The following is a 128,385-nucleotide window of genomic DNA, read 5'->3' as shown; positions in this document are numbered from 1 at the left end:
ACATTGCCGAAATTAATATGGCCGCCGTGAGGAAGGAGGAGGGCGCAGCGCAGGGCAGGTTTTAAAAGTCCCGCTTCTGGCCGGCCGCCCGCCTCTCAATGACGTCCCTACTACGATCTGTGCATTAATGAAGTGACATACCAGGCGGGAGGGTGGGGTGAGCGGACGCTAATAGATAGAACTATGTGATCTTTCCCTGTCAGCTCAGCGGGACTGTGTGTGAATGAGAACTGAACTGACACCGGGCGGGGGGCGGGGCGAGCGGCCGCTAATAACTAGAACTATGTGAGAGCTTCACTTCCCTGTCAGGCACGTATCTCTTCTGACAGGGAAGTGAAGCTCTCACATAGTTCTAGTTATTAGCGGACGCTCGCCCCGCCCGGTTTCAGGTCAGTTTAGTTCTTATTCACACACAGTCCCGCTGAGCTGACAGGGAAGGATCACATAGTTCTATCTATTAGAGGCCGCTCGCCCCGCCCCCCCGCCCGGAGTGTCAGTTAATTCATGTACATCGTGCCGCTGACAGGGAATTGAAGAGAAGTGAAAGGCTCACATAGTGACAGCTATTAGCGGCCGCTCGCCCGCCCTCCCGCCCGGTGTGTCACTTCATTCATGTACAGATCGTAGTAGTAGTGACATCACTGGGAGGCGGGCGGCCGGCCAGAGGCGGGACTTTTGAATAATGGACACCATGACCGGAGGAAGCTGAGTGAGTAGGAGAGGGACGCTGACTCTGATGCAGGGGTGGGGTGGTGATAGCTGAGGCAGCTTACCATTGGTATTAGTATTAATTATGCAGCATGAGGGGGTTAATGTATTGTCACTGCTGCATTAGTGGCAGTTAATAAACCCCTTTGTGCTGCATTAGTGCAACCAGTATCAGTGTTAATTAACACTGATACTGGTTGCACTAATGCAGCACAAAGGGGTTAATTAACTGCCACTGGTTGGTCACTAATGCAGCAGTGACAATACATTAACCCCCTCATGCTGCATAATACAAATACCATTGGTAATTAAATTAACCACTTGCCGACCCGTCACAGTACATATACTGTGACAGGGTGGCAGCGACAGGTGTACGTCGCTGCCTGTTTTTGGTGTATGCCCCTGTTCTATCTAATTTTAAAATTATTTGGGGGGAAAAGTCATTTTCAGTTTCCGGCCAAGGGCATCCTGCATTTTCGGTTTCGGCCCAAAATTTTCATTTCGGTGCATCCCTAGTTCCAACATGGCCACTATGCGGTCCAATAGGTTTCCTAATGTGACAGAACACAAAGCAGAGGCGGACATCTTCTTACACCCACGCAAGTCTTGAATTTTACATTTCTTTTAGCAGTAAACTCACCTTGTATACCGATTCACAGTATTACATTTCTATTATTGTATTCTAGTAAATATAGCAAGAAACCTGCAGGTAGAAGGTGGCGACGGCCATCTTGGTACACCCTGCACTGCTCAGCGACAAACTGATTATGTAGTGAAATAGACTATTTCACTCAGTCACGGTGAAATAGTCTATTTCAGTATATAAGGTGAGTTTCCTGTTAAAAATAAATGTAAAAGTCTAGACTTGCGTGGGTGTGAGAAGATATCCGCCTCTGCTTCGTGTTCTGCCACATTAGGAAACCTCTTGGCATGCTTGGCGCCTGCGCAGTAAGTTGTCCTAGTCCGTACGTTACTTCCGGTTTCAGAATTTGATAGGCAGCTGTATTCTGATAGAACACCGGATTGGAGGTAGGTGGCTGTAAACTGACACAGGTACATTTACATTCACCACCCCATATAGGAGAATGGAGGGTCCAATCGGGTCTGCCTGAAAAACAGACAGACTGACTCGATCGGACTGCTTGCATGAAAGGGGCATAAAAGTGCTAGTTGCTTGCCTGTCTCTATTCAATATTTTCTAAATCATGAAGCTGAAACTTGCTTGAAATTAAAGTTAGAACTCTTGCTCTGCATACTTGTTCTAGGTCTGTGCCTCAAGAAGTACTGGATCAGAATGACAAATATGCCTTCATGTTTTTTTCAGTATAGAATTACTATAGTTCTCTGAAGATTAAGCAACACAAAATGTGAGTAGTAATTTCAGTTGGCTAAAACAGCATATCTAATGTAAGATTAGTGCATGGCAGGACAGTCCCTCTCTGTTAAAAAAGCCGTTTAGCTTGTTTATATTACCCCTTAACCCAGTCACACTGGCTGTGTAAAAGAACACAACTGATAACTACTAAAATGGTATTCACAATTCTTTATCATTGTTTGCCATAACTGGCACACAAAACAGTGAATTCTTATGGCTTATCACTGTAAATCGTAAAAATGCAGGTGCAGGGAGAAGCCATACAATTAATTTTAAATGCTGAAAATTCATAACCAGAGTAAATTATCCTTGCTTGGTGAATAAACAAAAGACCAGCTCACAACACAGTTCAACGGAAGCCAGCTCTTGTCATGAGATCAAACTGCTAAGAGCTCATTTACACTAGTGGTGGTGGGGGGCAGTAAAACCCTGAGGTTCAGTCATGTTTTTGCCACTCCCCGACTGATTCCCCACCTTTAGCTGCAGAGGCAGCAGTCAGGGATGTACACATGCCACAGCTATGATGCTTTGTTTCACAGCCGTGGCAGGAATTGTTGATGGGGGGTTACTGTCAGGGCGGTAAGGATGTGGAACTCCCTTCCACAATTGGTGGTGTCAGAAAGAAGTATTTATAGTTTTAAAAAGACTCTTCGACGTGCATTTTAGTGAACACAATATACAGAGATATGGGAAATGATTATCGACATGAACACACATACACCAAGTACACAGGTTTAACTGGATGGACTAGAGCCTTTATTCACACTTGCCAACTATGAATTATAGCCCCTGTTGCTTTCTGCAAGGGTAGCGCCAGCCAAGTGTGACCCATTCAAGTAGGAAGCAAGTGTGCAATGCAAGTGGTTGTGGCAGGATTCAAGGGGTTAAAAGCAGCCAGAAAGAAGGTGAAACCACACCTCACCGCCTCCTCAAATGCTCTCTGAAGAGCAATCTGAACATGGATTGCTCTGCAGAGACCAAAGCAAGTGTGAAGGAGTCTTACTGTATTTAAATCACTTTCCCAAATTTACTTACTGTTATTTTTTTTTTACCATGGTAAATCATTTATTGATAGTATTCTTGTTAGGAAATTCAAGCATCATTATGAACATCTAAAATTGAGGCATTCTAAAGAATCTATAAAACATTTTAAGAAAAAAAAAAATGAATAGAGGGTGCATCAAATGCCCTTGATGTTACATACCATTTTGGGTTTTATAAAGGATGGCGAGGGGAGGCCGGAGTCACTTCTTTTGATTCATTCAATTCTGTGTGTAAATAGAAGCTAGAGCTTTTGAGTCCTGTAAACAGGTCTATATTTCAACCTAAGTGGCCAAGAATAGACAGGTTCACATGTTTAAAGGAGCTTGGAGCTCCATTTGCAGGCTGAGTATGAAATAGTCATATGCAATTTATCTGAAAAAAACTAAAAAAAGTGTGTATTGCAGAAACCTCATTTCCAAAAGATTTTAAGTTTACAATCCATGTTAAAAGGATAAATTCACTTAAAAAAATATTTTTTTCTTACAGTAAAATGCTTTTCTGAGGTTCATTGACAGACACAGCTCCATATCTTCTAGACCCTTGGGCTTATGCTGCTCTCTCTCCAGGAGTAGGACTAGGTGGAAACAATTTTGGCTATGCCCCTGAGGCAGTCCCAGGGGGTATACCATCATTTCCTGCTATAGGACTTCAGTTTGTAACAATCAGTGTCAGAAGAATACATAACTCAATGCAACAGAGGGGTGGGTGCTATGTCCGTCAGTGAACCTCAGAGAAAAGGATTTTACGTATGACAAAAATCCAGTTTTCTCTGAAGTTCACTGACAGACACATCTCCATGTCTTCTAGACCCTTGGGATGTTACATAGTTTGTGAGGTTGAAGAAAGACATCAGTCCATCCAGTTCAACCTATGATGTGTGTTTGCTGTTAACTGTACATTGTATACCCCTTAATGTTGTGGACTTTATGGTGCCCTTCTAATAGTTTTTTTAAACTATCGACGCTCCCTGCTGATACCACTGCTTGTGGAAGAGAATTCCACATCCTTACTGCTCTGACAGTAAAGAACCCCTTACATATTTTAAGGTTAAACCGTTTTTCCTCTAGTTTTAGTGAGTGGCCACATGTCTTTATTGTATTCCCTTTCTCTGAATAGTTTGTTCCTTATGCTAGGGTCATCACCAGTACAGTATTTGTACATTGATATCATATCCCCTCTCAAGCATCTCTTCCCCAGAGACAATAAGTTCAATGCTTGTAGTCTTTCCTCATAGCTGAGGTCCTCCATTCCCCTATTTATTTTTGTTGCCCTTCTCTGGACTCTCTCCAGTTCCAGCACATCTTTCTGAGGACCGGTGCCCAGAACTGGACAGCATACTCCAGATGTGGCCGGACCAGAGTCTTGTAGAGTGGGAGAATAATCTCTTTATTTCTGGAGTGAATCCCCTTTTTTTTATACATGCCAGTATTTTGTTGGCTTTGCTTGCAGCGGATTTGCATTGCATGCCACTGCCAAGCCTGTTGCGCACTAGTACCCCCAGGTCCTTTTCCATCTTAGATTCACCCAGAGGTTCCCCCCTAGTGTGTAGCTTACTTTCCTGTTTCTGACGCCCAACTCAATATAAACATGAGGGGTGGAAAAACACAGCAATACATATATTTCCCAACAAGGCTAAACAAAGCCAACCAGAAACAACTGGAGCTCACCACCAGGAAAATAATACACCCTCAAGAGGCGGGAGCCTCTTCAACCGCCACCTGCAAACTTTTGTGGCCAAAAGCACCATCCACCTTATAAAACTTTGTGAATGTGTGTACAGGCGACCACGTAGCCACCTTGCACACCTGAACCACTGACGTCTGATGACAGGAGGCACTTAGCGCACTTGAAAAATGTTCCTTGACAGGGAAAGGAGGAACCTGATCCTTAATAGAATAGGCCTGCACCACCGTCTGCCTTGTCCACCTGGAAATGGTCGCGGCAGACACAGCCTGCCCCTTTGAGATCTATCTATCTAAGAACAAACAAAGACTCAGACTTCTGAATCGACCCAGTCACCACCAGGTACACTCGAATAGCCCTGACTACATCCAAGGAATGTAGAGCAATTTCTTTAGCATGTTTCGGCTTAGGACATAAGGGACGGCAACACAATGTCTTCATTCAATTGAAACCCATAGACAATCTTAGGAAGGAAAGCCTGACAGGGTTGTACACCACTTTGTCCCTGTGAACCACCAGGTAAGGTGACCGACAGGACAACGCAGCCATATCAGACACCCTACGCGCAGAAGTAATAGCAACCAAAAAGGCCACCTTCTGTGACAGAGTGAGCAAAGGAAGTTCACAAATGTTTTCAAAAGGAGGCTTTTGAAGTACCAACCAACATATTGAGATCCCACGGAGGTACCAGGGATCGCACCCAAGGAGCCAGATGGCTAATTCCCTACACAAAAGTGTGAACCAAGGACTTCGGCCTTTGGAAAAATATGTAACAAAAAGTGCAGCGCTGTCAAATATGGATTATGAAGATGATATCGAGGAGAGCAGTCCACGGGTGCAAATTATGATGAAGCATGCACAAGATATAAACATTCAGTGCTCTTCAATGTGCTGGTAATCCTCCACCCAGTCTCCTTAGCCTCTCACCTCACACTTAGCCCCAGTGTCACCAGACGGGCTAGTAAGACAAACTTTCTCCAAGGATATCACCAATATAGATCAGATCAGTATTCCTCTTCATCAGAAAATAAGGCTCACAGGTAACAGATCACAGGTCCATAAAGCGGGTCACAAGTCCATAGGAAAACAAAGGTCCAGACATAGTGCATTACCGCAATAAATTACTTTATTGAACATAGCATAAAATCATAAAATTACCTTGTAAAGCACTATACAAGTGCATGTGATGAGCAGATCGTATTACACACAGCGGTCTCGACCGCAATGGATGGTGGGTGACGTCAACGGCCCCTCCCCCTTCGCCCGAATTACGTCCCACGGTGCAGGACTTCATCAGCTATTGGAAAAATATGGCCAAAGCAGAAATCTGGTACTTGATGGTGCCCAGAGCCAAAAGTTGATCTACACCTAGTTGTAGAAACTCCAACAGGCGAGACACAGAAAAGGAACGGGAAACCAACAGGTCCACATTGGGGGTCCCCCACCGGAGACACAGCTGATGAAATACCTCCGGCTGAAGAGACCATTCTCCTTGGATGACTGAGATAATCCGCTTGCCAATTCTCTACCCCTGGAACATGCACAGCAGAGTGGGCCAGAACATATAGTTCTGCCCACTTCAGAACACCGGCTACTTCCCGGGCCGCCAGGGCACTCCTTGTGCCCCCTTGATGATTGACTTATGCCACCGCCGTAGCATTGTCCGATTAAATCCTCACTGGGCATCCCTGCAGACGATCCGTCCACTTAGACAAAGTTTGACCGCTCGAACCTCTATTATGTTGATCAGCAGACTGGACTCCTCTCCAGTCCAAACACCTTGAGCCGAGTATACTACCAAGACACCTCCCCATCCAGACAGATTGCCATCCATTGAAATCACTGTAAAATACAGGGGAAGAAAGGAGTTTCCCAAGCGAAGCACCGGAGAGCGGACCCGTCATATCAGAGACCCTCTCAACTCAACATCATCAGATCGTCCAAAGACAGCGTATCTTTAGTCAACTTGGCCAGAATCTCTCTTTGCAAAGGTCAGCTATGGAACTGAGCAAACTGAACTGCCTCAAAGGTGGAGACCATCAGACCTAGCACTTGCATGCAAGTCCTGAGCGACGACCTGCAACTTCAGAAGTTTCACCTGTGGAAGACCCCCGGGCCGAAGCTGAATCCAGCGTCAGACCCAAGTAGTCCAGCTTGGTGGACGGAGTCAAAGCTGATTTTTGAAAATTCAGTGTCCATCCGAACTCCTGCAGAGTTCATACAGTAATGTCCAAGTCGACTTCTAGAGCCGAAGAAGACTCTGCACGCAGAAGCAGATTGTCCAGGTAGCCCAGTACCGCAATCCACTTCTGCCGAAGCAAGGCCAACACCGGACCGGGCCCAAGACCATTGTGAACACCTGAGAAGCCGAAGCTAGACCAAAGGGTAACACCATGAATTGATAATGCTCCTCGCCCACGACAAAACGAAGAAACCGCTGGTGCCCGACATATATTGGAATATGTAGGTAAGCGTCCTTGAGATTGATAGAAATCATAAAATCCCCCTGATTAAGGAAAGCCACTACCCTGCGTATGGACTCCACCAGAAATTTCTGAATCCGCACAAAGTGGTTCAGAGCCTTAAGGTCCAAGATCGGGTGAACCTTGCCTTCCTTCCTGGGAGTGGTAAACGGATTTGAATAAAAACCTTGAAAGTGTTGCGGACTCTGGAACCAGCACAATGACTCCTTGTGCGAACAGGTCCTGCACTGCCCCATAGAGGGGCTGCAGCCGATCAGGAGACAGGCGTAAGTTGGAAGGAAAGAACCTTGCCAGAGGCAAGGATTGAAACTATCTTGTAGCTGAACCGAATCAACTCGTGGACCCATTTCTCCTGAATGAGCAAGGTCCAAGGGTCAGAAAGAAGCAAAGACGTCCCCCCCACCCCAGATGCGGGTGAGGGCGCCCCTTCAGGCTGGAGAAGGCTGGTCTGCAGAACGAGTAGCGCCCGCTTTTGACTTTCCATTACAGGGTCTCTTGGAGCCTCCCGCAAAGTTACGGGTGAATCTCGAGCCCTTTTTCTGCGATCCAGATGGATGAAAAGGCCGCTTATGAGCCGAGAAAAAGGACCACGTTTACGACGAGGTTCCTTGCCCTTAGCCACCTGCGGAAGTAGAGTATTCTTACCTCCACCCTTAAAGGCCCTTGATGATCTCTTCCGTAGAGGCACGGAACAAACGGTCACCTACAAAAGGTAGATCAGTCAGCACCTTTTTAGAGGCCTCGCCAGCCGACCAGTACTTCAACCAAATCATGCAGCCAAGAATCACCACCGTCAAGGATACCCTGCCAGCCAAGGGGGCTGCATCCAAAGACGCATCACAGATGTACTGTAGCCCCTGGATCAACTGATCTGCCAGATCCTCTAGCTCAGGAGGGTATTGACCCCCTGCCAGATCCTGGCTCAGTTTTTTAAAGCCCCCCCTTCACACCGATTGGAGCATCACAAGTAGCAGCGCACCCGCAGCACTGTATATAGCAGAGGAAGGATTGTATACCCACAAAGACTCCCCACCCAGGAGCTGGAGAGCGCCAAACAGCCTGCCACACTACGATCAGAGGAAGCCCTGACACTAGAGGCTCCCGCTGCATGTCACCGCACCGGACTACAAGAAAATGGCCGCCACTATTGATTACACAGGGAAACCAAAAACATGGCCGCTGAAGACCGAAATAACCATCCACAGCAAAATGGGACCCGAGGGAAGTAATAGTCCACCAGGGGGGAGCCCCCCAGGGACCCACCCTCCGCAGTACAAAGAATGCAGGCACCCCTAAAAGAGGACCGCTAGGCCTACCATCCCATAGGGGGGGCCCGCGACCACCCCAGCAATTCCCAGAGAAAAGAGGGGAGACACTTCTCACCACACCTTGGAATTAGGCGGGCACCACTCCCGGAAGTCCACCACCCCCTCTTGGAATGGGGGTGCTGCAGCTCTGAACGTGACTGCTGTTGTGACCAGGGCTATGCGACCTTGCGAGGGGTTTCACTCGCGGCCAGCCCCCGTCCAGTGGAGCTATGTCGCAGCCAACCTAGCGTAGAGCTAATAGTTGGGTTGCTCTCGCAGGCCAGACTGGGAAGACCATAAGGATCTAGAACAGGGTTTTTCAAACAGGGTTCCGTGGATCCCTATGGTTCCTCCTGAGGTTGCTATGGGTTCCTTGAGGAATAGGCAATTTCTGCCTCTGATAAGTTTCCAATGACACCATTGTTCCTTTTAGCTATCTGCAAGGGGGTAATTCTTCCCAATGATGACAAGAGTGGGGAGCATTCTTCCCACTGACTGTCACACGAATGTGTCATGAGTTGTAGAGTTGCAATTTTTAGCAGGGGTTCCCCGAGACCAAAAAAATTATTTCAAGGGTTCCTCTGTGTTGAAAAGGTTGAGAAAGGCTGATCTAGAATATCCAGTGCGTCGCCCAGTCCAGCTGTTGATTGTAGTTCAAAATAGGAACAGAAAATAAAGAAAAAAATTCAATTTAAAAAGAAAAAACATGCTGGGACCGCAGATCCCAGCAGGGAGCCAGGTCCTTACTCCTGACTAGGCAGAAAAAACTGAAGTCCTATAGCAGGAAATGATGGTATACCCCCTGGGACTGCCTCAGGGGCATAGCCAAAATTGTTTCCGCCTAGTCCTACTCCTGAAGAGAGAGCTAGCATAAGCCCAAGGGTCTAGGAGACATGGAGCTGTGTCTCCGTCAGTGAACGAAAAAGAAAAAACACTTTTTTTTTTTAAAACAAAAAAATGTGCATTTATTTTTTTCCCCTTAGAAGCCTGCAGAACATTGCACTTGCAATCAGTAGATCACGGGGGCAATGTTAGGCTTCTGCAGACTCTCAGAATGGCCAGACAGTTACTGAAGTCCAGGAAGATCAATGAACTACGAGAATGCTCACCAGCACCCTCACAGTTCATTGAGAACTACAAGCTATCGTCCACAGTGGCAGACAGGACTAGTAGATCATTCACCACTCTGAAGCGGAACTCTGCATGGCCACACTGGTTTTTAATTGTGACAGCAGGTGTGGGCAGGGAATCCCCCACCTGCTGTTACAATTGGTGATCAGGTCTGGGTACAGCAGATGCTTTAGTAACATGTTACTAAAGGGGAACTTATCCTTTAAGAAGAGAGCAGTGTTGGAAAATACATCATTACCTAATCGTGGGAATTTTTCATTCTTATGTGGCATACAAACTACGTGAATGATTATTTAAAAAAACACTTTTTTTTTAATCTTGAACATAAATGGAAAAATATACAAAACACATTCAGAAACTTTGCAAATGCAGAATGCTTCAATGTCAGTCATAAAATAATTTTATTTCACATTACAAGTTATAACCAAAGTAATGAAATTCTTAGAACACGCTTGTTTACAAATTCATGGGAAGACCAGTGATTAATGGGTTATGGCTTTTCATGTACTACTTCAGTTTAGAATTGAACTTATGTTGGATGTGCAGTCTGTGACAGCATACACTAGTCAACAATTCTGATGCTTTACAATTTAAATCAGTCATATATAAATAAGGGTAACTTCACTCCGTGTCAAAGTATTCAGAAAAGCAGCAATATAGCAGAAATTCATAACTGGTTGATTTGCTGCCAACATTCTTTTGTTAGTTCTTTCACTTCAAATATACAATACGCAACCTAAACCATAAAGACTGATGAGGCCTGCCATTGCTGACTGCCACTGGAAAATTCAAGTTGCCTTGCTGTCTGACAAATTTTTTAACTCACTGATTCATAAGGGCTCATGCAAACAGGTGCAAAATATGCCATGTTCAGATCTATAATGTGTACATTTTTCTTTACGGATCTGAATGCAACTGTAGGATGTGTATATGGGTATGTGGACCCATATACACATCTCTGCAATCTGGACCCATATACACATCTCTGCAATCTGGACCCATATACACATCCCTACAATCTGGACCCATATACACATCTCTGCAATGTGGACTGCATTTAAAGTAGAAGTAAACTTCTATTGATTATTTGTACCTATACAATACAATAAGGCTTACCTATAGGTACTGTAAATATCTTCTAAACATGTACCATTTAGGATATATTTACTGCATATGAAACCGATGACGTCATCGGCACATACGTTCTGAAGGAACGGCCACCTGTGCCATTTTTTCAGAGCCCCCTTGCGTGACCCGCGGCTCCCGTGCGCATGCGCGGGACTGACGTCACGCAGCTCCGGCCAGTCACATAGTCTGAGTCCGTGGACCCGGAAAGAAGACAGGCGACGATGGATGCGGCCTCCGGCAGGGACGACGAGGGATTCGTTTGCAGGTAAGTTTCACATAATGTACTATGCAATGCATATTAGCACATTATGCCTTTACTTTGCAGGTCAGGGAAAAAAAAAAGCCAGCACTTTACTTCCTCTAACAAAAAAAGTAAAAAGGTTTTTAAACCTATATCCGCAGTCCTATGAATGAACCATATTTGGATGCATATAAAGGTTTGTGCTAACGTTTACATGCATATAGAGTCCCTTTTGCTCAATGCTGCGCAGGGCCAACATGTCAATATCAACAATGTGTAGCCAGTGACTGCTGCGCCGCTCATTACATGTTGGCCCTGAATGAGTCATGCATGTGGTGGCTGCACATGCGCAAAATGACTGAAGGCGTACTGTGGAATCAGCCAGTTACCCCCACGGATTTCATGCTATTGATGTGAAACATTAATAGTAGCCTCCTTATGAATAATTCATTCATGCAGCAGTGGCACATGCGCAAAACGACCTTGGCCTTCAGTCAATGATTACACACTATTGTTTACTTGTCTGCCGTGAGCAGCGCGGACATGTACAGGGTGTGTGTCCGTACGAGTTCAGATGTAGCACAGACTGCCAGCAAGATTCTATGTAAAACAATATTTTCATGAGCTGCAAATTACTCTGCTTGCTCCAAGTGACTCAAAGACCTGAATCAAAAGCATCAGCATTACAGCCAAGCAGCTTGCATTTTTAGGGGGACGGGTCAGCAAAGGCAACCATTTTTCCCTCAAAACAAGCTGGTTCTTTTTTTGTGGGGGAATATCCCAGTGCACTATAGCACCATAAAGAATACAGTGGTTGCTTTATGTACATTGAAGAGAAAAACAGACGTTGAAAATTCCACAACCCAAAAGCTTTGTAATTTTGTTATAGGTTAATATTCAAACAATATTTCTGTTAATACTGTTAATCTCCTACCTCAAATCCCAATGGTTCTTATCACCTTGCATATCTACATTAGGCACAGTAAACAAGAAGGCTGTTCTTGTTCCCTTTTCGGTCAACATTAGGTATACTACACTCTGCCATGTGCCTCTGAGAACACATGACTGGAAAAAAAAAATACTTCAAAAAGATAAAAGCATACATCCTTTAGTGTATAAACAGAAATTCACCAGGAAACTTTGGTATGGTAGGGGGCCTGGGCCTATAGGGATAATTTAAATGAGCAATTGTGTGCAATAACCAATAACATTTCTACTTGCTTTTTTTTTTTTTTTAGACTACTCAGGAGCAGTGAGAAATGATCTGTGGTTGGTTGATGGTTTTCACTGCTGTAACAGGAAGGCAACTGCAAAATATCTCCCGTATGTATATGATATTTGTAGGAACAGACACACCCTTCATTTGAAAAAGACATAAGCCCCTTTCACACAGGCAGATCGATCGGGTCCACCGACCCGACTGGACTATTCACTGTCAACATACATGTGTCCATTGACCCTCACCGACATCCAATAAAAACAGATGGATGGGGATCCGTTCTCAATACACCTAGTGGAGCAGATTGCTGTCGGATGTAAAGGAACAGGCGGTCCATTTACATCTGACCGCCCATAGATGACAGCGGGTTGCTTCTGTATCCTCTCTGCATAAGCGAAGATGACACAGACAAGCAATCCACCTGCTCAACAGGGACCAACTTCCACGCTGAGCTGGCAGAGTCCACCCCCATGTGAAAGGGGCCATAATTGTGCAAATCAGCTCATCAAATAATGCCAAGTTTGAAACACTAGACCAGGGGTCTTCAAACTACGGCCCTCCAGCTGTTGCGGAACTACACGTCCCATGAGGCATTGTAAAACTCTTATGCCTCGTACACATGCAACGATTATCGGCCGACCTATTGTCCGACTTTTGTCCAGAGTTGTGTTTTGTTGGTTGGAATGTGCCTAGACTGCACACGAATTTTCTCGGCCAACAAAAATCTACTTCAGAAGTGATGTCATGTGCTGGTTTACTTTCCTTGTGTTTTTTCTTCTCTGAGCATGCCCAGTCTTGCTCATCAGATTTTTGTCTGCCGAAATCTGTACTGACTGCACGAAAATCTGCTGTTATGTTGACGGCCAACAAAAATTTTATAGCCTGCACACCAGATTTTATTCGGCCGAAAAGTCGGAGTCGGTTGTCGAAAGCACCATACTAACAAGCCGAAAATCGGCCGATCGGACGTTGGCCGAAAATTCTCGGCCAATAATTGATGCGTGTGTACGAGGCATTACATTCACAGACATGACTAGGCATGATGGGAATTATAGTTCCTGAACAACTGGAGGGCCAAAGTTTGAAGACCCCTGCACTAGACACTAGGGCTGATTTACTAACAGGAAACAGACTTCACTTTGCAAAGGCTCCAGAGCTTAGTAAATAAGGGGGAGTTCCATTACCAAATCACGTGGAGTAAAAAATGCTGTTTTTTGTTTTCCTTGCATGTGACTGGGCATTCTTTGCAAAGTAAAGCTTCCCCTTTATTTACTGAACTCTGGAGCAAATTCCCTTGAAGAGTGCAACTGCACTTGCAAAATGAACAGTCTATTTGCTTTAGTAAATTAGCCCCAATGTATCTTTAAAGCTGCCTTGTGTTAATTTACTGCAACAGAGTCCACATTTATTTGACCTAATTTCATCGTATACTAATGTATTACATTTTTAGAACCGTAATATGTCTATATAGGTTTCAGTCTGCAAAAAGGATTAGATCAGCTATGTAAAACAAATGAAATATGAGCTACCATGCTGCACTGCCTTTACCACAGAAGCCCCTGCTCTGCTAACAGCTTTCCATACATTGGGATCAATGTTTTAGGCTTCTGTCAAGCAGAACTAGACCAGTGCAATGCATTTCAAATACACTGTAAAGGCTATGCTGCCTTTCACAAGGTTTTGCATGATGGAACAATCCTATTAAAATGGTTTTATTACAAACTAATTATTATTATTATTTGTAATTATTATTACAAACTAATTTTCATTACAGGCTTGGCTACATTTTAGGTAGAAAATCATGTTGAGTGTTAAAAGGGGGTTACTGCATAAAACAATCTGAAATATTTAATAATATTCCAAAATAAGCACAGCTTATTTGTAATGCTTGATTTTCTTGAATTTTTTCAGGTAATGCATAGTAGTTGGTTAACAGCTTTGCAGGACCTCTAAGGCACCTTCTTTTTTGGCAAATATATTCAAATTGTACAATCAGGCAGGTATTTTGTGGTGCAGGCAGTGTACCAATGAATCAGGTATGGCCACTGGTTAGAATGCAGATAATGAGTGATATCACTGTGATATAATCCAGTGTACTTTCTGGGAGCCAGGCTCTACCCACCACCTTTAGTGATATAACCCAGGGTGCTTTCTGGGAGCCAGGCTCTACCCGTCACCTTTAGTGATATAACCCAGGGTACTTTCTGGGAGCCAGGCTCTACCCACCACCTTTAGTGATATAACCCAGGGTGCTTTCTGGGAGCCAGGCTCTACCCACCACCTTTAGTGATATAACCCAGGGTGCTTTCTGGGAGCCAGGCTCTACCCGTCACCTTTAGTGATATAACCCAGGGTACTTTCTGGGAGCCAGGCTCTACCCACCACCTTTAGTGATATAACCCAGGGTGCTTTCTGGGAGCCAGGCTCTACCCGTCACCTTTAGTGATATAACCCAGGGTACTTTCTGGGAGCCAGGCTCTACCCACCACCTTTAGTGATATAACCCAGGGTGCTTTCTGGGAGCCAGGCTCTACCCACCACCTTTAGTGATATAACCCAGGGTGCTTTCTGGGAGCCAGGCTCTACCCGTCACCTTTAGTGATATAACCCAGGGTACTTTCTGGGAGCCAGGCTCTACCCACCACCTTTAGTGATATAACCCAGGGTGCTTTCTGGGAGCCAGGCTCTACCCGTCACCTTTAGTGATATAACCCAGGGTACTTTCTGGGAGCCAGGCTCTACCCACCACCTTTAGTGATATAACCCAGGGTGCTTTCTGGGAGCCAGGCTCTACCCGTCACCTTTAGTGATATAACCCAGGGTACTTTCTAGGAGCCAGGCTCTACCCACCACCTTTAGTGATATAACCCAGGGTGCTTTCTGGGAGCCAGGCTCTACCCGTCACCTTTAGTGATATAACCCAGGGTACTTTCTGGGAGTCAGGCTCTACCCGCCACCTTTAGTGATATAACCCAGGGTGCTTTCTGGGAGCCAGGCTCTACCTGCCACCTTTAGTGATATAACCCAGGGTACTTTCTGGGAGCCAGGCTCTACCTGCCACCTTTATCCAGAACCCAGTTCTTCTGTTACTGCTTGAATCATGTTTTAGACAGGTATTCTTAGGGGGTGTCAAATTCACTGCTGGATTGTCCATTTTAATCCTTAGTATTACATCACCGACAAGGCAGCATTAATGACTTCATAATAAACTTGCAAAGCAGGGACAGAACTATATCCCATGAGATAGAAGAATTGTTTTTTTTAACCTGATCCCCCCCCCCCCCCAGTCCACTATAAAATCAAATATCATTGCTGAGTTGGCCAAGTTTTGAAACTCCCAGAAGAATGGCAGTCCATTTTTCCCACTTTCCTTAGTATTACATCACTGACAAGGCAGCATTAATGACTTCATAAAAACTTGTCCCATGAGATAGAAGAATTAGTTATTTAACCTGCCCCCTCCCCATAGTCCAATATAAAATCGAATATCATTGCTGAGTTGGCCAAGTTTTGAAACTCCCAGAAGAATGGCAGTCCATTTTTTTCCACTTTTCTTCTGTTGCTACCCACCTGCAAATGACTCTGTTTTTGTTGTCTTCTTTAGCCCGTGCAGTATATCTTATGTGACGTTCACAAACTGAAATGTTTTCAGGCAGGCAGAGCGAAAAGAAAAAGGTTTATCAGCTATTCAGTGTGCAATATTGAAAGTCTGGTTCAGTCACATGTGCTGTAAAGCCTCTTGGCCTTGTTCTGTGTAGACATCATCTCTGTTGAAATCTGACCAAACACCAAAGGATTCCTGGAAGCTTGCGCTTTTCTGTGTTAGGGGCATCCGTTTTTTATCCCTTGAGAAAAAACTAAATCTATGGAGAGAAAACAATACACTTGTTTCAATGACAAAACTCAACTTCACCCAAAATAAAAAGCCATAACACTCCTTTATTTAATTGAGTAGTGCAAAAATGTTTAAAACACACAGCAATCAAATATCCCATAAATTAGGTTAGAGAGCTCAGCAATGGATGCTAACTGGTCCCTATGAAATATTGCACTTTGCTTTTTTTCCCCTTTACAGTGATCTGAGCATCATACATTGTTAAGACATTTCTAAAATATACTGTTTACATGTAATAAGCATACATTATTTCACTCAGCTTTTAACTGCATCACTTTAAGACCCCGTTCACACTGGGGCGACGCTACCTGCCGGGGCGACCTCACAGGTCACGGTGCGCAGCTCGCACCGCGACCTCGGAGCGGCCGGCACGGACTTCATATCATTGAAGTCAATGCAGGTCGCTCCAGGTCGCCCCAAAGAAGCTCCGAACCCTTTTTCTAAGTCGGAGCGACTTGTGTTGCTCCTATTAGAACGGGTCCACAGCTACTCTATGGCAGGCGACCTACGGCGACCTGTCAGACGACCAGGTCGCCTGACAGGTCGCCCCAGTGTGAACGGAGTCTAAAGGGTTATGCAGAGAACACATGCCCTACAACATTGCCATACTTTGACATAAATTATCTATTTGGTATTTCTTTTATGATGCACCATCCTTGAACATGCAGCATTTTAAGATTAATAGATTCCATTCTGCAAGCAACCATAGTCACATGCAGTTTGCATTCTAAAACACACAGAGCCTAAACCAAGATATACTATATTAGCAAAAGTATTGGAACACCTGCCTTTACAAGCACATGAACTTTAATGGCTTCCCAGTCTTAGTCCATAGGGTCCAATATTGAGTTGGCCCAACCTTTGCAGCTATAACAGCTTCAACTCTTCTGGGAAGGCTGTCCACAAGGTTTAGGAGTGTGTCTATGGGAATGTTTGACCATTCTTCCAGAAGTGCATTTGTGAGGTCAGGCACTGATGACTAAGACAGGGATGCCATTAAAAGTTAATGTCCGTTAAAGGCAGGCGTCCCAACACTTTTGGTAATATAGTGTAAATATATGAAGCTGCCAATGTTGCCCGTCTACTGGAAATGCTAGTTTCTTGGCTTTTATACTAATTTATGAGCCACTGAAACAACTTGAATGCATAACATACATTTTACCTATACTTACAAGTGAGAATGGCAACTTCAAACTTAAGCAGGGTATACACGTACGGAAATTGGGCTGGCTCAGCAGGAACTGGAGGAATTTCAGTACATGTTGAAAAGAATATGGACCTTGAGCCATAGCTCAGCCATTTTGTGTAAAAATCATTCTATAAGATTACTGTATTAATTTCTGTAGAACTAGATCTTTGCCCACGCAGTTCTTTATAAATCCTGTGGTTTTCACAGAAATGTTATTTTTATGTGTCCCAGACAAGTTTCGATCTAAGTGAGACTTAAATGTCTAGTTTATCTGTTAACTGCCAAAAGTCCTATGACATGTCATGTATAATCTAAATATGTAGTCTAAGGGACACTGGGCGTGTTTTGTCTTTCAATGTTTTCCTTTGACAATACTTTAGTATATAAGTTTGTACGAAATAAACGGATATCAGGTCATTCTGAACTAACCATATGCTGCCTGTGTATTGAGTTTTATCAGAGTGTCCTCCAGGCCTACAGAGTCCAGAGCCCAATCGGGTCGAGTCCACAAGTCTACCGCTTGGAATGGTTAACGCCAACACATGTGTACCCCTCTCTGTTCGACAGAAGCTGGTCTATCGCTCCTTCTGGAAAATCAGCATTTGATCAGTGTATGCAGCTAACAGCTGCAGCACTGATCTGTATATTCATGCAATATCACAGAAGGGGAGATCCCTGTTTCTACATCGCTTCTGTGGATGCGGGGATTCATAATTTTTTTTTTTTTATTTCGGGTCAACTTGCTGGTGTATATCCAGTATTCTGCTTCGCATGCACTAGAGATTACTTTTAAGAGTACAGCCCAATTTAGATATGGGGCTTTGTCTAGAGAATAAGGGCTACTGTGCACCAAATATATAAATCTGCAGTTCACAAGCTCCTGGTTCTTTCAGATAGCTCATGACAGCCTCTGCAAAGGTGTTTATACCCTGTCTGGTACAAATGCCACTTTACCACCCACATGGCATAAACCTTAAACCAAGTGTAAAATGTTTTTATCCTGTATATTTCATACTTAGTGTGACTCATCAGCAATAGCAGGCTAAGCACCCTATTTACAGTCTTGTCATTGAAGTTACACACCAATATACTAGTTAGAGCAACATGTACTCAAATCAAAGTTTAAGTGAAACTGACTGGCCAGTATGATATATTGATATATAAACCTTTACCTCTTCAAATTAAATAGATAAAATCTAAATGTGGAAAGGGTGCTGTGGCTCAAGATTTCATGACAGATGGAATAACATCCCAGTGCCAACTGCATCACGGTATACCCCGAGATAATTAAACTATTTACCTACCCCCCCCCCCCCCCCCGGGTATTCTGCATCAGGATAGAAAGATGCTGTGCTTATTTATTGCACAGAGGATTTGACCTTTTACACAGCCAAAAAAAAAAAACACATTTTCCCCAATCTTCAAGGTTTACTCATCAAAACTGGAAAAAAAGACAAAATTACCACAAAAAGTAAAGTTGTTGTCTATAGCAAATCAAGTTTCACATTTCATTTTATGAAAGTGTAACAAGAATCCGGCTTTGATCAACCACTTCATGTTTTGTGTTCTTTCCTTCAGCTTTATGCATCTGCCCCATCCTGTTAGACATGTGTTTGAAAGCATGCAGTTAGTGACATTGCATGCGCTGTGCACAGATGACAACTAATAATAAATGTGCACAGAAAACTTGGATATGTGTACCTGAAAATCAATTGAGCACTGAGAAAAGCAGATTAAATGAGCTTCATATTCCTCACCAAGGGGGCAAATTTATATCAGAGAGCGGATATTGTTATCAGCTCTCAGTTCTACTCCGCTCTCCTCCCAGATTTTTACATTTTACACCCCTATTCTTTAATATTACACTGCCAGCTTCAGACTCCCAAAGCCAGCACATTTTTTTTTTTTTTTTAAACACACACCTATGTTGAAAGGAAAGTAATGTGCTAGCTGAACCACTTATTCTTCATATGTATTAGACATTTTATATTCAGCATTATCACCACTCAACAAAGAACTCAACATTTTTTTTTTTTTTAACAGATTGTATGCTAATGAAATCATACCTGAAATGTGTCATTACAGGCAGAGCTAGGAGCAAGATAAGTACATTTTTACTTTACACTGTTTTTTCAAGATCTTTGCTGTCTAGCTTGCCAGGAATCTCTACCCAAGTTAATTTTAAAGGGCTAAAAAAGGTTATAGAATGTAAAGCTTAACCTTAAAGCCTCGTACACACATACTGATCGTCGGCCGAATGATCGGCCATCTTTTGTCCAGGGCTGTCGTGTCTGTTGAAAACTGCAAAAGACTGCACACTAATTTTGTCGGCCAACAACAGCCGACTGCAGAAGTGATGTCATGTGATGGTTAACTTTCCTTGTCTTTCTTCTTTTCTGAGCATGCCCAGTCTTGCAAATCTGCTGTCTGTCGGCCGAAATCTGTACTGACTGGCGAACAATCGGCCGTTCTGGTGTTCGGCCGAAAATGCGCTGTCGGCTGTCGGAAGCATCATACTAACAAGCCTACAATCGGCCGTCGGCTGAATATTTACGGCCGACAATCGGTACGTGTGTACGGGGCTTTACTTTGAGCTTTAGGCCAGTTTCAAATTGGTGTTGTGTAATGCACATTAGGTGTGTGCACTGGGATGCCATTCATTTTGAATAGTACCCCAACACACTAAGGTAAGGCACCAACTACAGCACGTCACAACAAACTGTTGGGGTTACAATACCAGAGTATTCAAAATGAACGCGTTGACTAAGCACAAACCATGTTAATATGTGAAGTAGTATACATTACTGCACCACAGATGTGTGAACCTGGACTTATCATTCCACTACATTTAAAAACATTGCACTTATTTAAGATCTTCCTAATCACCTCAATAGCCTCAAATATATTCCCTAAAATAAAACGGACATATTTTTGCTTTCAAATTTTTTTAGCTTACTTTCTTCCTTACTAAGACCTCAGTAATAAAACTATATGTACCCAATTCTGATACCAAATTAAACCAGATATGCCTGAAATAAAAGATCCAAGGACTGAAGTAGTGAAGATAAGGCCAGTGCCAAGGGTGTCCAGCTATGGCAGGAACATAACCACTTTTTCAATATCACCTATGTAATGACTGAAAGAAATTGTTATGCAGTTAGACTTGTCTGCAAGTTCAACCACCATGTCATAGTCCATGGCCAGTTTAAGGTTACTTCACCTGAATTTACATTTAAGTAAGCCAGCATCTCAGTGACTGCCTAAAAAAGTCTACTAAATGGTTAATATATACTGACGTCTACTCTGCCGCTATAATACCGTTATTTTTATGAGAACATGATGTATTGAGGCCAGGGATACCGAATGGCTTTCTGATTGGCAGCCAGATGTAAAACCATTTCTTTGTAACGATCCCACAATGAGCCAATCAGAATGCCACCAGCAGCACCAGCATGACAGCACATACCACAACATGCACAAAAAAAAAAAAGACACAGCAATACAAAGGCAATGAAAATGAATCCTACAAGAGAGATAAGCCTGCTGATTGGCTGCAAAGTGGGATCATCAGCAATCAACCCAGCTGCTACCATGGGCATAATGGCTGTAAACATCCTAATGAAGAAACATAAATAGACATGACAGCAGTTAACATATGGAATGGAAAAAGCCATAAAGCACTTATATATAAAATATAGGTGTGCAAGCATACTTGTATTGGAATATATATATATATATATATAATTGGAATGCTAAACCATCTAAACACACTGCTCCCATCAGTTGCTGGTATCTGGTATGAATCAGCAGACAAAATACAGGTTAAGGCTACATTATTTATAATACATCAAGATGAGGTGCCTTGGACATCAATTAAACTTAAAAGCAATGAAAATTAGAACCTGATGGTAGCTGTAATCACATGGAAAAACAACATTGTATAACAAACTGCTTTTGTCACAGGAGACTGCCTAGGAAAATCACTGTGTAGAAAATGGAATCTGAAAAATTGCAAATTTTTGGTTTTAAAGAATTGCAATATCTAGTAGTAGCTGAAGTTGACCATGATAAGAAGATTGCTTTAAGTTCCTACCCTATTCCTAATGAATGGACAATTAAAAAAACACACTATTATTAAAATGAGTTTGCCACTTATGCACAAAGCAAACGCCACCTTCTGTGCTTTTTTAAATTATATTTATATCTGTAAACATTAAAAGGGAATTCAATTTAAGTTTATAGATAGAGTCTCTTGATAGGGGGTCAGTTACTCCTCTCGCTAATTCAGTGAAAATTTTTGCATGAGCTTTTGATCTCTTTAAACAGGACTGTTTTAACAGATGGTAGGAAGACATAGAAAAATATGTAAAAAAAAAAAAAAAAACCTACAGCAACACCTGCAAAGAATGCAAAGTATTACCATGCAATATTTCACATTTACCTGACTAAAACAAATTGGGGCTTATTTACTAAAACTGGAAAGTGCAAAATCTGGCGTAGCTGTGCATGGTAGACAATCCGCTTCCAACTTCAGCTTGTTCAATTAAGCTTTGACACAAAACCTGGAAGCTGATTGGTTTCTAGGCAGACCTGCACCAGGATTTTGTACTCTCCAGTTTTAGTGATTCAACCCTATTATGCATCTTTTTGCCATGATAAAAAAAAAAAAAAGTGATTCAATGTAATCTTAGGTCACTAAAAGCTGATGCAGGTGAGGCTCAAGCCTGGTACACGTGGGCAAATATCGGCCCATGTGTACACCTGCCTGGCCAGTTTCTGTCAAATAGGAATGCTGGAAAACCAGCATCTGATCAGTGCAGGCAGCAAGCGCTGACTGGTGTGTTCTGGTGGAGGGCACAGGAAATTTACCCCAGATGCATACCAGGTCATCTGAAACCTGAGGAAGGGCCCTGCCCAAAACGCATTGTCAGGACAACAGATTGAAGTAGCAAACCTCTTCTGCTCTTCTCCCCCTTGACTCCTGCAATCTGCACTCCAACATCTTAGCTCTTCACCATCGGTGGCTCAAGCCTCGTCTTCGTCGGCTTCCTTCTGAGAGTCTGACGTCATGTCCGGCTCTCGTGCTGGTGCAAACTCACCGTGGAGGGGTCCTTTGGCCACGGAGACGCTGCCATTATTTCACACTCCCCCTTGCCCGTTCATCATGGGCACTAGGTGATCTGGGTCTCCCTCTCCGAGTCCCCCTGGGAAACCTCTCCATCTCCACGGCTAGGACTACAGTGAGGCCACCTGCACCCTTTTGGTTGCGAATATACCCTCCACAGCGAGTCAGCTGAATACGCGACTGAATCACCTACACTCATAAGTTTTTATACCGCAGACTGGGGGGTCTCAATTTTAGGATTGCCATTGTCTTACACTGTTTTTGCATATCTTCTTTTAATAAACATTTTCTACACTTTAACAAAGGGTGTTACACTATCCTTGACTTAGTGTGCTGCCATCATCATCACCCTTTTGGGATCATCGAGCACTTATATGTGGTTACCCTTGGTTTGATTATACGTTTTTAGCATCTCTCCTGGTGCATTTTTCCACACAGCTGCTTTTTTGATCCCCACACACCAATTGTCTTTCAATACTAAAGGGGCGTAGGTCCCGAGAGTTTTGAGCGCAGGACTATTTTTTGTGCTTTCAGTGACTTCTATCAGTGCCTGGTTAAAGCTTGTAGGAGGAGTCGGGACGAGACCGGAACACTCCAGAAGGGGAAGGAGGCTGTGATGCAAGTGGTCAGCGACTACTACACCAACCTCTACTCCCCGAAAGAAACAGATACGGCTGAGGCCGACAGGTTCTTGTCAGGTATCACTAACCAAATTGATCCAGCAGGTATGTCGGCAATCAACGCCCCCTTGGCGCTGGAGGAGCTGCACTCTGCCGTCAGATCCTTTAGGCAAGGCAGGACCCCGGGCTGCGACTGTCTCCCAGCGGAGCTCTATGTAGCGCTGTGGGACCTCGTTGGCCCGGACCTGCTCGAGCTGTACGAGGAGATGGTGGTAGAGGGCACAATGCCTCCGTCGCTGAGGGAGGGGAGGATCACGATTTTGTATAAGCGGAAGGGGGAGAGATGGGATCTGAAAAATTGGCGTCCCATCTCTCTCTTGAACGTGGACTACAAAATCCTCGCCAAGGTTCTGGCCAACAGGCTGAAATCTGTCATCGGACAGATCATCCACCCGGATCAGACTTGTGGCATTCCTGGTTGCAGGATTGCGGACAGCCTTGCGCTTGTCCGGGACACGGTCCAGTACATTCGAGGCCGCCGTGTGCACGCGGCCCTGGTCAGTCTTGACCAGGAAAAGGCCTCTGACCGTGTCTCCCATGAGTTTATGTGCAGAGCTCTGCGCAGGTTTGGTCTTGGGGACATGTTTTGTTCTTATGTGAATGTGATGTACCATGACATTTGTAGCACGGTGTTGGTGAATGGCTGGAAAACTGACCCTTTCCCTATTCTCTCTGGGGTCAGACAAGTCTGCCCTCTCTCACCTCTGCTTTTTGTTTGCTGTATAGAGCTCTTTGCCGAATGCATCTGACAGAACCCAGAGATCAGAGGGATCACCGCACAGGGACCGGACAGAAGGGTTGTCAAGTGCTCACTCTACATGGACGACGTAACGGTGTTCTGTGCTGACCAGCGCTCCATCGACTTGCTCGTCCAGACCTGTGAGGACTTCGGCAAAGCTTCAGGGGCAAAAGTCAACTGCGGGAAGTCAGAGATCATGCTCTTCGGAAAGTGATTCCTGCCTTCTTCTGCATCTATCCCTTTCAGCATCAAGGCGGACTTCATTAAAATTCTTGGAGTTTGGTTTGGAGCGGAGGGCGCAGCCCTGAAGTCTTGGGAGGAGAGACTGTCCAAGATGAGACAAAAGTTTGGACTATGGAGCCTCAGAGAACTCACCATCGAAGGGAAAACACTGGTACTCCACAGCGAGATTCTCCCTGTGTTGCAGTACCTCGCCCAGGCCTGGCCCCCACGGGTCAACACCTGTAAGGCCATCACCAGGGCAGTGTTCCACTTCATCTGGGGCTCCAAGATGGACAGAGTGAAGCGAGCAGTCATGTTCAAGGAACCCCTCAAGGGCGGTAAGGGCGTGCCCGACATCGCAACGTTACTGGGGGTGTTCTTTGCTTGCAACTGCATCCGCAGGACTTTGGTTGACAGAACTTCGAACTCTGGCGGCAACTCCACGTCCCGTTTTTTCCTCCTTCCTCTTTGGAGGTCCCTTGGATGGGACAAATGGGACAGTTCCATCCCCTACAACTGGGACACTCCTTGGTACTACTTGGACACTTTCAAGTTCATCAAGGAGCTGGGGCTGCATGGAGTTAAGCCCGACTTGTTTAAGCCAAAAACTATCTACAAGTTGATCAGAGCATCGGACATTGTTGAGACTGTTCCAGGCCTCCCTTCAGCCACTTGCAAAGTGGTCTGGAGGAATGTTTCTTCAAAGGGTCTCACCAACAGGCATAAAGATCTGGCGTGGATGGCTGTCCAGGGGGGGGGGGGGGGGGGGGCTGCCACTCAGGACATTTATGCATGCCAGAAACTTGTGCAGATACAGGCACTGCCCCTTTTGTATCATTCATGTGGAAACGTCTTTCCACGTTTTCTGGGAGTGCTCCTTTGCACAGAGCCTGTTGAGGGCCTTGGAACCTGAACTTAGAGACTTTGTTCCACAGACTGCCATCACACACTACGGTGTGCTGAACGGACTTTTTCATGGAACTTTTTCACAGGAGGACATTATGGTGCGCCAGAAAGCGCCTTATCCACCAGCAGGAGAGGATTCATTGATCCATTGAGGACTGTCGCAGACTGGTTCACAGTCTGCTCAGAGACTATAACCTGATGGATCTAATGGAGGAAGAGAAGGTCTGAAGATTTCCCCTTCCCCCACTCTCCCTTGTGTGTCTTTGTCCATTCAATAAAGCTTCGGGCCTGTGATTTCATTCCCCTCCCCTTACCCCACTCTCCCACCCCCCCCCCCCCCCCCCATCACACCTGTTGCTTTTTTGAAATGTAACATTATATTGTTCGATATCGTTTGATGCAACGTATAGACAACGTATTACAGTTTCATGCTTTAGGGGTATTGCGGCGTCATGCATGATGTGATGGCACGGGGTATACTTACTCCGCACAACACATCAGGCATCATACCGCAGAATTAATGTATTTGATTGAATGTATTTATTTGTATGATCGGAAATGTATTGTAATGTAGTGTATTTATGCGCTGCGTCGCAGTACAGGGGAGATTGTACCCCGACAAAGTATTGTTTTTTGTATATCTTTTATGCAAATAAACATTACATTTTCAACCAAAAAAGCTTGTAGGAGGAGTTTTCATACTGCACTGACTGTCCTATGAGGCTGCAGGACCCCTGACCCTCTATCTGGACGGTGCATGTCGGCCCTGTGCTGATCTCATGCACTGTCCCAAAAAAAAAAAAAAAAAAACCCTTTAGCAATACACACCAAACTGAGCATGTGCAGCCTGACTCCGGTAACTCTGTCTTATCAGGACATGTTATGGGGACAATGCAAGAAGAGGAGGATTTGTGCATACAGGATCAAACAGCCTTTTTACACAATGCAGAGGATTTACCCATTCGGCTCCACGGTGAGTATAACAAGCATACTTTACCCACATATACAGACTGATTTTACTGTTTTGGGTTTAGTAACACTTAAACCATTTCAATACAGGGCACTTTCACCCGCTTCTTGCCCAGGCAATTTTCAGCTTTCAGCGCTGTCACACTTTGAATGACAATTTTGTGGTCATGCAATGCTGTACCCAAATGGAACTTTATTTTTTTCCACACAAATAGAGCTCTCTTTTGGTGGTATTTAATCACCGCTGGATTTTTTATTTTTTACAAAAAAAATGAGAAAATGACAGAAAACTTTAAAAAAAAAAGTTTTTCTTAGTTTCGGTCAGTAAACTTTGTAAATAAGTAATTTTTCTCCTTCACTGATAGGCACTGATAGGTGGGACTGATAGGCACTGATTGAGGTTACTGGTGGGCATTGATTGAGGTCACTGATTGGTGTCACTGATGGGCATTAATTGGTGTCACTGATATGCACTCTTTTTGCTTTACTGTAATACAGAACCATCTTTAACCAGTTCCCAAATTAAAAATTATACAATCGTTAAACACAATACATTAATAAGATAAATGTGTCCTATGGAACAAATCTAAAGGCCTAACAAATACATCAACCAGCCCTATGAGGCATTCTTGGGATTCTTCACTAAAGAATTAAGGAGGTTTTACTGTACTATAGAGAAGCTATACCCATACCTCATCTTCAGAGGCCATATACAGCTCATACTTTCCACACCCAGAAAGGTGGACAGGTCTGTTAATTGGTTATTCAGTCAAAAGTGTCCAGTCCCACTTCCAGCAACCTGTCATATTCTGACAAACTGTAAAACACTGTGGCTGAACCCTGTACCGAACATTGGTCAGAAGTGCTAAATAATACATTTGATAAAATAATTTTATTTGGAGGGCTTTATTTGAAAGACTATCGCTGGAGGACTTTAGTGCCTACATATAAGTCATCCTGAATTCATGCCAACTGTGCTTGACCAGTGAGGGAATTATGGCAGTCCACTTGCTTTGCATTCTCAAAATCTTTTACTAAATCAGCCTCCCCTTTACAGGATGAATCACACGCAGGCACACAATGACTTGGTTTTTCCAAATGGTCAGTTCACACAGAGTAGTATATTTTGAAAATGTAGATGCATTCCTTTTGTAATTAAGTATACCAAGATTCAACTGTTGCAAGAAAATGCATGGAGTAAAAAACAGACAACAGTTTTACACATAAATGTATAAAACTTATATGAGGGTGATACAACATATAACACCATACAGGTTGCACAAATTAAACTCATGCATTTCAGGGTCATTACATGCTCAATGTGTATGGGAGTCAATAGACCGCAAAACTCAACATGTATGGAGGTCACTTGACAGCAAAGGAAGGCCTTTTACCTGGAAAATACCATCATGGAGAGGAGACAGACAAGCCATGATGTGAAAATAATCAAATAATTGTATGCTGGGTGGAAACCATTGCTAAAAAAGATGAAAATATTATTCTTTAGGACTGAAAACCTTTTTTATTTGTTCCAGTTATTGAGAATACCTAGGGCATACATTTAACAAGCAGACTAAAAATAGTTATAGGTTTATGTCTTTTTTTTTCATGCCATGTATTATGTAATGGTATCGTTCAATGACTTATGCTCTAAAGCCTAGTACACACAGGCTAAATGTCATGCGGCATCAGCTGGTTCAATAGAAACTGGCAGACGTTTGGTCCGTGTGCACAGCAGCCGGTCTGACAGAAGCCGGCCATTCGAAAAAGGTCTGCTGACCGGCTCCCATTCAGAGTGCTGTCTGAAGTGTTCTGGCGGGGGGGGGGGGGGGGTGAGGTTTGGGCCGCCCCCCTGTCAGAACAGAATACAGGCGTACCCCACTTTTAAATACACAATGGGACCAGAGCACGTATGTAAAAAGAAAATGTAAAAAGTGAAGCAATACCTTTTTTCCCTTCTCAATGCATGTAAATACACTAGCTCTAGGGGAAATATTGGTCCGCTTGACATGGCACTGCTCCCGGTTTTTAACATTTAACATTGCAGTCTATGGGAAATTTTGGTCAAATTGACATGCAACTGCTCCCGAACCATAGGTGACAGGGACACCAAACTTAGGGAGCACATTAAGGGGACCCAGGACTATGACATGGTAGATTACACAGACAAACTGGTCAACCCTAAAATTGGGGTCCCTGTCACTTATGGTTCGGGCGCAGTGCCATCTAAAGCTGGCCACGATTTCCCATAGACGCCAATGTTAGATAGGGAGAAGTGCCCTGTCAAGCTGACCAAGATTTGCCATAGACACCAATGTTAAAAACAGGGAGCAGTGCCATGTCAAGCTGACAAAAGATTTCCCATAAACGCCAATATGTCCGATCTCGCGAGTGTACATAAAGTGAGAGTACGTAAAGTGGGGTATACCTGTAGCTCAGCGGGAGAGATTGCTGTACTAACATTGGATTGTTAGTTCAATAGCTCTGACCTGAGCTGTCAGTTTTTTTTTCCTTCAACCCACGAGGCTTAAGGCCTATCTACTGACATAAATGCATTAACCCATAACATGAAATATTAAGTAATTTTTCATTTTACTGCCCCAAACTGAAGGTGAAATGCAACTGGTTGCTATGTACCATACCATTTATGGTTCCTTTTTCTACCTTACTTTATAAACTAGCTGCATAAGAAACGCAACTTTTGCCACTCCAGATTACTGAATTTCATTAATCACAGAAATATGCCAAAAAAAAAATGCCTACAGCATCTTACAGTGGCTTGAATGAATATTTACCCCCTCTGACTGATTTACATTTTGTAATGTTGCAACTTGAGATTAAAATGCATTTGACTGAGGACTTTATGGATTAATCTACACAACACGTTTAAACACTCTGAAAGCGCAAAATATTGTTATTGTGGCACAAAAATAAAACAAAAAAACAGAGCCATTTGCTGAGTGCACATGTATTTTACCCATGAGTCAATAATTGGCAGCGCCACCTCCACCAGAAATTTTCAAGTATTAACACAAATTTTTAAAAAACATTAAGGTCTGGGCTTGGTTTTTACCAGTTCCCCCACCCAGGCCAATTCTGAAATTTCTCTCCTACATGTAAAGATCAGTATTTTTTTGCTACAAAATTACTCAGAACCCCCAAACATTATATGTATTTTTTTTTTACCAGATAAAAGGTGATCGTTATTTTGTGTCACACGGTATTTGTGCAGCAATTTTAACACAATTTTTTGTGAACAAAAATACACTTTAATGCATTTTATTGCAACAAAAAAAACAACAATATAGAACCCAATTTTTTGGCAACATAGATGCCCAACATGTCACGCTTTAAAATTGCCACGTTTGCGGAATGGCGCCAAACTACGGAACTTAAAAATCTCTATACGCAACGCTTTAAATGTTTTTACAGGTTACCAGTTCACCGTTAGAGGAGATCTAGCACTAGAATTCTTGCTATCGCCAGAACGTTCATGGCGATGCCTCACGTGAGAACACCCTTTACATATGCAGGTGAGACTTACGTATACGCTTGCTTTTGCTTGCAAGCACAAGGGAAGGGGGATGCTTTAAACAATTTTTTTTACACTGTCCCTTTAATTTTTTTTTTTTTTTGTGTTTTTTTGTGATCATTTATATTCCTATCACAAGAATACCTTGTGACATTAATAAGGCATGACATGTCCTCTTTATGGGAGACATCTGGGGTTTATAAGACCCCAAATCTATCTTCTATACTGGAAAGCAGGAGAAGAAAAAAAAGAGCTTTCCACGAAAAAAAATGTCATCTGCCAGAACCAAAGTGACGTAACGTCGCTTTCAGCCTCCCAGGGTCATAGAGATGGCCAAAGACCATCCGGTCTTTTTCCAGCTCTGTGGTAACCTGGCAGCACCCCTGGATCGTATCTCGGGCTCTGGGATCACACAGGACAGCCCAGGGAGGAACCAGTGGGCGGCTAATCAGCTGCTAGGATGGCTTTTACAATAGAGAATTGCTGGCTGAAAAAAAAAAAAAAAAGATATCTGGATGATGCCTGTAGCTGCAGGAATCATCCAGATATCTCCACTTCAAGTCCAGGACATCATATGGGTGGGAAGTGGTTAAAATACCTCAGTCTAGCTTTGATTGTGCCATTGTCCGGCTTTTCCAAATCTCAGTGCTCTTCCTGTTTGAAACAACTTTTTACTAGAATTTCTTGCTTTCGGCTCTATACATCTTGCCCCTAATCCTGCCAAATGTTTCTGTGCCTGCCTGCCAATGAAAAGCAACTCCACAGCACAACACTACTACCACAATGATTTAAAGTTAGGTGGTGATCACAGTTAGCTGTGAGGCAAAATTAAAATTTAGGTCTTATCATACAAGGACCTTTTTCTACATGTATGCTCTGTCTCCTGCATATTTTCTCACAAACCCCAATGTGATTGGACATTTTTTTTTTTTTTTTAGCAATGTCTTTCATCTTGTGACACTTCCATAAAGCCTGGCTTTTGTGTCTCATAGACGGTGTCTGCTATCTCAGCTGTGGATCGCTTCTTGCTCAGAGTTACCCCTGACCAGTGTGTTACTTCTCTGAATAATCAGCTTCTCACATGGGCACTGAGTCACTGTGGTTAATATTATCTAGGCAAAGTTACAATTGTTCTATATTCGATCTCTGATTTAACATTGGATATAATTGGATATAAATGTTGCTCTGGAAAATATGTTTTCAGAAGAAGAGGTCACCAATAGCAGTCTATTATTCCTTGGTTTAGGATTCTTTTAAAACATTTTATGTAAAACTGTAGTATGCTACTTCTTTAAAACATTGTTGCCAAAGAAGCTACTAAAAGTATATTTAAAAAAAAAAAAAAAATGATACAAAACCCAGCTGAAGGGCATTACTTACAGTCTTTTGATGCCAGATTCCTGTGGGTTGGGTGCTTTGGAATTAATAATAGGTGATGTTTGTGGAAGCTTGGTTTCCTCATCTGCTTCTTCGCTGGAAAAAAATTCAACATTTCAGTTAGGTTGGTGGCACATGTATTATTTCATTCCTTGTGACTAGTGCTCCATTAGGTTTGCTCCAGTGTTGTGCCACTCCATCTTCTCTCCTGCACATCATACAGGGCTATAATGTACAGAGCAAGGTAACTGAATAGACACAAGCAATGGCCACAACTAGACACAGGTGTTTTTATTCAACTAAAAGCAATTCTGTATTCTTACAAGAAACACAGTAATGCACTGTATAACAAGTATGACAAGGTGCCTACCCATACTTTCTAAGCACTGCCCATTGCTCCAATCTGCCATTAAAAATACAGTAAAACATTAGATTGAGTGTAACTTAGTCTGAGAGTGTTTTGCAAGACAAGCAACATTTTTTTAATAAATTGTGACTTGATAAACAAGCGATGTCTTGATATACAAGTTTTGTCACATCACAACTGAGTATAAAAGAGAAGAGAGGCGCCTCTAAGTGTAGCAATTTGGTTACATTTAATAAAGGTACAACATTTAGCAACTCACATGGTTGATGATTAAAACAGGCACATCTAAGTATGCAGGAATCGGGGTAAAGCTGTCCACATAGAACATTCTCCGCACCGCCATCATCCCTTCCACGCTGCACTCCCCTAGCGCTTCAAGCCTCGCTTTCAGATTGCTCTACTTCAGGGTGGTCTTCCCAGTCACGATTGCAGACTGACAGCGGTGAGAGCCGGTGGTGCGGAGGATGGTCTATGTGGGTATCTTTACCCCAAATGCCTGCACTCTTAGATGTGCCTCTTCTAGTCAACCATATGAGTTGGTAAATGTTTAACCTTCATTAAATGTAACGATATTGCTACACTTAGAGGTGCCTCTCTTCTCTTTTAGACACCGTAGCTCCTGCTGGATTTTGCTTCTAATCCCTTTGTGGAGGCTGCATTTTGTGGATGGACATTTTATGGTTACACAACCAATACTATAATCTTTTTTATATGAACTATAAACTGAAGGAGTTATGAATAAATGGTTGTGGAATGAATCATCTGAGTTTCCCTTATTTCTTATGGGGAAATTCACTTTGATATAAGAGTGCTTTGGATTACCAGCATGTTTCCGGAACAAATTATGCTCGCAATCCAAGGTTTTACTGTACTGATTTTCAGAAACTTGGTTTTTGCGTATGGCTTGGACACTAACCCCCCCATGGGATATCACTTATCGCAGCAACTGGCAGCAGTGCCATGGATTGCTGCATAGTGGGAGGCAGGAGAGAATGTGCAGGGTGTTTTATATAGTATAAAAGTAAAGTATGATAGGGATTGAGCAGAATATGCTGAAGAAAAGAGCAGTTATTCTAGGATGCCTGTTATACAGTGCATGTTACATTATTTTTAGTTTCTGTTAGACTACAAAGCTGCTTTAACAAGTGTTCATCAAACTGGTCACAGGTATAATCTCTGCTAGAGCAAGGGATTGAGGACTGCGAAACTCTAGGACAAACCACTAAAGCTGGCCATACATTATACAATTTTCTTATTCCATTTTCTTTAGATTTACTTTCAACTATGTAGTGCAAGGGCCTGGATTTTTGTCTTACCGTAAAATCCTTTTCTCTGAAGTTCATTGACAGACACCGCTCCATATAATTTTTGACCACTGGGTTATGCTGCCCCCTACAGGAGTAGAACACTAGGCAGGAAAAAGCGTTATCACGCCTATGGGGTCGTCCCTGCAGGCATACACCCATACACTCTGCTATAGGCTTCAGTTTCGTTGCAAGCAGTGTTTAGAGGGGAAAACCCCCACCCCACTCAAGATAGAGGAGCGGGTGCTGTGTCTGTGAATGAAATTCAGAGAAAAGGATTTTACGGTAAGACAAAAATCCAGTTTTCTCTATCATTCATTGACAGATGCAGCTCCATATAATTATTGACCATTGGGACGTCCCAAAGCAGTATTTACATGAGGGGTGGGAAAACATTGCAGAAAAAGAACGTAATTCCCAACAAGGCTAGAACTTTAGTCAACCAGAGAATATAGAGTTCAACCAGGAACAACAGGAGCTCACCTGGACAAACACCCTCAAAGAGAATAAGTCTCTTTCAAACAGCAGCCTGCAAAACCTTGCAGCCAAAAGAAGCATCCGAGGATGCCAACACATCTACTTTAGAAAATGTTGTGAATGTTTGCACAGACGACAAATTTGCCACCTTGCAAACTTGTATCACTGACGCCTGATAGCGAAAAGCCCAAGAAGCACTCAGCGCCCTAGTAGAATGCACCTTCACAGGGAAAAGTGAAACCTGACCCTTCAGCGTATAGGCCTGAACCACCGTCTGCCTGATCCACCTAGAAAAGCAGACGGAGCCAATCCCTTTCTATGTCCTTCCGTAAGGACAAAAAGAGAATCTGACTTCCTGAAAGATTCAGTAGCCGCCAGGTAAACCCGAATTGCCTGAACCACAGCCAAAGAATGCAAAGCAATTTCCTTAGGTTGCTTGGGCTTAGGACATAAATAAGGCAGCACAATGTCTTAATTTAGATGAAAATCAGAAACCACCTTAGGAAGAAACGACTGATTACGTCGAAGTACCACTTTATCTCTTGGACCACCAAATAAGGCGAACGGCAGGAAAGAGCTGCCAATTCTGATACTCTGCAAGCAGAAGTAATACCAAAAAGGCAACCTTCTGAGACAAGGTAAGCAGAGGAATCTCCCCAATGTTCTCAAAAGGAGGTTTTTGAAGAACAGACAATACCAAATTCAGAACCCACAGAGGTAACAGGGATCGCCTTGGAGCGGCCACATGACGGGCCCCTTGGATAAAAGTGCGAATCAACGCATGCGAGGCTAAAAGATGTTGGAAAAACACAGCCAGGGCCGACACTTAGCCTTTAATAGCATGGGGCCAACTTCTGTTCGACACCTCTTTGAAGGAAAGCCAAGATCCTAGCTACCGAAAAAAGGCGAGGATGGACCTTCATGGAGTCACACCATGAAAAGTACGATTTCCACATACAATGATAGATCTTCCAGGAAGTAGACGTCCTGGCCTTCAACAGTGTAGGAATCGCTGAATCAGAAAGACTTCTATCCTTCAACACCTGGCTTTCAACAGCCACACTATTAAAGCCAGCTACTGTAAAGCAGGATGGAAGATCAGCCCTTGAGACTGCAGATCTTCCCTGAGAGGAAGTCTCCAAGGAGCATCGGTGACCAATCTTACCAGATCTGGGTACCAAGACCAGCGAGGCCAGTCTGGAGCCATCAGAATGACTGGAATCCCCTGCGCCTCTATTTTGCGCAGAAGTCTCGCAGGAGTTTCAGTGGTGGAAACACATAGATCAGCCCATAATGACCCCAAGGAGCCACTAGTGCTTCTACGGCGTCGGCTAGGGGATCCTATGACCTGGCTACAAACCTTTGAACCTTCTTGTTGAGCCGAGAGGCCAACAGGTCGACACTGAGTGTCCCCTACCAAGCACAAAGGAGATGAAACACCTCCGGGTGTAGAGACTATTCCCCCTGATGGCTCAGGTAGTCCTCCTGCCAGTTTTCCACACCTGGGATGTGTACCGCGGAGAGAGCTGAAACAAAAATTCTCTGCCCATTTCAAGCTCTCGGCCACCTTCTGGGCTGCTAAGACACTCTTGGTGCCCCTTGATGATTGATGTAAGCCACGGCTTTGGCATTGTCCAATTGAACTCAGGCTGGACAACCTTGTAGACAATTTGTCCAGTGACAAAGGCAAAGCGTTATTGCCCTTAGTTCCAGAACATTGATCAGTAGTCTGGACTCTTCCAGTGTCCAAGACCCCTGGGCACACAGCACTCCTCCCCAGCCAGACAGGCTGGCGTTCGGGGTGACCACGGTCCAATACAATGGAAGGAAAGACTTGCCCTGGCGCAATGCCAACAAGTGAAGCCCCCATAGAAGAGCAGTCTTTGTGTTGTGACTCAACCGACTGTGTTTTCTTGGAACCCCCAGAAGAGCTAAATGGCTTAGCTCCTTTCTCCTGTGACCCGGAGGAAAGGTCTGCCTATGAGCAGTAAATGAAGACCCCTGTCTATTACGCGGTGCCTTGCCTTTGGTGGATTGGGAAAGAAGAGTACTCTTCCCACCAGTAAGGCCTTTGATCAACTCATCCAGGGAGGATCCAAACAACCTGTCCCCTGTAAAGGGAAGAAAGAGCCTTTTTGGAAGGCTGGTCCACAGACCAGACCAGATTTGTAGCCACACCATGCGTCTAATAGCAACCCCCACCGCTGACACTCTGGCTACCAGTGGAGCCGCATCAAGTGACACATCACATATGTACAGAAGGGCTTGGACCATTTGTTAGCTCTATTAGGCCCGGCGAGAGCTGCTCTGTTTCCGAGACACCTTTCAGCAACTCCGCCCATTCCGTTATGGTCTGTGACACCAGAGTGATCGCAAATACCGGTTTCAGTATTGAGCCCGCTATCACATGCAAATGGCGGGACAGAGACTCAACCCATCTATCCATGGGGTCTGTAAATACCGGGGGCTCCTCCAAATTTTTACATTGATGCAGAGCGAAACTAAAGCAAACCTGCGCCCCCCATGGCGTGCCATGCGGTCTCCAGGACCCCCCAGGGGGGTCATTAGACAGTGGCATTGGGGGGTCCCCAGGAGGGGCTCCTACCAGGATAAACCTCCCCCCCCCCCGCAGCGGCCGCAAAACATCTGCCCCCCTGAGGTATGCATGTGGGGGGGAAAAGCCTAAGGGGGGGCCTGGTATCACCGAGAAAAAACAACGTTAGCGCGCTAAAAACCACCAGCATATAAAGGGTGAACAGAGCAATTAAAATGGGGAGAGGGAAATGGGGGATGGGAACTGTCACAAGACAAGGGCAAATAGGAAAATCATATACATAAATAAGAAAAGGTACCATAAAGTTCATGAATGAACAGTCCTGGATTAAAATGTTCAAAGGCACTGAGCTGCTCTCCACAGAAAAGAGGAATTCTGAAGTGAAACGACAAAAAGAGAGAGAAAAGCGCTCTAAGTGCAGACAATATTTATTTTAAAACAAAGGCATAAGTTGTAGCAACTCACTAGAAGCCAGGATAAATGAGCTGTATCAATTCAAAGGATGTAAGAAGCTCCTCTGGGGGGTGCCATCCATCCACACATAAGGCAGTCCATGGCTCGATCGCCAGTCACAGGAAGGAAGGAAGCTGGCTAATTCCTGCAGCAGTCAGCGTCCGGAACAGCGGCTACGATGTGCGGGTGAAGGATGTTATGTGGCCACGTCACCAGGGAATGTAAGGTATGCACGGCATGCACGACGCGTTTCTGAGCATGCGCCAGGTCCCGTACGGACTCTCGCGCTCTTTCATCAGGTGCTCCTGTTAGCTCTTACCTTACATTCCCTGGTGACGTGGCCGCATAACATCCTTCACCCGCACATCGTAGCCTCTGTTCCGGACGCTGACCGCTGCAGGAGTTAGCCGGCTTCCTTCCTTCCTGTGACTGGCGATCGAGCCATGGACTGCCTTATGTGTGGATGGATGGCACCCACCAGAGGAGCTTCTTACATCCTTTGAATTGATACAGCTCATTTATCCTGGCTTCAGGGCCGTCTTTAAGGCAGTGCAAAAGGGGCAGCTGCCCTGGGCCCCATCATTGTTGTGGGGCCCAAAGCAGCTGCCTCATACTTGCCAACCATCCCTGTTTAAATTCCCTTAAAGTTTTAGTCCCATAGCTGCCCAGCTCTGCCCTATTGCCATGTTCAGATGACTCACCTGCAGACCCTGTGTTTACCTGTAAATAACCTGCAATGATATGTAAATTGTGTGGCATTAATATGTAAATAGCCGCGAACCAGCTGAATTGATATGTAAATAGAGGCAGCATTCATATGTATATCATGACACCCTGAGGTCATATCCACCTTCACTTCTGTTGAATGCTGCCCACTGGGGAGGTAAAGGCTTGAAAGTCCTGTCTACAACTGAGGTCATTAAGCCTACCATCAGCCTGTTCTGCAAAGGTAAGCAAATTGGAGGGGGAACCTTTTTTCAAAACACCATGGTGGCACAGCACCCTGAATTTTGGTGGATGTGAATACGCACATCTCAGCAGATGCGTGAAGGTGTCATTAACAATGAATGCCACTGCTGTGTACCAGGTGAAGGGCAGCACATTTCTGTGGTGTCAGGAAAGCAATTTTGCATGTTTTCCTGACACAAGAAATGTGAATGCAGGCTAAATGTCTCAGTTACATTGGTGGTCAGTGTAAATCTTCTCATTACATTGGGCTTGGTGAAAAATCCTTTCATTCACAGTGGTCAGTGTAAATGTCCCCCTTACTTTGGTTGTCAGTGTAACTTCTTCATTACATTGGTGATCAGTGTACATTTCCCTTTACAGTGGTGGTAAGTGCAGAATTGCCCTTACATTGGTGGTCAGTGTAAATCCCCCCTAACATTGGTGGTCAGTACAAATCTCTTCAACAATGGTTGTCAGTGTAAACTCCAGCTTACATGGAGGTCGTTGTATATTCCCCCTTACACTGGTGGTTGGTAAAAATGCTCCTATTACATTGGTGTCAGTGTAGAAATCCCTCTTTATATTGGTGGGGGGCGTAAAATCACCCATTGCATTGTGGTCAGTGCAAATTGCCCCTCACATTGGTGGTCAGTGTAGAATCCCCCACTATATACTTGCCAAAGATTTCCTGCTTTGCTCTACATGATTCAGAGTCCTAGTATCCCTAGGAGTTTTCTATCTATTGATGGGTCCCCTCACCTCCCCAGTCCATGGTGTGCACCAAGAAACCAATCAGTGGGCAGTAATGATGTGCACTAACCTCTTGCAACCAATTATTGATCGGTAAGGATGTACAGTAACCTCTAGCAACCAATCAGTGAGCAGTAATAATATGCAGTAACCTCTAGTAACCAATTAGTGAGTGGTAAGGATGTTCAGTAACCTCTGGCAACCAATCAGTAATCTCTAGAAATCAATCAACAAGCAGTAGTCATGTGCTGTAACCTCGAGCAAATAAACAGTGAGCCATAGTGCGTGCTGTAACCTCTAGCAGTCAGTCAGTGAGAAGTAATGATACACTGTAACCTCTGGCAACCAATTGCAATTGCTGCCTGATCTGATTAAGTAAACTGATTTTGAGTCTAGCTGCTGTTTATTGTATGTCTCAGAGAAGGTGGAGAGCGAAATTGCATGGGGGGCCCAAGAAAATGTTTGCCCAGGGTCCAATCAATGTTAAAGACGGCCCTGCCTGGCTTCTAGTGAGTTGCTACAACTTATGCCTTTGTTTTAAAATAAATATTGTCTGCACTTAGAGCGCTTTTCTCTCTTTTTTGTGGTATCACTGAGAGGCCTGGGGAACAGAGGGATACCCGAGGGTCCGACTTTCCCAGGCAGGGGCCCACGTCCACCCTGAGACTGCCAGAGAAATGGGGGCACACTTACCATACCAACGGCATCAGGCGTCGAGCTTTAAAACAGACTACCTCCCCACCCAGGGTGGGGGTGCTGACGGCCAGGGGGTACGCTGCGACTCCGGGCAACCCAGGTTGTATGCGTCTCGGCGAGGTGTTTCACTCGCAGGCCAGCCCCCGTCCATTGGGGTTCTGTTGTGGCAAGGCCTAGTGCTGGACTATGACCTGCGCATGCTCGCTGGCCGGGTAGGGAGACCTTAAGGATCTAGCATATCCAGTCTGAAACTCAGCCAGCTGTTGCTTGTAGTTCTCTCAGGAACAAAAATAACTAAAAACTAAAGTCTTACAAAAAGGTTTCCAAAAAAAAAAAAATAGCTAAGACCGAAGTCCCAGCAGGGAAATAGGTCTTACTCCTAAACTAGGCAGAAACAAACTGAAGCCTATAGCAGAGTGTGTGGGTGTATGCCTGCAGGGACGGCCCCATAGGCGTGGTAAAGCTTTTTCCTGCCTTGTGTTCTACTCCTGTAGGGGGCAGCATTACCCAAGGGTCAAGAATTAGATGGAGCTGCGTCTGTCAATGAACAATAGAGAAATTTAGGTTTGACCCCATATTATACAGTGGGGGGGGGAAAGGGTATTTGATCTACCTGCAGTTTTTGTAAGTTTGCCTACTTACAAAGAAATGATGAAGGGTCTATAATTTTTATCATAGGTGTATTTTAAATGATAGAGACAGAATATCAACCAAAAATAAAAATAAACCACATAAAACAAATGATATAGATTAAATTGCAGTTCAGTGAGTGAAATAAGTATTTAATCCCTAAGCGAAACATGGCTTAATACTTTTTGGAGAACAGCGGAGAACAGCGGTGAAGCACAGAGGTAAGACGTTTCATGTAGTTGGTGACCAGGTTTGCACACATCTCAGGAGGGATTTTGTTCCGTTCTTCTTTACAGATCTTCTCTAAATCCTTAAGGTTTCTTGGCTGTCACTTGGCAGCTCAAAGTTTCAGCTCCCTCCATAAATTTTCTATAGGATTAGAGTCGGGAGACAGACTAGGCCCTCCATGACCTTAATGTGCTTCTTCTTGAGCCACTTATTTGTTGCCTTGGCGGTATGTTTTGGGTCATTGTCATGCTGGAAGACCCATATATGACCCATCTTCAGTGTTCTGGCTGAGGGAAGAAGGTTTTCATCCAATATTTTACAATACATGGCCCCATACATTGGCCCCTTTATGTGGCTATGTCAGTCTGTACCTTTAGCAGAGAAACAGCTCCAAAGCATAAGGTTTCCACCTCCGTGCTTGACTGCAAGGGATGGTGTTCTTAGGGTAATAGTCAGCATTTTTCTTCCTCCAAACACAGTGCGTCCCCCTCCTCAAGAAGGCACACGCACATGTACAGTCATGCCAATGAACATCTAAATGATTCAGAGAAGGATAAGGAGAAAGTGCTGTGGTCAGATTAGACCAAAATTAGGGTCTTTGGCATTAACCCGGCTCGCCGTTTTTGGAGGAAGAAAAATGCTGACTATGCACCCAAGAACACCATCCCTACAGTCAAGCACAGAGGTGGAAACATTATGCTTTGGGACTGTTTCTCTGCTAAAAGGTACAGGCCGACTTTGCCCCATTGAGGGGCCAATGGATGGGGGCCATGTATTGTAAAATATTGGAAGAGAACCTTCTTCCCTCAGCCAGAACACTGAAGATGGCTCGTGGATAGGTCTTCCAGCATGACAATGACCCAAATCATACGGCCAAGGCAACAAAGGAGTGGCTCAAGAAGAAGTACATTAAGGTCATGGAGGGCCTAGTCCATCTCCAGACTTTAATCCTATAGAAAATTTATGGAGGGAGCTGAAACTTCAAGTTGCCAAACGACAGCCAAGAAACCTTCAGGATTTAGAGAAGATCTGTAAAAAGAAAAAAAAAAAAAAAAAAAGAGAGAGAGAGTGGAAGGAAATTCCTCCTGAGAAGTGTGCAAACTACAAGAAACGTCTTACCTCCGTGCTTGCCAACAAGGGCTTCAAGGGCAACAAGGAAATACTTATTTCCTCCCACTGTATTGTTTTGGTAAACCAAAAGACTGGTACACACCACTAGTTTTTTCATTTAACCGGACCAAAACGGACAGCTCCAGTCGGAGCCGCTGTACTAATAATCCAGTTAGTACAGTGATCTCCCCTGCTGTTCTTATGTGTTCTGATAGGGGGACGGCCCACCACTAGAACACTCCAATCAGCGCTCTCAGCCATTGGCTGAGAACGCTGATTGGGAGCCAGTCGGCTACTGGTTTTCCAGCATGCTCATCCGATAGAAGCCAGCCAAACGGCCAGCTTTTGTCGGACCGGCTGCCTTACACACGGGCCGAATGTTAGTCGCTTTTTATTTAACCGACCAATGTCACCTGCCGTGTGTTTGGGGCTTGAGGGGAAACTGTAAAAGATAATTGTAGAATGTATGGCCAGCTTACGATCACCGTAATAGCTCAGGACTAATCACAACAGCCAGAGAATGATCACGGCTACAGCCAGAAAGTAACCAACCTCACTACAGCAAAGGACTAATCACCATTACAGTCAGGCAGTGACCACTATTTAGCACACTATAACTAGGGAATGACTGCCATATACAATAATAGTCAGGGTATAACCATTATAATAATTCCAGTACAGCCAGGGATTGCTAGAATGTATTTACTATAGAGAGGTAAAGATCACCACCATTACCACAAGACCTATAAAATGACAGAGTATTACCATTAAAGTCAAAGTCGTTTTTGGAGCCACTGCCTCAATTTAGAACACATGCATTAGGCTCTGTCTCATTACTACCTTTTATAGTAAGCAAGTTCCTCTTGCAGCATGAAAACCTTGGCTTTCAGCTCATTCCTCTCATGTAAAACATCTCGCAGCTCTTGCAATGTAAACCTGGGCCGATTTGAATCTTTAAGGTCAAACAGCGTTTTGTCTGAATCAAAGATGGGATCTTCATTTATGGCTTCAGCCTGAAGAAAAGGTTAGAAGGTATGCATTGTATTAATAGCACTAAATGTGTGTAATTATGGCATAAACATTATAGTATTTTAACATCCTAAGCTTTTTTTTTTGTACTACTTAACCACTTCAATACCGGCACTTTCACCCCCTTCCTGCCCAGGCCAATTTTCAGCTTTCCGTGCTATTGCACTTTGAATGACAATTGCGCAGTTATGTAACACTGTACCCAAAATAAATTTTATCATTTTGTTCACACAACTAGAGATTTCTTTTGGTAGTATTTAATCTCCGCTGGGTTTTTAATTTTTTTGCTAAATAAACGAAAAAATGACTAAAAGGTTTCTCTTTGCTTCAGTTATAACATTTTGCAAATAAATAATTGTTCTTCATAAGTTTAGGCCAAATGTATTCTGCTACATTTCTTTGGTGAAAATAACTCAAATCAGTGAATACTATTTAGTCTGTAGGAAAGTTATAGAGTCCACAAACTATGGTATTTATCTGAAAATCAATCCTGATTTGACAGGACAGTACAAATATCCCCCAAATTACCCCTTTTTGGAAAGTATAGTCCTAAGAGGCATGGTGGGTTTTTTGAAGTTGTAATTTTTTGAAAAAATATGAAAGAAAAAAATAAAACGGAATTGTTGTAAAATCTTACCTGTAAAATTCCTTTCTCTGAGTCCTCTGACAGTCGCCGCCACCTCTAAATCATCACTGTTGGGTATTGACTTCCCATCCGCAGGAATAGCTAGGCATATAGACTTAGTCCAAAGACAAAAGGCATTAGCATATACACACCCATGGGGGCTGTCCCATCTGGTCAATACCCCCCCTGCATCACCACTCCCAACTCAGTTTGGTAGCATAGCAGTAGGTAATAAGAACCCCAAAAGAGGGGCGGGGGCGGCGACTGTCGGAGGACTCAGAGAAAGGAATTTTACAGGTAAGATGTTACAAAAATTCAGTTTTCTCTTACGTCCTCCGACAGTCGCTGCCACCTCTAAGTCATCACTGTTGGGATGTCCCAAAGCAGTATAGACATGAGGGGTGGGAGACGCAACCGTAGAAAAGCAACGCAGTACCCACATCAGAGAAAGGAATCTTGCATGCACTGTAAGAGAACCAACTGGGCAACAGAAAAAAACAATGCTCAACAGGAGCAACAGCCCAGGAAAGCAAATGCCAACAGCCAGGGACCCAGAAAAAACTCAAGGGTCCATCATGGCACTGCCGCACTGAGAACATTGCGGCCAAAAGAAGCATCAGCTGATGCCAGAACATCTACTTTGTAGAATTTGGAAAAAGTGTGCACCGACGACCAAGTCGCAGCCTTGCACACCTGGGCCACCGAGGCCCGATGCCAATAGGCCCAGGATGCACTCAAAGACCTGGTAGAGTGCGCTTTAACAGGGAAGGGCTGAACCCGTTCCCTCAAGGCATAAGCCTGCTCAATGGTCTGTCTGATCCATTTGGCAATAGTTGCTGCAGACGCAGCCATGCCCTTCCGAGATCCCTCAGGAAGGACAAATAGGGAATCCGTCTTCCGAAAGGATTCCGTAGACGACAGGTAAACCCTGATCGCCCTTACAACATCCAAGGAATGCAAGGCAATCTCCTTAGGATGCTAGGCTTCGTACAAAGCGAAGGCAGGACAATGTCCTCATTAAGGTGGAACTCAGAGATCCCCTTGGGAAGGAAGGATGGGGGGGTGTTCGCAAAACCACCTTATCCTTGTGAATTAGCAAGTAAGGGGAGCGGCAAGACAACGCCACCAGCTCCGACACTCTGCGAGCCGAAGTGATCGCCCCTAGAAAAGCAACCTTTTTCGACAGCAGAGGCAATGATATCTCCCTGATGTTTTCAAAGGGAGCACGCTGTAACACGGACAGAACCAAGTTCAAGTCCCATGGAGGTAAAGGCTCCTTCCTGGGAGGAGCCAAATGTCGCACACCTTGAATGAAGGTGCGCACCAAGGAATGAGACGCCACAGGGCGTTGGAAAAGGACAGCCAGTGCAGACACCTGGCCCTTTATCGTGGCCAGCGTCAGGCGCTGATCCACGGTCCGACCACTGGAAGAGACAGAGTTTGATCGCTCGTAACCCCAGCACATTTATCGGGAGGGAGGACTCCTCCTCCGACCAAGTGCCCTGGACAGACAGGTTGCCCAGAACTCCACCCCAGCCCGACAGGCTGGTGTCCGTGGTAACCACCGCCCACACCAAGGGACGGAAGGACTTGCCTTCCACCACCGACGGGGACCGGAGCCACCACAGAAGAGCCAATCTGGTCTGATGACTCAAGGAGACATGCAGATCCAAGGACTGAGGCAGTCTGTCCCACCTGGCCAGGATCTCTGTCTGGAGAGCCCGCGTGTGGAACTGAGCAAAGGGTATCGCCTTGAAGGCCGAAACCATCAACCCCAGGCCCCGCATAAGGGTCCTGAGTGACGAGGACGGGTTGTCCCTGAGGGACCTGAGCTCGTCCCGCAAAGTCCGGAGCTTGTCCCCCGGCAAGAACACCTTTGCCTGAGCAGAGTCCAGAACCATTCCCAGGACTCCATTCGAAACTTCCAAACACGCACGAAGCGGTTCAGCGCTTTCAGGTCCAGAATAGGACACATTTTGCCCTCCTTCCTGGGCACAGTGAACAGATTCGAACAAAACCCACGAAACCTGTCCCGATGAAGCACCGGGACAATCACTCCCTGAGCAAGCAGGTTCTGCACCGCTTGATGCAAGTCCTGCAGACGCCCCGGAAGCAGATGAAGATTGGGAGGGAAAAAATCTGTCCGCCGGCCGGGAAAGGAATTCGATCTTGTAACCTGATCGAACGATTTCCTGAACCCACCTGTCCGATATCCGGAGCAGCCAAGGTTGGAGGAAACCGCGCAAACGTCCCCCCACCCCTGAAATGGGTGAGGGCGCCCCTTCAGGCAGAGGTGGATTGACCTGCCGAGCCGGCATTGCCGGACTTCTGCTTACCCGCCCAGGGCTTCTTCTAGTTGCCCTGGGCCTTGAAGGGCTTGCCCTTGGATTGGTTCCGAAAGGCACGAAAGGACCCCTGATTGGATCTAGGCGCAGAACCCCGCTTGCCTCGAAAAGACTTGTTCTTCGGGTTCTGGGGCAGCAGAGTGCTCTTGCCCCCCGTGACGATTTTCACCAGGGTGTCCAACGCCTCGCCAAAAAGGCGAGAGCCAGCATAGGGAAAATCAGCAACAGTTTTCCTTGAGGACTGGTCGGCCAACCAGCTCTTCAGCCATATCAGTCGCAGGTTTAAGCACCGCGACACTAGAGAGGCGAGCCACCAAGGGGGCCTCATTCAAGGCTGCATCACACAAGTACATGACTCCTTGGTGGATCTGATCCACCATTTCCAGCCGGGCAGGTGGAACACCATCAGACACGAGATTGCTCCTAAGCATCTTAGTCCAATCAGCCACCGCCTGAACCACCAGAACGGACGCGAAAAACGGGTTTGAGCAACGAACACACCACCGTATAGGAATGGCGAGCTAGAGACTCCAACCGCCGGTCCGTGGGATCCCGGAAAACCGGGGTATCCTCAGTAGGAACCAAGGTAGCCTTGTTCAACACGGCCACAGTGTGATCTACCTGTGGAGGCACACACCATCGCGATTCCGTAGCCGGTGCAAAAGGATAAAGCAATTTGAACCGACTAGGTACCAGGAATGGACGTTTCAACGTGCACCACATTTCATTAACAGTGTAATGGAATTCTGCTGGGCAGGGGAAAACCTGCGCAGACTTGCGGGTCCTGTGCGTCCCAAACGAGGACACAACGCCCGGAGGACAGGGCTCATCCTCTAAATGTAAGGTGTCCTTTACAGACACAATCAACTCATCCATGGTCACCCGTTCTTCAGGCGACCCCGAGGAGGAGGTATCAACCCCCTCCATCTCAGCCTCCCCCTCAGACCCCGGGGGGTCCAAGGATGAGCGGGACCCTGAAAAGGGCACGCTCGCAGCAGCAGCCATATCCCCATCTGAATCAGAAGAGAGAGACAACCTGGGCCTCTTTCTCGCAGCCCGTTCAGACATCAGCATTTCCATATTTGCCACCAAAGTCGCCACCACAGCAGCAAGATCGGGTCGCAGCGGAGCCACAGGAGAACTGGGGCCCCCCAATAAAGCTGGAGGAAACTTGCATTCCTGAGAATCCATTGCTCAAGTTATCAGAACAAACTACAGTGCAATACAATATACTGTCCCCTTTAAGAACGCTGCGGTGTGCGCAGCCCACCGCTACTACTACAGTGATAAAAGACCCCCAAAGGAGAAAAGAAACTGAGCTAGAAGCGATAGCACAGAGGGAAATGGAGAGTGATAACCTGCAGAGCTCGCAGAGTGTTGCTACCGATGTCCTGCTGCTGATGGAAAGGAAGCGCTGCTGGAGTAGGCTGGACTATATGCCAGACCCTGGGAAAATGGCTGCCCCATAGGGATGCATTGGAGGCTACGCCAAAATGGCCGCCGACATGCGGCCGGACCGATCGTTCCACCGCCCACAAAATGGCGGCGAATGGCGCCAAAATAACATGCAGGATCGCCCCAGAGGAGCTACACATGTTAGCCCATAGTAAAGATGGTGGACCGCGCGAAAATTCGCTGCGGTCGCCGCACAATCAGAAAACGTCTGCACCCCCAACAATGCACCTAAGTGACACAGGGACAGGGACCCCCGGGCACACACAGTATCTGCACAAGCGATCCCCACAGGGATCGCACAGGGAGTCACACAGGCACAGACATGGGGAACACACAGCAACACAGACTGCCACCCCAGACAGAGGCCCCACACAGAAGTACTTACCTGTACCAGATGGCGTGGGGAGCCTCTAAGCACGGAAAGCCTCTGTCCTCATCTGACAGGGAGTGCCATGAGCCAGGGACATGACGCTGCAGCACCGCAGACGAGTCCTGTGAGGTAGCCACCTCACGGCTGCATCCCTGTAGCGAACAGGGATGGGTCGTTCGTAATGCCAGGGCGAACCATAGCTGAACGCTCGATGGCGGGCTGGGGGTCCATCTGACCCTTTTGCTCTGGAGAACCAGGGCGGTCAGTCCGAATCCCAGCACCGCATGATCCATCTTCATCCGAAGAGAAGACTAACACTAGAAGCTGACAAAATAAACAGCTAGTAAAGTAAGAGAAAAAACTGACATTTTCAAAGAAAATCAAATAAAAGATTAGGAAGGCTGAGACTGAAGCCCCAGCACAAGGTAAGCCTGACTATTCCTGACACTAGGCAGATTAAAACTGAGTTGGGAGTGGTGATGCAGGGGGGGAATTGACCAGATGGGACAGCCCCCATGGGTGTGTATATGCTAATGCCTTTTTTCTTTGGACTAAGTCTATATGCCTAGCTATTCCTGCGGATGGGAAGTCAATACCCAACAGTAATGACTTAGAGGTGGCGGCGACTGTCGGAGGACGTAAGAGAAAGATCATTTTTTTTCCCTATATGCTGTCACCAGTGGACTACAGCGTCATCGTATAACTGGTGTGGCCATAATGAGGGACACTGGCTGGTGACAGTACGAGAAAAAAAAAATACAAAAAACATTGGAATCATTTTTTTTCAAATTTTTTTATCCTTTATGTTTTATTACTTTTTTTCTGTTTTTTTTGTTTGTTTGTTTTTTTTTTTAACACACTGTGACCAGAGCAATAGTAACATTATACTTCTCTGGGGAAATGATCAGGATTTTTTGTACAGATTAGGATTGCTTTTAGCAGTGAATTACATTGCTATAAGCAAGCCTTTTACTGAATGAAACAGATTAATTCAGTTTGCTTTGTTGTGATTAGCTGTAATTCTGTGATTGGTCAAAGCTAATCACATGGTACAGATGGGCTGCGATTGGCCCTGTCTGTACCATGTGATCACATAGACCGAACACAGCTAGCAACACAGTTGTACACAATGGATGGCATGAGAGAAAGCCATCCATTGTTTACAACAGTCATGTAACCTGCTGTAACTGGTAACAGAGTTCACATGGCACCAGCGAGCAGCAAGCCAGTACACTGATCAGTCATCGGGGGTGTCCAGTGGACACAGCTAGTGACAGATCGAGCCACTGCGTGGCCCCGTGAGTAGAGAGCTTTCTGAGAGGATGTCATATGCCGGGCGGTAAGGTGTTAGGTTATTTAAGATTTTTAAGACGTTACAAAGATTCAACTGTTTGCTTTATTAGTTCAATCTACTGATGGACAAACTTATCTTTGTGATTTTCAATTGCAACAATAATTATAACAATAACAATATAAGGAAACCTAAGCATTGCAAGAAACTGAAACACTGAAAGGATCATTTAAACCAAAAACATAGTCCCCATTTTATTTTTAATAGTTCATAGATTACTCTCAAGTGTATTCAGTTCTGGTAAGCTCCTTAAAATCCTTTACTAAATATATACCTATAAAAGTTATTGCAAACCATTTACAAATGTTATCTTGAATTTTAGGCCTATTAGCATTTTAAAAACCAACTCTGGGCAAAAACAAAACACCCTCCCACCTCTGGCTGAATTCTAAATGCCCTTCTAACTTCCCTGAAGTCATGATCATGTGACATTCTGGTCCCAAGCCTCCTATCCTCTTTTGTTTACATCAGGAAGTGACAAGGACACTTCCAATTGGTGGGGGTGCAAGTTCCAGCGGTTGGGTCCTATAGTAGAGGCTTCAGAACACAGGGGGCGTCAAGGGGATCAGTCCCCAAGAAGTTACCAATTCAGTCCCCGGGGAAAGAAACAAGATTTCCAGAGCAAGAAAGAGGTGAGTATTTAAGACACAATCTTGTTATATGCCAGTATGGGGGGTTTGCAGAACCTACCCAGAAGAAAGGCAAGTAATTTACTATATATTGTTAAAATTAGATTTTTGCCTTGAAGCTTTGAGTGCTATTTGTGTTGTTTGTAGAAAGCCCATTTAGTAATGCCAAGAATTTCTTTGGTTCTAGCACTCAAACTTAATTACCTGTCATTTGGCACCGATTTTCAACATTTATAATGGGCATTATATATGGAACAAAATAGATCTATAGAATCATAGTCTCATGCCAGATAGTTCTCAGAGTAGGGACATAAAAATATATATATCTCAAAAAAATTGTCAATTAATTTAACTCTGATCTTCATGCAAACCATAATAAAGTATAGTAAACATTGAAAGCTTTTTTTCTGCATCATTCTTCATTTTGTAAAACCTGTATCCAGAGTGGCACTTTCTTAAACCCTTTGACATTATCTCAGGGTTCTCATATTAATCACTATCAGTGGAACCTAGAGGGACCTGAAGGCTGTCTTCCCCCACACCTAGGTGAACCTTATCGGACTACAACTCCCAAAAGCCCTTTGCCTATAGACAAGATGTGGCTTGGCTCCTCAGAGTCTGCTGTGCTCCTGCGGTTTGGCTTTTGGAAGAATGTTTTACTACATAAGTTACTTTACTTCACTGTCTGGGCCGCTAATGCCTTTTATTCAACTATGGGCATCCTCATCTCCAAGGCAACTTGTGCCTGCAGTAAGCTGTCTAGAGGAGTTTGGAACAGTGGCATAGTGAGATGAAGAGTGGCCGAGGGAGGCACATTGGTGATGGCAGCAATATCACTCCACTGGTGACATGCGAACCACTGTCCGTGTCCTGAGCTACTAGGCAACAGGGCAAATGCTGAACACACATTAAAGTGAAGGAGGCACAGCAGAGCAGAAAAAAAAAGCATTGCCTGCAGGACTACAGGAGTAGAGGTGAGGTGACCCAATTCCCCAGTACATGAACAGAGAAGAAAAAAAAACAAAAAAAAAAAAACTTACATACAGACAAGACGCCTGTTAGGAAAATAGAGAATATTGCCCAGAGTTAAGTTGATGCTACTATTACCTGCTCTTTTTTCTCTTCTCCGTTCTGCAGTTGCTGTCCTCTCAGTCTCTCTCTTAGCTTTCCGATTTCCAGTTTCATGTTAGTGGCCTCTTGTTCCTTTGCTTGGAGATATGCTTCCAGCTCCACCTTCTGTTCTATCAGCGACTTCCCTTGTGCCTCCACCACTGTGATGCGGTGTCTCAGGTCATGGTTAATCTTCATGAGTCGGTTCTGCTGTTGCTGCAACTGCATAGTTTACAAGAAAAATATACTATAGAACAAGCACATTTCAGTCTGTGACCTAATAACCCTTACTAGGAAACCCATTTATTGTGAGTTTTATATAATCCATTGCAACCATATTTAGTAAGCTTTTGGAAAAAAATTATTCTGGGTAGAACTACAACCTCCTGTCATATGACTATTTTCTGCATAAAAAAAACTCTTGCTGAGAGCACCTGGAGGCTGACATCTCCCTTGAGGAGGTCCAGGAGGCAATAGGTTGGCTCTAGGGTGGGAAAACCCCAGGTGCGGACGGCCCCCCGACTGAGTTTTATTCACAATTTGTGGAACTGTTGGCTCCCAAGCTTGCCTCCCTCTTTGCAGAGCTCTCACTTTATGTGTCTATGGAGGAAGCATTTATAGTGTTGGTTTCCAAACCCAGCAAGGACCTGCAGGAATGTGCATTGTGCAATGTTCCCTATTGAATGTTGATGTCAAAATTCTTGCGAAAATTTAGAGCTAGTCAACCTTTCTACGGTAATAGGGGACTTGATTCATGTGGATCAAAATAGGCTTCATGCCAGGGAAGGGAACTGATATCAATATACAACGCCTTTTCCCTAATATAACCCTTGTTATATACCAATATAACAATAATCCTGGTACTGGGGTAACTGCCTCGCTAGACGCCGAAAAGGTGTTTGACTCAGTCGAGTGGCCCCATCTCTGGGGATTCCTCCGCTGCTTTGGGTTTGAAAACAAATTGCTTAGTTGGATACAGATGCTCTATAGAGCTCCCAGGGCCCAAGTCCATACCAATGACTGGACTTGACCCTTTTGACTTGCATCGAGGTAAACGTCAGAGTTGTCTGTTGTTCCCTGCTTTATTTCTGTTGGCATTAGAACCTAATCCTAATTCGGGAATCGTCTACGGTCAAAGGAATTGAGCCTGAGTACACTGGAGGAAAAGATATCTTTATACAGGGACAACGCCCTGTTATCTTTTAACGATGCAGGCCAGTCGCTGTTAGCAGCTCTAAATGCTTTTTTATACCTATGGAGGCTTCTCCAGTATCCTTATTAACTGGTCTAAGTCTCTCCTCTTCCCTAGATAATAATGTGCATGTGACAGACAGTGAGCCCCTCCCAGCTACATTGGGTGGATGAACTTTGCTACTTGGAGGTACAGGTGACCAGGGATGTTCATCAATTCTTTGACTATAACCTAATCCCCCTCTTGTTCCTATATAAGGAGCAGTGACAGGTTTGGTCAGGTCTCCCTCTGAACCTTATTGGCCAAATCAATTTGCTAAAAATGATGATCCTTCCTAAATGTAACAGTTTTTCGGAACTGTTCAGTGTGGATCCCTAGCTCCATTTTTTAGTATATAGATCGCTGTGTAGGCCCCTTTATTTAGAATGGTTCTCTACCCCTTATCTGGCGAAATCTACACTACATCTTTCTACTAGTTTACGGGGGTTGGCTCTTTCAAACTTTCAGGTGTAATACTGGGCAGCGATGCTGGTGACGGTTTACTGGTGGTTTGAGAATTTTAGGTCCAATGCTGTTGTCTGGAGGCGACCTTTTTGGACTCCTTAGCTAATCTCTATAATATAGCGTATCGGGGGTGCAGAGCATATGAGACCGTACCAAATCAAACCCAAGCCAAGCTGAGAGTTTTGATGATAGCCCGGCGCCGATTCATGAAGCCTGGCCATATTTTCCCGGCCCAACCTCTTTGGGGGAATCTTACTCTCTCTCATTTTCCAGATATTCCTGACCCTCATTTGTGGGCAAGATATGGGGTAAGATTTTGGCTGATATAATGCCTTCTGGAGTTTTGCTCCCCTTTCTTTAGCTTTCTCATTGGTTCCGTTTGCAGTGGGAGATGTTATTTCGGTACTGTAAGCTGCGGCACGCGGCCAGGGCACGATTTCCACAATTGTCCATCCTCCAGGCTGATCCTTCTGAAGAGCTGCTGGACCAGGGAGACCTTCAAAAACCTTTTTCCTCCCTGTATAGTACACTGCTGTGTCAACTGCCCTAAGATAGAGTGCTTGTGGGAAATTTGGAAAGAAGATGTTCTCTCTCTGGATAAAGAGAATTGAGAGGACTGTCTGGAACAGGGTCCCAAGCTGGGTATCTCCTCCAGAGACAAGCTTATACAGGTCAAATTTCTGCACCGGGTCTATTATCTCTCGGATGTATCCGGGGCAGGACTCTTGTTCCCGCTGTCGCATACACCCGGGATCTCTTTTGGAAATGTTTTGGACATGTCCTAAGCTATCGGTTTTAGGTTTTTGAGTTGGTTAATCTTTGCCTACAACTATCATTACCCGTCTCACCAGATTTAGCCAGATGATGATGCACAACGGTCCCATCACTTAAAATTGTTAATTTCTTACCTCTTCCTGTATTATGACAAAAATTAGATCCTGCGGAAGTGGACTTCGGCAGAGTCTCCTAGGGTGGCATCCTGGGAGGCCATGATAGATGCTTCGCTTTCCATGTACAAGATCACCTATATGAACAGAGCATGTCCATGGAAATATGACAAAGTGTGGCTTTCCGGGACATCCAACTAGTGGGGTTACTATTTGTGTAACACTGTATAGTACTCCCTTATGTACTATGAGCTCTAGCTATTAGTACCCTGATTGGTTCTCCCTTTCTCCAACCCTTTTACCCTCCCCCTCCCACAGTGCTCTGCATCTAGTGGGCTTTGTTTCAAGTCCATTCCAACAGAAAGGGGAACAGCCGCTAATGGTAGTGAGCGAGGCTACTCTTTATTTTAAAAGGTCCAATAACAACCCTCAGGAACAACTCACAAGATATAGATATAACTTCAGCCACCTATAATTCTGGATCAATTGATCACTTTGTTATGATGTTTTTTGGTAACTCCAAAAAAATAGGTAACTTTTAGGTAACTCCAAGTACATGCTGTCAGGTTAACTGGCTCCTGTCTAAAATGTCCCTAGTATAAGTTTGTATGAATGTGAGTTAGGGACCTCAGATTGTAAGCTCCTTGAGGGCAGGGACTGATGGGAAACTACGTTATACTTTATATGTAAAGCATTGTGTAAAATTGTCTGCACTATATAAATACTTACAATAAATAAATTATAACATTTCTTTAGACAGTTTATGCCATGCACAAAAATGCATACATATGGCTTTTAAATTCCAAGTTGGATTCCGGTCAGCAAGTAAAAAAAAACAAAAAAAAAACAGCATACTAACTATTTGGCCAACTAGAGTTCAGCTTTAACAATGCAGTAAAAAGAGCAATGAGCAAGGAATCTTTCATTGACATCTCAAAAGCAGAAAGTAATAAAAAGACCTGAACAAACTCCAGGGTATATTTCCAGAATAATATTGAAGAAAAGAGTCAACATAAAAATGATAAGAAGGTTTTCTTTGTGGGTTTTTTTTTTGCCAAAGTAGGAAAGAGTTCAAACAAGTAAGGGTTTTTTTTTTGCCATCTATGTCCAATTTGGGAGACTTTCCTTCACTTCCTGCCCTGTAACAGGAAGTAAGTTAATCACTCCTATGTGAGAGAAATTCTCTTTATTGGAAGTGCAATAGGTGTCCCCATGAGAAGATTTCCCCTCTATTCCCTTTCAGGTGATGCATCAAAAATTTTGTTTGCCCCTTACTTTCAGTCCCAGTCACCAGAAAAACTAAACGGGGTAAAATCAAACCAATGGGGTGACATACAACAATACAAACCTGAAAAGGGGTTCTAACCTTTTCTCACGGTATCTAAAATTACAAAAAATGCATTTAGCTTTAGATACACTTTGGGGGAGGAAATAAAAACACAAAAATAAAGTTATGGACACCTATTTATAACAATGAGTTACTCTTACACAAGTTTCAGTGTGCTTTACAACTGTGAGTTGCGCTCCACTAATATTGGGAATCTGAAAGCACTGAAGCATGGTTTGTATTTTTTGACCCAATGTACCAAAGTTTTAAAAAAAGTAAAAACTGCACCAAAGAAACCAAGCAAGGGCATGCTCTTTTTCACATTTGAAAGCAAAAACCGACCATTAGACTTACCGGTAACGGTGTTTCTAAGAATCTTTCAGGACGGTAACACGAGAGATGAGAGGCTCCACCCTACAGGAAACACAATCAGTTCACAGCTGTTAAACCCCCCCCCCCTCCCCCCTCAGTTGTAAAAAAGGGATTCTCCAACCGATTCATAAGGGATATACAATCGCTTAGGTACTTACCACCTATTGTTTATATTCTTTCCTCACCCTTTTAACTGAGTGGGAAGTAGGCCTGCCATCCTGGAAGGTTCGTAGGAACACTGTTACTGGTAGGTCTAACAGTTGGTTTTCTCCTCTCACCTTCCAGGACAGCAACACATGCGAGGATAATAAAGTAACCACAGGCCTACCCTAGGGTGGGACCACCACCTGTAGTACCTTTCGGCCAAAGGCTAGGTCTTGCTGAGACAGTACCTTCACTCGGTAGTGCTTCATGAAAGTGTCACGGCTGGACCAGGTGGCTGCACTGTGAATCTGTTCCCAGGAAGCTCCCACTTTCTCAGCCCAGGAGGTTGCCAGTGCTCTGGCTGAGTGTGCTTTCAGTTTTGCTGATGCAGGGATACCTGAAATCTCATATGGCAATGGCTTGTCTGATCCACCTAGAGACTGAAGGTTTTGACGCTTGCAGTCTCTTCCTTGGTCCAAAGTAGAGGATCAAAAGGTGATTAGATCTCCTAAACTCCCTGGTCCTCTGTAAATAAGTCCTGTGAAAGGAAGATGCTACTTTGGGCCGATATAGAGGATCTGGCCTGAGAATAATCCTATCTGGGAAGATCAACATAAATGGTTCTTTAATTGAAAGACCTTGTAATTGCCCTATCTTTCTAGCTGTTGTGACAGCTAAAAGGAAGGCTAGCTTTAGGGTCAAAAACTTAAAGGGAACCACTTCCATAGGTTCAAAAAGGTTTCTAGATAACGCCTCTAGAACCCTAGTCAGGTCCCAAGGAGGGAACCTGTCTCTAGTGACAGAAGTAAAAATCTTTAAAGGTTCTTTTGCAAGTCTCGTGTCTAAAAAAACAAAACAGTGAGCTGCTATTTGTACCTGAAGGGTGTTAACTGTCACACCCTTTCTACCCCATCTTGTAGGAAATCCAAGATTATGGGGACAGAGGCGGAAGAAATTTGCTTCTGCCTACGCCAGGTACAAAATGTTTTCCAAACTTTTAAATATACTTTCCTCGTTACTGGTTTCCTCCTCAGAAGGAATGTGTTTATCACTCTGTCCGAGCAGCCCTTTAATCTAAGGATCTGGCGCTCACCAACCAGGCTGTCAACTGGAATAACTCTGGCCTGGGGTGCAAAACTGGACCCTGCAATAGTAGGTCTGGATGGTTCGGAAGCATCCAAGGAGGTGCCACTGATATCGCCCTCAGGGTCACAAACCAGCCCTCCTTGGCCACCAAGGCGCAATTAAAAGGAGGCGGAGGCCCAAGGAACAACTGAGCTTCTGTAAAACTCAAGGGATTAGAGTTAGAAGGGGAAGGCAATAGGCTAAATCGAACTGCTATATCTGGGCCAGAGCATCCAGGGTCACCATCCCACTTTCCCGTGAAAGGGAGAAGAATCTCCTTACCTTTCGGTTTTGTAGGCTGGCAAATAGGTTTATTTCTGGGCAGCCGAATTTCCAGACTAGTGTCTGAAATACCTACGGATTCAGCTCCCACTCCCCCTGTCTTACTTGATGGTGGCTGAGGAAATCTGCTTCCCGGTTGCTTTCCCCTTTTATGTCAATGGCCGACAGGAAGATCTCCCTTCCTTCGGCCCAGCCTAGGATTTCCTTGGCTAGTTCCAAAAGGAGTCTGGACTTGGTACCTCCTTGGTGATCCAGGTAAGCTAGTGTTGTAGCATCATCGGAGCAAACGTGAATCTCCATGCCTGAAATTAAACTCTCGAAGGCTCTTAGAGCTTTGCCCACTGCTCTGAGTTCTCTGAAATTGGAAGAGGACTGGGCTACTTCCTTGCCCCAGGTGCCCTGGGATTTGGCTTCCTCTAGATGAGCCCCCATTCCCAGGGGCTTGCGTCTGTTGTGACTTTCAGAGGGCTCCACTGACCCCAAGGTCTGCCCTACTCCAAATTGCTTGGTATTGACCACCACTTGAGGGGAGCTTTTACCTGAGGGGGAGGATCACATTTTCGTCCAGGGACTCAACCTTTTTGTCCCAGGAGGAAAGGTGGAAGAATTTAAGGTCTCTTGAGTGTAACTGCACCCAAACCACTGCTGGGATGCTGACTCACATGAGTCCAAGAACTCTCAGGTTCTCTCTCCTGAGGGGGCGACCATCAGCCCTCTTACTAAAGAGACTACCTTTTCCACCTTTTCCCTTGGAAGGAAAAGACTTTGTACCTGTGAGTCTATCCGGTACCCTAAATAGGTCTGAACCTGGGCCGGCTCCAGGGATGACTTTTCCATGCTGACCAACCAGCCTAGCGTCTGTAGAACTGTTAACACCTTCTTGGTGTTTGATCTCACCTGGTCTGCCGACTAACCAAAGATCAGTAGATCGTCCAGGTAAGTAATCAATGCTATTCCCTGGAGATGAAGATAGGCCATCGCTTCTGCCAGGATCTTGGTAAAAATCCTTGGACTGGCCGCTAGACCAAAGGGAAGTGCCCTGAACAGCCAATGCAAAATCCCATCTTTGGTAACCACCGCAAATCTCAGGAAGGCCTGGTGTTCTGGATGAATCGGAACATGTAGGTAGGCATTCCCGAGAGCCAGAGTAGTCATAAACACATTTTCAACAGATTTTTTGCGATCTGCATAAATACCTTCAATTGAAAACCTCTTGTACTCTAGGAACTTGTTTATGTTTCTGATAAGGCGGTATTTCCCACAGGGCTTGGGGACAACAAACATGTGGGAATAAAAGCCTTGTCTGACTTTCTGGTACGGGAACTATCACTAGTTGTTCAGCTAGTTCTTGAATCCCGTTGAAAAAGGGCTCTCCTTTTTAGTACATCCCTGGGAGGATGTATTAAAGTAATTTCTAGTGGGGGTATGGATGAAAATTTCAGGCTGTAGCCTTCCTGAATGAGGTGAGAAATGTATGGACTGACTGAAATTTCCTCCCATTGTGAAATGAAATGTGACTGTCTGCCCCACATTTTAACTCTGGTGCCACTTAGTATCTTTTGTGCTTGAGCCTGGAGAGGGGAAGAGCAAATTACTTCTTTGCCTACCTCTACCAAAGCCCTGTTTCTTATTGGGTTCCTTTTTGGCTCTTTGTTGACTTTGAACTGGGGGGCCATGAAAACATTTCCTATATCCCTCCCTTTTGGGCTTGATAGGAAATTTCCTTCCTTTCTCAGAGGATCCAGACAAAACTTCATCCAGGGCTGGGCCAAACAGCAAGGACCCTTCAAAAGGTAGACCACACAGCCTCACTTTTTAAGTAAAGTCCCCTCCCCAAGCTTTAACCCAAATGGCTCTCCTAGCTGAATTAATGAGAGCACCGGTCTTAGTTGAGGCTATCACCGACTCAACCGCTGCATCAGCCAGGTAGGCGACAGCTTTCACTATAACCGAAAGGGAATCTAACGCCTCCTGAGACTTACTTCCCTATGAAAGGTGTTTTGTAGGTTTCTCTATCCAGAAATGTGCATTCCTAACTACGCAGGTTGCAGCCAGTGCTGGGGCCATAGTGGATGAGTTGGCATCCCAGGCTTTCTTTAGCAGAGATTCTGACACAGTCTATGGCATCTCTGATATTCCCTGTATCCTCAAAGGAGAAGTCAGACCTCTTAGTCACCCGAGACAGGGAGGCATCCAATTTTGGACTCTTTAGGAATTTCTGCACCTTCTCCTCCTTAAAGGGGAATCGCCTTTTCCACGCATTTGGTCTGACCAAACTCCTTTGAGGAACCTCCCATTGTTGAAGAATTAAATCTTTCAAGGACTGGTGAACAGGAAATACTTTGGACTGGTTTTTAACCAATCCCTTATACATCTTTCCTGTGCCGAGGTCTTCTTGGGGGTTCCGGGATTTTTTTCCGTAGCATACATAGCTTGAAGGAGTCCCTCCAGATTTTCCAGACCAAACAGATTTCTGTTTAACTTGGTCTCCTCTGCTTTACTATCTGGGTCCACATCAACCTCCTCCCCAAAGCTAAGCTTAAGCTCAGATTTTGCCTGACATTCTGCCTCTCCCAAGTCCTCCTCTTCCCTAGCTTGAGCAGGGGAAAGACCCTGAGAACCAGGCAGAAAAGCAGTCGGCCCTGCCTTGGAAAGTAAACTTTCCTAAGAAGGGCCCTCTTTAGGGGCTAGCTCATCCGGGTTTGCTACCTGGGCTGAAGCTACAAAGGTGCGAAAGGACTGGATAGTGGCTAGCAAACTAGGAAGGAAATCCTTCATTAACCCTGAGGCCTCCTTACCAGCCAATTTGTTAATACACCTATAGCAAAAGGGCTTGGTGTGAGATCTGGGCAATCTCTCCCCACAATTACCACACTTCTTAGAGGAGCTGGTGCTAGCGGATACAGGGGTCAACTTGGCCACAGGCCCCCAAAGGCGAGAGCATGGGAACTACCAGGGACTAAGCCCGACACTGGTATTACCCCACAATAAGGAAACGGCACTTACCAGTCTCTGATTTGCTCTTGCCTGCAGCCACTTGCACCGCCTTTCCCTCTTCCTTCCCCATGAGGTGGGTTCAGGCAGGCCTCATGCTTCTGGCAGCTTTCTGGCTCCTGTTAGCTGGAGAGTCTTCTGCCTTACCACTGCCATGCGGGTCTGGCGTCTCCTCTGCGCTTGACTCCTTCTTCCAGGTTGCACTGCGAATGCTCCCCCTCTACCTCGTACAAACCGTAAGTTCCGGTTTCAGAACGAGGCTTGGAGCGCACGAGACCTCCCCAGACTACCGCTATGTGCTGTGGCCGGACGTCCCGGTGTAATGCTGGCTGCATGCAGGGGAGGACAGGAGGAGACCCCTGCTGTAGAGCAGGCAACAAGCGGTGGGACCACCACAGTTGTGACCTGTGCCACCGAGGCAACCTGTGAGAAGCCCAGAAAAGACGTGCAGTAAGAGTGCGGCCCTCACCGGCATTCCTGAACCTGCCTCACAGGGGAACCATCTGGCTCAAAGTCTCTAGGTCAGAGAAAAAAATGAATGTTTCGCTATAGGAGAAACACAAGCAGTACTGAGGGACAATGGGAAGGGTGGGGCCTTTTAACAGCTGTGAACTGATTGTGTTTCCTGAAGGGTGGAGCCTCCCAACTCTCACGTGTTGCCATCCTGGAAGGTGAGAGGAGAAATTAGAGATAAAGTGTTACTAAACCCAGGACCCTGCATTCACTGTATCTGGTATCCCACAGTACACAGAATGTGAAAATGCAATTATTTTAATAAACATAAACTGCTAAATACCTTTTCTCATCAGCATTATAAAGCAGTCTTGTGACTTCTATCAGTGCCTGGTTAAAGCTTGTAGGAGGAGTTTTCATATTGCACTGGCTGTCCTATCGGGATACAGGGCCCCTGACCCCTCTGTCTGGACAGTGCTGATTGGCCCTGTGCTGATTACATGCACTCTCCCAAGAAAAAAAAGCAATACACACCAGACTGAGCATGTGCAGCCCGACTCTATTTACTCTGTCTTATCTGGACATGTTTTTGGAGCAGTGCAAGAAAAGGAGGATCTGTGCATACAGGATCAAACAGCCTTTTTACACAATGCAGAGGATAAACCCCTTAGGTTCCACATTGAGTATAACAAGCATACTTTAACACAAATACAGACTGATTTTACGGTTTTGGGTTTAGTAACACTTCGTAACAAGTGTTAACAAGTATTCCAGTACTCACCGCTTCTACATCCTCGTTTTTAAGTACAAGCTCTCTGTCTTTTGCTCTTATTTCATCTCTCTGTTTATCCACCACCTCCTTTAATTTTTTCATCACTTGCCTTTCTCTCTCAGACATGCCTAGAAGAAGGGAAGAATATACTTAATAAAATACTTGAAATTAGACAGTAACCATTGCTGACGGCACTCTAAAAAAATGCTAATTGTTTACAATAATTTTAAAGACACTGCTCCAGAAAACATGCACTCAGAACTTCTGATCTCTATATTTATTCTGGATCTATGATTTGGAAAATTTAAATTCACAGGATTAGCTAATATTAGACGGACAGACAATTAGCATTTTCAAAAGGAAAGGTTAGACTACGCATTTCTCACAGAGGAGGTGTGGCAGGAAATTCTACCACTGCAGGTCCCCACCCCATCTCCTCCAGGGATATGGTTATGCAGAGAAAGTTTTTATATAGGTCTTATTATACTCCTAGTCTCCTTTTCCATTTAAATAATTTAAATAAGCTGCCCTCTGCTGTGTGTTCAGTGTTCTTTAGCAGCTGGCATGTTTTATCATATGGTATGGAAATGTCTACCTATCAGAGAGTTTAATGTCTGAAATCACTGCTTTCATTAGCTCAATTACTTAAATACCTAAGGTTTGTAACCCCCTAAGATGCCTATGTGGACATATGGATGAGGCCTCTCTCCCTAAAACATTCCCAGCTTTTTCTACGCCAAGAAATCTATTGCTATGCACTGGAAATCTTCTGTTCCCCTACTGTAGCTTTTTGTCTGAACCTCATTAATCAGGTGCTCTCTTTATACAAACGGACCTATGAAGCTAGGGGTTGCCCCCAAAAATGTATTAAAATTTGAAACCCTTGGGTGCCCTCAAGCTGTACTATACCACCAGATACTTCAGGTGATACTTAAGGTGCTGATTGGATCTAGGGTTTACTTGCTGAAAAAATATTCTGCTGCTTATATGGATTGTTTTTTTGACGATTTATATTTTACATATTTTGGTGAACTAGTGTTGTATAACTCCTCTTCCTTTATATATTATCAGTGTATTAAGTGGACATTTGGTTTGCATTGTATGGTGACACTTGAGATGTGACTGTTCAATTCTCTTTTTGTTGTTGTTTTTGTTTCCTATATATATTTGTATGTTTTATATACTGTACAATAAAAGTTTTTTTTTAGTTTTTTTTTTAAAAGGGTAAGGGTCCTTTCACACGGCCGCTCCGCTGCTTAAGTCCGCTGCGGGACTTTTTTTTTCCACGGAGCGGATGACATTTGTGTCATCTGCTCCGTGTGCCCGCATATCATCCCATCCGTTTGCGGATGATATGCGGACATAATGTAAGTATATGGCATTGCGGATGTCAGCGGATGACACCGCTGACATCCGATTTTCCTTCCTTTCCTTTTTTTACACGGATGAAAAAATAGGGTTCTGTTCCATTCGAAAAAACGGAACAGAACTGAAAGGAGGAAAATCGGATGTCAGCGGATGGTATTCCGCTGACATCCGCAATGCCATTCACTTACATTATGTCCGCAAATCATCCGCAAACGGATGGGATGATTTGCGGACACACGGAGCGGCCATGTGAAAGGACCCTAAAAGAAAAAATGCTTACTTCTCTTAGAACAGTATTTTTTTTTTACAGCAGTTGTCATTAGATGTTCCTGTATGCCACCCCCCCAAAAAAAACACAACACCGATCACACTTCACTTGTATCAATATGACACCTTCACCAATATAACAATTTTACTTATCAATAAAAAGTTCTGATGTTCTGTTTTATCACATACATCCTTTGCAAACCTGACACATATGGGTTTATGTATAAAAAAAAAAAACAATCTATCACTGTATTATTTGTAATAGGTTTATCTCCTATTGTGGTCAGCGGCATCCAGTGGCCATAATGTGGTACTTTTCTGAAAAACCTCAATAAAAAAAAAAATACTGCAAAATACTCCATTATGATCACCAGATACCCCAATGTGTCTAGCTACTTGGTAGGTTATGGGTATTTGTCATCATAAGAGACAGAGTAAATCGGCAAGCTGGCTTGGGAAAAGCATACAAAATGGAGTGGGTACAATCTGGGTGGGTCTGAAACCTGCCACTATAGAAGCTCTTGATCTAAAGTCTTTATTTTTAATCTACTGTAAGCGTTATGTATAGTGAGGTAGGCCTTTGCAAGAACGTATCGTCAGACTTGTATAAAGTACTCAAAATTTCTACTTGAGTAAAAGTACAAGTACTCGATCAAAAAGTTACTTAAGTAGAAGTGGAAGTGCTCACAGAAAAAGTTACTTAAGTGGAAGTACAAAAGTATTCAACATTTTTTCTACTTAAGTATTGCAAGTAGTTTTTTCCAAAAAATTGCTACTTAAGTAGAAAAAGTAAAAAGTACCAGTAGTTTTGAAAAAAAAATTCTACTCAAGTACTGAAAGTAGAAGTAGAAGTACTGTGTTATGTAGTTATTAAAGAAAGAAGTCAAAAGTTTGAACATAATATTTGTTTTTATTACTTCAAATGATTTATTCAAATGATTAACCTAAAGGACAATCACAATTCCTTAGGCTGTAACTTTTTATAAACAAAAACAGATAAAGTCCCTCCCTTCCCCTTTTAAAGCATCCCTCCTTCTCTTCCCTGCCTGTTTTTTTTTTCTCCACAGCTTATTGGTGCACAAAATCATATATAAACCAATGTGATATACAACAATATATTCCAATAATGAAATAAAGGAAGAGTGTATGAAATCTAAGTCAATAAAAAGTTCAAAATATTGTGAATCTTCAAATATATATATCATATTCATATGTGACAAAAGATGAATATAATTTCATATCTGCTGTTAATGGGAAAGAAAGAAGTGAACCTCCCAACCAGGGCCGGCCTTAGGTGTTCAAGACAAGCGGCCTGTGCGAGCTGATCCTGTGGCGCCCCCACCAGCGCCCTGCACATTTTTTCTTGCACTTCATTTGACTTTTCTTTTTTATGATCACTACAAACTTGGCCCCCCTTACATTAGAGACCCCCCTTACATCAGAGACCCCCCAACGGAGCCCCCCTTACAACAGAAACCCCCCAACGGAGCCCCCTTACAACAGAGAGTTCAGAAACCCCCCATAGAGGCCCCACTTACATCAGAGACCCCCCACACAGATCACCCTTACAGCAGAGACCCCCCAGCCCACACAAAGAGCCCCCTTTACATCAGAGACCCCAACACAGAGCCCCCTTACATCAGAGACCATCCCCACACAAAGCCCCTTACTTTAGAGACCCCTCACACAAAGCCCCCCTTACATCAGAGACCCCAATACAGAACCCCCTTACATCAGAGACCATCCCCACAGAGCCACCCTTACATCAGAGCCCCCCATAGAGCCCCCCCACAGAGCTCCCCTTACATCAGAGCCCCTCCACACAGAGCTCCCCTTACATCAGAGCCCCCCACATCAGAGCCCTCCCACACAGAGTCCCCCTTACATCAGAGACCCTCCACACAGAGCCCCCTTACAGAGACCCCCACACATCAGGGACCCCAACACAGAGCCCCCTTACATCAGAGACCATGCCCACACAAAGCCCCCTTACTTTAGAGACCCCTCACATAAAGCCCCCCTTACATCAGAGACCCCAATACAGAGCCCCCTTACATCAGAGACCATCCCCACAGAGCCACCCTTACATCAGAGCCCCCCATAGAGCCCCCCACAGAGCTCCCCTTACATCAGAGCCCCTCCACACAGAGCTCCCCTTACATCAGAGCCCCCCACATCAGAGCCCTCCCACACAGAGTCCCCCTTACATCAGAGACCCTCCACACAGAGCCCCCTTACAGAGACCCCCACACATCAGGGACCCCAACACAGAGCCCCCTTACATCAGAGACCATGCCCACACAAAGCCCCCTTACTTTAGAGACCCCTCACATAAAGCCCCCCTTACATCAGAGACCCCAATACAGAGCCCCCTTACATCAGAGACCATCCCCACAGAGCCACCCTTACATCAGAGCCCCCCATAGAGCCCCCCACAGAGCTCCCCTTACATCAGAGCCCCTCCACACAGAGCTCCCCTTACATCAGAGCCCCCCACATCAGAGCCCTCCCACACAGAGTCCCCCTTACATCAGAGACCCTCCACACAGAGCCCCCTTACAGAGACCCCCACACATCAGGGACCCCAACACAGAGCCCCCTTACATCAGAGACCATGCCCACACAAAGCCCCCTTACTTTAGAGACCCCTCACATAAAGCCCCCCTTACATCAGAGACCCCAATACAGAGCCCCCTTACATCAGAGACCATCCCCACAGAGCCACCCTTACATCAGAGCCCCCCACAGAGCTCCCCTTACATCAGAGCCCCCCACATCAGAGCTCTACCACACAGAGTCCCCCTTACATCAGAGACCCCCCACACAGAGCCCCCTTACATCAGAGACCCCCACACATCAGAGACCCCCACACAGAGCCTCCTTACATCAGAGACCCCCACACAGAGCCCCCTTACACCAGAGACCCCAGGCCCCCACACAGAGCCCCCTTACATCAAAGACCCCCCACACAGCGCCCCCTTACATCAGAGACCCCCCACACAAAGCCCCCTTTACATCAGAGACCCCCCACATCAGAGACCCACCACACAGAGCCCCCTTACATCAGAGACCCCCACACATCAGAGACCCCCCACACAAAGCCCCCTTTACATCAGAGACCCCCCACACAGAGCCCCCCTTACATCAGAGACCCCCCACACAGAGCCCCCTTACATCAGAGACCCCCCACACCAAAGACCCCCCCACACAAAGCCCCCTTTACATCCGAGACCCCCACACAGAGCCCCCCCTTACATTTGATGCAGGAGAGAGTTTACTTACCTTAGTATGGAGGCTTACCACGAGAAGGGGCGGGAGGAGGAGGAGAAGGGGCGGGAGGAGGGGGAGCCGACAATCTCTCCTCTGGCGTCCCTGGCCTGGAGAGGAGGGGATCTGTCAGTGGCGGGCACTCAGCCCTGCAGCTATAGAAGACACAGGCACAGCCGCACAGTGGAAGGTAAGCGGCGGTCGTGGCCTGTGTTAACTCTCTCCATGCCGCGGTCGCCGCTTACCTCCCACTGTGCTGCCTGATCATGTACGAGCTGCGATGGCCGCACGGCGCCCCTTTTGCCCATTGCGCCCTGTGCGGCCGCACAGCTCGCACACCCCAAAGGCCGGCCCTGCTCCCAACCAAGGAGAGTCACAAGCGTACATAGACATTTTTTCTGGTAAGAGGCTGATTTTGTTTTTTTCACTGAAAGTTAAGAGCACAGGTTTTGCAATTTTGTTTCACTGGATCTATTTTGGATATTATTTTGCACTTACCTTCATCTGCCGGGTAAGGGGGAAATCCACAAGGTGGTGGGAGTCTGCACCTATTTGGAATAGGTCCTGTTTGATTCCTGCACCTTTGAAAATATATTCATCTTGTTTTGTCACATATTTCAAGATTCACAATATTTTGGACTTTCATTTCATACACTGTTCCATTATTGGAATATATTGTATATTGCTTTATATACGATTTAGTGCACCATATATTTAATTTATCACAGATTCATTTATTTTTGTCCTGGTTGCAGCTTTTTTACATATCAGCATCAGCAGCCAGCAGCGCACCCTTAATATTCACATTTATTTCTCCACAGCTTATTCCCTGCAGTGTGCATAAAGCAGTCATTTTTGGAAGTTACGCATTTTCTTTTCATCCTCAACTTGTTAGGGCAACTAAAAGATCTCAAAGGCCAGTAGGCCACATTCAAGTATTTCTTATGCAACAACAAAAGTGATTAGAGCAAAACATTGAGCTTAAACAAAAGCAGATCAAATATGCCCCTTTAAAGCATCCCTACCCTCTCTTCCCTGCTTGTGTTTTTTTTCTCCACAGCTTATTCCCTTCTTAAATATATTTATATGACTGCTTAATGCATACCAGTTTAAGTTAGAAATCTTTGGTTTATCCTCAAAAGTAGTTGGTTTTCAAAATTGGAACTAGTCAGTCTCGCTCTTCTAGGGCTAAAGACTAATCCTGCAATACTAAAAAGCCTCTCGCAGGCTGCTGATGCTGGAAGAGGTGTGTTTAACTTAACAGACAACTTGCACACAGCTGGAAAAGACTTGAGCAAGTCCATGTTATCTGCTGAACATGACAAGTACGCATCTAGCTGTTTGGCACTGTCTTGTGCCTTCGAACCCTGCATGCCAGAAAAGAAGTCGTCTTCATCAGATGAGCTGGACCTGTTGACCTCTGTACAGTGCAACGAGGGGTCTTCAATACTTCGTTTGATATATTCCATTCCTGAAATATAAGAGTGTGTTAGCTTAGCTAGCTGTTCATTTTATTCAATTGTATATGGTAGAAAATTAGACTATTAGTCAAAATAATGAAATCAAAGTGCTGACAACAAAGCATCTCAACTTGTCTGCATCAAGTGGTCTACTCTTCGCGCACTCCTCCTCATGAATGAGATGCATGGTTGGTTGTATGAAGTTAGGCCTAAGGGGTTTTGCAAGTAATTGCAGAGAAGTACTAAAGCAGAATACATGAAGGATCTTTGGTTATGGGGTTTCTTGCTTAAGTTTGATTTATATAGAATTATTGTGGAACTTATACAATAATAAGAGTTTCAACCCATGAAAGTAAACACAGATTTGACATGATGACATTGTCGGTAGATGATTTTAATGGAAATAATAGTGGCGACTTTATAATTCAAATAATTCCCTTAAACAAAAAGCCTTTTGCAGCATTTACAGCCTGGTGGCAGACCTTAGACAGGAAGGCTTGGCTGCCAATGCCATGATACCGCTATGCTAAAGAGGAAGTCTCCCATACTACCACATCATTTCTCACTCTAACATCATAATGCCCTGGTATGTTTGCAATATCTTCTATGCAGGACAAGCTCATGTGTGTTTGTTTTCATATAAAAAAAAAAAAATTAAAAGTAATCCCCCAATATTTGAGCTGTACTGCTGTATGGTATGTAAATTTGTGATTGCACAAAAAATACACAATAATTCACCCATACTACACTATATATCTTACCCATTTTGATTGTCTCCTCCTCCTGTGTCCAATTTGTCCTGAATTTTGGAAGCAGAATAGCAGCGGCCACCAGCTCTGGGTCTTCCATCATAGGGCCAAAGCGATTCTGAATGCCCACCTGCAAGGCATCCACAAGTGGCTTGCAATACTTCAGAGGCATCTTGATCCTGTTCAGCTTGATTTTCAGGAGCTTGACGGTTGGGAGCAGCCACCCCATCTGGACATTGGTTTCAGCTTGCAAAATGTTAGTTGCTTGGGCGACTGGAGACATGACAGCAGAATACTCAGACAAGAATGCGAGTTCAGCTGGATTAAACCTATGAAGAAGACAAGAACATATAAACAATAAGAAACAAAAAACAGCATTGCTACATGATTGGATGTGGTGATTATCATGCAATGAATTTGGTACATCGTTCAATGTTAACCATTCAATTAAATGTTGTACAAGTAGACAATATGGACCAGAATTGAGTTTGAACAGAAAGAGTACCATAAACCATTTTTAAACTTACATTGGAACCTTCAAATCTGTGCAGAAAACTCTCATTGTTGCCTCTCCCTTTTCTTTCACTATCCTGAGCAGTCTCTCCACAGCCATGAAGACAGAGTTCCACCTTGTTGCATTTGGTCGCACGAGCTGGAGGGAGCAAGCATCTTCCACAATTTCAGCTGCTGTTGAGGATCTTGAACACTTATTCCAAAGTGCATTGCACTTGGCAAATGTTGAGTAGTATAATTTCTTGTACGCCTCATTGGACACTGCTTTGCTGGCATCGGCAGTGGCTATTAGGTTAAGAATGTGGCATGCACACCGCTGGTGCTTCGGGAGCTGGAACTCAAAACCATCATCCTCATCCAAAAGTGAAGATACATCGACAAACTCGACCTCCTCCTCATCTTTGTCTGCTTCTTCCTCCTCCTCCTCCTCCACCTCAACTAGAGCACCAGCATTTCCATCTTCACCGAAGAGTTTGAAGGCTTTAATGAAGTTGGAGCCATTGTCCGTGGTTGTTCTGACTATCTTCCCTCGAATGTCATACTCAGCATGGATATCATTAAGTGCATTTGCCAGAAGGTCGAAAGTGTGAGAGCCTCTTAATCTTTTACAGGCCAGGGCCACTGAGCACCTTTTTAAACTTTCCGGGTCCAGCCAGTGAGCTGTGACCCCAATGAAACTACGCCGCCTGGCTGACCAGCAGTCAGTGGTTGTCGCGATGTGGTCAACAGTTTGCATGGCCTCAATAATCTTGATCTTCATCTGTTTGGCAGCATCATCAATCATAGATGTGAGTGTGATTCTTGTCATTATTTTGGTATTTGGTACCAGGTCTAACACAAAATCGCGGAAAGCTGCTTGCTCTACAATGTTGAAAGGCTGAAGTCCTCGGACAACATACTTCATGATTGCCTTGTCAATGGATCTCTGAGGCATTGTGCTCCAGCTACCCATTAATGTCGGCTGCTTGATGGAAGGGGAGGGAATCGGTGTCTTCTTCTTTCGCTTTGCAGATGTGAGTTCCTCGTATCTATTCAAGTGGCAGTCATGCTTGCTCTGAAAAGAGACCAAAAAATATATTGTTTTACCTTCACAGAATTATAAAGTTTTACGTGACTGAGCAACATAGCTAGGTGAGTGTATAACCCACACTATTAATAAAAAGCAAAAATAATTCAATTAAAGTCAGTTATACTTATCCACCATAATTCTATATACAAAAAACTAAGCAAGAAACCCCCATAAGCAAAGATCCTTCATGGATTCTGCTTTAGTACTTCTCTGCATTCTTGCTGCAAAACCCTGTAGGCCTAACACTTGATACAACAAGCATGGTTCATGATGAGAAACATGAGTGCGCGAAGAAGACCACTTGAGATGCATGCAGAGCAGACAATTTGAGATGCTTTGTTTGTTGTCAGTCAGCACTCAGCACTTTGATTTCATCACCAAAAGTTTATTTTGACTAATAGTCTAATTTTCTACCATATAATTGAATAAAATTAACAGCTAGCCAACTTACTTTGCACTTTTTTTCCTGTTTTCACCTCACTCCAGTCTAAACTAGGCTAAAATATTTTTTAGGGAATTTTTCTACACATTGTCATATATAATTTTATATATAATTTTATAAATAACCTGAAATTACTGCAGTACACCAAGTTAAATCCTAGTACTAATTGGGGTGTCATAATGACAAATACCCAATAAAGAAGTACCTAGGTCCTAAAATCAATTGTAGAAAGGAAAAGGGAGGAGGAGGCATGAGGACTTTCTGGGTACACTAAGGCTACATTATGTTAAAAAATCATATAAGTTTATTTGGTCACTCTCACTCACAACAATATATTAAGAAAGTTCAGAAAGAGTAAGTAAGACACAAACAAGGTGTCTAAAAACAACACATATGAAGGAATACTCTCATGATACCACAAGGACACAGTGCCTAATGTGTAGATTTCTTGCCCAACATGTTTTGCGGTATCTTGTCCACTTCGTATAGGGGTCTTATGTTAACAGAGAGTTCCTAAACATCTAAAGAGAGAGCTAGTTGCATAATGCATTCAAATAAATCTATCAAAGAAATAGATAAGTTAGAGAAAAATAATATAACAACAATATATCAAAAAGCCACTCACCAAAAGAAGGTCAGGCATCAAGCATGCATAGCACTGCTATGCTTGACGCCTTTACATTACCTCTCTGACCTTCTTTTGGTCAGTGGCTTTTTGATTTGTTCTTATATTATTTTTCTAACTTATCTATTTCTTTGATAGATAGATTTATTTATAGCAGCAATAACATGACATTTATACATACATAGCTGGTGATGACATTCCTGCGAAGGAAGGTGGCCCCACGACGACGACTTAGCCAAGAAGATGGTCCAGGCCGGGCAGGAGGGGGAGGCAACCACCAAAACTGAGCGGAAACGCCTCCTAGACGGACATGGGAGTCCTATGTTGGAGTAAGAAATGGACAAATGGCAGTCAGAAAGTAACTAAGCATATTGGAAAAGTGTTACTAAATATGCATTTAATCGATTCAAAACATATATATTAAAATGTGCAGTGCTGCACAGTCTGCACTCTGCAGACATCAAACAATTGTAAAATTAAAAGGGAATAAGGGATATAAGGACCAGGACCAGGAGAGAGAGAACTTTCCTCCATATTGTAAAAATAAATAGAAAGATATGTTCATCATGATCATTATGTTTGCCTCGCATCCCTTGCTAAACAAAAGCAGGTGCAAGCAGAAAAATATATGTATATATATATTATTTTTACACACACAGTAAAAAAGTACTGTTATATAATAATATCAGCAGACAGTCCAGTCAGCAGCACTCAGTCAGACTCAGGCTCAGCAGTGAGCACACTGCAGACAAAGACTCACCAGGGCAGGGAAGGAAGGAGGGATGGTAAAGAGCCAAAGAGAGGTGCCTCAAAAAAAAACTGGTCAATTAGAAAAGGAAGACCAGCAGCAGGTCACAAACAGAAACACACACTGTGGAAGCCACGGACGGCCCGGACGGGACCACATGGTCAGACTACCATGCTGGGCTCACTGCAAAGAAAAGAGAGTCATATAAAAGTTAAATGAGCCACAAGAAAGAGAGTGCCTGACATCATGATAGGATAGCAAGAGTGTGGACCCCGTCACCCCGAATGCATTTTTTACCAAGTAGTTTAACCACCTCCTCCGTCCCGTCCTGGGCCGTCCGTGGAGCCTGCTGTGCTAATGTCTGTGTAGTCGTGGCCGAGGCTGGCTGACAGGCATCTGCCGACATTTTATAGGACTCCGAGTCCTGTCCGGCCGCTCACGTCCATCGGCGTGTGACGCGGCCGGACCCGGACCCATAATGCGCATGCGCAGATGGCTAGCGCAGCTGACTGTCTGTACGACGGCAGGCGGGGAGGCAGATGATGGACATCTCCACACCCCCCGCCCAGCCAATCAGCACCCGGAAATTCGGAATGGAGAGCCATTCCGGCCGGGTTATTATGGTTATGGGCGCATCTGACCAGTCACACTCACCAGCGCTGCGTAACGTAACCATATAGCAGCCATGATGGAAAGGGGAAACAAGACACAAGACAGTACTTAACTTAATAACTAGTTACTTAACATATATTTTTCTGCTTGCACCTGTTTTGTTTAACAAGGGATGATCAACTGCAAATAGAGGCAAATGAATTGAATATGAATATATATCATGAACATATCTTTCTATTTTGGAGGAAAGTTCTCTTTCTCTCCTGGTCCTGGACTGGTCCTATGATCCCTTAACATTACAAGTTTGATACACTTTAATATAGGTGTTTTAATTATTAAATCATTAAATGCAACACATTTCCAATATTATGCTTTAGTTACTGTACCGTCCATTTCAGTCCAACATACATAGGACCATCAAGCTATAATGATGACAGTATAAATAAAATAAATGATGTTATGCTATGCTTTACTTTACATTACCAGGCTGAACGGCTCTGACCTTCTTTTTGGTCAGTGGCTTTTTTGATATATTGCTCTCTTATATTATTTTTCTAACTTATCTATATTCCTTTGATAGATCTTTGCTTTGAATGCAAGCTCTCTGTTTGTTTAGGAAGGACGTAGGAGGAAAAAGTCTCTGTTAACATGATAAGACCCCTTGGCCCTTACGAAGCGGATAGCGATAGCGGAGAAGATACCGCGAAACATGTTGGGCAATGCCAATGCCAATAGGCAGCAACAGGGCAAGAAATCTACACATAGGCACTCCACTGTGTGTCCCTTTGTGGTAGTCATGATGAAAGTATTTCATTCCTTCATTTATCTGTGTTGTTTTTAGACGCCTTGTTGTTTGTGTCTTTATATATGAACTTTTTTAATGTGACCAAAAAAACTTGTATGATTTTTTTAACATAATGTAAGATTAAATCTTACTGGATGGGTCAAAAACACGATTCAACGCTGCGTCATAGCCTTTATGAAATTTATGACAGCTAGTTAACGCGTTAACGTTAAGCATGTCGCTAACTCGCTAATCGCTACGCTAAAGGGCTTACAGTTACAGCTGATAGCTCAAGCTGGTGTGATTTTGATATTTGTAAAAAATTGTAACTTACCTTGATATGTTTCTTCAAATTCGACGGTGAATTTTTGAAGGCCAGTATTTCACAACCTTTCGGGCGGCAGAGTAAGCACCTCATTCTATATGACTTGTCTTTCACACCGACATATGAGAACATCGACTCTAAGTAGGGCCAGGGGTGGTCTCCTTCATGAGCTTCCTCACTCTCACAGCCAGGCAGATCACTTGAAGTTGAAGGGCCAGGGGTGGAAGGTGGTGTTTTTGGTTCGTCCATCTTTTCAGCTGAGGCAGAATGAGCATGCGCAGTCTAATCACGGAATCCGCGGATTGATTTGATTCGCTTGATGATGGATGATGATGTGCCAGGCCAGCTTCACAATCACAAACCTTAACCTACAACGCTTAAAAAGTGAAAAATGCATCAAAAACTACTAACAAAGTGGCTGTGCTAAAAATGCTAATAAAGTACCTGCAAATGCAATTATATAATAATAATATATATTCTTCTTGTATTCAAAATCAGATTAATCGTCCACAGTATCAAAAATAAAGTGACATGTCTGTGCTAAATGCAGTGCAAATTATTCCCACAATGTAAATTTAATTCATATAAAATATATTATATGACAATACCACAATAAAATAAGTTGTGATTGTGAATAAGTTAGGTGCAAGATTAAGTGTGTAAACTAAACTTTATAAGGAAAAGTCCATAACTGAATTCCAGTGTGCAATCTAAGAAGTGCTGTCACTTGCTGTCAGATGCTTCCACCTTTCTTCTGTGATCTGCTCAAGTAAAGTGGTGGACTGGATAGCCTCTCTCAGTCTCACCTTAGGAGCAGCACTGGCACTGCACTGGTTCAAAAACCTGTCTATATATATTATTTTCATTATAAGAACTTGTCAGAACATGCTTCCACCACCTGTCCTGAGTCCTGACTCCTTCACACTAGTGCTCATTTGCTTTGCTCAAGTCAAGTGCCTGTGCCACTGCCAGTGGCCACTGCAGTGCGGGCACAGCCGCACAGGCAGAGGCAGGCCGCAGGAAGCACAGGCACCAGTCCACCTCACCCACACACACAACACACTTATGGTCCAGGTGAGTCCATGGACCATGGATGATCGGATAAATAATCATCATAGCCATCACCGTCATCTTGGTTCAAAAAAGCCACCCAGCCGCCCATGACCCGGGCCGGCCCAGGCCGTGCCCGTGTGTGTGTGTATATTAATATAATATATATATTTTATATTGATATTTGATTCTCAAATGGCACATTGCCATGGTGGCAGATGGCAAGGATTAGGCCCTCTCAGTCTCTCCACGGTCCACCTCACTCACCTCACCTCATAGAAGAAGAAGATGAGAGAGATGCCAAAGAAAATGCTCCGAGTCCTGCTCCCGCGTCACAACTCCTCTCAGACTCAGTAAGGGCCCTAAGGGGTGGAGTCTGAGTGACACATCACGTTTAGAGGCGGAGAGACCTCAAGCGGGAAGTGGCAGCACGGCTCCTCCAGTGCGGTCTCTTAACTTGATGATCATGATGACGACAGTGATTCCGCGGGCCGCGGCGCGAGCGAAGCTGTGGGATTGATTGAATTGAGTTGTGCTGCCTGCTACACGCTACTACCTACTACTACTACTACTAAATTGTGAGTCAGTATGTATATTTATTTCATTTTTATATATAAAAGCGGACCGGTATTGTTGAGCTGAGCACTACACTAGATCTCCTGGCTGTCACTTTGTCACATGTTGGGAAATCACAGTGGCTCAGCTCCAGAAATGGCGGGTGTCCCCGTCATCCTGCCAGGGCCGCCAAGAAGTTCATCACCTAAAGCAATCTTATCTTTAATCTTACACACTTCAACTTGTTGCACGCACCTGACCTGACCCTAAGTCACCTAACTTATTATTTCATAACTTATTTTATTGTGATTTTATTTTCATATTTTATTTTTATATGAATTGAATTTACTGTTACTACATTGTGGGAATAATTATTTTCAATGCATTTAGGCTTTAGCACTGTTGTTTTTTTTGATACTGTGTGGACTCGAAGTGTGGGCAGGGCACACTGGGGGCAACGATGATATTATATCGATTGCACAGGCACTTTATTCGCACAGCCAAGTTGTGTTTGTTAGTAGTTTGTTTCTTGATGCACTTTAAGCGCTGCCGCTGTAGCACCTTTGTTTGTTTCATATTTTCTTTTTATTGGAAAGATTTGGTATAGCAGCTTTTATTATACACTGCCTTTATTTTCGTATGCGCTGATTTACAAATGAATGACATTATACACATTTTTTGGAGCTTTATGCAACCTGCCATCTACTGTTCTGGCAGTGGTAATTTTTTTAAAAGTAACGAGTAACGATGCAGCACAAAAAAAAAATATCGGAGTAGAAGTATCGAAATCATCGGAAAAATGTAGTGAAGTAAAAGTAGAAGTAGGAGAAAAAAATTCTACTTTAGGAAAGTACAGATACCGCATTTCGGTACTTAAGTACAGTACTTAAGTAGTTCTACTTCGTTACTATACATCTCTGCGTATCGTATATGTTAATTTTAGGTTAATTTTAGCATTCATACACTTTTCAGTTTGTGGTATATTTTTGAGTTGGTCTGCAGAGGCAGTTCTGGCATGCCAAGTAAGAACAGTAAACACACTTGCAGAATGTGTTCCTTGGAGATTGCAACATTGTAAAATAGTACTCTTTAACAAGTTTACCTTCAGATATTGCAAGAATAATTTTGAGCAGACTTGTCATCTAGACAGAAAGCACATATAAAATTCCTAACAGTGCAGTGTTTGTATCTTCTACCTTATATTACTAGAACGAAGCCTGCACTTATACATTTCTCATAGCAATACCATATTTATTGGTGTAAAACAACAGGATGTACATACATAAACGAATGCTGTGTTCACACGGTTGTGCTGCAACATAAAAATGCATAGTGCGCTGTGGTGCAATTAATTCTTACTGGCACTCCAAGGTACCTTGCCAATGCACATGTGTTGCAGTGTATCACAGTGCACTACCATGCATTGAGGTGTGCTGCATTTCAAAAAAAGTATATACATGCACCCGGCTTTGGTGATTTTTGGTGCCCTAGCCAAATGAATAGGCTGCTTTAATGGAATGAAGATAAATTCCATAGTCCTTTATATTCTGGAATGCCCCTGTAAGAAAATGTATGTGGGTAAGACAAAACGGCAATTACGTGTGCGATTCGGTGAACATCTAAAGAGTATAAAACTTGAGGCCCCGAAAGGGTTGCATTTTGCTGCAGAACATCATGGAAGCCCCAAAGGTCTAAAAATAAAGGGATTCTTTGCTCTAAAAATCTCCAGTCGCAGGGGCGATTTTGATACCATTCGGATTAAAAAGGAAAAGTCCTGAATTTTTAGGCTGGATACTATGTCTCCTAAGGGGTTAAATAATGAAATGAGCCTCAAGGTCTTTTTGGAACCTTAGTTCAAGACCAGATTTGGGGTCAGGTATTCAAGAGTGAACTGACCCCATTCCTCGCACGTATTGTGACAACTTCATATTTAATTTACTTTATATTTACAACATATTTCCTAATTTTCCTTTTCCTTTCTCCTTGGATATGTGCCAGTGAAATGGTATCTCTTTTCCTTTATTCAATTTTGAGATGTAATCCTATAATCTTTATCTTTTACTCTCTATTACTTATTATCCCTTACTTTCCTAAAAATACTGTCACTTTTATAATCACGGCTGTTATTTGTCCCACTATATACCCCAGTATGGGTGTGCCCTGCTATATGTATGCTTGCCCAGTGGGTAGAGCGCGCTCCCAAGACTAAAATAGGTATTTACTTTTTACCAAGGGGTCAGATGGCACCTGTAACATGGGTTGCAACTACCTGGTTGTTTTTAATTTTTGACCACTAGAGGGTGTTCGTGAGTACACTAATGCATGTATGGTGCCAACCCTAGTAGACGACAGTTGTGTGGAAACGTGTCGGGCCTAGAGAGTATGTGTGACATCATCGGGACTAGCCAGACGGGTGACACCTCCACTAGAGATATTGACTCATGGTTAATCTTTTAACCTCAACGTAAGGCTCCATGTACACGGGACGCTGGAAATGGCCGTTTAGGAGCAGTTGGGCATTTTTTTTAGAAGCCCCTGAACCCATCTACAATTTATCTTATCTGTCCATGTACACCAGGTCGTTTGCAGTCGTTTGAGGGCAGTTGCGTTCAGGGACTTTTTTTAGAACGCAATTATTTGCGTTCGAACGCGTGTTTCCCGGCGTAACGCAAAAACGCGACCGAACGTGATGACCCGCGTTTGGCGTTCGCATTTTTCCATTTTAAAGGGGAATCATTTTTTTGACCTCTAGGAACGGTTCTAAATGCAAACGCCCGCTAAACGCCTGCTAAACGTGGGTACAAACGCGACCGAACGGACGTTTCAAACGTCCTAAAAATTCCAGCATTCAAAGGGACTTTTAACAATGTCCCGTGTACATGGACCCTAAGCGTAACCTGTATTTCTTTTAATAGATATATGGCTGATTTACACTATGAGGCTTCTCCCCGTTTCATACATGATCTCTGGATATATGGAGCCTATCACTACAAGATTTTGGAGATTCGGCTTTTGAATTACCTGCATCCATAGTCACTTTCTCCTAAGCGGCTTTGATCTCTCTAATAGGGATCCATTTTGTCTGGTAAGAGGCCAATTTATCTGGTTGAAGGAGCACCTTTTTCAATTTTAGAGCACTAGTGAACACGGAGCAGAATATTCAACATCTCTGCACCTTTTTATTAGATTTATGCACTTTCGAAAAGTTGTGGACTCCATATATATAATTTTTCGTATAATGCACTGAGATTTAATATTATATCATTTAAGCACATGTTCATATTATTGCTGTACATGGATTTGTTAATTTGATTTGTGCACTTTGTGGTTTACATTCATCATAGTTTGATATCCAGTATACATCTGCATAAGTCAACTAATTGCACTTTGTTTGATCCACCTGATTTTTGTCATTACAACCATTTATTACAATTGGTCACAATTGTTTAGGAACAGCGCACCATTATTTTTTACACTTCCAGAATTTGAGTTGCTGCAGTTTCACATCCAGTCAGCGCAGAGATACATTTTTTGTTTATTTTTATATATACAGCACAGCCAAGTGGATGACACCACTTAAAGTGATATTAAACCCTTCAGTCCCCCCCCCAGAAAAATATTTTTTCTTGTTCTTTAACCCCTTCATGCCTAAGCCTTTTTCTGACATTTATTGCTTACAAGATATAATCAGTATTTTTTGCTAGAAAATGACTTAGAACCCCAAAGATATATATATATATATTTATATTTAATTTTCTAGCAGACACCCTAGAGAATAAAATGGCGATTGTTGCAATATTTTATATCACAACGTTATTTGCGCGGGGGTCCTTTAAATGCAATTTTTTTTGGAAGAAATACACTTTCATTAATAAAAAAAAAACAGTAAAGTTAGCCCAATTTTTTTGTATATTGTGAAAGATGAGGTTACACTGAGTAAATAGATACCCAACATGTCATGCTTTAAATTTGAGCACACTTTTTTACTCCTTCCTCTGATCTGCTTTCCCACCCGCCTTCCCCTTTTCTCTCTCGTTCCCACACTCCATCCTCCACTTTCCCCTCCCTTCTTTGCACACTCTACTCACTCATCCCACTCTCTCTAGATCCTGACCTTAATAAGTAAAATTAAGAAGGCTATCCCGTATACATTTCTGGATCCAGGTCTTCTATTCTCATTTGGCTCTGGGTTCCCAGGCCACCATGCCCTCCGGACGCTTGCCAACAGTTGATCCCAGTGGGGGACGCGGTCCCGTTGGTGCTATACGAGCGAACTCTATATGCATATCCAGGGCCGGCCCTACCATGGGTCCCGGTGGGACCATGGGACCCAGGCGGCACTAAGAGGGGCGGCCCCAGGCCGCCTCTTCTCTGCTTCGGGTTGGTGCCTAAGGCGCCTTTAGAAACAGGTAAGTGAGACTGCTCCACAGCCACACTACCTGCCATTATGCGGGGCTGCAGGCATACTACAGAAGATGCAGTGCTGCGGGCATGGTACATGCCCGCAGCACTGCATCTCCTGTAGTATGCCCGCAGCCCCGCATTCTCTTGTACCATGCCCGCAGACCCGCATTCTCCTCTACCATGCCCGCAGCACTGCATTCTCTTGCACCATGCCCGCATTCTCCTCTACCATGTCCGCAGCACTGCATTCTCTTGCACCATGCCCGCAGACCCGCATTCTCCTCTACCATGCCCGCAGACCCGCATTCTCCTCTACCATGCCCGCAGCACTGCATTCTCCTGTACCATGCCTACAGCCCTGCATTCTTCTGTATCATGCCCGCAGCCCTGCATTCTCCTGTACCATGCCTACAGCCCTGCATTCTTCTGTATTATGCCCGCAGCACTGCATTCTCCTGTACCATGCCCGCAGCCCTGCAGGGCACTGTGGCACTATAGACAGTAGAAAGCCTGGTGCACTGTTCTGTCCTGCTCCTGCTGTCACTCCGTACGCACTCACACCCCTGTGACTGTTTTCATAGTCCTATAGAATGTGGGGGCCTCTTGGGAGGGCGTGAATTTTTTTTTATTTGGTGGGGGGGGGGGCAGCATTTCATTCTTGGACCCAGGCAGCACAATGTCTTGGGCCAGCCCTGTGCATATCCTAAACCTGGAAACCGTTAGATCCTCTGACCTTGCTGCCTGAGCTATGATCTTTGTTATTTTTGTTTATATTGTTATGGGTATTCCTATGCTCTCTCTGGAAGCTGCCTCAGTGGCCTCCTACCTAAGCTGAATGTTGCATTTTATGTATCCTACTTGCTCAGTTTTTGCATTATGGCATATGTGCATGTACATATGCGGGTGCGACTTACGTATGCGTTTGATTCTGCATGTGAGCACGGAGGGACAGGGTGCTTTAATTTTTTTTTTTTTCTAATTTTATTTTTTTTTTACACTATCCCTTTCAATTTTTTTGATCACTTTTATTACTGTCACAAGGAATGTTACCATCCCTTGTGACAGTAATAGGCAGTGACAGGTACTCTTTAAGGAGGGATCAGGGGTCTAAAAGACCCCAAAACCCTCCTTTGCACTTAAAAGCATTCAAAACGTTTTGAATACTGTCATTTTTTAAAAATCTGGCGCCTTTAAGGCTTCAGTACCCGGAAGTGATGTCATGACATCGCTTCCGGGTTTCTACATCGGAGACCCGATCAAAGCCGAAATCCGGCTTTGTTTCGGGTCTTCGGCCAGCCAGTCTTCAGTAAGCCCTAGCTGCAGGCATCACCCCGATACAACCCCTTGAAGCCGAGACCGCATATTTGCGTTATGTCAGCAGAAATGGGTTAACTGCTTCCTGTCTGCCCTCGGATATACACCCTCGGACAAGAGCAGTGATATCAGTATCAATATTTTCAGCTGACAATTCTCTACAAAGTAAAAGTAACCAGAGTCATTTTTAAGAGTGGCGGGAAGGAGTGGAGGGAAACCACTGCCGCCTTTCTCCGACTCTCCTCGGGGAAGCCCAGGACTGATGTAACCTCTCACATCAGTTGCTCTAGGAAGAGAGGGAGGAACTTTGGTTGTTTCTCCTCCTCTGTGACCTCAGAAACCCTAAGCGATGAGGATTTTGGCACTTTGGGGTTTGGGTTTTTTGGTAAAGGAGAAGTCCAGCCTAAAACTAAAATGACTACATCTATAGACATCCACGATCTAACACTAACCTATCTAGCACTGTAAAGAAGAAATCAGTATACATACCCTTTTTGAAGTCGCTCAGGGGCGGTCTTCAGTGACAGAAGCCCTGCAGAGGACACAGCCGACAATGGCTGTGAAATAAATGGAAAGTGACCTCACCCATAAAGTTACTATGGGGCGTCCATTGCGGCTGCCTTCCCTGCACCCGCCTCCACAGCGAAGCCGCAGCTGACAGCTCAGCGCAGGATCGGGTCAGATCGGCTTCAGAAAAGGTATGTATACGGATTTCTTCTTTACAGGGTTAGATACAGTGCCTTGCAAAAGTATTCACCCCCTTTTTCGTGTTTTGTTGCCTCACAACCTGGAATTAACATGGATTGTTTGAAGATTTGCATCATTTATTTACAGAACATGCCCACAACTTCAAAGATGATTTTTTTTTTTTTTTATTGTGAAGCAAAACAACAAATAGGACAAAATAACAGAAAAGTCAAAGTACACAACTTTTCACCCCCCTAAAGTCAATACTTTGTAGAGCCACCTTTTGCGGCAATCACAGCTCCAAGTCGCTTTGGGTAAGTCTCTAGGAGCTTGCCAAATCTTACCACTGGGATTTTTGCCCATTGCTCCTTACAAACCTGCTCCAGCTCCTTCAAGTTGGATGGTTTGCGCTTGTGAACGGCAATCTTTAAGTCTGACCACAGATTTTCTATTTGATTGAGGTCTGGGCTTTGACTAGGCCATTCCAACACATTTACATGTTTCCCCCTTAAACCACTCAAGTGTTGCTTTAGCAGTGTGTTTGGGGTAGTGATCGACCGATATCAGTTTTTCGTTGCCGGTATCGGCCGATATTTTTGTACATTTAAATTTTTTTTTTCTTTTTAACTTTACAGGTACTAGTAGAGGGATCTTGGGGGTCTAAAAGACCCCAAACCCCTCCTCTGCACTTAAAAGCATTCAAAACGCCAAGTTTGGCTGTTTTGAATGCTGTCATTTTTTTAAATCTGGCTCCAGACAGTACCCGGAAGTGATGTCACTCATGACATAACTTCTGGGTTTTTGCATGGAGACCCGATCAGAGATGAATGCGGCTTGGATTGGGTCTTCGGCGGCCGTGCAGGCTGGTTGCCCGGGTCTCCCAGTGGGACCGGAGACCCGGGCAAGCTGCATTGGTTGTCATTACAAGACAGCCGACCGTCTGCTATGGGCGCTGGTACCGGGGTGATGCATCTAGCTGCAGGCATCACTCCGGTTCAAGCACTTTCCCGAATTATCGGCAATATCGGTCACCTTGGTGGCCAATTCCGATATATCGGGGAAAGTGCATATCGGCCCTCAATATATAGGCTTTGCCGATAATTGGTTGATCTCTAGTTTGGGGTCATTGTCCTGCTAGAAGGTGAACTTCCATCCTAGCCCCAAATCACGCACAGAGTGGTACAGGGTTTGCTCAAGAATCGCCCTGTATTTAGCACCATCCATCTTTTCCTCAACTCTGACTAGTTTCCCAGTCTCTGCTGCTGGTGTTCTTTGGGTGATGTGATGTGTTGGGTTTGCGCCAGACATAGCATTTTCTTTGATGGCCAAAGAGTTCAACTTTAGTCTCATCAGACCAGAGCACCTTCCTCCATACATTTTGGGAGTCTCCCACATGCCTTTTCGCAAACTCAAAAACGTGCCATTTTGTTTTGTTTTTGCTGAAAGTAATGGCTTTTTTCTGGCCACTCTGCCATAAAGCCCAACTCTATGGAGCGTACGGCTTATTGTCATCCTATGTACAGATACTCCAGTCTCTGCTGTGGAACTCTGCAACTCCTCCAGGGTTACCTTAGGTCTCTGTGCATCCTCTCTGATTAATGCAGTCCTTGCCCGGTCCGTGAGTTTTGGTGGGCGGCCGTCTCTTGGCAGGTTTGCTGTTTTGCCACGTTCTTTCCATTTGGTTATGATAGATTTGATGTTGCTCCTGGGGATCTTCAAAGATTTGGATATTTTTTTATAACCTAACCCTGACTTGTACTTCTCAACAACATTGTCCTTTACTTATTTGGAGAGTTCCTTGGTCTTCATGGCAGTGTTTGGTTAGTGGTGCCTCTTCCTTAGGTGTTGCAGCCTCTGGAGCCTTTCAAAAAAGGTGCGTATATGTAATGACAGATCATGTGACATTTAGATTGCACACAGGTGGACATCATTTCACTAACTGTGTGACTTCTGAAGGTAATTGGTTGCACCAAAGCTTTTTATGGGCTTCATAACAAGGGGGGGGAATACATACGCACATGTAAAATTTCTGTTTTCTATTTCTAAAAAAATAGTTTTATCTATATATTTTTTCTCATTTCACTTCGCCAACTTAGACTATTGTGTTCTGATCCATCACATAAAATTCAGATTAACAAAACATTGAACTTAAGGCTGTAATGTAACAAAATAGGTAGAAAGTCAAGGGGGCCAATACTTTTGCAAGGCATTGTAGGTTAGTGTTAGATCGTGGATGTTTGTAGATGTAGCGATTTTAGCGTTAGGCTGGATTTCTCCTTGAACAGCCTGGTCCGGCTTGTAAAGCAGCTAAATAAACCAAGCTCAGTTTGATCTGCTGCTTTAGAGGGCAGAGGAGAGATCTAAGGTCTCTACAAAAAAAATAACCTGACACAGCCCATGTTACCACAAGGGATGTTGTTCATCCCTTGTGATAGTAATAAGCTTCAATCCAAGAAAAAATTATAAATGAAAGACAGGAATTCACCCATCTGGATTCCCGAAAACTGTATTGAAGTCCATAGATAGAATGGTTTCCGATTTCTTATGGCAAGGGGGTGCCCCTCATATCCAACTACAAGTGTTATAGCAGCCATGGAAGGAAGGGAGGCTAGTGGTACCCAATTTTTCCCGTTATTGCTTAGCAGGGCATTTGGTCTTTGTACACATATGGCTCACACAGCGAGAGGATGATGTGGCTGTATCCCTAGAAGTGGCAATGGTGGGCTCATACGAGGCGGTCTCATTTAGTATATACGTGTAAGTGGTTCCTGCGCTATCCTGGACTATTTCAATCCCTCCTTAATGCTGCACCACGGTACTGACACTACAAACCAGTCTAAAGTTCAATAAAAAGGGGGGGGGGGGGGTGATGGTGCGCTTCAAGGATGAATAAAAATATTCAAATAAATGCAAATAAATCGTATGTGGATGCGATATATGCGCTTCAATCAAAATAGTGAAAAAACATATAAATAATAAATCACTCTAATAAAGTGCTTGGTGTTGTGAAATTATTCAAATCCCAAAAACTATTAAAATATTACAAATTCAAGTGGTGAAACGAAAGGTTCATTAAAGGTAATCAATTAATGTCCAATCAAATCAAGATGTGTCTTCATTCACAATATAAATGCTTCAAAAGAGTGCTTTTAGGTGCAAGTAAGGTGTTGTGACTACTTTCCTCCACCAGGTGTCACTTCTAGGTGCTCTAAACTCTCACCTCCAATATATAAATAAAATGCCTGTGTTTGTGCCTTTTTCCTTTGGCAAGGTTCCTTCTGGCTCCCGGGACCTTTCTAGGGGGTCCTATGTGTATTGCCAATCTTAAATATCCCTCCGGAATTCCTTGTATGGGGCTCCTTATATTGCGGATATTTTTCCTGCCACCACTCCCTGAGCAAGTCACGTGACGCCATGCGTAGGAGGTGCCCAAACAACCGGAAGTGACGTGACGGACGGGTTGATGTCCCCGTAGCGCTGTTAGATTGTTTCCACGCTGTAAACAAGCAAGCTTAATGTAAGTGCAATACTGTTTATGCGAAATAAAGTGTCTATAATACTGCACCATGATGGCTCTTTTTATTTAATGAGCCCCCGAGGTCGTGGCAGGAAAAATATCCGCGATATAAGGAGCCCCATACAAGGAACTCCGGAGGGATATTTAAGATCGGCAATACACATAGGACCCCCTAGAAAGGTCCCGGGAGCCAGAAGGAACCTTGCCAAAGGAAAAAGGCACAAACACAGGCGTTTTATTTATATATTGGAGGTGAGAGTTTAGAGCACCTAGAAATGACACCTGGTGGAGGAAAGTAGTCACAACACCTTACTTGCACCTAAAATCACTCTTTTGAAGCATTTATATTGTGAATGAAGACACATCTTGATTTGATTGGACATTAATTGATTACCTTTAATGAACTTTTCGTTTCACCACTTGAATTTGTAATATTTTAATAGTTTTTGGGATTTGAATAATTTCACAACACCAAGCACTTTAGAGTGATTTATTATTTATATGTTTTTTCACTATTTTGATTGAAGCACATACTGTATATCACATCCACATACGATTTATTTGCATTTATTAGAATATTTTTATTCATCCTTGAAGCATTCTCATTTAGTGTTCCATGGATATAAGGCTCTGTATCCCCTCACGAAGTCTATGTGATCTTTTATTAGGGCATGTGAGGTGACCAGGAAGGCTGAAATTGGGAATGATGGAGTAATGTCCCCTTATATGCCATTATGGAAAAACCGCAGTTATTGCATTCTATTCCTACCCTGACCCTATTTCGTGGACAAGGTACAAGATTAAGATGGTGGGCTTGCTAGTTGGGAACGGAGCACTTCTGCCCTTTGAGGCACTAAAACCTTAATATCAGCTTCCTAACTCATCTATCAATATCTCCAGTTCAGACATGCATTTGGTGCTTAATTTGGCACCTCTACTCTATGTGTAAAGGTTAGTGAACTGGAATTCCTACTCAGGGAAATGTACCTCACTAAAAGCACTATCCACTATTTATCAACAATTATTTATTGATACCCCAAAAGGTTTTGCTTTCTTGTCGTAATGCATGGTTATCTGACTTCCCACAGTTGGATGCAGACGACCTTTTCCAGATTCGTATCAACATGTGATCACCTATATACAATATAAAATTCCTCTACAGAATTTACTATACCCCTGCTAAAAACTGGACAGAGGTCGTGTGCAGTGTCAGATCTGTCATGACAATCAGCATTACTCCCTCAGTTGAAGTGTGTTTGTTGGCCCTGACTGATCAGTTAGTACCCACTAAGGTAATCTGCATGCTCCTTATTTTATTCTATGGTTTTATTATGCACGAAATAGAATTATTTTATCATGGAAAAAACTTTGGCCACTACTGTATTGGCGTGGAAGACTTTAGTAAATAAAGCAACACCCTTGTATAAGGCTACATATACAAATAGAGGCGTACCCGCCAAATTTGAGAAGGTGTGGGGAGGTTGAAAAAACAATAGCTGCACTGCATCTGATTAATCGCTTCTAAGTTGATTTGTCCCCATTGTAGGTGCCTTACTAAATTTTGAGAGTCCGTGAGGATATGTTTTGGGTTTATTGTACCCAGTGAGACGACCTATTGGGTTAAATTAATGGTATGATGTAATACCTTCTTGTCTCCTTTTAATGATGATGTTAATACCTTTTAATAGGAGCTGCATTGTCTACTGGTACTGATGCAATATACTGCTGTATGTTTTTCTTTTCCGTTTTTTAGGTTTACATGAAAAAAAAAAAAACAATTAAATAGAGTGTGTAAAACAAAAACCATTAACCTAAAAGTAAAAAAAAAAAAAAAACTCCTCCATCACCCCCTGTGCACAAATGTAGGTCCCCCATGCATATGTAAGCGTTGATTGCAACCAATCGTGAGGTATCGCCATGAACATCACAGTGAAAGCAACATCTTTAGTGCCAGCCCTCCTGTGTAACTCTAAACTGGCAACCTGTAAAGGCTTTTAGAATGTTGCCTATGGATAAATTATTGTACAGTAGTTTATCACCATTCCAAGAGAGTTCGCAATTTTAAAGCATGTTAGGTATCAATTTACTCGGCACAATTGTCTTTTATATTTTACCAAAAATGGGTATTATATTGTGTTTGTGTGCACTAAAATAAATTGAAGTGTATTTTTCCCTGAAAATTTGCGTTTGATAAACCACTGGCGCAAATATCGTGTGACATACAAAGTTGCAACACCCACCATTTTATTCTCCAGGGACTTTGCCTTTGCTTTCAGAAAATATATATTGTTTGGGCGTTCTAAGTAATTTTTTGGCAAACAATGCTGATTTTTACATCTAAATGAGAAATGTCAAAATTGGCCGGCAAGTTGTTAAAACTTAATTTTCTGTCTCCTCCAGCCTGCCCCCATGTTGTACTTCCCAACCCCCCCCCCCCACCTACATGTTTGCAGGAGTCAGTCTCTAACCAGTCTTAGGCTTCACGTACACTTGGCCTACATTTACCGCAGCAAAACGCAAAAACGTGGCAAAATTTATTTTGCAGTTTCCAGTGGCCAACGGTCAAAACCTTCCTATCCTGCACACCGTTCTTCCGCATTCAGGAGAGGGAGATTGAAGGAGGATGAACCTCATCTAACCGCAGCAGCTCCTGAACTCTGCTAAAAGCCTGTGTACATTGACACATAGGCTTTTATGGAGTTGAGTTTAGGAGTTTTTGCAAAGAAACGCAAAAAGCTCCTAAAACTCAAAGTTTAGGATTTGCTAGTGTACATAAAGCCCAAGGAGACACCTGTGAATGTATACTCTTGTTCATGCCATATACCAAGCTGTGTGCATCCACAAACACACACACAGCACCCACCAGGCCACACCCTTTTCCTGCCTCCTCCTAACAATTTAAAGTATAACTAAAAAGGCAAAACTTTTTTTTAGTTTTGGATAGAGTAGAGGGGAATTAAAACAACTGTCGGTTTTTTATTGCTGTCTGAGCTTCAATTAGGGAGATTCCCCCTCTCTATTTGTCCTGTTTACCATTATCCTTGAAAGCAAAAGAAAACCTCAAATCTTGGGTTGTCCCCAAAAAAGTAATAGAGGGGAAATTATTTCTGGTAACCTGGGGGACCCAGAGATATAACTTTAATTTGCAGGAATTTCCTGTCTTTTCCTGTTTGGCTATGGGACATGATGTGATGGGAAATCTCCACAATGGGACACAGATTGTGGAAAAAAAAAAAAAAAGTTTTGCCTATAGTTCTATTTTAACTGATTGCCTATTGAGCCTATTACTCTACTACTTTCAGTACTTTCCTCTGCAATTGGGAAGATCAAGAAGCGGTGCAGATTCTCATTTCATGTTTGAGAGGGCAGGTTGTCTCATGGTTCTACATGTTCCCACTTGCACTGCAATGAGCAAACAAGGACACAGTGGGACTGTTGCTAGTAGGTATAAGAAATTGGTGGTTAATCTGGCTGAGCTAAATGCAGTTTACACGTACCCTAAATATGTGGGGATATATATGGGAAAAAACTCCAAATCTTAGTTAAGTTTTGACAGTGTTACAGAATAGAAAACTTTTCTGCAACTTGTACAGCCCATAAAATGTTTGCTTTTATAGCAAATATAATAACTGTTAAAGAAATTAAAAATCACATTCTAGCATGACTCCACATGACTCCCATCCTATTGTGAAATCTCACCTTCCAGATATTTAATAGTTCTAAAGTAGACATCCTGCTGACAGTATCAGTGACTCATCTGTATTCCCCATCAGGCAAACATGCTTCACCATTTCCAAACCAAGCTGTTCTATTCTAAGTAAAAACACAGACGTGGAGATGTATTTCTGTCTAGAACAGATGAATGACCTAAAGCAGCACAGCTAAATTTAAATAAGCAGAATGGGTCCAATATAAGGAGGACACAAGTACGGTTTTCAGGGATATACAGTATCTCACAAAAGTGAGTACACCCCTCACATTTTTAAAATATTTTATTATATTTTTTCATGTGACAACACTGAAGAAAACGCACAGCCTAAGTGAAAATGTACAAATTGGGCCCAAAGTGTCAATATTGTGTGTGGCCACCATTATTTTCCAGCACTGCCTTAACCCTCTTGGGCATGGAGTTCACCAGAGCATCACAGGTTGCCACTGGAGTCCTCTTCCACTGCTCCTTGACGACATCACGGAGCTGGTGGATGTTAGAGGCCTTGCGATCTCCTCCACCTCTTGTTTGAGGATGCCCCACAGATGCTCAATAGGGTTTAGGTATGGAGACATGCTTGGCCAGTCCATCACCTTTACCCTCAGCTTCTTTATCAAGGCAGTGGTCGTCTTGGAGGGTTGTTTGGGGTCATTCTCATATTGGAATACTGCCCTGTGGCCCAATCTCCGAAGGAGATCATGCTCTGCTTCAGTATGTCACAGTACATTTTGGCATTAATGGTTCCCTTAATGAACCGTAGCTCCCCAGTGGCGGTAGCCCTCATACAGCCCCAGATCATGACATTCCCACCACCATGCTTTTTTTTTTTTTATGAAGAAAAATAAAGTTTATTGTATAAAAAGTGAATTGTACAAAATACAAACAGGAAAAGCATGAGTGATACAGTGAACAAAACCATTGCTTTTCAACAGTATTTTCTTATATGCTAAACAGCCAGGATACATAAAGCATCAATTACCATTCCAATAACGTTGTAATATGCAGGTCAGTAATACAATGGCATAAACAGGTTTTACTGCAAGACATGCACTCTTTAATATAAGGGGAAGAAAACCAAAAGAGAAAGAAACAAAGGAGAAAGAGGAAAGAAAAAAAAAAAAAAAAAGAGGGGGGGGGGGGAAGTTGCATGGCACTAGATCCCCTTGACTATTGACAGAATATCGCTGTTGGAATTACACTCAGCCCTCCAATGGTCTATTTAGAACCAATTGATGTGGTGCTAAACCTGGCGTATCTAGCCACGGTTGCCATAATAAAGAGAAGAATTTTTTGGGTATCTTCCGATGTTGATATGTCAATTTTGCATGGATAAGACATGAGTTTACCTGTTCTACCCATTGTTTCCTGGGCAGGAGGGGAGGAGAGATCCAATAATGTTCAATTAACTTACGAGCAATAAAAAGTAATCTCAACACTGCCACATGCATTTTTGGATTCAAGGCCTCCACCACCAGGGCCCCCAGGAGACACACCACAGGGTCCCTAGAGATCTGAAAACCATACACCCGTGTAATGGTGCCTAGGATCTCTGACCAGTATTAAAAACAGTTGAGGACATTGCCATAGCAGGTGTAGAAGGGTGCCATGCTGCCTTTCACACTTTGGGCAGAGGGGAAGTGTCTCTACATCCCCACTTGTATAATTGAATTGGCATTCTGTAAGCTCTATGCAATAAAAAAAGGTGTGAGAGCTTTTGCGAGGCAGATACCAAAACCAGGGGTGCAGAAGACAAGCACAACTCATGTGTCATCCTCAAGATTACCCACGTCTCTCTCCCATCTCCCCTTACATGAGTCTGCAGAGCCCCTCTGTATGGAATTAAATGTACCAGTATATGTTTTGGAGATCATACCCCATTTATTTGTTGTCAATAGGGTTTCCTTAAGAATAGGGTGGTCAGCAAGCTTGAATTCGTAGCAGCGAGATTGAGAATTCAATATGTTTCTCAAATGCAGGTACCTATAAGTTCTAGGAAGAGCAAATTTCTGTAAAATATTTAAGTACATCATTCTTATATAACCGAGACACATATCTGATCCCCGGTAGTTCCCAAGACTAAAAACCCTCCAGCTTTAATAATTCTTTGTATTGGGAGTTACGCCATAATGGAGTGTTGGTAAGGAAGCCCCAAATACCCAAGATTAATTTGACATAGGTCAATAGAGTTTTAAAAAGCTTAATAATGGTGGGAGCTGTATTCAATAGGTGCATGAAACTGGCCTCCAAATGCGCTACAGCCGAGTAAGCTGTCTTCCTGGGCATAAGTAATATCCGGATGGAGTCCTTGGGATCCATAAGTCCCCAACCCCCAACTGCTGTACTTGAGAAGCTAAATAGTAGGCTCTGGAATGTGGAACAGCCATATCACCCTGCTCCTTTCCCATTTGTAAGGCAGATAAACTAACACGAGACGCTCTTTTAAGCTAGATAAGGTCACGAAACTGGGAGTCTATGTGTGAGAACCACCTCCGAGGTATCCAATCTGGGAGTTATGGAATATATACAAACTATGGGGCCCATATCGTTTTAATTAAGTTAATTCTTTCAACTACAGACAATTAAAGTTTACTCCATGCCTTGCATTTCTCACTAAATCTACCGAGCAGAGGGAGGAGATTTAGCTTAAATGTATTCGTTCAAGTCAAGGGAGATGATACCCAGATATTTAAAATGTGGATACTATCTGTATCGAGGAGGCACAGGGCCGGGTAAAGGATCCAAGGGCATGAGGACCGATTTGTCCCAATTAATAGAGAACCCCAACAGGGCTCCAAAGTCATTAATCATGGACATAACCACCTGTACAGATTTCTGCGTGTCCCCCAGGTACAGCAAGGTGTCGTCTGCATATAACGAGACGCTATTCACATGCTCACCTCGTATGAACCCTACCACATCTGGCGACGCCCGAATACGCACCGCCAGAGGCTCCAAGGCCAGGGCAAACAGGAGAGGCGACAAAGGGCACCCCTGCCTGGTACCCCTATGCAAGGCAAAAGGGCTCCGAGAGTTCTCCATTCACCCGGATACGTGCAGTCAGGGCCGCATAAAGCACCCGGATACACTCAATAAACATACCGCCTGTTCCAAAGTGCTCCAGAACCCTCCACAGATAAGGCCACTCAAAACTTTCAAAGGCCTAAGCAGCATCAGGGGAAAGTATCGCTGTGTTGCCATTTTATCTGTGGGCAATTGAAGGTTTAAAAAGAGGTCCCTAGGATTTTGTGCGGTGGAATGTGAGGGAATAAAACCCGATTGGTCTCCATGAATAATTTTATGTATGACTTTTGCCAACCTGGCCGCGAGAATCTTCACAAGCAGCTTGACATCCACTGTCAGCAGGGAGATAGGTCTATATTAGTCAGCCCTCAAAGCATCTTTCCACCACCATGCTTAAATGTAGGCAAGACGCACTTGTCTTTCTACTAGTCACCTGGTTGCTGCCACACACGCTTGACACCATCTGAACCAAATAAGTTTATCTTGGCCTCATCAGACCACAGGGCATGGTTCCAGAAATCCATGTCCTTTAAATAAATATAATAAATCATACTGCGCTAATTGACATGTAACCAAAGCTGCCAAGCACATCAACCGACAAAGTTGTCCAAACATTTGTACAAAACAAAAGTGCAGCGCTACAATGACTAATAGAGTCCAGTGATGGTGTATCAAAAATAATAGAAAAGTGAAAAAAGAAAATGAATAATGGTGAGTCCCAAGTGTTGAAACTTGAAGCAAATATGGGGAACCATCAAAACTCATCATCAACACGTGATCAAGGAAAGAATTCTCACACCAACAAAGTGAATATTGAATGCGCTCACCAGAGGATATGGACCCAAGTGCCATATAGCAAATGGGTCAATAAAGCTTGAAATTATCCATGGATCTCCCAAGAAATGGCTGTTCCAAAGGATGATTTCAAAGAATGGCGGTATCCTCTTGAAAAGGGATGGCTATGTCTCCCAGTATGGTATCCCTACGTGGAAGTAGGCTAAACACCACAACACAGTGTAATACCGCTTAAAATAAAATTTATTAAAAAAGGGATCAAAAAGACTTACAAACATCCATGTATAACAGCATGTAAAGATAGGAATGATGGCGGATGACAGAGAACATGGTCCTGAGGCATTTCGTCATATGACTTCCTCAAAGGTGACCCCCCACACCCCTTCAACCTCTGCAGCAATGCTGGCAGCATTTATATGTCTATTTCCCCCAAAAAAAACTCTGGATACGACGCTGAGCTTGTGCACTCAACTTCTATGGTCGACCATGTTGAGCTCTGTTCTGAGTGGAACCTGTCCTGTTAAATGACTGCATGGTCTTGGCCACTGTGCTGCAGCTCAGTTTCAGAGTCTTGGCAATCTTCTTAAAGGCTAAGCTAGTGTTTCTCAACTCCGGTCCTCAGGGCACACTAACAGGCCAGGTTTGCAAGAAAACTGAAATACATCACAGGTGACATCATTTGCTGCTCAGTGATTGCAGTATTCTAATCTGCATCTCCCCAAGGTAATACTTAAAATCTGGTCCAGGAGCTGACTGAGTTGGGAAACACTGGAGACCCTAGGAAAACAGTATTGCGAGTACAGGGGATCTTGTCCAGGGGCCTGACCTGAGGGGGTCAACCCAAAAGTAGGATAGTCAGTGGACGGGTGTCAGCAGTCCAGAAATGAGATACGAAGGAGAGTTCCCTAAAGAGAAATGTAGTTCCCCAAGTCTTCTGGCAAGAGACTTAAACCCAAATCTACCCAAGTGGCAAGGTGGATCAGCAGCCTGGCTGCATCATCAGATAGGAGTCCTTGCAACTTGTGAATAGTTAATTTGGAGTATCCCACTATTCCCTTCTCCCATCCCTATTTAAAATAAGAACACCAAAAACAACTATATACCCCTGGACTAATCATTGTCTGAGCCAAGTATTAAATTGTGAATGGCAGTGTTGCTAACGGTAACCCAGGGGGACCCGAAAGTGTGTTATCCAGCAGTCCTCAAGGTGGCAGTGCTACATTTAGTACAGTAAATCCAGGCAGCCTGCTAGCCCTCTAATGTAAATGCACAACATTTGTCTCTAACATATTGGAAACCTGCTGAATCTTTCTTCAAAGTCGGTGATGTGATAAGGAAGAGAATTAATTACTTCACAGCAGCAAAAAAGGTGAGTCAGGGCTTATTTTAAAGTTATTTTACTGATTGTTAAGAATATGTAAATAATGTTCATAGTCAGAGGTGCATTTTAAAACTCACATTTGGGGCTTGGTGAAAACAGGGGAATATTTTGATACTGGTTTATAGGAGGATGAGGAATGCTGTTTAGCTGTCCAAATTAATTCTTATGCTTTATTGTAGACATGGTTCTTTAGAACTCGCTTTCCTGTACTTTTAACTGCTAGTTTTTTTCAGTACTTTTGCATACAAAATATTTCATACACATCCAGTCCTGATCAGGATTGATGGTCTCTTAAGTTCTTATAGCTCCTGGATACTCAGCTGGTCAGATATCTCTGTTCAAATTCCTGAGCTTGTACACCTGCTGTCGCCATTAGAAGGATTTTATATTGCAGAAAATGGAAAAGAAGGATTTGGAACACCCAAAATCAAATAACCATTGTCAAGTTATGGCAGAGAGATCTCAGTGGTATGGTAGCCAAGATACAGTGCATTGCGAAAGTATTCAGCCCCCTTGAACTTTTCGACCTTTTGCCACATTTCAGGCTTCAAACATAAAGATATAAAACTGTAATTTTTTGTGAAGAATCAACAAGTGGGACACAATCATGAAGTGGAACGAAATTTATTGGATATTTCAAACTTTTTTAACAAATAAAAAACTGGGCGTGCAAAATTATTCAGCCCCTTTACTTTCAGTGCAGCAAACTCTCTCCAGGTGAGGATCTCTGAATGATCCAATGTTGACCTAAATGACTAATGATGATAAATAGAATCCACCTGTGTGTAATCAAGTCTCCGTATAAATGCACCTGCACTGTGATAGTCTCAGGGGTCCGTTTAAAGCGCAGAGATTTGGACACAAAAAGATTTCCCAAGCTTTAAACATGCCAAGGAGCACTGTGCAAGCGAGAATATTGAAATGGAAGGAGTATCAGACCACTGCAAATCTACGAAGACCTGGCCGTCCCTCTAAACTGTCAGCTCATACAAGGAGAAGACTGATCAGAGATGCAGCCAAGAGGCCCATGATCACTCTGGTGGGAGACTCTGTCTATAGAACAATCAGTCGTATACTGCACAAATCTGGCCTTTATGGAAGAGTGGCAAGAAGAAAGCCATTTCTCAAAGATATCCAAAAAAAGTGTTGTTTAACGTTTGCCACAAGCCACCTGGGAGACACACCAAACATGTGGAAGAAGGTGCTCTGGTCAGATGAAACCAAAATCAAACTTCTTGGCAACAATGCAAAACGTTATGTTTGGCGTAAAAGCAACACAGCTCATCACCCTGAACACACCATCCCCACTGTCAAACATGGTAGTGGCAGCATCATGGTTTGGGCCTGCTTTTCTTCAGCAGGGACAGGGAAGATGGTTAAAATTGATGGAGCCAAATACAGGACCATTCTGGAAGAAAACCTGATGGAGTCTGCAAAAGACCTGACTGGGACAGAGATTTGTCTTCCAACAAGACAATGATCCAAAACAAAGCAAAATCTACAATGGAATGGTTCACAAATAAACATATCCAGGTGTTAGAATGGCCAAGTCAAAGTCCAGACCTGAATCCAATCGAGAATCTGTGGAAAGAACTGAAAACTGCTGTTCACAAACGCTCTCCATCCAACCTCACTGAGCTCGAGCTGTTTTGCAAGGAGGAATGGGCAAAAATTTCAGTCTCTCGATGTGCAAAACTGATCGAGACATACCCCAAGCGACTTACAGCTGTAATCGCCGCAAAACGTGGCGCTACAAAGTATTAACTTAAGGGGGCTGAATAATTTTGCACGCCCAATTTTTTAGTTTTTTATTTGTTAAAAAAGTTTGAAATATCCAATAAATTTCGTTCCACTTCATGATTGTGTCCCACTTGTTGATTCTTCACAAAAAAATTACAGTTTTATATCTTTAGGTTTGAAGCCTGAAATGTGGCAAAAGGTCGAAAAGTTCAAGGGGGGCGAATACTTTCACAATGCACTGTATATTGGGGCAGATTAAGCTCATTGTGGTTCAACTTTAACTTACTGGTGGACTGATGTTTTAAGTAAAGCAGAAATGGCTACCTGCCAGAAAAGAAAAAAAACACACCAGTTATGCTTACCTTCGTGCTTCTGAAACTCCTCCTCAGTTAAAGTGACATCTTTTGAGGACAGGTTTGATAGTAGATGTTTGTTTTCCTCTTGTAGCTGAGCTATTTGACCCAGGAGGTCTTGCGCTTCGCCTCTCCATACATCTTCTACCAGTTCCAGCTCCTGAAAGATTATCATACTATTACCGATACAATTCTTTTCACCATGAACCTCATACTGTTTTATGTCCAAAGCTGGATTCTAGTTAAAATAAGTTTTTTTTACTTACTTTTCATACTTACTAATGTGGATGCAGCATCAGTCCGATGCTGCATCTGTCCCCCGCCAGCTCCAAGACTGAGCGATCTAAAACCGCTGATCGTTCAGTGTTCTGTGCTCCATGATCATCACCAGCTCTCTGCTCTGCACCCCAGTTCCCACTGGGGTGCTGGGCTGTGGAAGGGGCAGAAGCGGCTAGAATTTTGCTCAGAGACTGAGCCAGGTGTGGTCCAGGCTTCTGGGAGGATCCCAACCATATGGTCCACGATCTTTCCCCAGCCTGGACCGGCACTGTGACGTCAGCTGACAGCAGGGTTCAGCCCACTGTCGGCTGAAAACAGGTCACAGGGGGCAGAACAAACTGCACTTATATGATCCACAGGAGAAGTACAGCCCAACAAGTTTTGGCTGTACTTCTCCTTTAAATGATGTGTACATTTGTACTTTACTATCAAGGTTAACATGTACATTTTACTGTAGACTCTTAATATGACTGTTTCCTTAAAATTTCTTGATTCTGAAAACTGACCCCTGCAAAAAAGGTTTTTTTTTTTTTCAAACTAAGGGCTCTGAGGAATTCTTGGAAATTGAATACTTCCAGGTATGTCAAATGCTTCATCCTTCCCCAACCCATATTGTGGTTTCACCCTCCAGCCCTATGTCACTACAGGACATATTAGTTATGTAGGGGCTGGTGGGAAGAACCAAAACATAGAACCAGGTATCCTTATCACAAAGAAGTGAGTTGGATGCAGAAGACTGTTCTTCAATAGTGAAGGTATGTGGGACAGGTATTTAGTGTTGGATTTTTAACTTGCTTAGCAAGTCAAGGATAAACCTGAACATTTTTGGGTCATCTAGTGGCCCCGTTAGGGTGGCAGGGGGAAAAGGGAAAGGCAAAAAAAGACCCCAAAGTGTTTTTAGAGCAAAGTGGGCCTCTTACTTTGCCCAGTATGGACCCAGTAAAATAGAAGGATGTATGTTAGTATAGATCCATTTAGCTGTATCAGATTCTTTGGACCAGCTATCTTGGCACCATGTCTGGTACACTTGAGGGCCTTTTTCCAAATAATTTTTTTTGAAAAATTATTTTATTAGATAGGTTGCCAGGTCTTTCCTTAAAGCGGTATTAAATCCAAAATCAACATGTAAAATGTATAAACAGCTTCTCACAAAAGTGAGTACACTCCTCACATTTTTGTAAATATTTTATAACTTTTCATGTGACAACACTGAAGAAATGACACTTTGCTACAATGTAAAGTAGTGAGTGCACAGCTTGTATAACAGTGTAAATTTGCTGTCCCCTCAAAATAACCCAACGCACAGCCATTAATGTCTAAACCACTAGCAACAAAAGTGAGTACACCCCTAAGTGAAATGTCCAAATTGGGCCCAATTAGCCATTTTCCCTCCCCGGTGTCATGAGACTTGTTAGTGTTACAAGGTCTCAGGTGTGATTGGGGGGGGGGGGGGGCAGCTGTGTTAAATTTGGTGTTATCGATCTCACTCTCTCATACTGGTCACTGGAAGTTTAACATGGCACCTCATGGCAAAGAAGGATCTGAGGATCTGAAGAAAAATTGCTGCTCTACATAAAGATGGCCTAGGCTATGAGAAGATTGCCAAGACTCTGAAACTGAGCTGCAGCACGGTGGCCAAGACCATACAGTGGTTTAACAGGACAGGTTCCACCCAGAACAGGCCTCGCCATGGTTGACCAAAGCACTTGAGTGCGCGTGCTCAGCGTCCTATCCAGAGGTTGTCTTTAGGAAACAGAAGTATGAGTGCTGCCAGCATTCCTGCAGAGGTTGAAGGGGTGGTAGGGTCAGTCTGTCAGTGCTCAGACCATACGCCGCACACTGCATTCAATTGGTCTGCATGGCTGTTGTCCCAGGAGGCGGCCTCTTCTTTTTTTTTTTTTTTTTTTTTTTTTTTTATATTTCTTTATTAAATTTTCCAGGTAAAAAATTATTTACAACACTCCAATCGCTGGAGAATTTTTTCATATACATTTTACACATATTACCTTTTTTCCCTTTTTTTTTTTTCCCCCCTCCCTCCGTCTCTTCTTATCATTCGACTCCTATTATTTCTCTGTATTCCCTTGTGTCCTTAAACTCTTGCCACTCATCCCAAATCTCCTCTTCATTCCCCTGTTCCTCCTCCTCCCAGGTCCTCAGCTGCTCCAACTTTCTTATTTTCTCTACTTTTAACAGCCAATCTTTCCTGGAGGGGGCCTCTTCTTTTTGCCAATTAAAGGGAATCAAGCTCTTAGCCGAGTTTAATAAGTGGGGGAGTAATGTTTTTTTATATTGCTTCACTGACATATGGGTTCCATGAAACATGCATTTCCAAGGATCCAAGGGAATATCTATTTTAGTAATTTTACTTATTAATTCTATAACTTCACTCCAGAATACTTTAATTTTTGGGCACTCCCACCATATATGGGCTATAGTCCCTACCAATCTGACATCCCCTCCAGCAAAGTCTTGAACTCTCCACCTGAATTCTTCCCATCTTATCAGGAGTGTTGTACCACCTTGTAATCAGTTTATAGTTCATCTCCTCTGTGTTGGTGTCTATCGCGGATTTATGTACTAATTGAAGGCTCTTATCCCACTGTTTGTTGTTACTACACGGGCCGAGGTCTCTTTCCCATTTTTCTTTTAATGATATTCCTCTCTCTTTTGTTATTGTTAACAGTATTAATTCGAAATATTATTTATCATCTTATCCTTAAGACATAATTGCTCAAAAGGGCGGAGGTCGTTTATATCTCTCAATGGCTGCGGTAGTGACAATGTGAAGTGCTTTAGTTGGATATACCTCCACTCATTTATCTTCCAGTTTTCTTTCCTTTGTTTCAGCTCCGCCAAGGTTATAATTTTCCCCTTCTCTACTATATCCCCTAATTGTGCTTCTCCTTCTTCTATCCATTTACCTAATTCCTTCTCTTCCCCTGGTGCAAAAAATTTTGTGCCCTGTAACGGGATCAGTGGTGAATTGTGTTTCCAATTTTCTTTTTTATGTATATTATCCCAAACCTTAATAGCATGTCTTGTGATTATATGCGTGTTAGTGTCCAGATTTCTGAATCTCTCAGGTATCCATATAACTTTTGCTAGGTGTGTACCACTCATCGTGCTTTCTATTACCACCCAATTTCTATCATTATTTTTTTTTTTTGTCCATTCTATCACCCTTGTGAGTATTGCTGCAAAATAATAATTTTTAAAGTCGGGTAGGGCTAATCCCCCTTGTCCCTTACCTTTACATAGTGTAGTGTACTTTACCCTTGGCTTTTTGTATTTCCAAATAAAGCGGGATATTAATCTTTTAAGTGTTTTAAAAAATACTTGAGGTAATGAAATCGGAATCATCTGGAATTTATATATAATTTTGGGCAGGATTATCATTTTTATCGTATTTATTCTCCCTATCCAGGAAAAGATTCTCGGGGATAATCTATTTAATTCTGATCTTACTTCATTCAGAAGTTCTAGAAAATTTGTTTTGTAGAGTTTTTCTGGAGTTGGGGTTAATTTTATCCCTAAATATTTAATCTCATCTTTTCTCCAGTTGAACTGAAATTCTTTTTTTAACATCTCCTCTTCTTGTTTAGGGATATTAATATTTAATATTTCTGATTTTTTTTGATTAATTTTTAAATTGGATAGTTCTCCATATTGTTTCATTATTTTAATTATGTTGGGCAAAGTGATCCTCGGATTACTTATGTAAAGCAGGATATCTGCAAAGGCAGATACCTTATGCTCCACTTGTCCCACCTTTATGCCCCCGATGTCCACACTATTTCTAATAGTTGCCAGTAGTGATTCCAAAGATAAGACAAATAACATCGGAGACAAGGGACATCCTTGTCTTGTTCCATTGAGCATTTTAAACGAGTCTGACAAAGTTCCATTGACCTTTACCTTTGCAGTTGGTTGATTATACAAAGTTTTGATCCAGGCCAACATTCTAGGTTTTATTCCCAACTCCACTAGGGTGTTTATCATGAACTCCCAGTCTACCCTGTCAAATGCTTTTTCCGCATCTATTGACAGGAGTAGACTGGGAGCTCTGCTTTTTACCATATGGTCTATCAACAGTATAGTTTTTATCCCATTGTCCCGTCCCTGTCTCCCCGGGATGAATCCTACTTGATCATTGTGTATCCACTCCCCCATTAGGTTCTTCATTCTAGTGGCCAAAATTTTTGTGAATAATTTAGTATCAACATTAAGTAGAGAGATGGGTCTAAAACTAGAACATAGTAACGGGTCTTTTCCCTCTTTCCGTATAACTGTGATTGATGCCGACAGGGCCTCTCTACTCATCTCGTACTGAGTCCCTATTCCGTTTATATATTCTTTAAATCTTGGGATTAAAATGTCCTTAAATTTTTTATAATAACCTATGGTAAACCCATCCGGTCCTGGGCTTTTACCTAGGCTCGTTTCTTTAATGGCTCTCTCTATTTCTTGTTCTAAAATTGGTCTAAGAATGTTAACTTTTCCTCATCTATCTTTGTCAGTCCTGCGTCTACAAGGTATTTTTTGATATTCTCCCTCCTTTCCGTTTCATTCCCCTGTATCTCACCTTTCTTTACTGCATAAAGATTAGCATAGTAGTTTTGGAATTCTTTGGCTATTCATGTCGTTGTTTGAATTATTTCCCCATTTTTATTTTTAATTTTATCTACAAAATTTTTTCCTTTCTTCTTTTTCAGGATTTTTGCTAGGTTTTTCCCAACCTTATTACTTTCAATGTATTTTTCTTTTATACATCTTTTCATTTCCTGCTTTATTTCCTGTTCTAGCAGATCTTTCAATTCTTCTCTCTTCACCTCAAGTAAATTATTTATTAATATATCTTGTGTATTTTTATGTTTTTGCTCTAATTGATGTACTTCTGTCATTAGCCTAATCTTATCTTTTATTCTTTCTTTTTTCCTTTGGGTCCCCTTTGAGATAAATATGCCCCTCATATAAGCCTTATGAGCTTCCCATACTATGTCTTTTGGTGCATCTTTTGTATCGTTTATTTGAAAATAGAATTCCAACTCTTTCACTATTTCTTTTTCCCACTTTTTATCTCCAAAAATCTCCTCATTTATTTTCCAAGCATCCATCCTAGGTCGCTCTTTCGCCATTTTTATTTTTACCATAATGGGGGTATGGTCCGACCAAGTCTTGACCCCAATCTCTGCCTCGCTTACCCTTTCGATCCACCTATGTTCGATTAGTATATAATCCAATCTTGAGTATGTTCCATGTACACTTGAGTAACATGTATAATCTCTATCTTTCGGATGGAGAATTCTCCAAATATCTGCCAGTTGATTTGTAAATAATTTTTCCTTTATTTTCTTTGCCTGTACTTTATTTATCCGTAGGGTTTTTGATGTGGTATCTACTTTAGGGTCAAGGCAGAGATTGAGGTCCCCTGCCAGTATGACTCCTTTTTTAAACTCCATTAATTTTCCCAGTACTTTACCTAGGAAGTCTACTTGTCTCTCATTAGGGCTATATATATTTACTAGGGTCAAATCTTCATCTCCTATTTTTCCCTCTTAAAAAGAGGTATCTTCCCTCTGGGTCTACCTTTCTCGACTCTAGAACAAATCCAAGGCCCCTAGAAATGCCAATGGCTACTCCCTTGGACTTCCTCCCGGGTGAGTCCGCGTAATACCAGGTAGGATGGCTCTTAGAATACAATCTGATATTAGATGCATGAGATAAATGAGTCTCCTGTAAGAATGTCAAATCTGCTTTCAAATAACTAATTTCTTTTAAAATTTTTTTCCTTTTTTCTGGAGAGTTTAAACCTCGGACATTGTAAGATAATGTTAACTATAACCATTGTTTCTTCATCTTCATTACTGTCTTTCTCTATCATCTCTTCAACTCTAAAGTGGCCATAAAAACTGTTCAACCAACACCAGGGATCCCTAAGAGATGGCATTAATCCCTCTGATTTTTCTTGTCTTGTGGGTTCTCTTAATTCTTGTATTTTCTTATAGGAGACATTTTGATCTATTAACTTCTTTTTCCCTCTTTCTTCCCCTTTCCTCTTCCCACCCCTACCCTCCCCTCCCCCAACTATTCCCGGTCCCTCCATCAGGGTTGTCGATTCTCCTTCCTCCCTTTCCAATCGACTTGTGGCCGAGGTCGAGCTCTGCTAGTGGTCACCGTTCCCTCCCATCTTCCCTACCATAGGGTCTAATGGTGACGGCCCGCTGATCTCCATAGGGCCACCCGTTTTTTATTCTTACTTGCTCCTCCTCCCCTCCTCCCGCCAGCCCTCCCCCCCCCTCCCCCAATCCCCCCGGTCCCCCCCAGTCCTTTTTCATCCTTTTGTTTTCATCTTTTTCTTCTGTTTCCACTGATTCAATTCTCCTTCATCAACTTCTTCCTCTGGGCACTCCTAGTCGGTCCAGCCTGGGATTTTTACTGCTTCACAAAAATCTTTGGTTTCCTCTGGGTATCTAAGGAGTACTGTCCTCCCATCTCTTCTCACTCCTAGGCCTGCTGGGAAGTTCCAAAAGTATTGTATATCTTTTTTCTTTAATATTTCTACCATTGGTCTAAGAATGCGTTTTCTATTAATTGTCTCTTTTGCCAGGTCTGGGAAAATCTGAATGTCCTCCCCGTCATATTTTAATTCCGGTCTACTTCTCATTTTCCCCCAGATCTGGGCCCTTGTCTCATATTTATGGAATCTTACAATCACATCTCTTGTTTTCTCTTTTGGTAGGTTGGTTGGTTTACGCAACCTATGAATTCTCTCAAACTCAATTTTATCTTTGGTCGCCTTTCCCAGCAGAGGGTTAAATAACTTCTCCAGGGTTTCTTCTAAATTTTCTGTTGGCCCTTTCTCTGGTAATCCTCTTATTCTCAGATTTTTTCTTTGATTTCTATTCTCCTGGTCTTCGAATTTGTATAACATATTTCTCCGCTCCATTTTCATTTTTCTCATTTGTTCTTTTAGATTTTTTAGTTCTTTTCCTTGGGACTCCACCTTTTCTTCTGTTTCTTCTACTCTGCCCAGAATATGCCCAAAGTCGACATGTAATGTGGCCATCTCGGCTTTGATGGATCTTTCAAGGCTGGCAAACATTTCCCGCATTTCTGATTTTGATGGTGGATAATCTTTTTCATTGAATTCATCTTCTCTATTCATGTCTCCATCCTCTATTGTTATACTGCTTTCTCTTGACACTTGTAGGCTTTCTTCTCCACTTACTCCTATATGCTTTTGATTCTTAGTTTTCTTGGTTCCCTCTGTATTTTGTTTGGGTCCAACAACCGGTTGATCCTCTGGCTGTGTGTTTTGACCTTTTCCCTCAGGTGTCATATTTTTTAATTGTTCCTGGGCTTGCTGTGGTTTTTGGAGGCTTCCCTGCCACTTCCTTTGCCGGTTTACCTCTCATTGTGGATTCGGCTCTGGGGAATAAGCCCTCAGTATAGCTTCCTCTTATGTCTCTGTTTTCAGTATGAACTAAATATCATATACATTTATTCAGTGGTTCAAGTAAGAGAGGTCCCACACTTTTTGCACGACAGTCTCACTAGTTCTTAAGCTATACACTCACGCATGATAATATAGCTGTGCTACCAGGGGAAGCTGTTGTTGAAGTCAAACATATGAAAATTTTGGTGGTTTCCCCTCTCACTTAAGTACTCAGATTCCCGCACATTTCTCAATGCGCGTAAGTAAGATCTGGGGGGGTTTCCACCCTCACCCAAGTGAGTAGAGTCCCACACTTTTTCCAGAAACGTTCAACTAGCTCTTAAGCATACACTTGTAAATAAATACTGTAGCAGTGCTTTCTAAGAAAGCTGATATTTGAGATTGGTCATATAAGGCGGCCTCTTCTAAAGATGATACACAAGAAAGCCTGCAAACAGTTTGCTGAAGACAAGCTGACTAAGAACATGGATTACTGAAACCATGTCCTGAGGTCCGATGAGACCAAGATAAACTTATTTGGTTTAGATGGTGTCAAGTGTGTGGCGGCAACCAGGTGAGGAGTACAAAGACAAGTGTGTTTTGCCTGCAGTCAAGCATGGTGGTGAGAGTGTCATGGTTTGGGGCTGCGCGAGTGCTGCCAGCACTGGGGAGCTACAGTTCATTGAGGGAATCGTGAATGCAAACTTGTACTGTGACATACTGAAGTAGAGCATGATCCTATCCCTTCAGAGACTGGGCCGCAGGGCAGTATTCCAACATGATAACCCCAAACACACCTCCAAGACAACCACTGCCTTGCTAAAGAAGCTGAGGGTAAAAGAGATGGACTGGCCATGCATGTCTTCAGACCTAAACCCTATTGAGCATCTGTGGGGCATCCTCAAAATGGAAGGTGGAAGAGCGCAAGGTCTTTAACATTCACCAGATCCATGATGTTGTCGTGGAAGAGTAGAAGAGGACTCCAGTGGCAACCTGTGAAGTTCTGGTGAACTCCATGCCCAAGAGGGTTAAGGCAGTGCTGGAAAATAATGGCAGCCACACAAAATATTGACACTTTGGGCCCAATTTGGACATTTTCACGTTTTGGTGTACTCACTTTTGTTGCCAGCGATTTAGACATTAATGGCTGTGTGTTGAGTTATTTAGAGGGGACGGAAAATTTACACTGTTATACAAGCTGTACACTAACTACTTTATATTGTAGCAAAGTGTAATTTCTTCAGTGTTGTCACATGAAAAAATATTTACAAAAATGTGAGGGTTGTACTCACTTTGCGAGATACTGTATCTTGCAGCTTACCAATCCTTAGGCACTGTTCACACCTGAGCGTTTTTCAGCTCATAAAATGCTCATCTCTGAAGTTCCAAAATGCCCAACAAGCAAAATCCTATTAATTTCAACTGCCCCTGTTCACATATGAGCGTTTTGTCTCCTGAAGCAAAACGCCTAAAGCTCAAAAAAATACATAAGCTTTTTTTTTTTGGCAGATTACAAGTGTTTTTGGTCAGATGTCAATGCCTGCCTCCAAAGGTCTGCAAAAAACGCCTGAAAAAGGTCTAAAAAAATGGCCAAAAACGATACGCTCAGGTGTGAATGGAGCCTTAGATGTGAAGGCTGCATTAGTTTTAGTTTTTAAGGCTTTTTATTTCTCCGTTTCCACCTGGTGGTCTGGCTACTAACACACCTTCTGTATTAGAGTGCCTATGGACAGCAGCATCGTCAGTCTAAAGATTGAGTGGAGTGTTAGATGGACTAGCAGTTCTGGAAACACTAACACATTGAACCCAATCTCAGCAGTTGCACAAGCAGTTAAAGCTGATCTTTGTGTTGTCTTAACATTAATTGCCACATCTGCAAGACCGCTTGCTATGTTGAAAAAAAAAAAAAAAAACAGACTTACTGGCCAGATCCCCAAATGAAAATAAAAAGAAAAGAAACCCTAAGACCCCATTCAGACAGGAGCGACGCGAATTGCTGGGGCGACCTGTGAAGTCGCGGTGCACAGCGTGCACTGCGACCTCGGCGCGACATGCACGGACTTCATATCATTGAAGTCAATGCAAGTCGCCTCCAGGTTGCCCCAAAGTAGTACAGGACCATTTTTCTAAGTCGGAGCGACTTGTGTCGCTCCTATTAGAACGGGTCCTGTGCTAATCAATGGCAGGCGACCAAGTCGCCTGACAAGTCGCACTAGTGTGAATGGGGTCTTAAAAGATAATGAATGCAGCCATCACATCCAAGAATTGGTAAGCTGCAATATACAACCTGGCTAAAAGTTTTGAGAAATACACAAATATTGTTACTATGGTATACGGAAGTATAATTACAAGAATTTCGTGTCAAAAGCTTTTATTGACAATTACATGAAGTTTATGCAAAGAGTCAATATTTGCAGTGTTGACCCTTCTTTTTCAAGAACTCTGCAATTCACCCTGGCATGCTGTCAATCAACATCTTGGCAACATCCTGACTGATAGCAGCCCATTCTTGCATAATCAATACTTGCAGTTTGTCAGAATTTTGGGGGTTTTTTTTTGTTCACCTGCCTCTTGAGGATTGACCAGTTCTCAATGGAATTAAGGTCTGGGGAGTTTCCTGGCCATGGACCCAAAACTTAGGTTTTTTGTTCCCCAAGCCACTTAGTTATCACTTTTGCCTTATGGCAAGGTGCGCCATCATGCTGGAAAAGGCACTGTTCATCACCAAATGGTTCTTGGATGGTTGGGAGCAGTTGCTCTCGGAGGATGTTTTTGTACCATTCTTTATTCATGTTCTTAGGCAAAATTGTGAGTGAGCCCACTCCCTTAACTGAGAAGCAACCCACACATGAATGATCTCATGATGCTTTACTGTTGGCATGACACAGGACTGATGATAGCGTTCATCTTTTCTTCTCCGGACAAGGTTTTTTCCGGATGCCCCAAACAATCAGAAAGGGGATTCATCAGAGAAAATTACTTTACCCCAGTCCTCAGCAGTCCAATCCCTGGCCTGTACCTTTTGCAGAATATCAGTCTGTCCCTGGTGTTTTCCTGGAGAGAAATGGCTTCTTTGCTGCCCTTCTTGACACCAGGCCATCCTCCAAAAGTCTTTGCCTCACTCTGCGTGCAAATGCACTCACACCTGCCTGCTGCCATTCCTGAGCAAGGTCTGCACTGGTGGTGCCCCGATCCCACAGCTGAATCAACTGTAGGAGACAGTCCTGGTGCTTGCTAGACTTTCTTGGGTGCCCTGAAGCCTTCTTCACAAGGACTGAACCTCTCTCCTTGAAGTGCTTGATGATCCGATAAATGATTTATTTAGGGGCAATCTCAATAGCAGCAATATCCTTGCCTGTGAATCCCCTTTTGTGCAAATTAATAATGACCGCACGTGGTTTCTTGCAGGTAATCATGGTTAACAGAGGAAAAACAATGATTTCAAGCACCAGCTTCCTTTTACAGCTTCCAGTCTGCTATTCTAACTCAGCAATACAGAGTAATTTGCAGCCTTGACCTCCTCAACACTGACACCTGTGTTAATGAGAAAATCACTGACATGATGGCAGCTGGTCCTTTTGTGTAAGGGCTCCTTCACATGGGCGTATGTCCGTATATCATCCTATTTTTTTGCGGATGATATACGGACATAATGTATGTCAATGGAATTGCGGATGTCAGCGGATGACCATCCGCTCACATCCGATTTTCATTCTTTCAGTTCTGTTCCGTTTTTTGGAACGAAACAGAACCCTATTTTTTCTTCCGTTTAAAAAAACGGAAAGGATGGTAAAATCGGATGTCAGCGGTGCCATCCTCTGACATCCGCAATTGCATTGACATACATTATGTCCGTATATCATCTGCAAACGGATGGGATGATGTGGACATACGGAGCAGATGACACAAGTGTCATCCGTGTCTGTTAAAAAAAAAAAAAAGTGCCGGAGCGGATCGCGATACGGTCCGCTCCGTGTGAAAGAGCCCTTAGGGCTGAAATGCAGTTGAAATGCTTTTTTTTTTTTTTTTTTTTGTATTAAGTTCATTTTCTGGGCAAAGAAGGACTTTTGCAATTAATTGCAATTCATCTGATCACTCTTCATACCGTTCTGGAGTATATGCCATTATCAAAACAGGCAGCGGACTTTGTGAAAATATTTGTGTAATTTTGAAACTTTTGGGCAAGGTTGTAATAAAGGTTTTCTTTTGGGTTCAATTTCACTTTAAACCTCCCCAACTGCTCAGGTTTGAGACCTCAATACACATGTGCATAGTTCAATTTGTACACACATACATGGGCTGATTTAGACAGGAGTCAATTAACCTACCAGCATGTCTTTAGACTGTGGGAGTAGGGATGGGCTCAGGCGTGTTCAGATCGTAGTCCCAACCCACCTGAGCAATCCCACCAGGAAGCCGTTAATGCACACCGCCAATCATAGACAGAGTATGTATGTGCAGCTGCGGGCCGGGAAATGCCTCACTTCCTGTGATTGGTGGTGTGCAGTGACAGCTTCCTGGCGGGATTGCTCAGGTGGGTTGGGACTACGATCTAAACATGCCTGAGCCCATCCCTATGTGGGAGGAAACTGAACTACTTGGAGGAAACCCACATAAGCCCAGAAAGAACATGAAAACTTAGTGCAGACAGGGTTGGGATGGAATTTTAACTGAGAACCCCAATGCTACAAGGAATAAGTGATAACCACTGAGCCACTGTTCTGCCCAATATAAAAATAAAACACCATTTAAAATGCCCAATAATGTATTGACTAAAAATAATTGAGGAGGACCTTCATGTTTTAAACATTTCTAGAAAGGTGGCAGGTGACAACAACTAAATCTGGGTGTTTTTTTGTTTGCTGAAGAATGCTGCTTCCTGAAATTTTGATCCAAAGATCACTGGATTGACAGAACTGATGTAAAAGCAATACTAGTTCTCTGCAAAGATACATCCTTGGATAGGAGTGAGGGAGGTGTAACTACACTGCTCAAAAAAAAAGTTAAAAGGAACACTTTGAAAAACACATCAGATCTCAATGGGGGAAACTATCATGCTGGATATCTATGATATGGGTAATGTGTTAGGAATGAAAGGATGCCACATCATTTGATGGAAATAAAATAACCTAAAGACGGCTGAATTCAAAGACACTCCAAAAATCTAAGTGAAAAAATGATGCAGCAGGCTAGTCCATTTTGCTGAAATTTCATTGCAACTCAAAGTTTGTATGGCCTCCACGTGCTTGTATGCATGCCTGACAACGTCGGGGCATACTCCTAATGAAACGAAGGATGGTGCCCTGGGGTATTTCCTCCAAGGTATGAACCAGGGCATCACTGAGCACCTGAACAGACTGAGGGGCAACCTGGTGGCGTCAGATTGACCAAAACAATGTCCCAGAGATGTTCTATTGGATTTAGGTCAGGCGAGCATGGGGACCTATCAATGGTATCAATTCCTTCATCCTCTAGGAACTGGCTGCATACTCTCACCACAGGAGGCCGGGCATTGTCATGCACCAGGAAGAACCCAGGACCCACTGCACCAGTGTAGAGTCTGACAAATGGGTCCAAAGATTTCATCGCAATACCTAATGGCAGTCAGGGTGCCATTGTCTAGCCTGTAGAGGTCTGTGCGTTCCTCCATGGCTAGATATGCCTCCCCAGACCATCACTAATGGCACTTTCCCACTGCAAGTACCGGCTCGGCTCTACTCGGCCCTGCTTGGCACCGTTTGCTTTTCCACTGCTGGTACCGCATGGTACGGTGTTGGAACGGTTCGGTACGGTACGGTTTGCTTTTCCACTCAAGTAGTACTAAAGTTAAGTGGGTGGGATGTGGGTGGGATAACAACGATTCTCTGACCAATCAGTGGCTAGTAGTGACTGCATGCAAAGGATTGTGGGATATGGTACCGAGTACGGTACCTCTTGGAACCACAATCGAGGTGGTACCGTTTTTGAGAGCCGTACCGTTCGGTTCCATGCAGTGGAAAAGCGCCGCCGTACCGTACCATACCAAACCGTTTCTACACCATACCATGCGGTACCAGCAGTGGAAAAGCACAAAAGCGAGCCGAACCGTTTGGTTCCATGCAGTGAAAAAGCGCCATAACCCACCACCAAACCGGTCATGCTGAACGATGTTACAGGCAGCATAACATTCTCCACAGCTTCTCCAGACCCTTTCACGTCTGTTACATGTGCTCAGGATGAACCGGCTCTAATCTGTGAAAACCACTGGGTGCCAGTGGCAGACCTGCCAATTCTGGTGTTCAATGGCAAATGCCGGGCAGTGAGCACAGGGCCCACTAGAGGATGTTGGGCCCTCAGGCCACCCTTATGAAGTCCGTTTCTGATAATTCGGTTAGAGACATTCACACCAGTGGCCTGCTGGAGGTCATTTTGTAGGGCTCTGGCAATGCTCATCCTGTTCCTCCTTGCACAGAGGAGCAGATACCGGTCCTGCTGATGGGTTAAGGACCTTCTTTGGCCCTGTCCAGCTCTTCTAGAATAACTGCCTGTGTCCTGGAATCTCCTCCATGCTCTTGAGACTGTGCTGGGAGACACAGCAAACCTTCTGGCAATGGCACGTATTGATGTGTCATCCTGGAGTTGGAATGCCTTTGCAACCTCTATAGGGTCGAGGTATTGCCTCATGCTTCCAGTAGTCACATTGACCCTAGCCAAATGCAAAACTAGTGATAAACAGTCAGAAAAGATGGAGTAGGGAAAAATTTTTCAGTGGCCTCCACCTGTAAAGCCATTCTGTTTTGGAGGTCGCCTCATTGTTGCCCATCTAGTGCCCCTGTTAATTTCATTAACACCAAAGCAGCTGGAACTGATTAACAACCCCCTCTGCTACTAAACTGACCAGATTATTATCCCAGGAGTTCACGTGACTTGATGCTATACTCTGATTAAAAAGTGTTCCTTTACTTTTTTGAGCAGTGTATATAGTACATAGGCACACCTTCCTTACTTTCCCATTATCCTCTGCACAAAATAAAAAACGCTGAGAGTGGGTATGTCTTCCCAGAAAGTCAAGCAATGAGAGCTGTAGAAAGTGGCCATGTAAGGACTACATCATTAACTATCACCTTTTATACACTGAGGGACTTGTTTAACCACCCCCCGTCCGCGCTACAGCCTATATACGGCTGCAGCGCGGACTCGAATTTTCGGGAGGCCGTTTTTAAACGGCCTCCCAGTGACACGCCCCCAGCGCGCTCCCGCGAGCGCGCTGCGGGGAAAATCTGTGTCGGCCGTGTCCCTTGGACACGGCCGATCACAGATCGTGGTGAATGGCCAATCACAGCGGCCATTCACCACGTGATCTGGCCGTCCAATGAGCGATGATCTCATATGTAAACATATGAGATCATCTCTCATCGCCGGCGCTCCTTCCTCACACAGAGCCTGCAGTGTGAGGAAGGAGGGGGAGCCGTCAGCCGCCTGGGACACACAGCGATGTAATCAGGGCACCGATCACCAGTGCCCTGATTACTGCAAGGTAAAAACACACACAGTGCCCCCCCATCAGTGCCCACAGTGCCCGCCATCAGTGCCCCCCATCAATGCCCACAATCAGTGCCCATAGTGCTGCTAGTCAGTGCCCATCAGTGCCTGCTCATCTAGGCACTGATGAGCACTGACTGGCAGCACTATGGGCACTGAGTGTGGGCACTGATGGTGCTGCCCATCAGTGCCTCTCATCAGTGCCACCCGTCAGTGTCCAGTGCCATCCGCCAGTGCCCATCAGTGCCGCCTATCAGTGCCCAGCAGTGCCGCCTCTCAGTGCCCAGCAGTGCCGCCTCTCAGTGCCGCCTCTCAGTGCTCATCAGTGCGGCATATTAGTACCTCCTCATCAGTGCCCATAAGTGCCACCTCATCAGTGCCCATAAGTACCACCTCATCAGTGCCCATCAGTGCAGCCTATCAGTGCCCATCAGTGCCGCCTCATCAGTGAAGGAGAAAAATTTATTTTCAAAATTTACTCGCAGAAAATAAGAAAAACTTTTTTTTTTTTTCAAAATTTTTTGTCTTTATTCTTTTTTTTTTGTAAAAAATAAAAAACCCAGAGATGATTAAATACCACCAAAAGAAAGCTCTATTTGTGTGAAAAAAATGATAAAAATTTCATATGGGTACAGTGTAGCATGACCGCGCAATTGTCATTCAAAGTGTGACAGCGCTGAAAGCTGAAAATTGGCCTGGATGGGAAGGGTGTTTAAGTGCACAGAAGGCAAGTGGTTAACGTGTATCTATATCCAAACATTTTTACTTCTGTCTGTGTTCCTGTTTTGAGAGATCTCCCTTCACTTCCTGTTATGAGACACAAACTTTTCACCAGACAGGAAGTCAAGGAATCTCTCCAAAAGAACCTCCGCTGTAAAACCTGATTTCCAATCCTTCCCCATTTTTTCTAAACTAAAAAACTGAGAAGACAGACAGGGTGGCCGCACTCAAGCCTATGTTCAAGATCAACATTTAACCTCTTGCCAACCAAAAATACTAAAAAAAAAAAAAAAAAAAAAAAAAAAAAAACAAATCTATCCCCTGGTTTTTAGACGCGATAATTTTTGCGCAAACCAATCAATATACACTTATTTGTATTTTTTTTTTACCAAAAATATATAGCAGAATACATCTTGGTCTAAATTGATGAAACATTTTTTTTTTTTTACTGGGAATGTTTTATAGTAGAAAGTAAAAAGTATTGTTTTTTTTTTTTTTTTCAGAATTGTCGCTTTTTTTTTTTGCTTATAGCGCAAAAAAATAAAAACTGCAGAGATGATCAAATAGCACCAAAAGAAAGCCCTATTTGTGGGGAAAAATGGACATACATTTTATTTGGGTACATCGCACGTCCATGCAATTGTCAATTAAAGTAACGCAGTGCCGTATCGCCAAAAATGGCCAGGTCAATAAGGGGGAAAAACCCGTCTGGTCCTTAAGTGGTTAATAACACATCGGTCCATCCTCAATTGAGGCAAGAGCTGCAATTATTTTCCTGAATCTGCCTATAATAAAGTGTTACTAAACCCACAGCAGTAAAATCAGTCTGTATATGCAGCAAAGCATGCTTTTTATACTCACTGTGGAACCTAAGGAATTATTCCTTTGCATATGGAAAAAGGCTGTTTGATCCTGTCTTCTATGATCCTCCCCTTCTTCCACTATCCCCAATCTATCTCCTGATAGTAGAGAGCCTAGGAGGCACTCTGTACATGCTCCATTTGGGGTGTATTTTTTTTTGGGAGGGTGCATGGGATTAGCACAGGGCCAATCAGCACTGTCCAGACAGTCAGGAGTCATGCAGCCCCATAGTACAGTCAGAAGAGAATGGAATCTCCTCCTATAAGCTTTAACCAGTGCTTGGCCAGACACAGATAGAAGTTACAAGACTGCTATATACTGCTGATATGAAAGGGTATTTAGCTGTTTAGATTTACTAAAATAATTTCATTTACATGTTTTGTGTACTGTGGGAAAGCATTCTAAACCCTTAAAGGTTCCTTACCAGTGATGGCAAACCTTGGCACCCCAGATGTTTTGGAACTACATTTCCCATGATGCTTAACAATACTGCAGAGTGCATGAGCATTATGGGAAATGTAGTTCCAAAACATCTGGGGTGCCAAGGTTCACCATCACTGCAGTGTAATGCATTCTAAGCAATAAGGAAAAAAAAAAAAAAGGAAATAAAACTTGTTATTGCAGAGAATCCCCTCCCCCCTTTATACTTACCTAAGCCCTTGGCTCTGTCCCTCCTCGCTGGGCATACTAATAGCAGCAGGAGCCATTGGCTCCTGCCCCTGTCAATTACACCCTTAGACGAGGAAGCAGGGCCTAGTCCTGCTGTCTGGGTCAATAGATGTGGACCAGTGCAAATGCCCTTGGAAAGTGAGTTTCTAACAGAAGCTTTGTGCTATGTGGTTTGCCGCAATTGCAGCACTATTTAAGGCAGCAAAACCACTCCACGTTTAGATACCATTAAAAAAAAACATGTGGGGCGTTTGGCACTATTGCAGTGCAATTTGGAATCGCAGGCAGAATTGCAGCAATTCTGCCAAAGATACCAAACTGCCAGATGTGGGCCTTAAGCTGTGTATTACCATGCTATTCATGCAAAGACAGCTATTACCCTCTAAAGCAGGGGCTCGTGAGACACAGCCGGCCTGCAGCTAGGGTCAGTAGCATACCCTCAATGTGCACAGATTGAGGATTCCGGTCAGGAGAGGCTGCCTATGGTCTCTGCTTTTCCCTTCACAACCCCTTTTTCCATGTCCTATGGCAGTGGTCCTCAACTCCGGTCCTCGGTGCCCACTAACAGGCCAGGTTTGCAAAATAACTAAATGACATCACAGGTGATCTCATTTGCTGCTCAGTAATTGCAGTATTCTAGTCTGCATCTCCCCAAGGTAATACTTAAAATCTGGCCTGTTAGTGGGCCTCGAGGACCGGAGTTGAGGACCACTGTCCTATGGAATATACAAACAGTTAGCCCAGGTTCACACCAGCGCAGCTTTGAAGTTGCGCTACTTTAGCGCAACTTCAAAGCGGACTGTCAGTGTGATTTCATGTTGCCGATATCTGTGCAACTTCATATCAATGCAAGTCGCACTGAAATTGCACAGAAATTCTGCAGGAACTTTTTCCAAAGTCAACGTTTAGAACACTTCCATTTCCGCAAATACGGTGAGACTTGTCATGCGACTCTGAACTGTCAAGTCACACTGGTGTGAACCAGAGCCTAATGATTGGCTTAAAATTGTTCCAGCAAGGTGGAAAATTTGATTTATCAGATTGCCTTTTTTTTTTTTTTATTTGCACATCTCCTGCAACATGTGACTGCTGCAAACATTGTGACTAAAATGAGCAACACCTGTTTTAGGACCAAGCTAATATGACACAACTAGCTTCATTCTTATAGGACAATGAAAAGTCAAATAGGAGCTGAACTGTATGAGACAAATCCCAGCTGGATTACTCAGTGCTGTAAACTGAGAAAAACTGCTGATTATGAGCAACAAGTGCGGGCTCTGTAATGATGAGCAGGCTGAGCCTGTCACAGAAGTCATGAGGGTGGATTTACTAAAGCAAAATAGACTGTGCACTTTGCAAGTACAGTTGCACATCTTTTCCCGAGAGCTGAGTAAATGTGGTAAAGCTCTGCTGATTATCATCATCCAATCATGTGCAAGCAAACCTATTTTTTATTTGCTTGCACCTGATTGGGTATTCTTTATAAAGTGAATTTTTACAACATGGAATGTGCACAGTCTACTTGCTTTTAGCCAATCAACCCCAGGGTGTCAAAATACTGAACTTTACAGTATCTGAGCCAGCTTGAACTCTGACCACATCTAGGGAGAATAAGGTTAGTGTAGAACAAGACGTCATGGCGTCACTGTACTAAGTAAAAGGGAGTATGCAAGGAAAAAGTGGGTATTGGCACTGCTCTAATTGTTCCTAAGTGTGTGTATGTATATATATATATATATATATATATATATATATATATATATATATATATATATATATATATATATATATATATATATATATTATATATATAAACCAAACACTGTGCTTATATGAAAAATACATAAAAATACTGTCAAATGTATATCACCCTAAAAATATAGATTAAACTTTAAAAATACAACATCATCATAAAATATGCGCTAATTGGCAAACCAGTTAATCTGTGCAAATACGCAAGAAGTGCTATTGCTAAATACACTAAGTGAATATTAATTTAATAAGCACAGAATAATAGAAAAACTCATACAGTGGTGAAAAAATTCATAAGTTGTGCTAAAAATGATGGTAAAGTCCTGTGAGTAAAAAAGGTGCACTGTGTCCATAAACTCCACTCATAAGCTTGTTGCTCCTTTTAGTGCCACCGATGGGACGCCTTCAGTGGTATAACTATATGAAGATACAGTAAACCCCCCTCCATTGCGGGGGTTACATTCCGGACCCAGCCGCGAAAAGTGAAAATCCGCGAAATAGAAAAACCCTATTAAAATGCATTGTAGGCATGATTTTTTTACTGTCACTGTACGTGTAGAAGCATTTTAAGGTCTTTAAACACACTTTTAAAACAATAGAAACTCATTTAAACACATAAAAGATACTGAGAGACATAGCAAGAGCTATGGAAAACATAAAAATATTTCATTTTTAATGATTTATATAGTAAAATAACATTACAAAAAAAAAACGCAATATACCGGGACCGCAAAAACTGAACCGCGATGGAGCGGGGGGTTTACTGTATATATAAAAAAAGCACGCAGTGGTCCTGATGTCTTGCCCCTGGTTTGCCAATTTGCACATATTTTATGAGGATGCATTTATTAAAAGTGATATACATTTTAGGGTGATGGGCAATGTTAGTGTTAGACAAGAAGTCATGGTGTCATTATCATGTACTCTACAGGATTAGCAGCCTGAACCCCAACTACAGCAGGGGGGGAATCAAGGTTAGTGTGTGACAAGAAGTCATGGTGTCATTATCCTGCACTCTAGAGTGTTAGAGCCAGCCTGAACCCCAACTAGAGCAGGGAAAGGGGGGGTCAAGGTTAGTGTACGACAAGAAGTCATGGTGTCATTATCCTGCACTCTACAGTGTTATGAACTTTATGGCTAAAGTCGGGGAGAACAATGTTAGAGTTGTTAGGCTGTCATCATACTGCATTTTACAGCATCTGAGCCAGGATGAACTCTATACCTACAGTTAGGGAGAACAATTTTAGTGTATATACAAGTCATGGTGTCACTGTACTACACTTTACAATGTCTGTTCCAGCCTGAAGTCTATGATTACAGCCAGGGCTGTGGATAAGGGGGTACCACCAGTCCTCCTGTATGGGGCCCAGGCAGAAGGGTTAATCATATTTGGGCGGGGGGGGGGGGGGGGGAGGGAGGATGATCAGCAGCAGAAAGCTGGCTTCTCCTCTCCATCAGACCAGTTTTCAGCTGCTGCAGAGAGCCATAGAGGATTGCTTTCAGTATTTGCCCCCTCCGTCACACCTATTACCCCCACTATACGCTTTCCCCTGCTGCCTAGGCTCCCCTGTGTGCCCACCCTACCCCCCACAGTACTGCCAGCTTCCCTTCTCATCGTCCTGCCAGCAGCTGCAAGTACACAATAAGATCCTTCAGGATGAACAGTGGGAGAAGGGTCCAGTAAGTATGTGATATTTACCAGCCTCTTCCTTTCCTGAACAAACACAATGAGTGATCGGTAGCAGCCACCGATTGCGTTCAGACACAACTGAAGCATAGTAAACTATTTGGGGGGGGGGGGGGCCTGTAGGGTTGGCTGTATAGAGCCCTGCGATTTCTAACAGCATCCTAGGTTACAGCTAGGAACAATGTTAAGCTGGACATACATGGATCATTTAAAAAAAAAAAAAAAAACATACTCCCCCATCCACACATTGGAGGTAGATGAAGGAATCCTCCTAGCTGTGGTGCATTCTGACAGCAGGACTCCTCCACTGTGGGTGAATCCTTAAGGCACATGTGTTTAAATGACAATGACTGATTCACTGCCAGTGAATGTCTGGTGAAGGGTGCATTCACTGCTTTATATTATATACCCCTTGGGGACCAAGCCAGCCTGAACTTTCCTGTGATGACAACAGGAAAGAGCAATGCTCTGTTGTCATTGTACTACAATCTACAGTCTTATGAGCCAGCCTGAACTCTATGACTACAGCCGGGAAAACAATGTTAGGTTCAGGTTGTCGTGATCCTGCACTTGTTCAAGACTGGGGTTGGGGAGAATGAGTACTGTATATGACAAGAAGAAGCCCTGATGTAAATGAAGACTTTACAGTGTCTGATACTGGCAGATCTATAGAGAGGAGAACAATGAGTTGTGTGACGGCGAGAGTTGTGTGATGGTGGCAGTTGTGTGACGGCGAGAGTTGTGTGATGGTGGCAGTTGTGTGACGGCGAGAGTTGTGCGAGTGATGGCGAGAGTTGTGCGAGTGATGGCGAGAGTTGTGCGAGTGATGGCGAGAGTTGTGCGAGTGATGGCGAGAGTTGTGTCACGGCGACAGTTGTTGTGTGATGGCGACAGTTGTGTGATGGCGACAGTTGTGTGAGTGATGGCGACAGTTGTGTGAGTGATGGCGACAGTTGTGTGAGTGATGGCGACAATTGTGTCACGGCGAGAGTTGTGTGATGGTGGCAGTTGTGTGATGGTGGCAGTTGTGTCACGGCGAGAGTTGTGTGATGGTGGCAGTTGTGTCACGGTGACAGCTGTGTCACGGCGACAGTTGTTGTGTGATGGCGAGAGTTGTGTGAGCGATGGCGAGAGTTGTGTGAGCGATGGCGAGAGTTGTGTCACGGCGACAGTTGTGTGAGTGATGGCGAGAGTTGTGTGAGTGATGGCGACAGTTGTGTCACGGCGAGAGTTGTGTGATGGCAGCAGTTGTGTCACGGCGAGAGTTGTGTGATGGCAGCAGTTGTGTCACGGCGAGAGTTGTGTGATGGCAGCAGTTGTGTCACGGCGAGAGTTGTGTGATGGCAGCAGTTGTGTCACGGCGAGAGTTGTGTGATGGCAGCAGTTGTGTCACGGCGAGAGTTGTGTGATGGCGGCAGTTGTGTCACGGCGAGAGTTGTGTGATGGCGGCAGTTGTGTCACGGCGAGAGTTGTGTGATGGCGGCAGTTGTGTCACGGCGAGAGTTGTGTGATGGCGGCAGTTGTGTCACGGCGAGAGTTGTGTGATGGTGGCAGTTGTGTCACGGCGAGAGTTGTGTGATGGCGAGAGTTGTGCCATGGCGAGAGTTGTGTGATGGCAGCAGTTGTGTGATGATGAGAGTTTTGATCCCCCTTCTCACTCACCTTCTGGTGTTTCTTCTCCTTCTCTATCCTGTCCATCCTCTCCAGTCTCAGCCTGTCCAGCTCCAGTCTGAGCTCTTCCATCTCTGGGTTCATGTTCCTGCTGACCAGGACTTCCAGGATCTCCAGCACCCTCACCACTTTGGGCATCAGCCTGCCTATGGCCTCGCAGCCATACTGATCAATGACTCTCTCAAACTCCTGGCCAACAGCAGAGGCGATGTCATACACATCCATGACCGTCAGCTCGGCCACATTCTTCTCCAGGGCTGAGATCTCTTCCATGGCTCCTTCCCTCCTCCCAACCTCCTTCCTGCCCTCAACGCAACCTCCTCCCTCCTGCCGCCGCCGCCGCTGCGGGATAGCCGGGGGAAGGGCGAGCTCCTTGTGCGGAGAGCGCTCAGATCATGTGGGGGATCTCATATAACATGACGGACTACATCGTCCTCTCTGCTCCACTCCGCACTGGCCTTCTAATCAGGGCAGGAGAGATGCCAGACAACTCCAAAAGAACCAACACGCCATCTGGATACATGACACCAGAGGGCGCAACTGCGCATGTCCAGCTTGGCATTTTCATTAACCCATTCACTCATTCAACTTTGTGCCCAGGCTTATCATGGATCCCTGGAAACTTCCCATCATTTGGAATGGGGAATGTTGGCTTTTACAACCTAATACATAAGTGATCGGAAGGTTTTATTACTTGGTTATTTTTCCAGCATTATACCCTGAAACACAAATGTAAAATCAATCCTATTTATTTATATAACATATAATTAACCAATTAAAGTGTTACTAAACCCACAACAGTAAAATCAGTCTGTATATGCAGTAAAGCATGCTTGTTATACTCACCGTGGAACCTAAGGGGTTAATCCTTTGCATTGTTTTTAAAGGCTGTTTGATCCTGTCTCTCTGATCCTCCCCTTCTTTCACTGTCTCCAAAAAATAACCTGATATTTACAGAGCTACGAGACGGGCTGCACATGCTCAGTTTGGTGTGTATTGCTAGAGAGTGTTTTTTTTTTTACTTGAGAGAGTGCATGTGATCAGCACAGGGCCAATCAGCACTGCTTAGACCTGTCCAGACAGAGGATTAGGGGAGAATGAAAACTCCTCCAACTAGGAACTGATACAAGTCATAACATTGCTATATACTGCTGATTAGAAAAGGTATTTATATTTACTAAAATACAGTAAAACCTTGGTTTGAGAGTAACTTGGTTTAAGAGCGCTTTGCAAGACAAGCAAAATTTTCAAATAAATTTTGACTTGATATACAAGCGATGTCTTGATATACAAGTAGCCTCAAGTCACAGCTAAGTATAAAAGAGAAGAGAGGCGCCTCTAAGTGTAGCGTAGCAATATGGTTAAATTTAATGAAGGTACAACATTTAGCAACTCACATGATTGATGATTGGAACAGGCACATCTAAGTATGCAGGCATCCGGGGTAAAGCTGTCCACATAGACCGTCCTCCTCACCGCCATCTACGTCATCCCTTCCATGCTGCCCTTCGCTTTCAGATCGCTTTACTGCAGGGTGGTCTTCGCGGTCAGGATTACAGACTGGCAGCTGGCGGTGCAGAAGATGGTCTATGTGGACAGCTTTACCCCGGATGTCTGCATACTTAGCTGTGCCTGTTTTATTTATCAACCATGTGAGTTGCTAAATGTTGTACCTTCATTAAATGGAACCATATTGCTACACTTAGAGGCGCGTCTCTTCTCTTTGATACTCTGTAGCTCCTGCTGGATTTTGCTTCTAATCCCCTTATGGAAGTGGCTATTTGTGGATGGACATTTTATGCAACCTATCGCAATGCTATAATCTTTTTATATGGACTATAAACTGAAGGACTTATGAATAAATGGTTGTGGAACGAATCATCTGAGTTTCCATTATTTCTTATGGGGAAATTCGCTTTGATATAAGAGTGCTTTGGATTACAAGCATGGTTCCGGAACGAATTATGCTCGCAATCCAAGGTTTTACTGTAATTGCATTTCCATGTTCAGAGACCAGATATAGTGAATGCAGGGTCCTGGGTTTACTAACACTTTAACCACTTCCCGCCCGCCCACTGTCAAAGAACGGCGGAGCGGTGCAGCTATTGTTCTGGGATGCCGTCACATGACTGCGCACCAAAACAGCCTCTCTCGCGTGCCCACGGGGCGCGCAGTGCGACGATCGTGGCCACGCTGTGTTGCTAGGACATGGCGCGACCCCAATCTTGGTAAAGAGCCTTGGTAAAGAGCCAATCACAGCCGGTCACATGTAAATGAGGAAGTGCCGTTTATTGGCTCTCCTCGCCTCACACTGTCAGAGTGTGAGGCAAGGAGAGCCAATCAGTGGCTCCTCAAAGGGGAACCTAGAAAAGGTAATCCCTGATTACAGAAAAGCTCAAAAACATTGCCCACCATCAGTGCCCACAGTGTTGCCAGTCAGTGCCTGCTCATCTGTGCTGCCCATCAGTGCTCATCAGTGCCACCTCTCAGTGCCACCTTTCAGTGCGGCATATTAGTGCCACCTCATCAGTGCCCATCAGTGAAGGAGAAAAATTACTTATTTTCAAAATGTACTCACAGAAAATAAGAAAAAAAAATTTCTTTCAAAATGTCTTTTTTCTTTTTTCTTTTTTTTGCAAGAAATAAAAAAAAAACAGCAGTGATTAAATACCACCAAAAGAAAGCTCTATTTGTGTGAAGAAAATGATAAAAATTTCATATGGGTACAGTGTAGCATGACCGCGCAATTGTCATTCAAAGTGTGACAGCGCTGAAAGCTGAAAATTGGCCTGGGCAGGAAGGGGGTGAAAGGCCCTGTATTGAAGTAGTTAAAGTGGAACTTTAGTCAAAAAATTTGGCTAGATTACTTCAGGTTAAAACAATAAAAATATGTGCCTATACTGTTTAAAATCCAGTAATACATCGCTTCTTGGCCTTTTGGCTAAGATCAAGTGTAAAAAAAACAAGTAATATAATGTCTCACCCTGCTCTGCATATGCTCAGTTGCTCTCTATTTTTAGCCACTATACCAAATTTGTAGAGGCCAATCTGCTGACCCAAAAGGAGAAGTTCCGCTTTAAGGACTTGTTCCCCGCTCCTCTTAAACAATTGGCACTTTTGAGGAGCGGGTACCAGATTTTGACAGGTACCCGCTTCCCACTTCCATTACAATCTCTCCGGAAGTCTTCCTTCCTCCCTCCCCCCTGCAGTCTTCTGAGACATTGACATGTCCTAGAAGACTGTATCCACCACTTACGTTGCACAGCACGATTCGCGCATGCGCAGTGGGCAGCCGGCTGTGAAGACACAAGCTGTCACAGCCAGGTGCCCATAGTGAAGATTCCAAGCGCCGGGGACTGAAGACAGCAGATGAAACCGCCTGGGGTGAGCTCAACGCTGGATCCTGGGACAGGTGAGTGGTTGTTTTTTTAAAAGTCAGCAGCTACACTTTTTGTAGTTGCTGACTTTTATTTTTACCACAGGTGGTTGGAACTCCTCTTTAAAGCAGAATTAAACCCTCCTATCCTTTACAGCCAAGGAAGCTGTTTCTGTTTGATCTGCAAATGCCATGATGCTGCACCTGTGATCAGTTATACCATCAGCCCTTTGATGGTTTGACAGTTTGGTTGAGGACACAAGCGAATGTGACAATTAGCAATCCCAGCATTCCAGGAATGTAACTGTTTTCTAAAACTGTTAAATCGATGGGTTTAGTTCCGCTTTATAATTTACTGCTGTTCAGGGGCTCTGGACTTCATTAACTACTTCCCAACCAGCCGCCATAGTTATACTACGGCAGGTCGACTCTGTTACGCAAAACAACGCACCTGTACATCGCTTTGTATAGCAGATAGTAGGGGTGTGCGCACACGCGCCGATTGGCTAGAGGGGGAGCCAATTAGCAAGACATGTTTGCTGGGCACCCGTGATCTCTCCCCATGGAGACAGAACCGCAGTCTGCCGATGTAAACAAGGCAGATCGCTGTTCTATCAGTGATGAACACAGGGATCCTGTGTTCCTCCTATTTAGAACACAGAAAGCACCCCCTAGGGACACATTTAACCCTTTGATCGCCACTGGTGTTAACCCCTTCCCTGCCAGTGTCATTAGTACAGTAACAGTGCATATTTTTAGCACTGATTACTGTAGTAATGTCACTGGTCCCCTCAAAAGTGTCAGTTAAATGTCATAAATATTTCCCCTAGTTTGTAGACGTGCGCAAACCAATCAATGTACACTAATTGGGATTTTTTACCAAAAATATGTAGCAGAATACATATTGGCCTAAATTGATGAAAACATTTGATTTTTAATTTTTTTTTTATTGAGAATGTTTTATAGCAGAAAGTAGAAAAAAATATATATATATACTGTATATACAGTGGGTACGGAAAGTATTCAGACCCCCTTAAATTTTTCACTCTTTGTTATATTGCAGCCATTTGCTAAAATCATTTAAGTTCATTCTTCTTCCTCATGAATGTACACATAGCACCCCATACTGACAGAAAAACACAGAATTGTTGACATTGTTGTATTAAAAAAGAAAAACTGAAATATCACATGGTCCTAAGTATTCAGACCCTTTGCTGTGACACTCATATATTTAAACCAGCTGTGTTTGATTATACTGATTGGACTTGATTAGGAAAGCCACACACCTGTCTATATAAGACCTTCCAGATCACAATGCATGTCAGAGCAAATGAGAATCATGAGGTCAAAGGAACTGCCTGAAGAGCTCAGAGACAGAATTGTGGCAAGACACAGATCTGGCCAAGGTTACAAAAAGATTTCTGCTGCACTTAAGGTTCCTAAGAGCACAGTGGCCTCCATAATCCTCAAATGGAAGACGTTTGGGACGACCAGAACCCTTCCTAGAGCTGGCCGTCCGGCCAAACTGAGCTATCGGGGGAGAAGAGCCTTGGTGAGAGAGGTAAAGAAGAACCCAAAGATCACTGTGGCTAAGCTCCAGAGATGCAGTCAGGAGATGGGAGAAAGTTGTAGAAAGTCAACCATCACTGCAGCCCTCCACCAGTCGGGGCTTTATGGCAGAGTGGCCCGACGGAAGCCTCTCCTCAGTGTAAGACACATGAAAGCCCGCATGGAGTTTGCTAAAAAACACCTGAAGGACTCCAAGATGGTGAGAAATAAGATTCTCTGGTCTGATGAGACCAAAATAGAACTTTTTGGCCTTAATTCTAAGTGGTATGTGTGGAGAAAACCAGGCACTGCTCATCACCTGTCCAATACAGTCCCAACAGTGAAGCATGGTGGTGGCAGCATCATGCTGTGGGGGTGTTTTTCAGCTGCAGGGACAGGACGACTGGTTGCAATCGAGGGAAAGATGAATGCGGCCAAGTACAGGGATATCCTGGACAAAAACCTTCTCCAGAGTGCTCTGGACCTCAGACTGGGCCGAAGGTTTACCTTCCAACAAGACAATGACCCTAAGCACACAGCTAAAATAACAAAGGAGTGGCTTCACAACAACTCCGTGACTGTTCTTGAATGGCCCAGCCAGAGCCCTGACTTAAACCCAATTGAGCATCTCTGGAGAGACCTAAAAATGGCTGTCCACCAACGTTTACCATCCAACCTGACAGAACTGGAGAGGATCTGCAAGGAGGAATGGCAGAGGATCCCCAAATCCAGGTGTGAAAGATTTGTTGCATCTTTCCCAAAAAGACTCCTGGCTGTATTAGATCAAAAGGGGGCTTCTACTAAATACTGAGCAAAGGGTCTGAATACTTAGGACCATGTGATATTTCAGTTTTTCTTTTTTAATAAATCTGCAACAATGTCAACAATTCTGTGTTTTTCTGTCAGTATGGGGTGCTATGTGTACATTCATGAGGAAGAAGAATGAACCTAAATGATTTTAGCAAATGGCTGCAATATAACAAAGAGTGAAAAATTTAAGGGGGGTCTGAATACTTTCCGTACCCACTGTATATATATATTTTTTGTTTTTTTCAGAATTGTCAGTATTTCTTTGTTTATAGCGTAAAAATAAAAACCACAGAGATGATCAAATACCACCAACGGAAAGCTCTATTTGTGGGGAAAAAAGAATATCAATTTTTTTTAGGTACATCATTGCATGACCATGCAATTGTCAGTTAGGGTAAGGCAGTGCCGTATCACAAAAAATAACCTGGTCATTAAAGCGGAGTTCCGGCCGAAAACACTTTTTTTAACTAAAAATACCCCTTGAATACTAACAAATGGCCAATAACATTAACACTATCCTTAGATTACAGTACAGTTTTTAATTGTTGATAATTTCTTACCTTTAAAATTGATTGCAGAGCACGGCCATCTCCGGTGTGGGCGTCTGAAGCCGCTGTGTCCCTCTTCCTGGTTTCTGGCTACCCAGAATGCCGATCACAATCTCGCGCATGCGCTGTAGATTGCGATCGTCAATCAGAGGAGCGGCCGGCCATGCCCATTGCCACCAGGGATTGATAACACACATCTCCCAGGACGCAATGCGAAACCGGAAGTGACATCTGCAGAAGGAGGAAGTCGGACAAACAATCTTCTAAAATTTAGGTAAGTAATCAAAAAAAAAAAAAATTTATAGCCCAATTCTTGTTAAAAAATAGATCACTACTGAAATCTGTTAAGTTGTAAATGTGGGTGGACCTATGCTTTAAGGCATGGTTGTCCAACCTTTTGGCTTCTCTGGGCCACATTGAGTGTAGAGAAATTTTCTCGGGCCGCATATAAAATATATACTATAGTTAAGGTATATAAGTAATAAAACGCCGCCGCGCCGCCCCCTCGCACTAATTTAACACAACTAGATGATAATCAAATGAAATGGAATCAGTACACAGAGGTTTACTTCCTCTGAGAAATATTAAAGGAACCACCATGACCACTTCAGTGATTTGAAGTGGTGATGGTGGTAGAAGTCAGAAACACTGCACATTCTGGGATATTTACAGTTATGTGCTGGGGGATAGTTGCACCCCTAGCACATGTGACTTAGGCAGCCAGAAAATGTCATGTCTTTATTCATACATGTATAAACAAGGACATGACATATTATGACAAAACACAACTAGTTATTAAAAAACACATTGCAACAATTTACACACGCTAATGCACATACCTTTTCTACATTTTTTGCAGACTGCTGGCGGGTAATGCTGGCGGGTTACTGCTGGTGGGTTACTGCTGGCGGGTAATGCTGGCACTGCTGGTGGGTAAAACTAGTCATGCGGGTACTGCTGGTCATGACGTTGGGTACTGCTGGAGGAAGCAGCGGCTGCAGTAGAGAGCCGGTGCCTATCAATGCAGCCTCACCAGTGCCCATCAATGTAGCCGCACCAGTGCCCATCAATGCAGCCGCACCAGTGCCAATCAATGTGGTTCCTGCTGGCCGCTGGCCTGTAGGTTCTGCTGGGAGGTGGCCATGGCTTGTGGGTCCTGCTGGCCACTGGCCTGTAGGTTCTGCTGGGTGCTGGCTATGGCCTTTGGGTCCTGCTGGCTGCTGGCCTGTAGGTTCTGCTGGGAGTTGGCCATAACCTGTGGGCCACAGGCCATGACCAGCTCCTAGCAGGACCCACAGGCCGTGGTCAGCAGGACCCACAGGCCGTGGTCAGCAGGACCCGCAGGCCGTGGCCAGCAAGACCCGCAGGCCGTGGCCAGCAGGACCCGCAGGCCGTGGCCAGCAGGACCCCACAGGCCGTGGCCAGCAGGACCCCCTAGGCCGTGGCCAGCGGGACCCCACAGGCTGTGGCAGCAGGACCCACAGTGTTGAGGGCTATTTTGAGGTTGCTGAGTGGGCACTGGGGCAGGATAAACAGGGGTTATATAGATGGGATATGGGGGTCATATGGGGGTGTCAGGGTCTCACCTCAGAAATGGCAGCTGCCAGCTCAGCAAGTCCCTGCATGGCCTCCTCCAGTCCTGGGGGGGGGGGGCGCAGAGTGGATGCTCCTGTCCTGGGGTTAAGTAAAATTGCCAGTGCTCAGCCCCACAGCCTCAATCAAGTCACATGTGTCCTCCCTAGCGCGCCCTGCCTCTGCCTGCCTCAAAGATCTGGGAGTTGTAGTTTCCTGTCTGGCTGCGCTGCTCTCAAGTCTCACCCACCGGGAGATTGAGTACGGCCGTGGACTACAACTCCCAGAATGCATCAGCGCCGTCAGCTAGTTAGCGGCTGGCCGCCGCAGCCGGCCGCTGCAGAAGCCACAAGAAGTAAAAAAAAATCGTGAAGGCAGGAGACTGTCCGCGGCCAGTGGGCCGCATTGCCTGCGACTCCGGGCCGCAGGTTGGACATGCCTGCTTTAAGGGGATAAAACCTCCTGGTCCTTAAGTGGTTAAAATGGCAGCCTCCAGCAAGGAGAAACAGTAGCAATGCTGGAGGCAATTTACAGCGCACACTAGTTTTGGTAGCATAATTATTAATGTGGAATGTGTGTTCATTGCTAAAGAACATTATTTTTTATTAAGTTGTTATGGGTAAAAGTTCATTTTCGGGACTAGGCTTTTTCTGGCACCTTTTGTTTACATGTAACAACCAGTTTTGTTTTGCTAGAAAATTACTTAGATCCCCCAATGATTTTATATTTTTTTTAAAGCAGAAGTCCTAGATAATAAATTGGTGGGTTTTGCAATTTTTGTATTTGCGCAGCAGTTTTTCAAACGTGATTTTTTGGGGAAAAAGGTTTACCTCTTTTTTTAAAATTTTAATGCAAAAAAAAAAAAAACACAATACATTACCCAAATTTTTGAGTTGAATATTAAAGATGTTGCTACGCCAAGTAAAATATAGAAGATAAAGTTATGCTGAGTAAATGTGGAAACGGCCTGTGCATTGGCATTTGCACTCAAGCACGGGGGGGGGGGGGGGGATTGGCACTTTACTTTTTTTTTTTTACACTGTTGCTTTAATTTCTTTTCTCTTATCACTTTTATTGCTGTCACAAGGAATGCAAACATCTTCGTGACAGCAATAGGCCTGTGACAGGTGGGCCGGGAGAGCCCAAGCAAGCCGCAGGAGGCAGAAGGAGGGGGGGCCGTCCCCTCTTGCTGCTTGTATATTGCTATTTCAAGAGAGATGACTGCCGGCTCAAAAAAAACGGTACCTGGGTGATACCTGGTACCAGGTAGGTGACTGGTCGGCGAGTGGATATACATACATATATATATATATATATATATATATATATACTGCTCAAAAAAATTAAAGGAACACTTTGAAAATGTATTAGATCTCTATGGGAAAAAATATCATGCTGGATAGCTATATGGATATGGACTGGGTAATGTGTTAGGAAGGAAAAAATGCCGTAAGCTTTTAATGGAATTGAAAATGATCAACCTATAGAGGGCTGAACTCAAAGACACCCTGAAATTCAAAGTGAAAAAATAATGCAGCAGGCTAGTCCATTTTGGAAATTTCATTGCAGCAACTCAAAATGGTACTCAATAGTTGCATGGCCCCCCACATGCTTGTTTGCATGCCTGACAGCATCGGGGGCATGCTCCTTCTGAGACGACAGATGGTGTCTTGGAGTATTTCCTCCCAGATCTGGACCAGGGCATCACTGAGCCCCTGAACAAACTGAGGTGCAACCTGGTGGCGTCAGATGGACCAAAACATAATGTCCCAGAAGTATTCTATTGGATTTAGGTCAGACGAGTGTGGGGGCCATTTAATGGTATCAATTTCTTCATCCTCCAGGAACTGTCTGCATACTCTTGCCACATGAGGCCGGGCAATGTTGTGCCCCAGGAGGAACCCAGGACCCCCTGCACCAGCGTAGGGTCTGACAATGGGTCCAAGGATTTCATCCCAATACCTAATGGCAGTCGGGGTGCCATTGTCTAGCCTGTAGAGGTCGGTGCGTTCCTCCATGGATATGCCTCCCCAGACCAACACTGACCCACCACCAAACCAGTCATGATGAACAATGTTACAGGCTGCATAAAGTTCTCCATGGCTTCTCCAGACCCTTTTATGTCTGTCACATGTGCTCAGGGTGAACCTGCTCTTATCTGTGAAAAGCACAGGTCGCCAGTTGCGGACCTGCCAATTCCGGTGTTCAATGGCAAATGGCAGTCAAGCTCCACAGTGCTGGGCAGTCAGCACAGGGCCTTTAGGACATTGGGCCTTTAGGCCACCCTCATGAAGTCTGTTTCGGTCAGATATTTACACCAGTGGCCTGTGTTCCAGATTTTTTGGATTAGGTTAAAAGTGGGCATCTGTTTATTCCACCTATGAAACTTCTGCGCCTCTAGGCCCATCGGAATAGTTTCCGCTCCGGACCTTATCAGCATTAGGGATGATCGAACGGTTCGGGTCGACCATCGGTTCGACCCGAACATTGGCTGTTCCAGGTTCGGCCGAATTCCGAACTTTTTCAGCAAAAATTCGGCAAATTCGGCAACCAGAACCTACCAAAATGCAATGGTACAGGAAATGGGCTTTAAAAGCCTGTGATTGGACCAGAACCATCAGTAAAAGCCAATTGAGGGGGCAGGAGAATGCTAGGAATGTGATTGGAGTGACTAGGGGGTCCATAGGCCAATCATTAGTGAATACGCCCCCCAGTATATAAGATAGCCCCCACCAAATTCCTAGCATTAATACAGGGACATGGAAGAGAGTGGAAGCAGTTCTGTTACTTCTGCTACAAAGTGTCATTTAGCAATTTTTAGTGTGAGGAAAGGGATATCTAGTGTAGTTAGGGTGCTATTTTCCACTATAGTTAGTTTTAATAATTTCGTTTCTGTAGGGAAAGTTTTAAGTGTAAGGGGACCGTGACTCTGACTGCTATGGCAGGGTGACAAAACCCTTCCATATCAGGGTGACCGCTATAGAGAAAAGATCGTTTCTCTTTTGTCACTTTCAGAGCAGGGATATGGCTTCTCGCCGGTCAACTTGCTTTTTGCTGCAGGCGTTTATAGGGCTTTTTTGAGGAGATGTTTGGAGTCAGGCATGACATCTGAACTTCTGTGTAGGGGTATATATACATACACCCATGTCTGTATATATACACATACACATATATAGGTGTGAAAGGAGCAGAACACTATACTTGCGCTAATGAAATAATGAACACCAATAATTCTCCGCTCCTATCACACCTATATATGTGTATGTGTAAAATACATATAAGTGTGTGTGTGTATATATACCCCTATACAGAAGTTCAGATGTTTTGCCTGCCTCCAAAGACCAACAAAAAATGCCCAAAAAAAACGCCTGCAACAACACACCTGGGCATTGACATCTGAACTTCTGTATAGGGGTATATATACACACACACTTATATGTATTTTACACATACACATATATAGGTGTGATAGGAGCGGAGACCTATTGGTGTTAATTATTTCATTAGCGCAAGTATAGTGTTCTGCTACTTTCACACCTATATATGTGCATGTGTATATATACATATAAGTGTGTGTGTATATATAACCCTATACAGAAGTTCAGATGTTTTGCCTGCCTCCAAAGACCCCCAAAAAATGCCCAAAAAAAACGCCAGCTGCAAAAACACACCTGGGCGTTTTTGTAGCTGGCGTTTTTTTGGGCATTTTTTGGGGGTCTTTGGAGGCAGGCAAAACATCTGA

At 43.8% G+C, this 128,385-nt stretch overlaps 1 protein-coding gene across 2 annotated transcripts; it reads right to left on the bottom strand.

Moving 5' to 3' along the window:
* Positions 1-15,780: 15,780 nt before the first annotated feature.
* On the bottom strand, positions 15,781-117,334 carry RILPL1 (Rab interacting lysosomal protein like 1). 2 transcript variants are annotated; one of them, XM_082251519.1, is made up of 8 exons: positions 116,781-117,334; positions 94,201-94,351; positions 59,446-59,564; positions 49,382-49,606; positions 41,311-41,483; positions 30,957-31,049; positions 20,931-21,018; positions 16,045-16,182 (listed from the first exon to the last, which is right to left on the bottom strand). In XM_082251519.1, the coding sequence occupies exons 1-8, from the start codon at positions 117,060-117,062 to the stop codon at positions 16,177-16,179; spliced, it is 1,137 nt and encodes a 378-aa protein (XP_082107645.1). In that variant the 5' UTR covers positions 117,063-117,334; the 3' UTR covers positions 16,045-16,176. The 2 variants fall into 2 exon arrangements, with proteins under 2 accessions (XP_082107644.1, XP_082107645.1); XM_082251518.1 differs by lacking the exon at positions 20,931-21,018 and having other exon boundaries at positions 15,781-16,182.
* Between the last annotated feature and the right edge of the window lie 11,051 nt (positions 117,335-128,385).

Source organism: Pelophylax lessonae (assembly GCF_965119305.1).
Source record: "Pelophylax lessonae genome assembly, chromosome: 1".
Classification (NCBI taxonomy): domain Eukaryota; kingdom Metazoa; phylum Chordata; class Amphibia; order Anura; family Ranidae; genus Pelophylax; species Pelophylax lessonae.
The sequence above is the reverse complement of the archived record's forward strand: the minus strand, read 5'-3'. Positions and strand labels throughout refer to the sequence as shown.

What these genes read in the sequence shown, in the direction of transcription:
- RILPL1 (XM_082251518.1), bottom strand. Translation starts at nt 117,062, where the DNA reads ATGGAAGAGATCTCAGCCCTGGAGAAGAATGTGGCCGAGCTGACGGTC. An exon ending in GGAGTTTCAGAAGCACGAAG is followed by an intron (nt 59,565 to 94,200) that starts GTAAGCATAACT and finishes CCCTTCTTCTAG; the next exon opens with GCATGTCTGAGAGAGAAAGG. An exon ending in GAATCTGGCATCAAAAGACT is followed by an intron (nt 16,183 to 30,956) that starts GTAAGTAATGCC and finishes TTCTCTCCATAG; the next exon opens with ATTTAGTTTTTTCTCAAGGG.